Below are 101,786 nucleotides of genomic sequence, written 5' to 3'. Positions count from 1 at the left end.
CAAAAAAAAGCGCCCTGATTTAGGTCTGCCCAGTGAAGACCCACATTGCACCTGACAAAGAGAGCTACAGAAATGTATGCTGGAATTAAATCTTGTCAGTCTTTAAGGTTTCACCAGACTCTTGTTTATTTTTGCCACAACAGAATAACACAGCTACCCCTCTAGTTTATTGAAGACTCCCTACTGAATTTGTGGTAGAGGTGAGATTCAGACTAAAGATATTCTGATTCACAGCTCAATGGGTTTTTTTAACTGTACCAGATACATATGAGAACATTCTTTTTATCTGTATGATGACTCAGTGAAGTTCAAATCTTTAATTAGACTTTTTAAAAAATCTGAAATGATGCACACAAATATTTTCACAGTAACTCTGTAGAGGGTTGTGTTTTTTTAAGGTTGAGAAGATATTCCATTTGTGATGGTGATCCTTTTTAACTTTTTGAAAAGTAATAATTTTAGGAGAGGTATTTTATGTGTGCTACTTTTAGGTACTTTGTGAATCCCCAAAGGTCTTCTTAGATTGCTTACCAAAATAAGTTTGGGTATTTCCTGCATCTGCTTCATCACATCACATCACCTGGCATGACATATTTTCAAATTACATGTGTAAGTGCTTCTTAAATTGCTTCTAATTTAACAGCCATCCAATGAATTAATGACCACCAAAATGTCCTATCGTTAACAGCCTTGCTCAGTTTTTGCAGACTGAGAGCTGTGGCTTCCTTGATTGATTCAATCCATGTAATTTAGGGCCTTCCTCTTTTCCTGCCGTCTTTTCCCTAACATCTTTGTCTTTTCCAATGACTTTTGTCTTTTCATAATGTGACCAAGTACGATAGTCTCAGTTTAGTCATTTCAGCTTCTAGGAAGAGTTCAGGCTTGCTTTGATCTAGAATCCACTTATTCGTCTTTTTGACAGTCTGCAATATCCATGAAACTCTTCTCAAACACCACAGTTCAAATGAATTGACTTTCTTCCTGTTAGGTTGTCCAACTTTCCCACCAAGTGAATACTATGGTATGAATTATCTCAGTCTTGGTCATCAGCAACACATCCTTACACTTAACTACCTCCTCTAGTTCCTTCGTGGCTGCCCTTCCAAGTGTCAATCTTCTGATTTTTGGGGGACAGACCAATATGGAAATCTGTGTTTGTAGCAGTAGAAAAGAGTAAGAGTCCAGATGCACCTTAAAGGCTAATAAAATTTGTGAGCTTTTATGAGTCACTACTGGTATCTGAAGAAATGAGCAGTGGCTCATGAAAGCATATACACTACCACAAATTTTGTTACTCTTTGAGTTGCTACTTGGGCTCTTATTCTTTTCCAGTCTCCTTTTTGGTTGATGACTGAGCAAAGGAAAATAAAATCTTCAGTTTCTTCATCATCAGCCTTAAAGTTCTGTAATTCCTTAGTAGTAATTATTTTTGCCTTCTTGATGTTCAGCCCCAGTTATTCCTTCCTAAGGGAGGAGGTCAACGCTTTCTAGGTTTCTAATAAAACCTTCTGTCCTGCAGTCCTAGATATTAGTGGATTGCTATGATTTCTCAGTGATGAGAGAATATGACTTTGCACTTGCTTTGTAGATATTTCCTCCCCCACCCCATTTTTCCCCATGTTCTGGAATTGAGGCCTTGCTTTGGTGAGAGCTCATTAAAGAAGAAGAAGAAAAAGAAGAAGATATTGGATTTATATCCCGCACTCCACTCCGAAGAGTCTCACAGTGGCTCACAATCTCCTTTACCTTCCTCCCCCACAACAGACACCCTGTGAGGTGGGTGGGGCTGGAGAGGGTTCTCACAACATTTGTGAGAAAAATACTCCTAATTCCAGAACATCGTAGTCACCCGTTTGGTTGCCAGGGTGCCTGGAGACTCAACTCACACACATCTGCCAGGAGAACATGGGTTTTGTCTACCAGACTGGAAGGGACTTATGAGTACTAACAGCAACGTTGCAGCAGCACTCCGGGTCTCTCGAGGAGGGCTAACCAGGAGAACAGATGGTTTCCAGTTGCTCCGTGTGATCCCCATCTCGGCCATTGTAGCGGAAGAAGTTGCGCCGCCAGGAACTGTCCAGGCAAACAGTTTCCAGCCTTGACCAGAGACTCTTGGAAGGCTAACACCACCAGCAGCTATCTTCCTGCAGTGCCAGACTCCATAACAGCAAAGTGGGAGGCTCACGTACTCAACAGATGTCACCTATGCATAAAGCCATCAAGCTTATCTTAGGTGTGGATCCTGCCAGATCGCCTAAGCCTTTGTCCAACGGAACCCAAGACAAAGACTGGTGCCAGTAGAGGGATGAAGAAGAGGAAGAACATCTTCACCTAGAGACAAGTGTCTTTGTGTAGACCGGGTGTTATCTTAGGTAGCAATTTGGCCATCTATTGTCACCTTTTTAGATAAGCTTGATAGTTTTAATCACCGCCCACCCCAATAATTTCTCCCATTCTTTCCCTTAATGGTCATCCTGGAGCCTCCCCCTTGGCCCATTGTTATCTGGAAGTCCAATCAGGTAACCAGGGCCAAGCCTGCTCATTGGCCAGATAAGGGCAGCCAATCCGGTGCCCCCAATAAACTGGCTATTGGCTAACGCATAAGTCCAGCCCTTATTGTCATTGCGGTGCCTCCCCTTTTTCTGAAGTCATGTACCAGCTGACCACTGTCATCCACCCCTGTACCTCCCATCCCCTAAGGGCTAAAGGTAGTCCTTATAACCTGTGGTCCAGCACCCCACAGGTGTGCATCTAGCAGTATCCCTACCCTGCTGTTTAGATACATCCCCAATTCTTGGCCAGTTGAGGGTCCTTTCCCCCTAGTCCTCGTTCGTCGCCATTGGAGCCTTCCTTGAAGACTACAATCAGTAATTATCACCCTGTTTTTCCATCCTTGTGTTATCTCTGCATTTCTTTCTATTTTTATTAGGACTGTATGTGTGCTGTATGTATTCATTACCTTGTATGTGTGTTCTATATTGTTCTAGGATAAATTTTTAATTGTTTTACTTAATTAGTGTCCTTGGCAAATTTAAGCAATAATTTCTGGACGTGTATCCTGTATACATAGATTCTAGATCCTTTTTAAGCCAGGTGCCCACCTGTCAATTCCCGAACCTTGTTTTGAGGACATTTTGGCTTACACTTTCAAGGACAACCTCTGCCAGAGCTATGGCTGACCCAAGGCCATGCTAGCAGGTGCAAGTGGAGGATTGGGGAATCAAACCCGGTTCTCCCAGATAAGAGTCCGCACACTTAACCACTACACCAAACTGGCTCTCTGAGCTTAAAGTCTGCTTTTTCTCTTTTAAGCCTAATTCTTTATTAAGACCTCACTCCTCGCTACATACACTTTGAAAACATGCCATTGCTCAATTTCAAATGTGCAGGATTAACTTTACACAGAAGGAATGGTCAATGGGATATTGTTATTGGTTGTCTTATTTTATCAGCATTCTGTGGTACAGACAGACATGTGCATTAATGTCCTGTATCCAAAGCAGTGATCCCTTCCAACCATTCCTTTGCCATATGCCTTCCAAAGATGACCTACTAACATAAAACTGAACAGTACTATTTGTGCTTCCATTGGAAATTATTGTCATACTGTAGAATCCTCAGGGGTCCAACACGTAGAAGTAAGCTTACCTCTCCAGGTAGTCATTACATAGGATACTCTAGCAGCTTCAGTAACAGATGTCTTTATTTCTTTCAACATGAAAAACACTTACACACTAGCAACTAATACCAACACACCCAAACACACACGCACTGAACTAGACCTAAGTGAGGTCCCTTCCACAAGGCTGTCATGATCCTAGGCCTAGTGTGGCTTACAAGATTCAGGGTGGAACAAGACTGGAGTGATATTAGGGATGCCAATCCCCAGGTGGGGGCAGGGGATCCCCTGGTTTGGAGACCCTCCCCCCACTTCAGGGTCATCAGAAAGCAGATGGGGGGAGGGAAATGTCTGCTGGGCACTGCATCATGCCCTATGGAGACTGATTCCCATAGGGCAGATGTTTTTGCCTACAACTCCCATCAGCCCCAGCCATTGGCCATAATGGCTGAGGCTGATGGGAGTTGTAGGCAAAAACACATCTGGAGAGCTACCATTGGCCACCCCTGCTATAAGGGCATGCTCCACAGTGGTAAGATCTTTTCTGCCAAGCAATGGCCACAGCTGGCTCACCAGGCAAAGGTGACGAAAAGCACCCCTGGACATCACTGCCACCTGTTTGTCCAAGAGAAGGCCTGGGTCCAGGAGCACCCTTGTACTATGAACCTGCTCCTTTTGTTGCAGCCCCATCCAGGTGCAACCCAATACAGAACAATGGATTCCCATTTTTTGGATCTGATCTTCCCCCACTAGCATCTCAGTTTGGGGGGAGATTAAGTTTCAGCTTGTTAGCCCTCATCCATTCCAAAACTGCCTTCAGGTACTGTCATGATCCTAGTGAGGCCTACAGGCTCAAGGGAAGCCTGAGTAGGAGTAGCAACTAGATGGAGTGTCTACCTAAGCAGCTGGTAGGGTCAGCCAAAGAAGCATCAGGATATCAGGGTTGCTCGGGCAGGTGATGAAGGAAATGGGACAGAGATCAAAGTGTCAGTCACTGCCAGCCTCTCCTGAACCAGGTGAGCACAAGAGACATCAGGAGCATTTGACAGTCTGGGTGAGCTGGAGAAGCAACAATTTAATTGCACAATGGTGATCAGCACTAGTTGCTGAAGCAGAATTGTTTCAGGAGCAAGAATGACAATCTGAGGAAAAGCAACACCTGTGTTTTAGGGGTGAGTCAGGCTGATAAAAGGAGCGTGTTGAATCGAGTTAATCATGAAAGCAACTTTGCTTGCCCCTCTCTGTGAGCTGGTTCTCTTAGTGAACAGAATATTGCCTTGCTGCCTTGCACCCTGACTTGCAAACCTGTGTTTGCTTTTCAGCTAGAAACCCAGAGCCTTTCTCCTGTCCTGGTTTTCAAGCTTTGAATCTTGTTTCCTTGATGTTTGGACAGCTCCCTGGTTCTGTGCTGGTTTGCTGACTTTGCTCTTGTCTTTGACTTAATTGATTGTGATTCCATCTGTGCATTCTGGGCTCCTGGGCAGAATAAAAAGTGCCAGACTCTGCTTTGAACACATTTGTTTGGCTTGCTAGCAACTGTGTTTGTGCATTCCAGAAGCTCATGTTTGGAAAACAGTGGGCTTGGCCTTGAATGCAACAAATGGCCTATGATCTATAGACACAATAACTTTGTTTATTTATTTTATTAACCACCTTCCCCGGCTGGGCCGGGCTCAGGGTGGTGTACACGCAGGCCTCTCATATAGCTAGACAGAATGGTAGTTGATGGATGGGATGAATTGCCTGGCACTAATGTGAATCAGAGACAAAACCTGAAGAAGATAGACTTTCCCAAAGTCTAAATTCAGTTCAGACCTTAAACATTTCCTAATATGTTTTCTTCCTTTCTTTTTCCATTTTTTCTTTTACTCAATCACTCCTCGGTTTCAGTTGAAACTGAAAACAGAAGTTCCAAAATAACGCAAGAGACTATGTTCATGGTTTGCATGAACTTGTCAGAAGTGGGAAGTCCCAAAAAGTTAGCAGACTTTTCCCTCACAAGACTCACTGATGAAGTTTTAGACATCGACAGATAGATGTGTATATCCGGGAGATTCCTCAGAACTGTTTCAACTATTTCTGCAGAAAGGAAAAATGGAGAACTAGTAACTCTGCAGGGAAACCTTAAGTCTGCAGACTTAAACAGCTTTAGTGACTTTGATCTACATCCATTGCCACTTAGATTCCATGGAGCAACAGACAGCACAAGTGAGATGACACTTTGATTGAACTAAGCAATGTTTGGAATTTTGAGTTTGGAATTTTTTGCTGTCCAAGCAAAATAAACACAAAAAACAAAACTGTGATGTACAGGCTAACAGTGTTTAATAAAACTTTTAAGAGTCATGTCAATCTACTATATGCATTGTAAAGAAGTACCACTCTACAGCATGGTCCATACACTTTGAGCACCCAGGTATAAATTCATTTTGTCATGTCCAAAGACTTCCTCAGGAGTACCTGGAGTATTCCTATTTCCTCCAAGGTTAACAGCCTTTTTTCAATTTCATTATTAATGCTTCCTGCAGTGTATTTACTCTTCAAAACTTCTTATCCTCCAATTAAGCCATGGTAATTATAATAAGATTCAACACAAAGCTGAATGGAAGTGGAAAATTCTTAAATTTATAATGTTATCAAGAACTTACCTATAAGCACCACTTAAGTGTTAATACTTATAATGAGGGCAAGACAGTCACTAAACTTTTTTTTAACAGATGCAAAAGCCTTCTGGAATTTTGCTGGCAAAATGCTCTCTGCACTGTTTATAATAAGAGCAAGCTGTTCTTTTTGATGGCAAAAGCCATTCCTGGTTGACAGTTTTAATGCTCTCGATATCACTTAAGTGTGTGATTCTGGAGCTAGCTAGTCCCAAACTCTTTTCTGGCCAAATGTAAAAGCCTTCTGACTTTTGCTAGCAAAGCTCTCTACAAAAAATTCTGAAAACTAGCTCTACTTAAAGTATGCTATTCTAAATAACTCCATGCAGTTGTGTGTTGGATCGCTCCTTCTTAAAGGTATAAACCACTGATCAAAATTCTTTGAAACTGATCAAAATTCTTATTGGCTGACACCCCATTAGTGATACTATTCAATTAGGTTTTAGACATAAAAATTTAGAGATAAACGGGTTCTGTTCTTCTTATTTACTGAAACACTGCACCACAATCCCCAACAAATATTTCAAAGTCATATGAAACCTTTAATTCCAATTATGACAGTTTCCAACCTTGAAAAACTATTTTTTTAACTCTTAAAAGAGGTACAAGTTATTTATGCATGTGTCCTCTAAAGTTATTGCAGGTAGGCCCAGTTCAAATATAAATCTATAAAACAAACATATACTGCTACTATTGTGCCATTTCCGTTAGCATGAGATGACTGAGCTGGGGATCCCAGTGCTCCTGGGGGGGGGAGTACAGTGGTGGGAAGAGGCGTTTATATAAAGGATGCCAGAAAGCTCGACCTCCTTCCAGCCTGCGTCCCATCCCAACCGTTGCAAGCAGTGGGGCCAAGTTGAAACATCCACCTCTGACATTGGTGTTGTGCAATGCCAGGTCCATTACTAATAAGACCTCTGTCTTGCAGGATTTCCTGCTGGAGCAGAATATGGACCTGGCTTGCATGACTGAGACCTGGGTGCAAGACGGGGAGACAGTTGCTTTCTCCCAAGTAGCTCCTCCTGGGTTCTCGGTCCTTCACCAATCACAGACTAGCGGAGAGGGGGGGAGGAGTAGCGATGTTCATCTGGGAGGCTTACTCCTTCTGGGCACTCCCAGCTCCGAGGATCACCGGTGTTGAATGTGCCGGTCTGGTGGTTGAGGTGCAAGCGAGTTTGGCTATTTGGCTGGTGTACTGACTGCCCTCTGCACCGATCAGTGCCCTGCCGGCCCTTGTGGAGGCTATAGCAGGCTGGGCGTTGGAGCACCCTAGACTTTTGGTTCTAGGTGACTTCAGTGTCCATGCTGATGACATGGGCTCCACATTGGCGTTGGACCTGGTGTCATCCGTGGTGACGCTGGGACTCTCTCAATATGTAACAACTCCCACCCATCAGGCTGGACACATTCTGGATTTGATCTTTGCAGCGCTAATGACAGTGGACTGTATTACTGCTGATGCAGTGCCGTAGTTGGACCACTATGCCCTGAAGGCCCGTTTGAATATCCCACTCTAACCCTGTTTGGATGGTGAGTGTATTTTAACTGCCCATGCAGCCAAATGGACCCCATGCGGTTCCAGATGGCTCTTGGGAATCCTTGACCCACTGGCAATTCTCTAGATGAGCTAGAGGAGACCTGGTATAACAGGCTCACCACAGCCATTGATGAGATTGTTCCCAGGAGCCCTGGTATACGCCGGAACTATGGAAGATGAAACAGAGGCTCACACAACTAGAGAGGCAGTGGCGGTGAGCCCACAACAAAGTGACAACAACAGCTTATAGGTCATATATGAGAACCTATGAGGTGGCAGTCAAGGCCGTTAAGAAAATATATCTTACGACCATGATTGCGTCTGCGAACTCACACCCAGCACAATTATTTAGGACAATTTGGTCTTTAACTACCCTACAGCAGGGTATTCCAAATGCTAGGTAATTGGACATTGGCTGTGAGGTCTTTGCAAGCTTTTTCGCAGATAAAGTCCTGCCACTCCGCCATGACCTCCCGGCCACCATGGAAACGGGGGGGGGGGTTTGGGGGGGCTGGCTTGGTTGTGTTATGGTATACCATAGAGTATACACCTCAAGGTGGCCATCTTCAGCTTTCCATCTCCCCCACAGCCTCAACCTAGGAAAAGTACTGTCTTTCTCCACAGTGGGGATCAAGGCAGGAGGTAAAGGACCTCAGCAGGGTATAATGACACGTCCACCCTACAAAGCAGCTGTTTTCTCCAGGGGAATTGATCACTGCCACCTTGGTTGACTAGCAACAGCCTCTAGTTAGCAGCTTCCCCAGTGGCCCAATCCTTGTCTGTCCTCGGGTGAGGCTGAGGGGAGGAGGGAGAAAGGGATTGATAGGAAAGAGGTGGTGGCCATGGCCTCTGAGGATATGCTCCTGGCAGGGTCAGGCCTTGCCGCCTAGTCACATTACAATGATGACAATGGCTCCCTGGCTATTTTGGCAGCCTTTGGAGGATGCATGTTCTGGGAGACTGTCCAGGTGGGCTGTTGATGGCTAGGCAGAAGTCTGTTGCTGGCAGTGGCCGCAATGCCTTTTATGAGGCCACAGTAGAGCAGCAGCCCTTTCTGAAGCCAGTTGAGGACAGAGAGGACAGAGAGAAGCAAAAGTGAGGTAATCCTCCTTTCCCACCATTCCTTTAGGGAGCTCAAGGCAACTCATGGTCCATGGTTATCCTCCCCTCAATTTTATTCTCACAACCTTGTCAAGTAGATTAGGCCAAGAGATAGATACAGACCCAGGTTTCCTTCACAGTAGAGTAGGAATTTGAGCCTTGGTCTTCCCTTGTATAATATCATAACCACTATATTATACTGATTTTCTCTGTCAGCAACAGAATCTCTATCTTGTACATATAAAGTGTATGTCTAGTACTGAGTTACAGGGATAGGGTTGCCAGGTCCAATTCAAGAAATATCTGGGGACTTTCAGGGTGGAGCCAAGAGAGTTTCGGGGTGGAGCCAGGAGAAATTGGGGGCGGAGCCAGGAGCAAGGTTGTGACAAGCATGGTTGAACTTCAAAGGGAGTTCTGGCCATCACATTTAAAGGGACTGTATACCTTTTAAATGCCTTCCCTCCATTGGAAATAATGGAGGATAGGGGAACCTTCTTTGGGGGCTCATAAAATTGGAACCCCTGGTCCAATCTTTTTGAAACTTGGATGGTGTTTTGAGGTGAGGCACCAGATGCTATACTGAAAACATGGTGGCTCAACCTAAAAAACAACCTCCCCCAGAGCCCCAGATACTCGCAGATCAATTCTCCATATTCTTCATTGGGAATAATGGAGTGCCCCCATCTCCATAGGGAATAATGGAGTGCCCAGAAGACATTTCCCTCTCCCCCCCATTTTCTGATGACCCTGAAGCAGGGGGAGGGCCCCCAAACCAGGGGATCCTCTGCCCCCTGGGGATTTAGCAACACAACAGAGAAACGCGGCTATGTGGAACAAGGTAGAGGTACAAAAACCTCCGCGAAAACCAGCTTCAACAGTAAAGAAATTTAAGTGTAATTTACAAAATACTTATAACACAACTAAACATATCAAAAGTGAAGTAAATCACAATTTAAAGTGACAGAACACTGACCACACCCATATCCGTAGTACTTAAGTCTTTAAGCAAAATTTCTTGAACTGAAGATCTGGGCTGTAGTGAAAAAAAATGTCGATATTCAAATGGAGTGCAGCGCTCCAGTCTTCTCCCTCTGAAGTGATTATGAACAAAATAAAGTTTATACCTTGTGGGCTCATCGGGGACCTAAGAAAAAAGTTTCATGGGCGGATGGTTGGTCTGAACAAGAAACTTCAGAGGGAGAATAATCGGCAGTTTCATCTGGGGATGAAGGAAGTTCAGGGCGAGGTTATTACCTTAGGAATTCGAGACCTAAGGGTCTTTTTTTTTCAGAGATGCCCACAACAAGAAAGAAGAGTTTTGAATTTAGGTCTGGGCTATGTGCCCACCCCCCTCTATGACGCTTTTCAAATGAGACTTGACCGATTTAAACTTACTAGACAACTTAAAGATTTCTTTAAAACAAATACTGACACAAATATTTTGGAACAATTATAAGTGATGTAAGATCAGTTTCTAATCTAAGAGGAGAAGATTGGATTTATATCCCACCCTTCACTACCTGAAGGAGTCTCAGGACAGCTTACAGTCTCCTTTCTCTTCCCCACATCAGGCACTCTGTGAGGTAGGGGTGGGGCTGAGAGAGTTCTCTCAGAACTGCTCTTGAGCAGAACAGCTCAGGGAACTTGTGGCTAACCCAAGGTCACATCAGCAGGTGCATGTGGAGGAGTGAGGAATCTAATAGAGTCTGTGCACTTAAGTCCGTGCACTTAAGCTCTTAAGGTAAGAGTCCATGCACTTAACCACTACACCAACTGGTGTGCACCTAGGCAACTTAAGAATTATTCCCCACACACACTATTTCCTTTTCTCCCTTTCTGAAAGCCCCCATAACCTCTCCCTTTCCTGCTTATTTCTCTCTTTCTTGGGTTGCCAACCTCCATGTAGAACCAGAGGATTTCCTGGAATCACAACAGATCTCTCAACCACAGAGATCAGTTCCTTCTTAGGGTGTGTGGTCAAATATGCAAAGGAGTTCCTGCTACAAAAAAAGCTTTGCATTTTTGCTTTCAATTTATCTTTTATCATAGCATAGAATATTCCTGAGGGGTTTCTGTGGGTCTATCATCTTGACAGATTATAGCCAACTGTTTTCTTAGGCCGTTTTCGCACTTAGCGTTTGCTCCCCTTATTCCGCGGCGCAATTATGTCCGGATCATTTTTCTCGTTTTCCCACTAGTGACTCTTTGCGGAGTCGCCTTCCCTGAAGCCCCGGCTCAAATCGTTTTCCCACTGGCATCGACTTGAGTTCGATGCCCTGTCAATCTTTTTTTTTTTAAGCGCAAGTCTGGTTGCGTAATGATGTACTAACGTACTAACGTAACATCGAGCTGTTCCCTCCCCTTCTTTTCGTGACAAACCGCATCATGTGTGCTGCTGCTGCTTATGGATTGGCTGCAGCTGTAGAATCCTCCACAGCCCTTTATGTATTAACAGAAGCATTCACAGTGGAGAATCCTAGCACTAGATTCCCCCCCAAAAAATTCTGAAGCACTAGATTCCCCCCCCCAAATTTCCTCCGCTCTCTTTCCCCTCCCCGGCTGGCGCTTGCAACGGGGACCTGACTGATTCCTGCTGCCAGAGCTCCCCCCCCCCCGCCCCATTCTCTCCTTCCCCTTCTGTGGCGCGTGTGAAGAGCGAGCTCGCGTCTATTTTCTAACCGAGCGGAATGTAGCCAGGGAGAAGAATGCAGGACTCCAACTTCCCATTTTATACATGGCGATTTTGTGCAGGTCCAGAAATCCTGGTGGCACAGCTGAGGGAGGCATTCCCTTTTTAAAACACACACACATGAACGCTTTGGCCCGCACCGGCACTAGATTCCCCCCCCCCACAATGTTCGTTTTCGCATTATCGAGATAACGCAACAGCGAAATAACGCAACTAAAGTCAATTAAAAAAAATTCTAACGAAACCAATTGAAGTGGCAATTGAGGCTATTCCAGGAGGGGTTTTTTTTTTCTATTTGTTAATTTCGAAATATCGCTATTACGCAAAACTGTGAAGTTTAAAAAAAAAATGGCCGTGCCGGCACTTTGGGGAAGCGCCGCAAAAGGCTGATGATTGGCCAAGGGGGTGGATGGGGTGGGAGGACGGAAAGGGAGAGGGTGCCGCCCACACAGCAGTCGATCCGGCGTGGATGGATTTCCCACTGCAAAGTCCGCGGAGTGGATCCGGTGTGGATCCGGAGGTTTTCAAAAACTCCGGCAGCATGCTGAAAAAATACTCCGGTGTAAAACCCCTGAAGCGCCGGAGCAAAGCGCGGCGCCGGAGCAACAGGTGCGAAATCCAGGAAAAGATCCGGAGGTAAATGGGGCGCTACGCCGGAGCAAAGGCTAGTGCGAAAACGGCCTTAGATCTTTACTATTATAACAGAGCCTGTTGGGGATGAGTGTTTTTGTTTTTTGATGTTGACTCTTTTTTACCAGTACCTGACAGGATAAATCTTTTTTGCAAAGCCATAGTTAGCATCTCACAATATTATACACTTTCTTTAGGATTTTCTGTCTCCAATATTTTATTCTTAAAACTAATTTTAAAAAAAACCTTTGAAACATTAAGAATATTGTTTATTTTTTAGATCCTCAGTCCATCTAACTGCTCTAACATGCCCAGAATCATGCATTGGAAAAACGTTGACTGAGGGGTGACATGATAGAGGTTTACAAGATTATGCTTGGGATAGAGAAGGTAGAGAAAGAAATACTTTTCTCACTTTCTCACAATACGAGAACTTGTGCGCACTCAATGAAATTGCTGAGCAGTCAGGTTAGAACAGATAAAAGGAAGTACTTCTTCACCCAAAGGGTGATGAATACATGGAATTCACTGCCACAGGAGGTGGTGGCAGATACAAGTATAGCCAGCTTCAAGAGGGGATTGGATAAACATATGGAGCAGAGGACCATCAGTGGCTATTAGCCACAGCGTATTGTTGGAACTCTCTGTCAGGGCAAGTGATGCTCTGTATTCTTGGTGCTTGGGAGGGGCAACAGTGTGAGGACTTCTAGTGCCCTGACCCCACTGATGGACCTCCTGATGGTACCTGGGTTTTTTTGCCACTGTGTGACACAGAGTGTTGGACTGGATGGGCCATTGGCCTGATCCAACATGGCTTCTCTTATGTTCTTATGTTGTGTAAATCCTTCAATATTTGTTGAGCCTGGTAACCATCCATTCTTATAATTTAAAAAGAGGAATATGGCCTGACAACAACAAATCTCCCAATGAAAACTGCACTCCCAACCTAATAAGTTGATGAGACAAAATAAAATAATAAACTACACTACTTCCTGATGTAGAAATATAAGTATACTCTACAATCTCATCTAAATTGGTGTAACCATTAAATATGAAAAGCATAGAACATATAGGAAATTTGTAAGACATATTCCTGCATAATTTATCCTTGAATCACAGGATTTGCATCCAGACAGGAAAGAGGTAGTATTAAGTGTGTGAACATTCCAAAGTCTAGATTTCTGAAGGACATCATTTGAGGGGCTCAGCCTAGTATTAAGATCCCCTCCCATTAATTTTTATATATATATATATACACACATACATATATATATGTGTGTGTGTATATATATATATATATATATATATACACACACACATACATATATATATGTATGTATATATATATATATTGCGCTTCTGGATAGTTTACAATAACCTCAGACACATAAAGAGGTCTAACAAATTTAACTTTTTTTCTTTCTTGCCTCAGCTGGAGGAGTGAAGTCGATAATGTAAAAATAGTCAGCATTTCCAAACTGCAAATCAAGGTGCATGAGATAAAATAGTGGGCTGTGGTAATTCCAAAGCTGGGGTGATTGGGAAGCAGGGTGTCCACCCTATAAAATGTGTAGGGCAAAAGTAGTGGTGATTGGTTTATAGAAAAATGGAACCCTTTTCTTGAATATATAAATAACAATGAGATGATTATTGGGAAAATTCCATCCAAATTTCTAAGTATTATGATTTATTAACTCTGCAAAGGAATACCTTTAATAATTAGGCTATGACCTGAGAAAAAGGCAATTTTATGTTTTCTGAAGTCTCAGCCTATTTGTTACATGGTATGAGATAATAGGTTAACAGTGACATATATTTTATAGGTCACTGATTTTTGTTAAGTTTAAGGTTTATTCAGGGTGATTTTTGTTTATGTAAAGAGAAAATGATTTTATATATAGGCAAATATATATATATATACATATTGTAAAAGTACTTGTTGTATACTGTTTAAAGATAAAAATATTCAATAAAAATTTAAATTGTAAAAAAAGTAGTGGGATGTGACCAGGGCAGACACACAAGTTTAAACCATCTAGTCATTATGACCATTTTGACCCTTTGGCACAAATACCAGTAGATGGGGAGCTCTCAGTGTCCAGGCTGACTTTCTGCTCATTAAGGTAAATAATGAAGACGGTTATTCAAGATTTAAAAAAAAAAATACTAGTTTTCACTTTGCTAGAACGTTGCTGCAACTAGAGAAAAGTGACACAACACCAATGGTTTTATGCTACAATGGAGACAAAGAGGAAGAAGCTGACATGCGTAAGTCTAACCCTGTGACTTTGGGAATTGACTCTTGACCTTCTCACATGAGTAGCTAAACTGAACAGAAATTGTGATTTCTTAAGAATTGTTATGACTTCACAGAGCCATTGCTGTAGTGACTATTGTGATTCATGATTACATCAGTACTTTTAAAGAATTAGGATTTGACAAATTAATGTAAGGACCCATCTTGTAAAATAGGAATTTTGGCCTAAGTCAGAAAGATGGCAACTCATTAGAACTTCAGTGATAGGGGGTGGACAATTTGGGGGCAATCAGTTTTTTTTAAAAGCCCCATAGGAACTCATTTGCATATTAGGCCACACCCCCTGATAACATCACTGTTTCACATAGGCTTTTTTTAAAGGCCCAGCAGGAACTCATTTGTGTATTAGGCCACACCCCTGATGCCAAGCCAGCTGGAACTGCATTCCTGTGCATTCCTGCTTAAAAAAAAACCCCATGGGGACAATGATCTCCCAAATTATGTCATGCTTCAGCTCTGAATTCAGTTTTCATTGTTAAAGATGCCCTTTTCATGCCAGAGTTATTGTTAATGTCCACACTGACAAGTGAGAATGTTATCCATAAACCAGAATAAAATTTATACTATTTTTTAGTGGCCTCCTCTGTTTGCAGTAGGATATTTGCCTCCAGAGTACATGCAACCAGAAGGGCAAGATCAGAAAGTTAAACATTGCAAATGACTTTGCTGTATCTTGCTTAATTAAATGGAATGCATGCCTCTGATCATGTGTAGAACGCCCAACAAATAACTTCTGTTAAATTCCTGTCCTCATCTGTACTCCCCAAAGGATTAATCTGGTATCTGACACAGTGTATCAAGGCCAAAAATGCATGTGTTGCTCCTTTCAGAAGAAATGGCAGTCACACATATTGGGAGGGTCACAGGTGATGCATTCATTCAATACAGATGGTCACATCTCCACCATGAAATAATATCCACATGTGTCATTGTACACCTGACTGCACAAAGGAACAACAAGGAAGTGACACAATATTTATTCAGGAACATTTCCCTCCTGAAGTCCCTATACAGTACCACCATGCAAGCACTGGGATCAACTGTTAGACAGCCCTGGTAGAGACATGTCTTCCTTAGCTGCAAAGTTGGAATTGCTGTGCTGGTCAAATTCCAAATTGCTAAACTGAGAGATATAAATTGAAACTGACAGGTCCGCTTTGAAATTATTCTCTGTCTTATTTAGAAGAAAGAAGGCTTTCTTGAGGGTTTGGATAACCAACCTTTGTGATGAGAAGCTTTAAGAAGACACCAAAAAAGGCACAGTATGTCATGGCAAGACCATATGTTTGCATTGTTTTCAGAAGGAAAAGTCTCAATTTAATGTATTCATCTTGTAAATGAAAGGAAAGCTAAAGACAAAATTACCCTGTAAAAGGAAGCTGACAACTGGAACATGTTTTTGAACTGCCAGCTATTTGTGTTGTGGTTACCAAGTTAAGTCAAGATTAAATGTGCAGAGGAAGCGTGTCAGCAAAAAGAGCTCCAAAGTCTGCTGATTGTCAGTAGTGTCATTATCCTTTGTCAGTTTATGACACTTCTGAAAGCACATGAGTGTGTCATAAACCTTGGTTGGCATGTGGTCATGTTTGTAAGTCACTTTGGCTTAAATAGAAAAGACCAGATAGAAATATTTAGATAAACAAATAAGCATATGCTTATTTGGACTTGAGTTTCCTTCAGTGTTAGTTTTAAACATATCACTTTGCTTTTTTACACTTGTTTTTTTAAACTTGCCCACCTCCATCTCCTTTTTCTAAAGAAGCTCTGCTGCTTACAAAATGCTGCAATATCCAAGCATACAATACTTCTAGAGTACATTACAAAATGCCTGTCAGGACTGGGCTTGATAATTCCTTAACAGAGGATGAGGACACCATGGTGAAAAAACCCGTAGAGAAAAAACCCAAGGTGCCTTGGCCCTCTATCCTCCAGGAGCCATCAGGAAACTTGTGACCAGCTGTGGCTATCAGACCAGAACAGGGGAATCAGGATCACAAGCAGGGCTGGCGTATTCCAGTAGGCCAGGTAGGTGGCTGCCTAGGGAGCCATCTGGCCACAGGGGTGGGCTGCATGTCCCACCGGCCCTGCCACCCCTTCCCCACCATGCTTGCCCTTGCTGCCACTGCCAGGAGTGCTGCAGCCTGTGGGCAGGCAGTGGCGGAGAGGGAGCACCAGGGGCAGTGTGTGCACTTCTTGGAGCCCAGCTTCCCTTGCCTCAGTAAGGGAAGGCAGGCTCTGAGGACCACACACCCCATCCCACAGCTCTCACCCATTACTCACTGGGTTACAGACAATACATTTCTAATGAAACACACTACAAACCAATATAGATGTAGGTGCATTTATGGCTACCAAAATCAGCATGCTTAACCTTGTCTCAAATTGTGGCTATATTCATGAATTCATGAACTAAAGGTAAACTGCATTTCAGTTGATGGAGTCAACTGGAAAACAACTTTTCCTCAGTAACACACCTTTAGTCCATAGAGCTGAGAGAAATGTGTTGCTTAGGGCCATGATTCTTTTAATAAAAAATGTATAACAGACAAAGATTCCCTTAGTCATGAATGAATTTGTATATTTTGCACTAAAAACCTACTGTTTCTGCAAGAGAAATAAATCATGCAGCACTGATCACTTTACATTCTTCTTAACATTTTTGGCACAAGATGAACAATTTGAATTCCCCCCCCCAAAAAAAAAAATATGGGGAAAAATGTCTTATACTAGAGACAGGACACTGAAAGGCAGCAAACTGAAGAACTCCCCCACCCCACTGAGATACAGATCCAGCACTTTCTGATATTTCCTATCACTACCTATAGCCCAGTTATGACAATCTTGATTTGTAGCAATGGTTAGTAGCAATGCATGTAAAATATAGAATATATGTTATAGAAAGCTTAGGCAAATAGTTCCTTTTAAAAGAATCTTTCTTTAGAAGCTGGCCCTGGTTGGGGAGAAAAGGGGGGTGGGTGGAATTCTACCTTTGGCACCAAGGCTCTGGGTTTCCTAGCAACACCATAAAGGAAGGCATATGTCCTGGGAAACAGGGCAATTTAGAGACACAGAACATCTTTGCTATACATTGATGTGGGCATCAATCTGCATTCCTATAGGGAAGAGCCTGGACTGTCACCAAATGGTCCAGAGATCAAAAATCAGGAAAAAAAGGGTATCAGACCATACCTCCTGGATGGGTAAACAAGATCTAGTTTCACCAAAAAAACCTCTCCCCCAAGTAAGTCCTGCCAATGAAGAGGTGCCTCAGGACTATGAGGGTTTATTTTGAGTCCAATAGTGGTTGTTTGAATGTTTAATGTATTCATGCATCATTGGTAGTACAAGAGGGTCTGCAAGAGGAGTTTGGGACGTCCTGGGGCTTTGCAGCCTGTGGGCTCAGACTTCTCCTATCAGTACTGGTATATTCTTATTAATAAAGCTTTTAGATATTTTTCTCTCTTTCAGGATCTGTCCGTGTGTTCCTTGATTGGGCTGGGGAAACACAACGAAACACAGACTTTCTGTGTATCACCACCCTCAGCCATTGGATATGAAAATGGGGGGAGACAATGGAGATTCTTTCAGCTTCTTTTGTGGTTTCAGTATGTTCTCAAAATCTGTCCAAGCATGAGAGGAAGAATCTTTCCATAATAAAAGATACAATGAGTAGGAATCCTAACTAAAATCTATAGACACATTCTAATTCACCTCTGCCCTATCTAAACTACTCAGAACACTGCATTTCAGCACGCTTCACTGTTAGTTAGGACCTCCTGAATATGCATTCCAGAGAACAAGTGTATGAGCACTTTTGCTGGCATAAAATCTTGAGTACCACAAGGCTCTTATTATTGCTTTTTGCAACAGACATGATACAGTCGGTTGACCTTTGGGGTCAAAACGGGAGTGAGAGAGAAAACACAGTAAGCATTGTTAATACCAATAAAAGATGATACTATAAACCTTAGCAGTGTTGCCCATGGACTTACGTAATGGCACTCTTTAGTTTGGTCAGTGTTTTTGTTGTATCCCAGGAGATGTTTATTCTGCCAGGGCTGACAAAGCTGCAGTACTGTCTATATATGAAGATTCAAAGACACCAAAGCAGAATCCAGCCTCTTTTACTAGATTGTAAACAAGAGTTGGAAGGGCTGAGGAGCATCCTTTTGTCTGCTGGGCTTTGCTAAAGCTTCACAGTGTTCTCATTAGCATGGCTCTGAAAGAAATACCAATTTGTCACCCTCTGCTCACATGCAACCCCACTTTGCAACTGAAACCAGAGTGCCTACAGTCAGTTAAAGCTCTATTGAAACAGACAAACGTTTGCCACGGTTGGGATTTTCCTCTTTGGGGTTTTACAAAAGAAATAAAACAGATGCCTTTGGAGGAGGGGGAGGGGTGTCACATTTTCAGTTTCACTGTCTTTCCTTCCCTTTTTGATTGCCAGGAGTCCCTTAAATGTGTCTGCACAGAAACAAGATTCTGTCTTGAGCAACAAAATTCATGTCAGTAAGATCTCTTTATTTGTAATATTCACCGAGTGCCCAAAGTATGCCAGGAGTTGCAATCTTGTATTTTTGTTGTGTTAATGTTTTGTATTTTTAAAGCTTGTTCATCATCATCTGATGAAAGGAGCTTTGACTCTCCACCTCAAAAATCTTGTTGGTCTCTGTTGTGCTGTTGGACTTGAATCTAGCTGTTCTACTGCAGACCAACATAGCTACCCTCTGGAACACAATCTTCTTTGGCATCTTTGCGTGAAGAATACAATCTATAAATGATACAAATAAATAATGAACACAGACCAGGATTTGCCCTAAAATGCTGTTGGTTGAATGGGAAAGAGGCCAAGGGAGGCATGGTGGGATTTCTGCAAGTATGTAAATATGGAAGAAGGGATATGGTATGCAAGTCAGGACCCACTAATAATGAAGTTATCTGAGAGTAAATGTTAAAATCATAGAATATTTAAAAAGTGAATACAAAAAGGTATTGATAATTATAAGACTGAAGTGATTTAGGAGATAAATGGGTTGTGCTTCTTCTTCATCGTCTTTCTCTTCTTCTTCCATCCTTATAGTTATATCATGTTAAAAAGAAATGCTTTCTTGTAAGGTTTGAAATTAAAATTTAAAAATGAATCTAATCCCAACCAAATTTAGGGGCATGGTATGTGGATGCAAGTCAGATTTGGTAGAGCTGAATTCAAATCCCTACTCAGTCATGAAGCTGAATTTTTGTGAGACTTGAATTAGATACTTCCCACATATACTGTCAGAAGTTTCTTGGAGAAATGGCAAGATACATATATGATAGACTAATAAGTCCTCGTGAATAAATGGCACTTAAAACAGTAGTACTTTAATGCAGGACCTGGACCAGGGTCTTGTTAAATGTTAATGCTAACTTACTTTGTCTAAGAGAACAATGTTTGAATCCAGTGGCCCATTTAAGACCAAACAAAGGTCTATTATGCACAGGTGTTTTCCCTTGCTTTCACCATGCATGTCCATAGGGGTTTCTTTGTCATTCTGCATTGATTTTTCTCCCCTCAGCACTCAGCTCACTTCCTGGTAGTTGTTTTCTCAGGTTTTCTGAGAGTGCTTTTGTCCATTGCTTCACTTCCAAGCCAAAGGTAATTAAAAAGTGTACAGATTCCCCTGGCTTTCTCCCTGCCCTTTTGCTGCTCTCAAAAGTCACTCTCCCACCCACATCGAAATATTTCCACTCATTCTACAACTTCTGCCATCCTTCCCCTTCATTGGTACAAGCTCAATTTCATTGTTTTAAATTTTAAATTTTTTTACAAGCGGCACGAGTCTAGTGATATGAAACTATTGCTAGTCTTGGATCGCTGAATAAAAATATTAAAATGAGGTGAGGAAAGTTTAAAAGGAGCTACATAAAGTTTAGTTCCCTAGTGGCATTGACTTGAAAGGGGGATCAGAGAGGAGGCAAAGGGCAGCATCTCTAGTGGGGAGGGGGGAAGGATTTCATGCAAACAAAATGAAGGGGGGGATTGTCAGCATGGAATGAAATTGACATGAGATGGGGAGAGAGAGGGAGGAAGACTAAAGATTTGAAAATATTTTCCCCTTTAATGATTTAGTGAACAAAGTTTTGTTGGGAACCATTTTAGCAGTCTCTGGAAGCCTAACATTACAATGGTGGCTGAGCCACATGGACCTTCTGCAAACCGCCAAATGTATGAATTGCTTGGGATCAATCCATTTGAAGAGTGCAATCAGCACAGAACAGGCTTTTAAAAACTGTCAAGAGCACAACCAGTGTGCAGAATCAAATTAGAGAATCACAAAGAGAAAACCACACAGATCTGCAGAGGAAAGCAAGAAATTAGCATTATTATGTGGCTGCTCTAGGACATCAGCAAAAATAACTCCCTCTGGTGGTTTTTTTTTTTAATTTAGTGGCACAAGACTAAAAAAGCTCCCCAGAGGACTCCTTCCCTGTACAAACTGCAGCCCTATACAAAATGTGGTGGAGCTGCAGCCCACTTTAAACAGGCATATGCACGCACACACACATATCGCCAACTATCACAGCCTGCAATGCCAGTGGGCTCTACTGTGCATTCTGTACATTTAACATCCCCCCCACCATACTATGAGATCATGTGACTCCCATTTTTCACAGTGGCTGATAACACAGCAGAGAATCCCCTAGTGCTCTGCAATATGGAAAATGGGGCTTTGCAGCTGCTTGTCAACTTCAAAAAAAGTCTTGTCAATTTCAATATTAAGTTTCCCCCCCCCACCTTTGCCTTTCTGTTCCCTAGTGTTGACCCCCCTCAGTAACGTCAGCCATAATGGGGCCAAGCAACATCATGGAGTGGAGTCAGGGGATGTCACAGGGCAACTTAGTTAGCTCCAGTCAAGATCTTTTATGGCCCATAGTATGAATTCTGCACCCCTGCCTGGTTTAGAACATGGTTTAGAATGACTGACAGCTGGGTGAAACAATCTGAGAACGAAGCACATAAGTATGATTATTTATAGAGCAAGCTGAAGCATTTTTTTTATTTTAAAGTAGGTCCCAATCCAATGGCACCTACTCTCCTGAGTGTGCATAAAACTTCAACCTTGACTACTTTTTACCAGACAGCATCTACTCCTGTGAGTTATGACAACTATCTGGGCAGTTCCCACAGCTTTGCAGACACCACACTTACCCAGTCAGCTGCAAAAAGCCCACTAATTCTGCTGCTTCCCAAGGCAGCTTAGTCACCCCTTCCCCCCCCCCCCCCCATCCACCTGGGGCTGCCTGCCTGCCACTGTCTCATGTGGCAGATGCTATCTAGCCTTATGGGCTTTTTGGGCTGAATAGGGGCCAAGGCTTTGTTTAATGCTGCCTTTTCATGAATGACTGTAGTATTTGTCTCCAAAGCCACATGGCACTGTGAATGAAACACTTCTATTGGGGATGTCTGCTGTTCAGAAGGAAGTTTCAAATATATGAAACTCATCTAAGTTTACAATTTGACAATGCAGCCTTGTAGGGAAAGGAACTCTCTGGAAACTGCACGTCACAACTACCTTTTAACATTTGATGAGATTTTTAGTCTTATATATTGCACATGGAAGTGTCAACAAACATAATGATGTTTCTCAGACAAATGAATAAATATGCATTGAATTTTTTTCTACAAACTCCTTGGTACTGTTTGTCTCCCCAACTATTCCCCCATCCTTCCCAGAGATCCAGTCAACTGTTTTTAAATACACTGTCTTATGTGCACTGATCTTGATTTTAAAAAAAGATGTGATTATGCAGGGATCAGATATGACATCTTTAGATCAGTCAAGCACATTAAGAAAAACTCTCATAGTAGGTCTTTGATATTTAAAACTGGATTGCCCTTTTGAACAAGGCATTTAGCCTACCTACACAACAACATCTTTTTAACACATCCCACCTGATTACTGTCATAACGTGGAATCATTGTCTGTGGGACGTCTCAACTGTTCCGTCACCTTTCCATCTATGACAGCACTGGACTTTTCCTTTAAGAAGAAGAAAAGAAAAACATTCTCTGTAGCTGCCCTAAAAGGAAAGAGGAAGCCAAAGTACTACAGCATCAGTCACAGTACCTCTGCATTCAAACCCTGACGCTCCTTCCTGTCTCTACTATGCTGTGAATTTCCACCTCCCGCCACCACTCATTTAGAATGCAGCACATGTGATGCTAAACTGTTCCGTCTCCCCATCTCTGCCTCTGGCACATTAGTCACAGCAGAGCATCATGCTGGTTCTCCTTTTCTCTACAGTTTGCTCGATGTGAAAGAACTCTGGGTGGATACCATTCTCCGGTAAGCCTGAACTTTGAAAATCTGTACCAGAAAGATGTTCAGGACAAGTTGCCAGACAAAACTGCCCTGTACAGCTGAACAAGTTACCACCAGTAGAAGGTTACAGTCTCATAAACTGCTATAAATTCCTTGTACGTCCTGCTTACTTTTCTTTGTTGTTTTCAAGTACATGAAATAGTTGTCTGTTAATATTACGGCATTCCCATGCTTTAAAGTTTACTATGCATTATACTTAGTGGTTGAACTACATTATTTAATTTGCCGAATGATGTTTGTACAGTATGCTGCAGAGAGAACACTTGTATGAGGGATAGTTTCCTCATCATTCAGAGTTTGACTTCTGGAGACAGATTATTGTTTTCTAGAGAGCTGAAGGTGGTTTGAAAGGAAGATTGCTCTTCTTGGTGTATATCTTCATCTCACTTTTGCCTCTGTTAGATCTTTGTAGTTTTCCAAGAGGCTTGTTTGACAGGAGGTGAAGTGTGATCAATGAAATAATTGTGTACACAATAGGAAGTGAAGCCTAGACTAAATCAAACTTAACTTTTTTCAGAATAACACTCTGATTTTGCAGCAAGAAGTAGAAATGCTTGAGTGGATATTGCTAATATTTGCCTCTCAATTCTACACAGGCAAACAAGAGAAACCAACGAGGGAGAAAAAAATCAGCAAGTTCCATCAGCTAAGTTCCTGATGAAGGTGCTAGGTAGCTCCAACACAGTGAGTGTCCTTTTCCAAATATTATTCTATCTAAACCCTACAGTATTTTAACATAAATAGTTGAACTGGTTTTCAGCATAACCTCCCTTTGTTTTGTTTTTGTAGCCCAAAACCTTAAATGCAAGTGATATGGAGACATGGATTGCATGCCAGTCAGAGGTAAATAAACTTCAAACTGTTTACTGATCCTCTGCCCCTGAATTTATGCCAAGCTAGTTCTGCCTCTGTAAAATTATAGTCAGGAGTGTTTCTATTGATCTCAACTGATGGAGAAGTGGGAACATGATCGTGATGGTTGTTCCTTGTTGTCATCGTTAATGTTGAAATATGTGGTCCTTGATTAGTTATTGTGCTGAAATATTATTTCAAAGTATGGTCATAAGTGTCAAAAATTTTCAAAGAGCAATTCTAATCTCATTAACCCATTCTAGTCCAACTTCCACCCTGGCCATTGGATGGAGACTGCATTGGTAGCCCTCATAGATTATCTCTGCAGTCAGTTGGATCAAGGTCAGCTATGACCTCTTGACCCACCACCTTGCCAACATAGGAGTTTATGGGGTGGTCTTACAATGACTTACTTCATTTCTCCAAAGCTGGGGACAGAGGGTGGCACTAGGGGGGAGGATGTCAACTAGGTTTCCCTTAATATCCAGGGTCCCTCAGGGGGCAATCCTCTTCCTAATGTTTAACATCTATATGTACCCCCTTGCTCAGCTGGCATGGAGTTTTGAGCTGGGGTGTCATCAATATGCTAATGAAATCCAGCTGTATCTGTTGATGGATGGCCACCCAGACTCCCCACCCCCCTACAAAATTTGACCAAGGGATTGGAGGCCATGGTGGGATGGTTGGGGAACGGTTGAAATTGAATTCAACTAAGATGGAACTTCTGTAGCTGGGTGGAGGAGACTCAGGATTAGGGTTCCAGCTTCCCACTCTTGACAGTGCACCTTTAATACCAGTGCAAACCACCACAAGTTTGGGCATGGTCTTGAATACCTCCTTATCCATGGAGGTCCAGATCAAGGACTGGCATTCTATCAGCTGCACCAGACTAGGCAGCTGCCCCTTTCCTGTCTTGCCCTGATTTAGCCACAGTAATTCATGCAACAGTCACCTCCAGATTGGATTACTGTAACTTGCTCTATGCTGGCCTGCCCTTGAGACTAATCCAGAAACTCCAACTGGTCCAGAATGCAGCAGCATGAGCCCTGACTGGGACACCACAGACCGCACACATTCAACCTGTGCTGTGCCAGCTGCACTGGCTCCCAGTGGAGTACCAGGTCAGGTTCAAGGTTTTCGTATTGACCTTTAAGGCCTTGAGCTGCATAAGATCTATGTATCTTCAGGACTGCCTCCTCTGGTATGTCCCCTGAAGAGCTTTATGCTCTGCTGGAAACCGCCTACTGATGATCCCTAGCCCTAAAGACACCCTTGACCAGAGCCAGCTCCTACCTTGTAGAACTCTCTGCCAGATAACATCCATGCCCTGTGAGACCTTATGCAGTTCTGCAGGGCAAGTAAGGCAGAGATGTTCCACTAAGCTTTTGGTTGAGGACAGCAACAAGTACCATCTTATCTGGCACTCCCCTCCCCCTTTGCTCTCTCTCGCTTACAAGACAATAATACACATTGTATGTATTTTGGCACCATCTAAAGTTTTTTAATTTTAACCAACTGTTTTAATTTTAAGTTTTTTAATTTTAACCAACTGTTTTAATTTTAACCAACTTTTTAAATTTTAATCAACTGTTTTCATTTTTGTTTTATATTGTATTTCTGTCATTGTTAACCACCCTGAGTCCTGTGAAGTCAGGGAAGGGCTGTATATAAATTATAAATAAATAAATAACCAGGCTTTCTCAGAATCTTAGTCAAGTCTGTACACTGGGGTTTACTCCAAGAAAACTGTTCTTATGATGGCATTGTCAGTACTGTAAATAGTGTCCTGTTGAAAGCAATCCACACTCATATGAACATATGAAGCTGCCTTATACTGAATCAGACCCCCCTGGGTCCATCAAAGTCAGTATTGTCTACTCAGACTGGCAGCGGCTCTCCAGGGTCTCAAGCTGAGGTTTTTCACACCTATTTCCCTGGACCCTTTTTGGAGATGCCGAGAATTGAACCTGGGACCTTCTGCTTACCAAGCAAATTCTCTACCACTGAGCCACTGTCCCTCCCTACTCCACTCCAGCTACTTGGAAACAATTCTGTAAGAAGATTCTTTAGGAGTGAGCTGCAGAGTACCCTTACTACCACAGAAGTTCCAGTGAAGTGAAAGTGATGTGCTTGGGTGAATCATTATTTATTTAATGAGTTGTAAGGCTTCAGTTTGTATCCTACTAATGCTTAATGCCTAAACAGCTTTTCTTCAAAGCCTCATTAGTCAATGAGATCCATTTCATAATGTTGTTCGTTTAGAAAGCTGATGATAGCCTTACATAGACTTGTGACTAGGATTCAAAGAGCTGCTGATGCTCATGTGAAAAGTTTGCTTTAGTCCTATAGGATCTTTGACTTTCTTTCTTTCTTTCTTTCTTTCTTTCTTTCTTTCTTTCTTTCTTTCTTTCTTTCTTTCTTTCTTTCTTTCTTTCTTTCTTTCTTTCTTTCTTTTTCCTTCCTTCCTTCTTTTAATGCCACCTTTCCACCCAATTAGGGTTCACAAGGTGGCAAACATAAAATATTAACATATTTAGATAATTAAAATGCAGTTACTGTTATAAAATTAAATTAGACATGTAAACAAACAACACTAGAAGGGAATTAATAACAGTTATTTGTGGTACACCAGATGAAACAAAAAAATCTCTCTTTTTGATGTAGCAAAGAGTAGGAGAAGTTTGCCATATAGAATAGGGAGCTGCTGTTCAAGGAGACATCAAGAAAGGTGGTAAGATAGGACCTGCTTGCAAATTACGTTGCCTATTGTTGATATGTGGAAGTTAAAAGGTTCCCATCAAAAAATATTCAGTTTCTTCGAGAAATCTGTCTTTCCTCATTTTTAAGAAGGCAGACATAACTGAGGTTTCTTAATAGCCATATGTTGCATAGATACATGCCAACCTGATTAATCTTTAAGTGGCTCCATTGTGAAGTATTATTGTTTCTTCCAGGCTGACATCAAGAAATGTCAGTTGCTGGAGCCATGTGATGGTGAAGATGGGCTATGTCATCTGATTGGTGAGTTTTTAACTGTATCATTTAATAAACCTTAGACTTAGGAATTCTGCCTAACAAAATCTGTGTTCCTTAACTCCATTATAAAAGGTTGCTAGCTTAGTGTGTGCCTGTAAATTTACTAAATTCTATTGTGCAGTAGAACTCTAATGTTGACATTGCCCACTGTTAACAAGTTCTTGCTTCCTTTTTTTGACAACAGATAGTAACAAGAAAAGAAAGAAAGTGATATCTTGGCCATTTGTACTAAGACAAACCTTCACTGGGTCAGAGACCCTGGGACACCTGGAAGGTGACCTGAAGCCTTCTCTGTTTGATCAGCCATTGTCAGTGGTCTGCACTGAAGAGGACATACTCCCCAAACCAATATTGGTGAGCAAACTGTGGGATGTTGTCACTTTCTACAGGTGCTGTTCTCCCCTGCAAATAATCACAAAGCTAAACAACACTGGGATTTTCTTTCTGATGAGCCTCATTTTTTCCTCATGGTCCACAAGAAGTTCAGTTGGGGAATGTTCATATTCTCTGACAAAATCAATCAGGTTTTGTGCCAAAGAAATTCAAGCTCCCAAATAAAAATCAATTATACATGAAAATGATTTCCATATATTTATGCTGCATAAAACTGGTTCACATTTTCTGATTTACAAAGAGAATGATTATACTTGGGGGGGAATCTGAGAGAGCATTAAGGGAAAGGGAACAGAGGCTGAAGAAAGAGCATGCTGGGCTAAAAAGCAGCAAGCAGAGAAGGCAGGGTCCCAGCAGTGGGCTGGGGAAGCAATCTGTGCCTGGCTGAAAGGGGAGGATGCAAGGATGACTTGGGCCAATTTGACCCAGCACTGGCTGTTAGTCAGTCAGCTCTCAAGCACCTCCCTGTGGTCCGCCTAGACCATGGAATATTCTCTGGAATATTATCATGGAATAGGGCACATAGACCTGCTTGTCTCTGGCATGCAGCTCAGATTGAAAGGAACAGGCTGAAGAGTAGATCTAATTAAATAGGAAGATGAAACTTTCTCTAGTTCTTATTGGAAACAAAATCTAGTAAAGTGGTTCCCAACCTTTTTTGGCATGGTGACCCACAAGTCCAAATTTACTAGATTTGGTGATCCACTTCAACAAGCATCACAAGCCCAAATCTATAAAACTGCCAAAGACTGGGACTGACTTTCATAGATTTCACTATCCCCTTTTGTGACAGAACCTAAAGGGTGGGAAATGCTGATCTAGTAGATAGTATCCTATTTTACAAACACAGTTGAAAGTCAGATAAGTAAATTATATTACACTTTGTTAAGTTTTGTGTTTCTTTCTAAAATGACAGTTTCACAAGGTAATGATGGTCTGCTGTAGAAGATCTAGATTTGAATCCTGTAGCACCTTAGACAGCTAAGCTTTCAAGAGTCAAGGCTCCATTCATCAGTGAGCTTTTTCTCTCAAAACCTTATGCCTTGAAAATCATATTGGTCTTTAAAGTGCAACTGGACTCAGACCTAGACTTTCTAAAATGTAACCTTTCTTTTGTTCTTGTGATATTACTTGCAGGACATCCTTACAATTCTCTACCTGAAAGGGCCTTCCACTGAAGGAATATTCCGAAAAGCTGCCAATGAGAAAGCACGCAAGGAGCTGAAAGAAGAATTAAATGCTGGAGGGAAAGTGGTCTTAGACAGTGAACCTGTCCATCTGCTGGCAGTGATTTTTAAGGTATGTTCACTGGGTTTCTTGCTATAGCTGTCAGTTTCCCAAATATTTTATTTATTTTATTTTATTTTATTCGATTTATATCCCGCCCTACCCCACCGAGGGGGTGGGGTGGAATGGGAAGAAATGTTTGCTTACAATCAGGGCCAGCTCACCCCCTAGGTAAACTAGGCGGTTGCCTAGGGTGCTGGGAGGGGGGTCGAATTGGGCTCCCCGCCTCCCGGTGCCCAAGACAAACACCTAAATTTGCCTCTCCCCCCCCACCGCCACCGCTGCTCCTGCCACTGTCATCGCCAGCCCCCTCCCTTCCCTTCCCTTCTGCCGCACCATACTCCGCCGCCCCCCCCCCCCACGCAATCAGAGGAGCACACCGCAATGAAGATCAGCCCTACCGGCTTTGAGGCAGCCAACATCTGAACATTCTTTGAAGAGAGAGCTGGAAGAGGCTTTGCTCCCCCTTCACTTCTGGTTCTGCCGGCAGCAGCGGGGGGGGGGGGGTGGCGGCAGGCAGAGAGCCTTCCTGGAGCACCATGCACCCTAGGGCTGGTACTGCTTACAATATGCCTACATGCTAAAGTTAAGTTCATCCCAATGCAGGATTTCCTCAGAAACATCCCCCAGAAATTGTTATTATCTGAACTTTATGATGAGTGGATGACAGCATTGGAGAAAATAAACCATCATGAAAGAGTAGATGCAATTAAAAAGTAAGCACTCCATCTTCATATTTGTTTCTTGTTGTTTGTCTCCAGATTATAACACTATGGGACACTAATGCTAAACACACTCACTTGTTTTAAAGACCCATTGATTCCAGTGGAAATCATTTTTAAATGCATGTATTTAGAAATTAAAATGTGTTTGCTGCTTTGGAGGACAGCTATGGCGAACCTAGGCAGTATAATAAAAAGTTGAGACAACAAAAGTCTGTATAGTCAAAGTGATGGTATTCCCAGTAATAATGTATGGCTGTGAGAGGTGGACCACAAGGAAGGCCAAGTGCAGAAGAATAAATGCTTTTGAGCTGTAGTGCTGGAGAAGACTCTTGAGAGTCCCTTGGACTGCAAGAAGATCAAATCAGTCAGTCCTAAGGGAAATCAACCCTGACTGTTCCCTGAAAGGTCAGATGCTGAAGCTGAAACTCAAAGACTTTGGCCACCAAATGAGGAGCACTCACTGGAGAAGACCCTGATGCTGGGAAAGACAGAAGGCAAAAGAAGAAGGGGACGACAAAAGATGAGATGGCTGGACAGCATTACTGATGTAACTAACACAAATTTGAGCAGACTTCAGAGGATAGTAGAAGACAGGAGGGCCTGGCGTGACTTTGTCCATGGAGTCGCAAAGAGTGAGACTCGACTGTGCAACTGAACAACAACAAATTTAGAATTATAGCCTTCCCATATTTCCTTTACTAGCATTTGTAAATTCTACTTGTCTCAGCTGAATTTACTGCTAATTAAGTCTGTTTATAATTGCAACTTAACAATGTCATCCTTCATTTTTACTAAGAGAAATCTCATGACTCCAGAGGGGTGTACTCTCTGTTTTCTTTTGCTCCTTTGTGGAAGAGTGTGAAATTGTTTGTGGGTGGAAAGTGCTACTAATGAGGGAGGAAATATGTCCCCATTAGTCATTTGATAAGACAGGACATGGGCAGTGAGGATAGACATTCTTCTTTTCCCTCATGCAGAGTATGGGCAAATCTAATTGGCATTGTAGATGGATAGTTAAAATCATACAGCAAAGACACTCTTTCAAGTAAAAGAAATAGCTGGCGCTTAAGAGATGATTTGCAAAGAAGTGCACCAAAATGTATGAGAAAGTGCAAGAAAGAGGGGTTTTTTAAAAACATTTTCACATACTACCCCAATGAAAATTTTCAAAACAAAAATGCAAGCCTAATGAAAACTTAACATTGCATTAGCCACTTTCCTAAATATACAGACCAACTGAATTCAATGGGACTTAGTACTGAGTAACCATGATAAGGATAAAGCTGTAAAACAATGTAAAGCCTCTTATTGGGCAGTGGTGCATTTGTCCACATTTCATTGAAATGGACAGATTTGTATTGTTTTGGGCATGGAATGCATATGAATTCAAAATCTCAGCACATGAATTCAAAAGCTGAGTATTCTTAAACCCCACTGAGGTCAGAGAGTCTTTACAATGCTGCACTGGCTATATTGGCTATCCAAAATTTGAATTACATTTTGAATTGGACGGGGAGAGAAATAGCCAACCATTTAGAATTTATGATTTATATGGAATTTATTGGATTTATATAGAATAAACATAAAGACTGCATAATGGAAAAGAACCAAATGCAGGCCAGGAATTGCCTGCCTTAACTTATCTCCAGTTATATGTTGATGCATTTTGTTTTATGACATTGATTTAAAAATCAACATATGACACTTGGCATATGACACTGCTGAGTATCTGTCGATAGTTTGTGGTTAACCAGTTTCAAACACATTCATCCATTACACAGGGACTTTTGAATGGGAATTTTGTGCAACTGCTTGAAATAAATATTTCTCCATTTTAGAGGAAGTATCATCTATACAAATGTGTTTGAAATGCACTAAAAGAAAAAAGGAGAAGTTTCTGAGGTTGACTGTTCCTTTTTCATTTGTTCACTTTGATAGGGTTGCAGGCAAACTACCTCAGCCTAACATTGTTTTGCTCAAGCATCTCCTCAGTGTGCTACATCACATTAGCCAAAACTCAGCAGTCAACAAAATGAATTCCAACAATCTTGCAATCTGTATTGGGCCCAGCATCCTGAGTCCAGATCACAACCAACATCTGCCACTGGAAGCACAGAAAAAACTAACTGAGAAGGTTTGTTTGGTTTTATTCCCCGCTACTCTCACAGAATTGTAAAGCCATTATGTTCATACCCACAGGCGTATAAGCACAAGCTTTGCAAAAATGTAAGACCTAAACCAGTAAATTGCACCATTCTAGGAAAATTTTAGCTATTGTACCATGGCAATTTCTTAAAAAGCAACAGTTGTGATGCCAGAATCTAATCAATTCTGCTACGGTCAGCACATGAAGCTGGAACTGATAAAACCAGCTCAGCCTGTGCAACTGTGCACATTTAACCACTACACAGTTTGATGTAGTTAGGTATATGGACTCTTATCTTAGAGAACCGGGTTTGATTCCCCACTCCTCCACTTGCAGCTGCTGGAATGGCCTTGGGTCAGCCATAGTTCTCACAGGGTTGTCCTTGAAAGGGCAGCTTCTGTGAGAGCTCTCTCAGCTCCACCTACCTCACAGGGTGTCTGTTGTGGGGGAGGAAGATGAGATTGTGAGCCGCTCTAAGATTCAGAGTGGAGGGTGGAATATAAATCCAATATCATCATCATCAAATGCAGCACAAAAGCAAGATCATAAACTATAGTTACTACATTCTATCTAGTGTTATTATGATACAACCTAAGACCAAGGCCTGAATAACACAAATATACTTGCTTGATTTGCATAGGTGAAGACACTGGTGGAATTCCTTATTGATAACTGCTCTGATATATTTGGAGAAGACAACTCTTTGCTATTCAGTATCTCTGATGTTGATTCCCTGGACAAGTCAGGTACTCTAGCCTACAGATGTACTATATTCATTAAGGGTCTTTTAAAGAGTTTGGATCAGCATTTGATTAACCATATTTTTGGAAGAATAAATATCTTGCAATGTGCTAGGATTTCATTGGTAGCCCCTGGTAACTATACCAAAACCTTGATTCAGTCATACAAGGCTAGTGTAATTAAATATTTTATTAACTGCTTGGGAAGCCACAAAGCTGGAACCAAATGCTATGCAGATACCTCACAAGCTCACATGAGGAACTTAAATGTTAATCATTGAGGCTGCTCTCATATGGGAGTGAAGAGACAGGGAAGTAACTTAGGTTCTTGGAATCTGCTAATGGGGCTACAGCTTGTGTTTAGTGCTTTCTTTGGTATCAAAGTGAATGAAGAAAAGGGATCCTAAGTAAGAGTTGAATGCCAGCTGAGGGATAGTTGATATTGATGTAATACTGTCTGATAATTAAATTTTATATAATGGAAGCTGATCAGGGAGTAATTGAGTTGCAAATCATGGGATTACAGGGGGAAAGAAATAAAAAAAATATTTTTGCAGACTTGTCTCTGTGGTATTGAAATCCCAATGTGAGCTTTGGTTAAAAGTAACATTTTCAGATTTCAGAAGCTAATCAGGGTTGGCTAGGGTTGCCAGCCTCCAGGTGGGGTCTGGAGATCTTTCACTTTTACAACTGATCTCCAGCTGGCAGACATCAGCTTCCCTGGAGAAAATGACTGCTTTGAAGGGTGGACTCTATGGCACTGTACCATGCTGAGGTCTTTCCTCTCCCAAAGGTCCTCCTTCTCCTGGATCCACTCCCAAAGTCTCCAGGTATTTTCCAACACAGACCTGGCAGCCCTAGGGCTGGCCCTGGTTAGTATTTGAATGGGAGGCCACCAGTGCAGTCCAGGGTCACTAAGCAGAAGCAAGCAATGGCAAACCACTTCTGAATCCCTCTTGCTTTGGAAATCCTACAGGGCTGTCATGAATCAGTTGTGACTTGACAACACTTTCTAAATTTGTATTTGTTAGTAGTTCTAACCCTACAACATGGCATTTGATTTAAAAAAAAATCTGTTGAATATTGTCTTGCATAGAGTTGCCAAGTCCAATTCAAGAAATATCTGGGGACTTTGGGGGTGGAGCCAGGAGACATTGGGGGCAGAGCCAGGAACAAGGGTGTGACAAGCATAATTGAACTCCAAGGGAGTTCTGGCCATCACATTTAAAGGGATAGCATACCTTTTAAAATGTCATTTCCAAGCTCCGGGGTGGTGCGCAGCCCCTTGCTCCGCGGGCAGCAGCACTGCTTTTTCTCCTTGGCACAGCTGCTCTGACTGCAAGGGATGGAGCTGGTGATGTCACAAGGATCGCAAAGCCTGCCCAGGGCCGCTGCTCTTCACCTGCCACCCCAGCCGGGCCAGGGAACTTTAGGGGGTTTGGGCAGCAGCTGCAGGCAGGGAAGGCAGCGGCGGCTGGCCTCTCTCCCCCCGCAGAACGACTGCGCGCTCAGAAGGGCCAGGGGGGTGCCAAGTAGGCGCCCGGGTGCAGGGGCTGGCGAGGCCCAGGTGGCTTCCAAGCGAGAGGGCAGCTCGGCTCCTGGAGAGGCCCATAGGAAGACAGCCTTCCTTCGCCCCGCCACCCTGGCCAGACGCCCACCTGGCTGGGCCTGCCACTGGCCCCGGGGGGGCGGGGAGAACACGGCCGGGCAAGCGGCTGCAGGCAAAGACCCGCCCACTGCTCTCTGTCTGTGCAGCGCCTGCAAAAGCAAAGGGCCGCTGCAGAAGAGGCCCACATGCGCACTTCCCTCCCTCCGGGGACAGCCGGCGCTCCACCACCAGGGCGCGGAAGAGCCCCCAGCCAGCCGGGCTGAGGCAGGAAGGGAAGCTGTGCGGCCGCCACCAGAGAGAAAAGGGCTCTGAGAAGGAGCGCCCAGCTCCAGCCCACCCCACCCGCGCGGTGCAAGACCTCGGTCGGCAGCCAACCCAGCCAGAGGCCCGCTCGGCTCGTCTTGTCTCGGGCAGGTGGGTAGGGCCGCCATTCCCCCACACACTTTCCAGATTTTTGGCAAGCGGGGGGAGGAGGCTCCAAATCGGGGGTCCCCCACCCAGGCGGGGGATTTGGGAAGCCTAGTCTTGCAGTTTACAGGAAAACCATAAGAACTTCAGGTTTTGTCTCTCTGGGCTATCTAGAAGTCAGATAGAATTTAGCTGTATCACTCTTCTTCTCTATTAGTATTTATACATAACACACGGGCATTTTTGGTGTTGTTTTTAATGAAGCTTGGCTTATTTATAAAGACTGAATTTAAATGATCCAAACCAAAGCCTACAATTTTATTTTCATCCCACAGAAATGCTATCTCCTGGCAAGCAAAATGATTCAGCCTATGACAGCACAGACTTTGAAGGAGACTGTGATTCCAGTGATTTCCAGGACAAACATGTACAAGAAGCTAAGGGGCTAGCCAGTAGGCTGAGCAGTACAGAGCTACAGTCCCATCACCAAACCCAGACTGCCTCTGCCTCTTCTCTGACACCTTTTACAAGATTTATAAGTCAACTGAATAGGAGATATTCTGAGCCAGACATGTCTTCTTCTCAGGCCTATAAAGAAGGCAATATGAGAACCCAGAAGCTAACCAAAAGTGAGGAGAACTTTGTTCAACAGAAGGAATTAGGACTTAAGTGTCAAGGGCTTGGAAAGCAAATCACCAAACCAAACATTTGTAGGAATCAAAAGCCACCAAACCTAACTATAAGAAGTCATTTGTGTTCAGAATTGTCAACCAATTCCTTTCATAGAACATCCTCCAACAGTTCACTAGATAGTTCTTCACCAGCTTCTGACTCTTCTGTCTTCACCAGCTCACCATTGACGTCACCTTCCATTTCCAACAAAAATGCTTTTACTCAGCCCCTGTCTTTCTCTACTAAGACTTCTGTTGGAAGTAACACATCCTACCAAGAGCTCAGAAAACATTCAATGTCATTTTCTATGGTGACCCGCAAGAAGGAACTAACTAAAACCCAAAGTTGCAGCATCATTGGTTTCCAAAGAGGCAGTTTCAAAAAAGACTCCAAGAGACAGAGAGAGCTTTCCTGTCGAATAAGTCAAGGAACCTGCGCAAACAGCTACAATCCAGTGCCTGTGGGATGTCAACTGAGACCCCGTTTCTTTTCAGCAGATGAGGTATTTCGATTTGTTGATCAGAAAAATCCAGGAAAGCCACCATCCTACAAAGAGGCTATCAAAAACTGCTCAGCTGCTAGACTTCCTTCATACACTAGCCTAACTATTCAAAATATGAGATCAACAAGAGTTCACTCAGACTCTCAGACTCAATGTCCAAGGCCAAACAGAGAGATTCCAAACAAAGTGCATAAGGACATATTTAATGACAAGCTCTCTGTGATCAGTAATCCTAAGGACAAAACACAAGCCATGGATGTTGTTATTGGAATACATTCCCGAGCTAATTTGCCACTCACCCCTCAAGTCTACCGCCTGAGGACAATGTCTGGGTCTTATCAGAAGAATAAACAAGAATATTTAACACGGCGGTGTAGTCAACCAACCTTTGACCACATACAATGTGCAAAGGAATCCTATGTGTAATATATGTTGTGACTTAAACAAACGGTTCTTGCCAAATATTACTATAACCAAAATAAGCTCATTTGTGTAAACCTTTCCCCAAAGGTAGTTTTTTTTGTGTCACAGGAAATATGAATTTTAATATTAATGTATAGTCTTTGTATATAATGGATTCATATGTAGTTATCAATGTTTATGAAGTTTAAAACTTTCTAAAGCTAAGCAACTGACAGTGGTATCCATCTTTTTTCATATATATCCCACATCATGTGATATTTCCCCTTACAAGTTCTTCTTAAAAATGTAGATATTATCCCAAAAATTAAAGTATCTGAATACATGGGAGCAGCATGCTATGAAGATACTTGTAGCCCATCCAGCCTTAAACCAAAGCAGAATTTTTTTCAATGCACTGCTTCATCTGTTTTTGCATTATTCAGTTACACAGTTTCACCCACTTCCTTTTAAATTTTGTTTCCTGCTGAAATAGACCTCAATAGTTTGATACAGTTCCACTCAGAAAGCACAGGGTCCACTTTCTGTTTCTCCAGGTTATCCCTAATTACAGGGTTGCCAATCCCCAGTTGGGGGCACAGGATCCCCTAGTTTGGAGGGTTATCAGAAAGCAGAGTTGGGAAGGACAATGTCTGCTGGGCGCTTCACTATTCCCTATGGGGGCCAGTCTCCATAGTGTATAATAGGGAATTGGTCTGTGGTTATCTGGGGCTCTGGAGGGGCTGTTTTTTGTGGTAGTGATACCAAATTTTCAACACAGCATCTGGTGCCTCTCCTCTAACAAACCTCCAAGTTTCAAAGAGACTGGACCATGGGGTCCAAGTCTATGAGCCCCAAAAGAAGGTGCCCCTATCCTCCATTATTTCCAATGGAAGGAAGGCATTTAAAAGGAGCGCAATTCCTTCAAATGTAATGGCCAGAACTCCCTTTGGAGTTCAGTCATGCTTGTCACAATCTTGCTCCTGGCTCCAACCCCAAAGTCCCCAGATATTTCCTGAGTCAGACCTGGCAACCCTATCCATAAGCATTCTAGTAATTTATTATTCCTGCTTGGAACATCTTTTCTGGCTCGATGGGGCATGGGGGTTAAGCATTTGTGTACTAAGCAATAATTGGTGTTATTATTATAAAGATTGGGGTTACATTGTAAAGCTATGTAAGAATTGTCTTTCAGAAATAGACCAAAGTCCATATAGTCCAGTATTCTATCTTCATATGCTGACTTTCAGATCTATATCTGCTAAAGCTCACAAAGTCAGCATGATGAAAATAGCCATATTCTGTTCTTTCTCCTGTGCACTTGGTAATCAGAGGTATATTGCTGCTGAATACAAATATTTGCTAAATTTATCCAACAATTAGACCCTGTGGGAAAACTACTACAAACACGATGCTCTGCCCAAAAATTTCCACTTCTAAAAATTCTCCTTCCATCCTCCCCTTCCATGTATTAACAAGATTCCATTTATCTAAACTGACATCCAGTTTCCCTTTACTGATTCCTGAACTCCCTTAGGCAACTTGCAGTGCTATCCTAAGCAGAGTTACACACATGAACACACAAAATTCCCTTATACTGGATCATTCCCTCAGTCTGTAAGTATTATGCACTCAGACTTGCAGTGGCTCTCTGGTGTCTCTGGTTGAGTCTTTCGCATCATCTAATGCTAGTTCCTTTAACTGAAGATGCCAGGGGTTGAGACTAAGGCCTTCTTCATACCAAGCAGAGGCTCTGCTGCAGAACCACAGTCCTTCCTTGAGCCCATCTCAATGTACTTAGAACGGTGTACGGTGTCATTGCACATACATTAACCTGCCAGATAGAGGCTCCAACTATACTCTTAATACTGCTAAATCAATAAGGTAGCTGGACAGGTCTCAATCCAATTCTTGTGTTGTGCAACAAATGACTAGTGCCCCTTCACACACTCACTCTCACACACATACATCTGAAGGCATGCTAACTTACGGTAATTCATTGGGGTCCAACAAAACATGGAAGCTTGCATCAGGGATGGCGCTCTCTTGCTAGATTATTATGGCAAACATGTGTTTGCACAACCTGAGAAGGCTGCTGCTCAAAACAATATACAAGCAAGCACAGCAAATGGTTGTGGGCAGAAAAAGGCAGAGACCGTCAGTGATTCCTGCCTTTGTTGAAGGCTTTTCATGGCTGCAACAGGCTTCAGGAGTTATTTACATTTAGGAGCTATACTAAATGGAACATGTTATGAGTGGTTTTCTGAACGTGTAAGAGATATAATGCATTTTACTGCTATATAAGCCTCTTCCAGTAGCCTTTGATTAAGAATCAAAGTGGTTTATAGACTGGAGATAATTATGTGTGAGGAGAATATTTTCAGTAATTTTATTTCAAATCTAATTTTACCAGAATAAAGCACTTTTTTGCCTGAGAATGTAAGGTTTCTTTACAAATATTCAGCCAGTGTCTGCAAAAGCAACTATAGAAGAATAATTTCTCTTAAAGTCTTGTTGATATTGTTTACACACAAGTCTGTACGCTTGTGAGACATGAAAATGATATGATCACAAAAAGAAAACCCAACAGCTTTACAGTTTGGCTGCTGAATATGCTGAATAACACCAAAGGCTACCACACTGAAATTTGGCTTATACATTCAGTCTACGTTGCTTTGTCATCAACCTGTACTTTCAAAAGTCCTTTGGACAATCTATAAAACCTATGTTACACAGTTGTCACATGCTCTCCTAAGGCCATTTCACTCCTGGGGTTGCCAGCTGTGTAATAGATACACTCAATAGGGAGTCATAGCAAATTGCATCTCCCTGAGAAGTTCACATAATTGCATGTGTTTTTCATAATCAAACTTTATTGTGTTTGGGAAATGTAAACTTACAGCACCTGACAGGCACACTGAAAAACAAACAATTCAATGTGTTAATCACGGAACTTCAGGAATGAAAGATACTATAAATAGAACACCACCTAGTTTATTTTCTTCCTACCTAGGCATAATTAGTCATGCTAGAGGAACTTCACTGCTCTATTTCCCTTGGTTTTTTTCAGATATTACAAAACTCCTTGCACCTCAGAGTTCAATTATATCTTGTCTATATTGACCAAGGGATGTTTATAAGTCTGGAAATACTAAATGTGTGTGTGAGCACACATATATCAGAGTTGTGACTGATTGATGTTGTTCTTGTTTTCCACAAAGAGTGAAAACCTATTAAAGAAGCAAAAGCTCAGTCCTTTAACCAGTATTTCATGCCAAACTCATATCAAGATATTGCATGTCTGTCTTATTTTAGTCAAAAGGTGACAGGAGCCTGTTGATTTATTATTTCCCTACAACAAAGGTAATCACGTACCCAAATACATGAACTGGTCTCAAACCAGCAAGCTGAGCTATATAATTAACAGAGTTTTTGAGTCCTTAGGAACTATTGTTGCTTGAGGCAACTAATCCTCTCAGATAATCATGACACCCAAGGGGTAATAAAGTAGTCTGTGTGACTGTCTCTGCAGGTACATAAAAAAGCATTTCCCCTCTGCTCTAATCAAGCTGGCTGTAGATAGATCCAAGTGGGCAGCCGTGTTGGTCTGAAGTAGTTGAACAAAGTTGCGCCTTTAAGACCAACCAGGTTTTATTCAAATGTAAGCTTTTGTGTGCTCTCTAAACACACTTCATCAGATGAGGGGATCAGGTACCTCCATTCCTACTTGTGTCTCACAAACTTATACCCTGAAACTTGTTTGTCTATACAAATCTTCCTGAGGGGGACGGGAGAGCTTCAGTCTCTTAGTCTAGCATGAGCAAAAATTGTTGCAGGAAGAAAACTAACAGCACAATCTTTTGGGAGCAGATGAGCCGCTACGTAGGTGCAGGAAGGGTTTGCACCAACATACGACCGGTGCCGCCACAGCAGGGGGGAGTTACGAGGGCGAGGGGATGCCCGAGCGCCGCTCCACCCTAGGGCAGCGGCACCTGAGGGCTGCGCCCAAGCGTGGGCAGAACACGGCATTCAGGCGGAGGAGGGGGTGGAGTTGGGGGCGCGACCAGGCTTAGGCAGCTTCCTGAGCAGTTTGGCCCATGACACACCCCGCCCGAGAAGTGCAACTTAACGCCTGCAAAAACAGCAGCATGTCCCATAGGTACTCATTGAAACCAAAAACAAAGGTCACCTCCGCCACTGTGGAAGCTCGTAAACCCCTCAGGGAGCGGCATGATTGCCTCACCAATCCCCTCGCGCCTCGGGATGATGAGCCCCCTCCCCAGCACCCAATCGTGGTCTTCCCCCCTCCTAGAAATACTTCTGCTCTGGCCTCGCACAACTCAGTTGTTAAGGAGAGGAGTGTAGGGTGGGAAGCTCTGCCAGCAAGCTCCCAGCCATACAGACTTAGAGTGAGGGACAAGCAGGCACGCTGGTGACAGTTTTGCACCGCATGGTTGCTTTGACAGTGTCTTTGACTTGAGAGGGAGAGAGAGAGGTCTCTCCCCTGAGACTAACTGCTCTTGTTTCCAGGTCTCCACAGGTTCCTTGCTCCCAGAGGCTCTGCTTGCAAGGATTGTCGCCCATGGCTGGGTAAGTTCCACTGTCTCCCCGCCCCAGCCTCCCCCTCTCCTCACTCTCGACTGCTCAGTGTGCGAGCATCTCTGGCCTTGAACCAGGTAGTGGGCTCCGGCAGGGGGCATTTGCTGACCCCTCCCCCCTGTGCTGCCGCCTGCTCCCTTCCCTTGGTCTGCTCCTGGCACGGTGTGTGTGTGTGTGGCAGCTGCCCTGTTGCGAGGAGGTGGGTCAGAGACTGTCCCTTTAAGACAGCGCAAGGCTGAAATGCAGCCTGCTTTTCCAGCTGCCGCCCCTGTAGGCGCTCTTGATCTCTATCTCTGTTTTGCAGGTGGGACTCCAACACAGAGGCTTCCACGTGTGTCGCTCCACCGCCCCCCCCCACTCCCTCAGCTGTTTCTGCCCACCGCTCGGAATGGAGCCCCGCCCACAGCAAGACTGCCCAACGCACACCAGGGAGACTGTTGCACTCTGTTCTGGAAAAATGAAGTCTGAGCTGTGCCCTCTGTTGTCTCTCCTGCTTGGCATCTATTGCACATTCCCTGGGCAACCTCCCCTCCTGTCAGTGGCCTCTCTGAGGGAATGCCTGGGAGGGTAGACAGACTTGGTTTGGGGGGGGGAAACAGTTTATGAGCCGCCACGCTGCCCCCAGCATGGCTGGACAGGGGAGGGGACTGCTGCCCCTCAGCCTGCTCAGGCTGACAACCTACCCGACCCCACAGGGCTGTTGTGCGCAGGGCGCTAAGTGAGGACTGATGAAGTGGACTCAGAGTTCTGCGGCTGAGGCACTCACTCTGAGTTCCGCGGCCCTCGGGGGAGGTGTTCCGTGCACATGGCAGGGGACGTCAGGGCAACACAGGGGGTCTCTGGGTGGGGGGGGGTGTCTGCTGCTGGGCTGCTCACTCCCAGACACATATTCCAGCTGCTGTCTATGACAGTAAACTCCTGCACTTGGTACTTCCTGTTTGTCTGCCTGCCATTGGCAGAGTCGCTGACAGTGGGAGGGTGTGAGGGGATTGATGGCTTCTACGTGGTCCCATGCGGCCTTATCTCACCCCCACCCCCTCCTTGCCACCAAGTCAGGCTTCTCGTGCACTCATGCCTCACTCCTGTTCCCTCCCCGTGTTGGTGGGATGTCTCACCTTTGTCTGTGATGATCTGCCCATCATTGGCTCCATTCTCTGTTTGTGGGTGGGTTGGGGATGGCTATCAGCCTCTCCCCATCCCTGACTGTCATGAACCATGGCGCATGCGCCAGGACTGGCCAATGGGGGAGGTGGGCTGGCCCTCCCCTCTGGCTGCCTCCACCTCCCTTGTGCCTACGCCAGCAGCGTTGCCATGGCGACCATCTCCCTCACGGCAAGCTACGCCTCTCCCATCCCCATGCTCCAGCGTGCCGAAATCCTCAGGAAGTCTTCTAGCAGCATGGCAGTTATGCCACGGCTGGCCTCCACTTATGTCTGGATTGGGCTGCCCCTCTAGTCTTGGTCTGGGGGTTCTGTTTTCTCTAAATTCTGTTGATACCATCAGCACTTGTCCATTGCTACAAGGCAGCAGGGAGATAGTTCTTTATCTGTGTTTTTTGAAGCAGAAATGTCACGATGCAAGGATTGTTTGCTTATTCTTAAACATTACCATATCTCATATAAGTTCCAATGTCATAGTTCCATGGATTTGGTCTTTGCATGAGTGATTGGGAATGTTATTTACTGCCTTTTAAGATGGTGACTCATACATTCCAGATCTTGAAACTTTCCTTTCTGCTTCACTGTGGTTAAAAGACAAAACAGTTATGGTTGCTATGGTGTGTTTACTGATTCATATCTCCTGTTCAGCTCAAGTACAATTGTTTCTAGACCATTCTTGTTTTCAGGCAGAGAGAAAGAATGCTACTCCTTGCTGTGATTATTATATCTGTTTTCAGACTAACAAGACGGCAACTGAAAGGACTTGAATGCATGAAAGAGGCAAAACTATCAAGCATATGTGCACAGAATCAGACCTTCATTTCATACATAGAACTGCATGCATGGAGGAGAGACAAAGCTTGTTTCACACATGTTTGGTGTGCTCTTGAGCCTATTTCAACCTCCATGTGATCACCTGCAGAAGCTGATGGGGCTGCCAGCAGACTCATGGCCTAGTAGGAACCGTTAGAGGCACCAGTTGTATGAACCAGTGATTCTACATTGGGGTTGCATTACATGTGACTTCTTAAGAAATTTGTCAAAAAGAAAATTTAAAGACCAAAGAAGTTTGTGTAAATGTTTACAAAAAGTTTTTCCTTTAAGATGCTTAGGGGTTGTAAAATAGAAATATCCCCTCATCTACATATTTTGTTTAGAAAATGTCTGATTACAGGGTTTTGTACAATTTTTTTTAAAAGACAGCTTCTTCCGCATGAACTAGAGAGATAACTCTAACCCAGGGGTGTTAAACATGCAGCTCAGGGGATGAGTCAGGCCCCTGGAGGGCTCCTATCAGACCCCCAAGCAACTGGCTGTCATCTGCTTCCTTCTCTCTCTCTCTCTTGCTTCCTTCTGCATAACAGCCTACTTTGCAAGGCTTGCTCAATTGCACAGGAGCTACAGAGCAAAACCTCTATTTTCTCCATTGACTGAGGCTCCTCCCTTGGGGAAGGAAAGCTTGCTTTGCCAGGCTCTCTCAATCACACAGCAGAGCTACTAAGCCAAACCTCTCTTCCTTCTATTGCTGAGACACCCTCCCTCCTGGTCCCCTGGGGAAGGAAGAAAAGAGCCAGAGCTTCCTTTGCCAAGTTCCCTGGATCCCATGGGAAAGAAACAAAGAAAGCACCTATAAGATCAATGAGTGCTAACGTTATATATTTGTGTTTGTCTGTGTTCTTTATAAAATTTATATCTCTACTACCTAATCTTAAATAGATACACACAGGGGTTTCTTTGAGCAGGAATACACAGGAACACAACAGGACCGGGGGGGGGCAAAATTAAAAAATGATGCCCCCTTATGGGCCATTCTATCTTATGGCCCCATTGAATACAATGGACTCCATAACGAATTTGGCGCCCCCCCCCATCGGCGTCTGGAGCAAGCATCCCCCTCTGCCCCCCCTAGATCTGGCCCTGGAACACAGTTCCAGCTGGCTTGGTGTCAGGGGGTGTGGCCAAATATGCAAATGAGTTCCTGCTGAACTTTTTCTACCAAAAAAGCCCTGGATATACACATGGCCCAGCCTGACATGGCTCGGCCCAACTGAACATGGTCAGGCCCAACATGGCCCCATTTATGTCAGATCCTGCCCTCATAACAAATCAGTCCGACACCCCTGCTCTAGCCTATACTCTAGGAAAAATAAGGTAAGAAGGGGAAGTGGGAAAGATGAACAACCTGCAATAGTCATGGGAGTTGCCATCTTAGGTCTAAATTGAAGATATTTTTACATAGACATACAAATAGGCATATTCTTAGGAAAGGTTGAGCTTGAGGAATGTTTCCCATGAGATGGATGCTTGGCTGCTTTGCTATGTAGCCTCACAATATTACAGTCTTGTCCACCATAGATTAGGATTGTTAGGTCTCCTGCTATAGTTCAAAACCTTCTGCCCTCTGTTCTGCAGGGGTGGGTGGGGAATGTGTGGGAAAATAGGAGTCACACCAATGGCATAGGATCATAGAATCATAGAGTTGGAAGGGACCTCCGGGGTCATCCAGTCCAACCCCCTGCACAATGCAGGAAACTCACAAATACCTTCCCCTAAATTTACAGGATCTTCATTGCTGTCAGATGGCCATCTAGCCTCTGTTTAAAACCCTCCATGGAAGGAGAGCCCACCACCTCCCGAGGAAGCCTGTTCCAGTGAGGAACCGATCTAACAATCAGGAAGTTCTTCCTAATGTTGAGCCAGAAACTCTTTTGATTTAATTTCAACCCATTGGTTCTGGTCCTACCTTCTGGTGCCACAGAAAACAATTCCACACCATCCTCTATATGACAGCCCTTCAAGTACTTGAAGATGGTGATCATATCACCTCTCAGCCGCCTCCTCTCCAGGCTAAACATCCCCAGCTCCTTCAACTTTTCTTCATAGGACTTGGTCTCCAGACCCCTCACCATCTTTGTCACCCTTCTCTGGACCAGCTTGTCTATATCCTTCTTAAAATGTGGTGCCCAAAACTGAACACAATATTCCAGGTGAGGTCTTACCAGAGCAGAGTAAAGCAATACCATCACTTCACATGATCTGGACACTGTACTTCTGTTGATACAGTCCAAAATTGCATTTGCCTTTTTAGCCACCGCATCACACTATTGATCCACTCCCTATATCCTTTTTGCACATACTACTACTAAGACAAGTCTCCCCCATCCTATAACCATGCATTGTATTTTTCCTACCTGAATACAGAACTTTACATTTATCCCTGTTAAAATTCATTTTATTGGTTTTAGCCCAGTTTTTCAGCCTGTCAAGGTCATCTTGTATCCCGTTTCTGTCTTCTACTGTATTTGCAACCCCTCCCAATTTAGTATCATCTGCAAATTTAACGTCAGGGTTTCCCAGTTCTCCTATTATAACCTCCCTGAGACAGGCCTCCTAACCCCTCCCACTATTTGGTAGGTCAGTAGGGAATGAGGAAGGGAAAAAACTCAATTGTAGTGACAGAATGATGTTATTTCTAGGCTGAATTTAGCATTAGGATTGTCACACTGCTCTAGATTCAGTAGAAAATCTCAGTTAAAACCATAGTTTCAGCTGAATCCTAGAGGTACGATATAACTTCTGAGTTTGGTCCAAAATTGACATCATGCCATCAGTGCAACTGTACTCCCCATGACCAGCCTCCCCAATCACATCAGGTGCAAGCCATCAGCTGGCAATCTTACTTCTGATGAATAACCAGCAGTGATGACACTGCCATAGCATTTTGGTGGAATCCTAAACCATCCAGTCAAAGCAGTGACATCACTTCTGGTTAACTGTTGCAAGTGACATCCCTACCCACTCCCTCTCCTGCTGGTTGGTAGCCAGTGGCTGGCAACCCTAATAACAATGCAGCAAGAATAGAGTTTCAAACTGAAGCAAAGCGTCTTTCATTTTTTTTTCCTGTACCAAGTCTTTTTAGGAGCAAAACTAGCTACAATATTTCTCGGCTTGGCTTCACGAACGAAGATTTAAGAAGGGTGCAATAGTCCACGTTTGCTGCAGGCTCGCTGGTGGCTGACAAGACCAATGTGGGAAAGGCAGGTCCGGCCACAGCGGCTGCAGGGAAAAGTCTGATTTAGGGTTGGTCCTGTAGCAGTGCGATTCTTCCTCAATCTCCTTTTGTCCTCAAGACCAGCTATGCGTGCGTTCTCAAAGGAAGAGACAGCCTGGTGGATGGTGTGCCTCCATGCTTTGCGATCTGAGGCTAGGTCAGACCACTGGTGATGGTTGATGTGACAGGTGCTAAGGGATTTCTTCAAGGAGTCCTTGTACCTCTTCTTTGGTGCCCCTCTATTTCAATGGCCGGTGGAGAGTTCGCCATACAGGGCAATCTTGGGAAGGCGGTGGTTTTCCATCCTAGAAATATGCCCTGCCCAGCGCAGCTGCGTCTTCAACAGCAGTGCCTCGATGCTGGTAACCTCCGCCCGCTTGAGGACTTCAGTGTTGGTCACAAAGTCACTCCAGTGGATGTTGAGGATGGTGCGAAGGCAGCGCTGATGAAAGCGCTCAAGGAGTCGCAGGTGATGACGGTATAAAACCCACGATTCGGAGCCATAGATGAGGGTTGTCATCACAACCGCTTTGTAAACATTGATCTTTGTGCCTTTTTTCAGATGCTTGTTGCTCCACACTCTTTTGTGCAGTCGGCCAAATGCACGGTTTGCCTTTGCCAGCCTGTTGTCAATCTCCTTGTCGATCTTGGCATCTGAGGAGATGATGCACCCCAGGTAGCTGAACTGCTGGACTGTCTTCAGAACTGATTCACCCACAGTGATGCAGGGAGGGTGATAATCTTCCTGGGGTGCAGGCTGGTGGAGAACTTCTGTCTTCTTCAGACTAACTTCTAGGCCGAATAGCTTGGCAGCCTCTGCAAAGCAGGACGTCATATGCTGCAGAGCTGATACCGAGTGGGAGACGAGTGCAGCATCATCAGCAAACAGTAGCTCTCGGATGAGTTTTTCCATTGTCTTGGAGTGTGCCTTTAGTCGCCTCAGGTTGAACAGGCTGCCATCGGTGCGATAGCGGATGTAGACACCATCGTCCTCATCTAGATCTACTGCGGCTCTTTGAAGCATCATGCTAAAGAAGATCGTAAAGAGAGTTGGCGCGAGAACGCAGCCTTGCTTTACACCTGTGCCTATTGGGAAGGGCTCCGAGAGGTCGTTGCAGTGTCTGACTTGGCCTCGCTGGTCTTCGTGTAGCTGGATGATCATGCTGAGGAACCTTGGGGGACATCCTAAACGTTCCAAGATTTGCCACAGGCCTTTCCTGCTAACGGTATCGAAAGCTTTGGTAAGGTCGACAAAAGTCACATACAGAGCCTTCTTCTGTTCCCTGCATTTCTCTTGGAGCTGCCTGAGAACAAATACCATGTCGGTGGTGCTCCTGTTAGCTCTGAAGCCGCACTGGCTCTCTGGGAGGAGTTCTTCTGCAATGGTGGGCACCAGTCTGTTCAGGAGTATTCTGGCAAGGATTTTGCCTGCGATGGAGAGCAGGGTTATCCCCCGGTAGTTGGAGCAGTCTGACTTTTCCCCTTTGTTCTTGTATAGGGTGATGATGATTGCATCGCGAAAGTCCTGTGGTAATTTGCCTTGTTCCCAGCAGGTGACAAGTACTTTGTGAAGTGAGCTATGTAGTACTGTGCCCCCATGCTTCCAGATCTCTGGTGGAATTCCATCAACTCCTGCTGCCTTGCCACTTTTCAGTTGCTTGATGGCTTTAACAGTCTCTTCTAGGGTGGGGATCTCATCCAACTCTGTTTTCACCGGTTGAAGTGGGGTGAGGTGGATTGCTGAATCTTGAACTACGCGGTTGGCACTGAAGAGAACCTAAAAATACTCCGACCACCGGTTCAATATGGATGCCTTGTCTGTGAGGAGCACTTGGCCGTCTGCACTATGCAAGGGACTCTGAGCCTGATATGATGGACCATATACTGCCTTCAGGGCTTCGTAGAACCCTCTTAAATCACCAGTGTCTGCACACAGCTGGGTTCTCTCTGCAAGCTTGGTCCACCACTCGTTCTGAATGTCTCGAAGCTTGCGCTGGAGGTTGCTACATGCAGCACGAAAGGTTGCTTTTTTCCCAGGACAGGAGGGCTGAGCAAGATGTGCTTGGTAGGCAGATCTCTTTTTTGCCAGTAATTCTTGGATCTCTTGATTGTTCTCATCAAACCAGTCCTTGTTCTTCCTTGTGGAGAACCCGAGGACTTCTTCAGAGATCTGCAGGACGGTAGTTTTTAGGTGTTCCCAGCTACAATATAATAACTTTTAAAATAGCCATTGAGAAATATCAGAGCCTTCTAAGTCTGGACCAACTGTTAGGCAGAGTGAAGCAGCACTCTTCACCAAACAACAATTTAGGACCATTAAAGAGCAAAATTTTCTCATCTCTGGTTTAGTTTAATGTGATATTTGTTTCTACTACCATGAGAAGGGGGAAAGAGACACCGTTTGTATTTTCTGCCTTTAACATCAAATGTCTCTCACCGCTAGCCATTAAACTAAAGTAAGGCCTTAGGAAAAGATAACTCTGCTGGTTGAAATTCAGTAGGAAAGATAGGGACTTAAGCATGCTTTCCTGGAATAACCAGTAGCCAGCAGAACTGGCTGGTCCATGACCAGTCTACCTTGGCAACTGTTGTTGATGCTAGAACTCCATCTCACATAGCAACAGCTACCAGGAATTCCAAAACAATGCCATTAAGAATTCACTAAACCTTTTGGAACACAAAGTGTCTCACACACAGCATGGCCTCAACCTCAGTGGTTCACAGCCAAGATGACTCTTCTGGACCTAGCAGAACCTACACCTACAGCAGCCGCCCCCGAGCTGTACCAATCAGACAGCGATACAGAGGCTCCCAAGACACCAGTGATCAGTGAGTACTGAAGCCTGACTGTTAGTCTCAACCCAAATCACACTCTCAGAGACACAATTTGATACAGAGGCCCACGCCTCTACTTCTCCTACTTTCAGGGGATTTTTTTGTAGAAAAGGCCCAGAGGAACTTATTTGCATATTGGGCCACACCCCCTGACACCAAGCCAGCTGAAACTGTGTTCCTGTGTGTTCCTGCTCAAAAAAGTCCTGCCTACTTCTATCCCATATTATATTATTATGTGTTTATCACTTCCCCAAACTATTAAAAGTTCTAGGGATAGTGCTATTGGTTGCCTTTGGGTGGATGACTACTGGTAACATAAAGACTTTGTTACATTTGCTTTATTTACAGAGTATTTCTAAAAGAGAAGTGTGAAGTGTGCCTTGAAGGTTGTAATGTTAAAGATCACAAGTGCTGTGAACACATGTGAAGCACTGTGAAGGGTTAGTGCCTCACAAAGCCAGAAAGCCTTGAGTGACAGACTGCTCAAAGGACTTTGATTGGTTAGTATTAGTTGAGCAGAAATACTTGGGAACTGAGAAAACTCAGTTTTAGTTTAGCCCTAACTGACTAAGAAGAGTTTAGCTCTGACTGAAAGCAATGTCATACTGATTGAGGACTGGGAAGGTTGGTAAGGAGGAATGAGTGGATCAGTGAAGATTCCCAATTGGGCAAAAAATGGGGATAGATCTTCTAGTTAGAGAAGTGGTTCCCTACCCAGCTGGAAATGGAAATAGCTCAAAGAGTAGAGTGATCCTTGGTGTGTTTACAAAAAGAATTTGAGTTCTTGTTAGTGCACCTTGCCTTTGGAAACCTGAAAAGTCAGTTAAACTCAAAAAAGTATACTGGAGTGTTTAGGAAACGCTGAGATCAACGTTTCTCAACTCAAAGATTCTAAGGCTGTGTGAAGAGCTTTAAAATTCTCACATGCAAGAAACACAGGGACTGGAATTTGTGATTATGATAAATTACCTCAGAGTTATGATTGATTCACCTCAGACATATTACCCCTGATTTCACCTGACCTTTCCTCCTCTATATTGAATAAAATATTTTGTTTTTGAATTTTAAAAGCCTCTCTTGGGCTGGGTTCAGACTGGCAGCTTGGGGCGCTTGGGAGGTGTCCCAAATCGGGCTGGCTCAAAATAGAGCAGTGGAAGCCCATCCACACACTCCCCTGCAATGTGCCTGTATCCCGTACAGGAGGCACTTTGGGGTGGTCAGATGGCTGTAATGCATTATTCCCTCAGCTTGGTTCGGGTTCCTTTCCCCCCATTCATTTCAGTAATGGTCATGTGCATATGTGCCTGTGCACTTGGAAGCAATGTACCGTATTTTTTTTTTAAAAAGCCGGAAGCAGCTTGGGGTGGCCTGGTGGGTTCACACTGCCAATCCGCCTTGCTTGCATGCGCCAGCATCTAGATGCCAGAAAGGCAGATAACTTGTGGTGCAAAAATTTGCTACCGCTTCAGAAGTGGTAATTTTTTGAGCCATCTCAGACACACCTAAAAATAGGGTGAGTACAGGAGGGGGAGGGGAGGCAGATGTGCTTGTTTGGACTTGATTTTTTTATCTGTCTGGGAGCTCTTCCTGTGTTGTCTTAAAGTGCCAGTCTGGATCCGGTCTTGATCTTGCCTCTTCCCTCATTTTCTTGAGCTGAGCCAGCATCAAAATACAATAAAGTGACAGCCTGGGACAGTGATATATATTCGGATAAGAAGAAAATAGTTAAAGAGGCTGCTCAGGCAGAAAGGAAGAAAAAACAGAGGGAAAATCCTTCATCTGAGTGCGGGAATGGACAAGGTCAGGGGTGGTCAACAGTAGCTCTCCATATGTTTTTTGCCTACAACTCCCATCAGCCCCAGCCATTGCCCATGCTGGCTGGGGCTGATGGGAGTTGTAGGCAAAAACATCTGGAAAGCTACCATTGGCCACCCCTGGACTAGGTCATCATAAGGGTCTGCGTTGGAAAGGGGGAATTGACAAAAATCACCCTAACCCCTCTTTTGATGGCAGAAGTGTCCTTCCATTCATAGAAGAGGTTTTTGAACTGGGTGCATAGTGACACACTCATCCAGAGTACTTAGACATTTCACAAGCAGTGTGCTCAGATCTTGCATTTATATATGCATTCTGTTACAGTTGAGTCTACTTCAGGTTGGTTTGATTTCCTCCTTACAGTATCCTTCTAGTGTTAAGAGGGTCCAGTGAGAGCTATTTTCTACAAGTCAAAACAAAATTATATAATCTTTTAATCTTTATTTTACTGTTGTATCCTGTGAAAAACAGCATAGTTTTATAGTACTAGGAAAACAGTTTCATTTACTATCTCACTAATCTGCTGTGTATTATTTTCTTCTTATCCTGCAAAGGCATATTGCTGAAAGGCAGAACATCAAGCTAATAAATAAAAGGAAAGGATAAATAAAAGGAAAAAGAATACTGACAATTAATTATAGCTGCTTCCACACAGGGATTTTTCCTGTCATGAAACACAGGAAGCTCTCCGTTTAATCTATACAACAGAATGCTCAATTCATGGAATTCCCGGGCCTTCCCTCCTTTAAATCTGACACTTTTTATTTTCAGTTGCTAAAAGTCAAACTAGTGGTACATGAGTGTTTAATCCATCACTGGATCTCAAGACATTTTCTTAACCATTAGAAAGCAATGTGGGGGGGGGGGTGTCTTGATTTAGAACAGGGCTCTGATGCTGGAGAAAGTTTTAATTTCACAAATATATAATTTGCCCAATAGTATCGTGTGCCTGCCTATGGGTAGAGTAGCCTAGGAGACATTGACTAGCCCACAATCATTCAGTGCATTTAATGGCTGAGGTAGAATTTGAGCCCAAGTTTCCTCATTCCCAGTCAGACACTATATTATTCCACCATGCAGAGTCTCAGGAAGTAGAATGTAGCCTGAATGAAACAGAGTATCCTTCCTTGTACACATCCCAGATAGTGGCTTGGATCTCATAGAGGCAGGGCCGGGATAAGATGCTGGCCATGTCAAAGCCGGCAGGGCCAAGCCTTGGCGATGGGGGGGGGGCGAGCAGAAAGGGAGGGAAGGGAAGGAAAGGTGCCATCGCCATGGCAGAGGGGAGAGAGGCAGGCAGGCCTGCAAACTAGGCGTTTGTCATGGGTGGGGGAGCCCAATTCGGCAAGCACCTAGTTTGCCTAGTGGGCAAGCCAGCCCTTAACAGAGGATTTCTAGGAAAGGAAGAGATTTCAGTCAACAGTATGGGGCTGCCCCCACTCCCTTTTCTTGCTATAGCCCTAGATGACACCCCTCCCCCCAATACTCATGCTTCTGGAGGAAATACCTTGGAGGAAGTCAGAATTCTGCAGCCAGGAAGGGGGAACAGAATCCATAGAAATCTCTCCCCCTTCCATCTGCAGAAATCCTTTGTGGGATCCAACAAATAAATACTTTAAAAAAAAAAAATCACAAAGCCTCATAATATTCAGAGCACTTGGTACATTTGGTTCTTCTCTGGATTCATTACTGATATTAAGCCTCTCTTTCTACTACATACTTGATGATAAATGTCATTCTGATATAAGTTTATTTCTCCTCTCAATTTTATGAATTGCAGAGATGGTGGCCCAACTCGCTATGGGAATCTTATGTATGACAGGAGAGTGGTTCGGGGCAACACATATGCTCTTAATGAATTACCTTGGGTATGTTTTTTTAACATTAATAATTCACTTTCATGTATTAGAAGGTGATCAAATTATTATTGGAAATGTACACCAATCCTGAAGAAGCACCTTTTTATGGGCTGTTTTGTACATTCATGTTAATCCCTTTATAATTAAAAAAAAGTTACTACACACAGTCAGCTGACTATCATGAAATTTGCAGTACTGGTCAACCCAGTGGCTAATATCTTCCTCACAAGCCCCGCTCTTTATGCCTCCATCTTCAGAGATGAGAGCTGGCCAGGAGACAAGGGGGGTGGCACCTGACCTGGAATGCCCTTCCCCTTGAAGCTCACCTGGTGCCTACAGTTCTCTCTTTCAGGTGCCAGGCCAAAATGTTTCTTTCTATCCAGCCTTTTAATGAATTGTTCATTTTCATTTTATAGTCTGCTTTTAGCCTGAGAACTGTGTAGGTTTGCCACAGAGTTGGTCTTGCATGTACATGGGTCTCAGGTCACAAAAAGGTTTAGAAGTAACAAACATGTTGAAGAGAAAGCAGCATCCTCCTACTTCTCATCTTCTGTAAACACAGCAAGAGCTTGTGCAATATTACGAGGTGTCTGAAGATCTCCCAGAATTACAACTGATCCAATACATAGATCAGTTCCCCTGGAGAAAATGGCTGCTTTAGAGAGTGGATTCTGTAGCACTATACTCCACTGAGGTCCCTTACATCCCCAAACCCCACCCTTCCCAGGTTCCACCCCCTCACCCAATTTTCAGGAATTTCCCAACTCAGAGTCGGCAAATGTAGAATTGTGTGAGGCTCATAATGAAGTGAAGAAATGTGTGATATGCTTTCATATATGCCCAAAGGACAAACCTTTAGCTTAGTGTATATATTCTCACCATTCTGTGTCAATTTTCCCCCTAGGAACTAGATTTCACCTTCTGTGAATAATTGGAATCAGTGTTCCCTCTAAGCTAAGTTAGTGTGAGCTAGCTTAGATTTTTAACCTCCAGCTCACACATTTTTATCTTAGCTCAGGAAGGATGACCCGAGAGCACACTAATTTATGCAGTAGCTCACAACTTTAATGCCACTAGCTCAAAAGTCGAATTTTTGCTCACAAGACTCTGCAGTTTAGAGGGAACATTGGGGTGAATATTTGTGGGATTATATGAATGTTCACATATTCCCTTGAAACATCCCAGTTGTTCAGGCTCACATTCTGAAGTATACAAAGATCACTACAACAGCTTTACATAATTGCTTTCACACATCTGTAAAGCCAGGTACTGAAGCCACAGAATAACACTGAAATGTTCAGTGGATTTTACTCATATGGTGATGATTACTGTGTAGCCAGACTTCTCAAATTCTCATGGAGAAATCCTTTGTGAGATTCCACCCAGCCCCAGAGATGTCTGACTTGCCTTGACCAAGGCCAGGGCCTTTTCAGTCCTGGCCCATCTGGTGGAATGAGCTTCCTTTGGAGATCAGGGAACAGAATGGGATGTAGGGTTTGAGGGATGCAACAAGGATGTGTCTGTAGAAACTCCTCATAATATTGCACAAGCTCTTGCTCTGTTCACAGAAGATGAGAAGTAGGAGGATGCTGATTTCTCTTCAACATGTTTGTTACTTCTAAACCTTTTTGTGACCTGAGACCCATGTACATGCAAGACCAACTCTCTCCCCCAGTATCATCCCATGTAGCAGCTCCACTCTGCCGACCCACACTAATTGGTCATTCCCTTCTGTACAGCTGTTAGGTCAAGCACTGCAAGAGTTAGAGCTCTTTCAGTGACTATTCCTATTTTATAAAATAGTTTTATTGAAGTTGTTAAGAAGTCCTCCATGTTGGTGAGACTGTGTAAGGAGGAGCTAGTCAGAAGCACTCCTAACTCTGACATCCATTGCGGGAAATAGCTTGATTTCACTATTTGTTCTGATGGTATTTAATTGCATTTTTAAAAATATCATTGTACCCTGACTTGAGTCCAGTTTCAGAGAATGGTAGGTTAAAAATCCCTAAATAAATTCATACTATTAAGATGTTGTAGTGATTAGAATGTCAGACTTGATCAGGAAGACCCAAGTCTGAATCCCCACACTACCGTGGAAGCTTGTTGGGTGAACTTGGGCCTAACTTACCTCACAGAGATGGTGTGAGGATGAAACAGAGAAGACACTGATGGAGCTGCTTTGGATCTCCATTGCGTTATAAATGAAGTAAATCAATGAGGTTTTTATTTTAAATATCTTAAATATACACCTAAAACATATTGTGAGGAAAAACCCTTTTTTCCATGGTTTATCCACACTGTTTTTTTCCATGGTTTATCCATGGTTTAGTAAATCATTACACTGAAGACAGATAACCAATTTTGAAAAGCTGGATTACCTGCTAGACTTAATCTTTAATGATGCTTGAATTAGGTGTGTCTGAATAAAATTTCCAAAAACCATGAACCACCTTAACTGTGTTCTATTTTTGTGGACTGGTCAGGTTGTACTATTCTGCAACTAGGGAATACAATGCAGAGGATGTTTTAGTCAAATTGTTTTAACAAAGGCTGCAATCCCTAAATGCATGTGAGTAAGCCTTATTTAATTCCAGAGGGCTTACTTCTAGGTAGGATTCACTGGCTTCCATCCACAATCTTTCACTCCAAGAGTCAAGTTTACAGAACAATCTCTGGCTTTTTCCACACTAACCTTGCTCTGCAGCAGGCTTCCGTTTCTGTCCAGAGCAAGCTAGTAATTCCACACCAGCTGCTCCATGCTGCCATTTTGCTCCGGGGCAACCTGCGATTTGGCGCGCAGCAATGGAAACCTGTTTTTTCAGGTTTACATTGCTGAATGGCAAATCGCAGATTGCCCCGGAGCAAAATGGCGTCACAGAGCAGCTGGTGTGGAATCGCTAGCTTGCTCCAGACAGAAACGGGAGCTTGCCACGGAGCAAGGTTAGTGCAGAAAAAGCCTCTGAAAAAGCCTCACATTTTGTTTTGTTTAACATTATCCCTGTCCGAATAGAACTACTTTGAAACCGTTATTATCCCACGCACATGATTTCCAGAGTAATGAACCTGATCCTGCTGAGATCAAGAAACAAAGGGACGCCCACAGGAAAATGCTTGCCAGAAAGCGAGAAAAGGAAGAGTTTGAGGCAAAGGTCCCTGAGATTATAGATACTGGAAGCCGTATCAACGTGCAGACAGGTAGGCCTTTCATTGTTATGTCAACAGCTCTTCCTTAATATCACTAGTTTAAACAGGCAGGCTTCTGAAGTCAAACCAAGCCTGTCTAGTATGTTATGATTCTAGAAGCAATAAATCAAACATTGGCTCGAGTGTTATTTTCAACTAAAACAAATGTGTTCGTTTTAAAAAAATCTTGCCCTTTTGCTATTTCTCTATAAACAAAGATGTTATATAGCAAGGTTCTCTTGTCCAATTTCCTTTTGCTGTAAATTTGCATCAACTTCAGGATAAAGTTGAAACTGTTTTATATCAATTTTGGTCTCATGACCTAACTACACTTTGTTTTCCTTGTATGCTCCCCAGATCATGGCAATCAGATGTATGCTACAAAGTCTGTCCTTGGAATTTAATTCCCAGGTGTGTGAAGGCCAATTCAGATTGGGACAATGGTGTGTGGGGAAAGGGAGCATAAGGGTGTTTTTACACTAGCAGTTTGTGACTCTCTATCACCGCATTGGAAGCTCACCTTTTACATTACCTAACGTTCTCACAACTGTTTTGCATCGTTGCTGCCCGAAGCATGTACATTTGTTTCAGTGAGATAAGTTTCCAAGCTGCTGCTGCAACATTTTTCTCCACACTAATTTTGATCTGGTCTTTTCTCTACAGGCATTTCAAACTTGTATTGTAAAAGTTTTCATGCATTTTAAAAGACTCCTCCAAAAGCCACCACAAGGTGCAGCAATTTGCATGAGAACTGAGAGCACTTGAAATTTTTACATATCATTGCTTGCCTCATCTAGTAATTTAAATTTGTATTGTTTTTGCAGTGTTGACATGATTTCCAAGCAATTGTATACATTTAACTAAGCACTGGTATCCCAGCTGTCCTAACTGATCAGAGACACACACACACCCCAAACTTAAACTCTTAAATGTAAAAAGGAAATAATTAAAGCGGAACAGTGGCAGGCGATTTGAAGACTCTAAAACTCTGGATCAAACTGAATGTAAAAACACCCCAGATCTTCCTCCAACCATGTTCCTAACCTGAAATGTCCCTATGGGGATGCTATTTGCCCCATTTGGGAGACCACATGTACTTTCCTGACTGGTAAGAAGTTCCAGGGACAGGACAGCAGTACACAGGCTTGGTTTATAATATTGGCTTTATTTACAGATGCATAAGTAGAGCACAGGTGGAGACAAAGAGGTGGTTTTTACAAGACAAAATTTAGCAGTAGTATGTGCAAAAAGGATCTAGGGGTCTTAGTGGATAATACGCTGAACATGAGTCAACATGAGTCAACAGTGTGATGTGGTGGCTAAAAAGGCAAATGCAATTCTGGGCTGTATCAACAGAAGTATAGTGTCCAGATCACGTGATGTGACGGTATCGCTTTACTCTGCTCTGGTAAGACCTCACCAGGAGTATTGTGTTCAGTTTTGGGCACCACATTTTAAGAAGAATATAGACAAGCTGGAACAGGTCCAAAGGAGGGCGACGAAGAAAGGTTGAAGAAAGGAAAGGTTGAAGGAGCTGGGCATGTTTAGCCTGGAGAGGAGGCAACTGAGAAGTGATATGATCACCATCTTAAGAACATAAGAGAAGCCATGTTGGATCAGGGCAATGGCCCATCCAGTCCAACACTCTGTGTCACACAGTGGCCAATAAATGTGTGCACACACACACACACACACACACATATATATATACACACACACACACACACACACACACATATATATACACATACTGTGGCTAATAGCCACTGATGGACCTCTGCTCCATATTTTTATCCAATCCCCTCTTGAAGCTGGCTATGCTTGTAGCCGCCACCACCTCCTGTGGCAGTGAATTCCACATGTTAATCACCCTTTGGGTGAAGAAGTACTTCCTTTTATCCATTCTAACCTGACTGCTCAGCAATTTCATTGAATGTCCACGAGTTCTTGTATTGTGAGAAAGGGAGAAAAGTACTTCTTTATCTACTTTCTCCATCTCATGCATAATCTTGTAAACCTCTATCATGTCACCCCACAGTCGACGTTTCTCCAAGCTAAAGAGCCCCAAGCGTTTTAATAATAAGAATAATTTTTAATTCCTATCCCAGCCTCTCCGTCGAAGCAGGCTCAGGGCAGCTTACATGGCATAAAATGCAGACATTACAATAATACAATAATAAAATACACTAATTACATAACAATTATATTTCTCAATTAAAATATACTATTACATTAAAACTATCAATTAAAACTATCAAATTTAAAATCAACAAATTTATTCGGTGCTGCAATCTTGATGTTACTCATCATGACACAGTTTTACATAACGACGGTAAAATAATTCCACATTAAGGAAAAGTCAGCTGGAAGAGGGTGGTCTTGCAGGCCCGGCAGAACTGGTTAAGGCTCTGCAAGGCCCAAATCTCTTCTGGTAATTGGTTCCACCAGTGGGGAGCTGTAATCAACTCTCTATAAGATGTTCTAGTCACTTCATCTCGAGTACGCCGCCATTGCCTCTCTAACCATCTGAGTCCTCGTTTCAGCTGTCGCAGCTCTGGGGTATACCATGGGGCCAGCTTAACACGGGGGCAAAGAGGGCGTTGAGGTGCAATCTCATCAATGACTCTGGAGAGCCGGCCATGTCAGGAGTCAACCAGATCATCAAGAGAATCGCCAGGGGGCCAGGGATCCTGTAGAGCCATTTGGAACCGCTCAGGGTCCATCAGACTCTGCAGGCGAGCCAAAATCAGCTCACCACCCAAATGGGCTTGGAGTGGAGCATCCATACAAGCCTTAAGGGCAAAGTGGTCTGACCATGGCACTGCTTCTGCAGTTACATCGTCCGCCATAACCCCGGCTGCAAAGTTCAAATCTAACATGTGCCCTGCGTGGGCGATGTAACAGATTGGGAGAGTCCCAGTGTCGCCATGGATGACAGTAGGTCCATCGCCTGACTAGAGGCCTCGTCATCAGCATGGATTTAACCTTTCTTCATTCTAGTTGCCCTTTTCTGGACTTTTTCCAATGCTATAATATCCTTTTTGAGGTGCGGTTACCAGAATTGTACACAGTATTCCAAATGAGACCGCACCATCGATTTATACAGGGGCATTATGATACTGGCTGATTTGTTTTCAGTTCCCTTCCTAATAATTCCCAGCATGGCGTTGGCCTTTTTTATTGCAATCGCACACTGTCTTGACATTTTCAGTGAGTTATCTACCACGACCCCAAGTTCTCTCTCTTGGTCAGTCTCTGAAGGGCTGACAGTACTTGAAGGGCTGTCATATAGAGGAGGGTGTGGAATTGTTTTCTGTGGCCCCAGAAGGTAGGACCAGAACCAATGGGTTGAAATTAAATCAAAAGACTTTCCAGCTCAACATTAGGAAGAACTTCCTGACTGTTAGAGCAGTTCCTCAGTGGAACAGGCTTCCTCAGGAGGTGGTGGGCTCTCTTTCCTTGGAAGTTTTTAAACAGAGGCTAGATGGCCATCCGAGAGCAATGAAGATACTGTAAATTTAGGGGAGGTATTTGTGAGTTTCCTGCATTGTGCAGGGGGTTGGACTAGATGACCCTGGAGGTCCCTTCCAACTCTATGATTCTATGATTCTAAGACAGCTGATCTACTACCCCAGATTCCCAAAGAGAAACCTCAACACCATATATTCCATCTTCACCCAATGTACAGCTCTATTTATTTTCTTCTTTTCATCTCTGTGTTTCAAATCCAAAACTCTGCTTTCTTTCCCCCAAAACATATGCCTCCTCTGTTCAAATGGAGGGGTGACACCTTCTGCATTATCTGATGAAGCCTTAAACGCGAGGGTGTCCACAATGGTTGTGACAAAAGACCACTGATCTCTATCCCTGTGTAAAAGATAAATTGCACACATGTACAGTCAGAGCCACATGGGGGAAAGGGGTTTAACCCTTCAAATCCCACTCAATTTCACTAATCAGAGCTGAGTTCCCTATGCTGTTATTAACATCTTAAAAGAACCCAAGTTTTGATTAGCAAAACCAAGATGGCTGAGGGGTTAGATTGCCTTTCCCTTTACCACACAGCCCATATATGACTTGGACATGGATGCTCCCACAACTTACTTTTTAAAAATTGATGGACAACAGTGTTCTTTGTCGCAGTTGGAGTGACTGAGGATAACAGCCCCCTAAAATTAGTCATCATTATGTCATTGTTTTAGAACTGTACCTGGAAGAGATTGCTGACCGCATTATTGAGGTTGATATGGAGTGCCAAACGGATGATTTTCTGAACAGACCAGAGACTCCACTCTACATTCCAACTAAGACTGGGTGTGATGCATCCACCCAGATAGAAGAAGGAGAGGTACTGAGATTGTGGTGTCACACTGCATCATCCCAGGATAACCAGTTGTGCTTCACCATTTATTTTTGGGGGTTCCATTGATAAGTAAACACTGAAGATTTTGTAAATTATTTGAATTCAGTACATAATACAATTGCATACATAGGGCTCCTGGAAAGGAGTACTTGGCATAATGGAAGACAGCAGATGGTGACAGAGTTGTTTAAAGCAACAGGAGAAGTCTGGGCTCCTGGCATGGTCAAGTAAGTGGAGTGCTTCAGAGATATCATCTCAAAGAGTGTCATAGTAGCCATAGAAAAATTGGAAAGTCACAGTAAAGTAATACTTTTGATTCAACCCAGTCAAATATCATAAAACATTAACAGTAAACAATTATTATATAACTGCTGTTTTTTAAGGTTCTAGTCCCATTGCAGGTGTGAAGGTCTTCTTCATACTCTGAAGCATTGTTTGTTCCCCCTTTTCTTAATTTTTTAATATCCAACCTGTTCTAAGGAACTTAAAAGCTTGCACATGGCTTTGTGATTTTTGATTGGATCTAATTAAAAGGAATTACATAACTGTAGTTTTTGAAGTATGCTATCTCAGTATTCTGTGCAGTAGCCCTGTAAGATGGGCCAATGTTATCACTCCATTGTTACTGAACAGAGAATCACCTGTTATCTCATCAACTATTTCATAAATAAACTTTTCTGCTGCATTTCATAAAACATGGTATTGAGGAAAAGAGACAAAATGAATGTATGTTTTTTCCAGCTCTTTGACTTTAACCTTGAAGTCAAACCAATACTTCAAGTTTTGGTTGGTAAAACTATAGAGCAAGCTTTGCTGGAAGTCATAGAAGAAGAAGAGATAGCCAATCTGCGGGCATATCAGGCTGCATATCATGAATTGCTTAATGCAGAAAAAGCTGAAGTGCAACGCCTTGAAGAACAAGAGAGACGACATAGAGAAGAAAAGGTATAACAAATGCAAACATTCATTCTGAAAATACTCCTTTATTTATGAATATGTGCGATAGCTATGATTTCCAGATAATGATATAAACGCATTCATTATAGAACATGCACTCCTTTTCAGTAGCAAACATAGCAGTTGAGTGACTATTAGGAAGGCAGCAAAACAGAGCCACTCACAGAAGGGAGGGGATTTCTGTACTCCAGAGACTTCTGAGGTGTGCAGAGAAACATTCATTTGCAAGTCTGAAAGAAACCCAGGATGTCTCCTTGAGTACAGAGCATGTCCATACCCTCCTAGAGCCAACTAAAGGTCAGAGGTGAAGAAAACTGAAGAAACTGACCTGTTTCAGGATCTCACTGACAGTGTTCTGGGAATAGGGGGTAAGCATGCAGCCACACACACACATTCTAATACTACTACCTCCTCCAGGATAGTATAAACTTTTAAGCTGTTGGAAAGTTAATTGGGGTTGCAGGAAAAATGTTTTCTCCAATCCTACTTTCTTACCCCTACCTAGGACAGTTTAAACCAAGGGCGTCGAATGTGCAGCCTGAGGCTGAATCAGGCCCCTGGAGCACTCCTATCAGGCCCCCGAGCAACTGGCTGTCGTCTGCTTTCTTCTCCCTCTCTTTTGCATAACAGCTTGCTTTGCAAGGCTTGCTCAATTGCACAGGAGTTAGAAAGCAAAACCTCTATTTTTTCCCATTGACTGAGGCTTCTCCCTTGGGAGGAAGGGGGGGAGGGAGAGCTTGCTTTGCCAGGCTCTCTCAATTGCACCCCAGAGCTACTGAGCCAAGCCTCTCTTCCTTCTATTGGCTGAGGCTCCTCCCCCTCCCAGTCCCCTGTGGAAGGAAGGAAAAAGCCAGAGCTTTCTTTGCCCAGTTTCCTGGATCCCAATGGAGAAACACAAAGAAGGCACCTTTAAGACCAACAAGTGCTACTGTTTTAAACATGTTTTATTTAAAAAAAAAAATTAAATGCTGTATTTGCCTTTGTCCTTTGTAAAGTTTATACCTCTGCTACCTGGCATTACATTTTATGACACACATGGCCCGGCCTGACAAGGTCTCATTTATGTCAGATCTGGCCCTCATAACAAATGAGTTTGACACCCCTGAAACTTTAAAGGTGCCAATTAGGTCACATTCCCCAACCCCAGTGCACAGGAAGGTAGAGGCAAAATATTCCACCTCTTATACTGAAGTGCTCAAGTTAAGTACTAGGTACTACATGGGCTTCATTATTGCCCCCCCCCAACACACACACACATTTTCAAATAAAGCAAACATCCCCAATCTGTCCCCAGGGCAGACAGGGACTGTGTTTGGCTTGGGTGGGGCATATCCTGGACATCTGCTTCTATTTCCCATCCCATGTCTGCAACCTTAATGGCCTCCCATTAATTGCCTCCCATTAATCTACAGTCGTCTCCTCCTCCTCCTCCTCATACAAGTGAATAACTTCCCTCCATCTCTCTGCATTGCCATCATTTAGGATGGTTGGCATTGCCTATTTATAATGGCAGGGGAGTATAGCCTCTGTCTTTCTGTCCCACAGTTTGTCATATCTTATAGCAGGTGCAAGCAGAGTATTTTCCCCTTCTGACTTGCTCAAGGCCAAACTAGAGGATAGGTTTTGCCATGAGTCAGGCTGGGGTACCCCTGACCCAACACACATTCCCTACAGTCACATGGCAGCTGCAAGGAATTTACTAACCCAGGTGCTGTAAGGTCCAATGTGGATTGGGATGATGATGCCAGTGGAGGAGGTACTGCTGCAGACATGCCCTTTCATGAACCTTTTTTCCAAACTGAATGAGCCCCAGGGGTGATATTTGCCCCATTGCAGGGCTGCATGTTCAGTATCCACTGCAATGGGCAGCCCCATTTATAAACAAAACATAGCTCAAGTTAAATCTCATTATTACATTTCTGCCTGCTAATCCCTATAGGTAGTTGCCTTCTGCTTGCCAATTTATCCCTGCAAGTGCTCCCCCCACCCCTACATTAGAATTATAAGAGAAGTTTGGCACTGGATTTCCTAGGCTAGATATGTAAATTCCCATATTCAAATCAAGCTGTTTTCCTTGAGATGAAGTCAAATGCTAGTTTTGTGAATCATGTCAGCACACAGCGGCTCTTGTCACAAATAAGATATGGTAATGGTATCAATCCATTTGGCAGCCATTTACAAATGTTTTAGTTAAGTTGTAAAATCCACACACTGTTTCCATAACATTTGAAGCCAGCTAAATTGTGAAAATATAGACCTGTGCTGTAATAGAGCAAAGGGGGTAAAGCAATGTGTGAGGGAAGCAGCAGCATAGCCCATGGAAAACTGCATTATGTCCAATCCCTTGGAAACAATTGTTACCACAGGTAACCAGGCAACCACTTAATCACAAAGCTTGCCTTTCCCCACCAAAAGATAGGCATCATCAGTAGGAACAGTGTCATGATAGAAAGGCATGATGAAACATCGTGAATTATGGTCCAGGATCAGAAAACAAAAGATAGCTCCTTTATAGATTTGTCAAGTAAAAGAAAAGAAAGACTTAAGAGAATTTGGTTTGAAGAAGTGTGTATGACTGACTATGCCTTATTATTTTAAGCTATTTTCATTTCCAGCACCAGTTTTCCTTTTCAAACTATTTAGTCATAAGATTTCTTTACAGCAGTTGGCCACACTAACAGTGTAATCTACATTAATAACTAAATGATCATATTTAATAATGATATGATTATTACTGTTGTTTTCCTATGATTTAATAGACAACGTAGCATTTAAAGAAGGCTTAACCTATTCTGAGAGTCCCAACATGCTGCGTGGACTATAGGGAAATGTCTATGTTACTCATATTTACAGGTACTCTTTTTTTAAAAAAAAAAAAACAGGAACGTCGTATGCAGCAGCAGACAGAAGTGCTGCTACAACAAAATAAAGTCAAGGAGAAAATTGCAGCACAGGCATTTGCTTTGCAGTGCTTGACAGATCTCATTCCTTCAGTCTTCAGTGGCCTTCGGGATCATGGGTACTTCTATGATACAGTAGAAAGAGGTATGTAGTATTATTTATTAGTTTTTAAAACAATTTAATTGGTTCATACAAATAATCTAATTCAGTATCATCTGGTATCTGAGTGAAGTCACCATGTAGTAGGAAAGCCACTGAGGTGACCTGCAAGTGTAAGGAAAGTCCCCTACTTCTCATACATATGGACATCGTGATCACCAGTATGGTTGCCAGGGTGCCTGGAGTTTTGACTCTCACACATCTGCTCTAAGAAGTGGACTTTGCTTACAGTTTCTAAGGCTTATGTGGATACTATAAGCCTCAGCTTTGCAGCAGCATTCTACAAATGAGCTGCCAGCTACTCCTTGTGTGCCCAGTCTTGGCCACTGCAGTGGCAGAAGCCACACCACCATGAACTGTACAGGCAAGCAGTTTCTAGCCTGTTTTCCATGAACCAAGGGCTAACACCACCAGAGTCCATCTTCCTGCCAGGCTGGACTTCATTCCCTCATAGTGGAAGGCTCACGTACACACCCTGTGTCACCCTTGGCTCGCAAGCAACCCATCTGCCCCATGAATGGATTAACAGCTCAACTAATGTTCCTGATTGTCTGGCAAAGCCCTAGACAAAGGCCCCTGCCCAGAAGATGATGAGAAAAGAGGAAGAACATCTCCTGTCATAACCAGGTCTTTTGTCTACACCGGGGATACCTAGGTCAATATTTGATTCCCTATTGTCACCTTCCCAGATAAGCCCACTTAATCCCAAGTACCTAGCCATTTCCATACTGACACCCTTGGAGCCGCCTCAGGCCTTGTTGCAACCTGGAAGTTTCCAGGTTGCCCAGGACGAAGGTGAAGTTCATTGGTCAAAGCAAACACCCAATTGGATGTCACCAAAGGACTCACCATTGGCTCTGCTAATGTCCAGCCTTCATGGTCATCACAGAGCCTCCCATCTCTCCTCCCCGTCACCTCCCATCCCCTAAGGGGTCTAAGGGAGCCTAGTTAACCTCTGACCCAACTCCACTCATGTGTGCATCTAACAGTATCCCAGTTCCACTGTCTAGATCCATCCCCAACTCTGGCCACAGTTTTGGGTCCATTTCCCCTGTCCTCTTATGTCGCCATTGGAACCTTCCTCGAAGACTACAATGGTAAATATTACCCTGTGTGTCTACCCTTATATGTTCCCCTATCAATCTATCTGTGTTTCTTAGGCCTGTGTGAATGTGTGATTGTATTGTATTTTTATCTTGTGTGAAAGAACTATATTATTCTAAATAAATTACAATTGGTTTTATTAAATTAGACTCCTTTTATTGAGCATTACCCTCTGGATGGTTGAGCCTGGTATATATTGGTAAAAAGATTCCTAGTGAGCCAGGTGCCCACCTAACTAATTCCCCAACCTCGTTTTGAGGGCATTTTGGCTAACATAAGGTAGGCATTTGTGAGGACCCGGTCAGAGTCTATTTGGGAGGGCGACCACTTTAAATTTCTCCCAGTCACCTTCCCTCAGTCCCTCAGTCACACTCACAGAAATCCTGCCAGACTTCTCAAAATTAGGCACCAGACCATTTCAAAAACCACAAAAATATTTATTAGATAACAAAAGGCCAGGGAGTGGGCTAAAATAATATTGATTATAACTGTTCAATATTCAAAAGGCAAAGTTGGCAGATGGATGGCAGAATAAATTAATTACTGAGAGTAGAGATTTTATCAGGCTGAGGTAAAATATAACAAATAACACTGGCAGAAGATCTTTTCAAAAACAATAAACAGGCAGGCTTCAGAATTCAACTGATTTCTACTTCAGGCAGGCTGTGCCTTCTGGGTGCTTAGAATGTTCCTCACTCTGGTTCAAATAGCTCTGTTCTCTGGCTACTTAAAACCATAAAATTAACAAACTTCCAGTCACTCTTTCCACACACACATAGAGAACTCCTGACTGGTCAGCCAGTATATTCTCCCTCACAGACCCTCTCCCACTAGCTTCCAGGACTCGCACCTTGTGCATCTCAACCCCTAACTAGTTTCCTGGTCTGAGTCTTGGTAACCCTGCTGATCACCAGAATCCAGTTCCCCTTTAGTGTGTGTTGGTGTGATCTTGGTTTGTACACGGAGATTGCCTGATGTGCTGGCAAATCTCCTTCAGAGAATTTCCTCTACACAGAAAGTGCCTGGTGTTTGGCCCCCTTCTGCCTTCAAACTCTCTCCTTGAGACAGAGACTACCCACAGCTCTGTCTCCCACAAGAAGCTCAGCCTCACTGGTTGTTCTCAGCCCCTTGTCCAGTTGTTTTTACAACTGACTAGCCTAAGCCCACAGTCTTCCCTTCAGACTCCTTCTGAAGACTTCTCTTGAAGACTCTTTGGCTCTGACTCCCCTCCTGAGGTGTTCCACTGCTAAGCAAACCTCATATTGTTACTTTTTCATTGCTAGGGCAACATTCCAGCGAATAGCTGCAAGCCTGTTCCCCAGCTCTCAGGCTAAGTTCCTGAGTCCATCACAGTATTATATTAATCAATGCTCCTCAATTTTGGGGTCTGAATGGTACATCAGCATGGATGGATCCCATCCAAAGATGGTAACATTACTTTGCCTCTGGTTAAATTAGGATAGGATAGACAGAAGGCAAAAGAAGAAGGGGAAAGCAAAAGATGAGATGGCTGGACAGCGTTACGGATGTAACTAATATGAATTTGAGTGGACTTCAGAGGATGGTGGAATACAGGAAGGCCTGGCATGACTTAGTCCATGGGGTCGCAACTGTGCAACTAAACAAGTCAACTGTGCAACTAAACAACAACAAAAAGTTAGGGTTGCCAGGTCCAACTCAAGAAATATCTTTGGAAATGGAGCCAGGAGATTTTGGGGGTAGAGCCAGAAGCAAAGTTGTGAAAGTCCTGATTGAACTCCAAAGGGAATTCTGGCCATCATATTTAAAGTGACCACACTTCTTTTAAATGCATTCCCTTCATAGGAAGTCATGCAGGATGGGGGCACCTTCTTTTGAGTGAATTGTTCATCCAATCTTTTTGAAATGGACTGCCTTGTCCAAACTTTTTGAAACTTGGGGAGGTTTTTTTTAGGAGAGGCACCAGATGCTATGCTGAAAATCTGGCACCTCTTCTTCAAAAAACAGGGAGTCCTCAGAGCCCCAGATACCCATGGATCAATTCTTCATTATACCCTATGGGGACCAGTCTCCATGGGGTATAATGGAGTGCCCAGTGGACATTCACCCCCCCCCCAGTTTCTGATAACCCTGAAAAGGAGGAGGGCCTCCAAACCAGGGGATTCCCTGCCCCCAGCTGGGGATTGGCAACCCTAGGTTAAATAATTAAAACCTGTGGTCAACGTTCAAACCTAACACATTATGATACACACTCATCAGCTCTAGGGTTGCCAAGTCCCTCTGCCACTGAAGAATGACATCATCACACTGGGAACATCACGCCAGGGACACTCTAGAACTCGTGATAAAACTCTATGGCGCAGAGTGTTAAAGCTGCAGTACTGCAGTCCTAAGCTCTGCTCATGACCTGAGTTCGATTCCTGGCAGAAGCTGGGTTTTCAGGTAGCCGACTCGAGGTTGACTCAGCCTTCCATCCTTCCAAGGTCGGTAAAATGAGTACCCAGCTTCCTGGGGGGGAAGTGTAGATGATTGGGGAAGGCAATGGCAAACCACCCCGTAAAAAGTCTGCCATGAAAATGTTGTGAAAGCAACGTCACCCCAGAGTCAGAAACGACTGGTGCTTGCACAGGGGACCTTTCCTTTTTTACCATAGTATTTTACTGTGAGTCCCAGAGCATCACACTGGAAACACTCTAAGATTTGTGGTAAAACTTTATGGTACCGTAGAGTTTTGAGTGCAAGTCCTAGAGCATCCTAGGCATGATATCCCTGGCACAATGGTGTCACTTCCAAGTGATGTCATCATGCCAAGGACAGCGCACACTTACCCTCCAGGGCCACAGATCACCCAGCCCCGGTGGGAGCTTGGCAGCCCTAATCAGCTCCTAGCTTGTTTCCAGGCCCAATTCAAGTGCTGGTTGTAGTTTTTAAAGGCCTATGGACTGCCCTCTCTAAGATGAGTCAGTCTACTATCTACTAAGATAACTTGGATATGTCCTTGTTCACATCCTAGCCTCCAGAAGTTCAGTGGGCACCAGCTACATAGTACACAGCCTTCTTGGTGGCAGCGTTAATGTTTTGCAATTCCCTTCTCTGTGAGGCCCAGCAAGTACCATCTCTGTTCATCTTTTAGAAATTGAAGCCATGTTGTTGTTGTTGGGCTTTTAATGTGACATGAATGTAGATTTGACCTTTTAATCCTTCTAAGTTAAGTGGCTGTCAAAAAGTTTTATTTGGCTATTTTTTCAAGTTTCAATGGTTTTCTGGATTGCTATATTTATCATTTTGGGTTTATTTTAGTAAACTGCTGTGAGAGTCCTTGTAAACTACAAAAACCCCGAAAAATGTTTTGATTTATAATCTTATCAGATATGTAATCTTATCAGATATAAGATAATCTTATCATTATCTATTATTGTATATCATATTTATAATCTTAAAAATGCTAATCATATATGTCACTGCAAATGGGAACCCAAATTTCCCATATTTGATTATTAATTTTTAAAAATTGTTTTGATCTCTCATATATAGATATTGAAAAAGGATTCCTTCCATATTTGCTGAAAAAGGTGGAAAGAAGGATGGAGAAGAGAATGCTAGGAAGAATAATGACTGACAGTAAGTTAGAAAAAATAATGAAGACTCCATTTCTATATACTCTATAGTAACATCACATGGCTGTGATCAAATGTGGTGTCAGGAAATTACCAACAAAATTTATGCAGTAAAATACTTTTCTTTTGCCACAAATATTTTAAAACATAAAAGGTAAAGGTAGTCCCCCTGTGCAAACACCAGTTGTTTCCGATTCTGGGTTGACGTCACATCATGACGTTTTCATAGCAGACTTTTTGCAGGGTGGTTTGCCATTGCCTTCCCCAGTCATCTACACTTTCCCCCCAGCAAGCTGGGTACTCATTTTACCAACCTCAAAAGGATGGAAGCCAGCTTCCTGGAGCTTCCTTCCTGGAGCCAGCTACCTGAACCCATCTTCCACCGGGATCAAAATCAGGTCGGGAGCAGAGAGCTTGGACTGCAGTACTGCAGCTTTACCACTCTATGCCACAGGGCTCCTAATTTTAAACATAGTTACTCTTAAAATCAACTTGTAATTTACCCGCAATGTGATTATTGTAATTCAATTTTAGAGAATTGGCCAGCCAAAAGATTCACCTCCTTTAAGGATATATATCTTTGTTGTCAAAAAATATCAGAAGACTGTTCTAAAAGCATGGAAAGATTGACACTGATACGCAGGAAGCTTTCGTCACAGCTCAATAATTTGACAGAAATTGACAGCTCAATAATGGGACAGAAACAGTCCTGGTCGCCCTCATGGATGACCTCCGACGGCAACTGGATCGAGGCGGCTCGGCAGTATTGCTGTTGTTAGACCTATCGGCGGCGTTCGATATGGTTGACCATCGGCTGCTGACCCGCCGCCTCGCCGACGCAGGAATTCGGGGGCTAGCCTTACAGTGGCTCTCCTCCTTTCTTGAGGGTCGGGGACAAAGGGTGGCGATCGGGGGGGAACTGTCTCAGAGGTATCCACTCCATTGCGGAGTGCCTCAGGGGGCAGTCCTCTCCCCGATGCTGTTTAACATCTTTATGCGCCCCCTTGCCCAGATTGCACGGAGGTATGGGCTGGGTTGCCATCAATATGCAGATGACACCCAGCTCTATCTATTGATGGACGGCCGGGCTGGTGATGTCCCAGCAAATTTGGACTGGGCACTACAAGCCGTGGCTGACTGGCTCGGGCTGAGCGGGCTGAAGTTGAATCCGGCGAAGACTGAGGTCCTTTGCGTGGGCCGTGGCGGACCGGGAGGGGAGACTACTTTACCGGCCTTTGACGGTGTGCCACTGGTACCGGTGCGCAAAGTCAAGAGCCTGGGGGTGCTACTGGAGTCCTCCCTATCAATGGAGGCCCAAGTAGCTGCCACTGCTAGATCCGCCTTCTTTTATCTCAAGAGGGCGAGGCAGTTGGCCCCCTTCCTGGAACGCACCGACCTGGCAACTGTGATCCACGCAACGGTCACTTCGAGGTTAGACTACTGCAATGCCCTCTACATGGGGCTGCCCTTGTACCGAACACGGAGACTCCAGGTAGTCCAGAACGCGGCGGCCAGGCTGCTGGAGGGACTACCACGGTGGGAGCCTGCACGGCCTGGGCTGCGCAATCTGCACTGGCTGCCGGTTGTCTACCGTGTTCGCTATAAGGTGCTGGTTATTACCTTTAAAGCCCTATATGGCCGAGGACCTGCCTACCTAAAGGACCGCCTCTCCCCATATGTACCCCGGAGAGCACTGAGGTCTGGTTCTCAGAACTTATTAACAATCCCTGGGCCAAGAGAAGTTAGGCTGAAGGCCACTAGGGAGCAGGCCTTCTCGGTGATAGCCCCTCGCTGGTGGAACGACCTCCCAGAGATGGTGCGAGCCCTGCGGGACCTGAACCAATTCCGCAGGGCTTGCAAAACATTTCTTTTTCAGTTAGCATTTGAGTCACCATGTGGCAACTAAGACAGAACCTGATTAATGAATGAATAGACATTTAGCCATCTTAAATACATCATTTTAGCACCTATTTTTATATCTTATATGTTTATATGTTTTTATGTATTTTAAATAATTTATTGTAATTAATGTTTAAGTTGTTATGTTTTATGAATCACGGGACTCCCATGTCTATTATTGTTTAATGTGAATCATGAGACTCCCGTGTCTGTTAGCCGCCCTGAGCCCGCCTAGCGGGGAGGGCGGGATATAAAAATAAAATATTATTATTATTATTATTATTAAATTGCATAAGTCCAATGTATATACATAGGCAGGGGTCATTTTGTAGAAAAATAGGTGGTGGAGCTCATTAGCATATCTCATTAGCATATGCCCTCCCCCCCAACCAAAAGCAACCCAACACAAGAAAGGAGAGTCCTGGGTGAACGAGGCCTGCTTGGGCTAGAGATCCTGCCAGCCAAGCGGGCCTTGCTCTCCTGGGCTGCCCCCCCTCAATCAAAAGGCCAGCAAGCCACCCACAGCCCAAAATCACATAAGAAGTGAAGAAAGGGTGGCGTGGGCTTCTCCTGGGGTTAATGAGAACTGCTGGGAGTGTGGCAAAGCCCTTGGTGGCTGGCTGGCTGCCCACTCTCCTAATCTAGGGATTGTTGTGCAGCTGCACCTACCATTCAATGGACAAGGCTGGTGGGGAGGAAGAGGGGGGGCATCAGAAAAGTTCAGGAGCTGTGCTCCTGTGAGCTCCTGCTGAATCTGAGGCCTGTAGGAATCTGAGGAATCTGTAGGTGACATGGAAGATGTGCTTCCATTTTTGACAGTAAATTTTAAGTATGAAGAACCAATCAAAGTAAAGCACTTTTCAGCTACACTGGTTTAAGCATTCTTTCCCACTAACATCAATGGGATCAGAAAGAGATTAATAAGTTAGATCCTGCCTTTTTTATTTGCCAACAGGTACAGTGATAAGGGTAGAGACTGGCTCTTTAGAAATCTTTAATTTTCTTTAAAAACAGACCTGGTGCATTTAGTTCAGGGCCCTGTTCTGATGTGGGGATTAATCCTTTGCTTGTGTGCCATATCCCTGTAGAAACTATATATGTGAGTCTGATTGCCAGCCTTTTTTTTCCTTATAAGGGTATATTTATTTAGAGCCTGAACAGAGATTTCTATCAGGCAAACATTATGGAGAAGGGCCCCCTCCCCCACAATACTGCAGTATCGCAGCCCAAATGGGAGGACAGCTGTTTTTAAATGAAAAGTGTCTGGAAGTCCAGTTATAGATTTCCAATGCTTTGTCTGGTTGAAGCCTTAGAATTTCAAGAATGTAAAGATCACCACATAATGGCCACAAAGCATACTCTAGAGCTGGCACATGCCCAATGGGACTTCTGGTGCTTTTTTTCTCTCTCTTGAGTCAGCAACTTCTGATGCTGTGCTGCAATTTGAAAAAAAAAGGGGGGGGTTGTGCTCTATGTATCATAGGAGTGTGTGTATGGCTGTTCAAGAAACACAAATTCAAAGCCCTGCTGGGCATATAAAAGTCAATTATGGAAGTCTCTGTACAGTCATCAGTATTACTAGTGAGCCTTAAAAAAGGACATTAGTGGGCTAATTGAGTTGTTTGAAATTGCTCTCTCTGCTTCTATCTCTGCTGGCAATCTCAATTTCTGTAATCTGCCATGTTTGGTGCATTTGTTTTATGATCTACTAGGAATAAGGCCTGTTGTGGAGAAAAATACAACAGACCCTAGAAAGAGGCTCTGGGTGAGTGCCCCTCCACCCTTGCTGTCTACCCATCCACTCACCGAAGTGAAGGCATTCACTCCTCTCCACCTCAATCTCTGTAATCTGGACAGAAATTGTAATTGAGTGATTTCCAGCCCTCACCTGGAGACTGGCAACAGTGGTTCCTCAGGAGGAAATGGCATTGTACCTATCTGAGGTCCCAACCCTCCTCAAACCCCACCCTCTCCAGGCCCCACCCCTTAAATCTTCAGGAATTTCCTAACTGAAATTGTCAACCCTATCTCCCTCCCTTTATCTGCCCCTCTGACTTCAGACCTTCCCCCTGCATCCTCTACATAGGAAAAGGACAACAACACTGTAAGGTAGGTTAGGCTGGAAGTCTGTAAATGGTCCAAAATCACCCAGGCAGCTTCCACAGCAAGAACCTGCTCTGAAGCCCTAATTCCTATGCCTTCCTCAAACTTCCACCAAAGAATCTCCAGGAATTTCCCACCAACCTGGAACTGGCAGCTATAGACAGGACTGTCCCGATGAGTTCTGCCTCAGAGGCCTTTAGTAATACCTTTCAGACCAACAGTCTGTCTCTGACAACATCATTGGTCTTAAGCACAGGACTTCAATCTCTCTGTGTGTCTTGCTTTCCCTCCATATCTCTCTCTGTGTATCTGGTCTATTGCCTCCTTTTCAAAGGAGGATAGGGAGGTGTCCTCAACCAACCAAGGGAAGCCTTTCTCTGGATATTTCCCTCCTCCTCTCTCCCTCAGCCAATTGAGGGAAGGGTTTCTTTCTCTCCACTGTGAATCAGTGTGATAGGTGGCTCAGCTAGTGGGAGTAGGGAGAGCAAGTAACTGCCAGAACAAAGGTTGGTTGCCTTTTACTGACAGAATCAGCTTTGCTGGTTAGCAACAGCCACTTGGGTGGGAGAGAGGAGCAGACTCAACCAATGGCATGCAAGTACTCTTGATTGATAGTTTGACAGGCCAAAGGTTAATGCACCACAGTCTCACCCAGTCCCAACCAATCAGATTGGGTTTTGCCAAGGATCAAATGGCTTTTATGATATTATAGATGTACAGTTTTACATTTTTTTTAACAGATGTTGTTTCCAACCATGAACTTTTTTGGATGAAGTAGAGTCTGTATCAAAGGCACACTATAGATGAATCTAAGCAGTCTGGGTCTTCAGTGCCTGGGTGAAATTTTATTGGGAACTCTAACTATGCCACCGTGAGTTTCATGATGGATTAAAATGTAATAAAACAAATCAATAAATCTATGTTCCTGACTATAGCATAGGAGAAATTACATAAAGTTCTCACAGGATAAACTTTAACTCCAAGTAAATAACTTTCTAGGTTTAATTGATGAGGTCGTTGAAAAGAGGTTGCAAGACTTTGCTGAAAATCAAAATCCTGGTTTGAAAAAAAGGCATCTAAAGGAAGACATAAACCACTTGCATGCTTCTCAGATTCTCGTATGATCCTCATGACCAAAAGAACCAGGTAATGAGAAATGGCACCATCTAAAAATATTCACTCTTGGTGACCTACTAATACATTATAGTTATCATACAGAAAAGTGTTGTAGTTTAAAACAATTTATTATAATGTAATATATTGTAGTAGCATATTATCATTTGTTATTAAAAATTAATACACATATATAACATTTTCTCCACCCCACCCCCCTTTTGGTGACCCTCGGCAGTGCCAACCCCCTTAACAAACAACTCCCTATTACTATTTTATTTAATTTGTTATAAGGTAATAAACTCTATATATTAAAGAATCTTTCTTCATAAAAAAAGCAAAAAACCCCACCAAAGGCTATAATTGTAGTCCATCTTCGTGATAGTCCTTCTTATTCATTCACAAAGAAATGAAAAAGTTATAATCCAATAATCCCATTTTTTTAAACGGTAATCCATATATAGTTTCTTTAAAAATTAACCATTGTCAAAGATCACCAGATGTCCTTTAATGTTCCATTGTTTTTCAATATACTTTTGAAACATTCCCCACTCATTTTTAAACTTCTCTAGATTTTGTTCTTTTAAGATTCTTGTAAATTTGTCCATTTCACTCCAATGCATAACTTTCAAAATCCATTCCCATATTTCTGGTATTTTGTCTTGTTTCCACATTTGTGCATATAATGTCCATGCAGCTGAAAGCATGTACCAGATTATCGTTCTGTCTTGCTTTAAAATGTTTCCATTTGTAATCCCAACAAAAAGATGTCTGGTGCCTTTTTAATAGTATATCCCAAAATTTTCGAAATCCCTTGCTGAATCATTTGCCAAAATTGTTTCGCCTTTTCGCAAGGCCACCACATATGGTAGAAAGATCCTTCATGGCGTTTACATTTCCAACATCTATCCGATACCTGATTGTTCATTTTTGCCAATTTCTTAGGTGTCATGTACCACCTATACAACATTTTGAATCAATTCTCTTTAATATTGTAACATGTAGATATTTTCATAGAGTTCTTCCATAAGTATTCCCATGACTCCATCTGTATTTCCTTATTTATATTTATCGCCCATTTTATCATTTGTGATTTAACTACTTCATCTTCCATAGACCATTTCAATAATAATTTATATGTCATTTTCACCAAACAGCATTCTCTCCAGTTCTCTTTGTTCTTGTCTTATTCCATAATTCTTGATGTCCTGTTCAAGCAAACTCTTTATTTGTTGCAATTGAAACCAATTATATTTATGTTGTATTTCTTCAGCCGATTTTAATTCCACCTTTCCTCTTTGAATTTTTAAAAGTTGTTTATATGATAACCACTTCTCTTCTTTGATATCTGAATACAGTTTTATTACTTCTGTTGGTACAATCCAAAGTGGTTTCCTCTCATCACCATATCTTTTATATTTTGACCAGGTATTTAACAGATTACTTGATAAAGTGATGTGAGAAGAAACCGTCCATCTTATTTTCTCCATAGTACATGTAAGCATGCCATCCAAAAACATTTCCATGTCCTTCTAATGCTAGTAACTTTCTGTTTAATAATGTCATCCATTCCTTAATCCACACCAGGCATACTGCATCATGATACAGCTTTAATTAGGCAGCTGAAATCCGCCCCTTTCTTTTGTATCTTTCAGAATTTTCATTTTAATTCTTTAATTCCGAAAGTTTCCTTTGCTATTTATTAAATTGTTTGTTGTCTTTCACTATTGGAATTGTTTGAAACAGGAACATAATTCTCGGTAAGACGTTCATCTTAATTGCAGAAATTCTGCCCAACATAGACAGATTCAATTTGTTCCATTTTATCATATCTCCATCAATCTTACGCCAGAGTTCCTCATAATTGTTTTTGTACACATCAATATTTTTCGTTGTTATTTCCACACCTAAATATTTTACTTTGGAGGTAACTTCACACTGTTAACCTCTGTAGTTCTTCCTGTTTACTCTTTAACATATTTTTGCACAAAATTTTCTATTTTTCTTTGTTTATGTAAAAACCTGCCAACTCTCCATATTCTTGTATCTTACGAAGCAACAATGGTGTTACATGAGTGGGATTTTCATTTATAAACATCACATCAGCTGCAAATGCTCTGTACTTATAAGAAAAGCCTTTCACTTTCAGTCCCTCTATCTCTTTATCTTCTTGAATTTGAATTAACAAAACCTCTAAAGTCATTATAAATATCAGTGGAGATAGAGGGCAACCTTGTCTTGTTCCTTTATTTATTATCATTTTTTCCGTTAAATCTGCATTAATACAGAGCCTTGCTGATTGTTCTACTGGTCGGGTAAGTCAAAGGCTGAGAGCCGCCTTTCTGGCGTTGGCTTCATGGTCAGGAACTCCATTGCCTCCAAACTCGAAAACCTTCCAACAGGTCACTCAGATCGCATCATGTCCATGCGCCTCCCACTTCAAAACAAGCAGCATGCAACACTCTTCAGTGTGTATGCCCCAACCCTTCAAGCAGATCCTGCAGAAAAGAACAAGTTCTATGCTGATCTACGCAACCTCGTACGGAAGACCCCTACAGAGGACAAGGTGATCATCCTTGGCGACTTCAATGCCAGAGTAGGTAAAGACTCGGAAGCCTGGAAAGGAGTACTTGGCAAACACGGCATTGGCAACTGCAATGACAACGGGTGCCTCCTGCTAGAATTCTGCATGGAGCACCAGCTCACCATCACCAACACTATCTTCCAGCAGAAGAACAGTCTGAAGACAACCTGGATGCACCCACGGTCCAAGCATTGGCACCTTATCGACTACATTCTGGTGCGCCAGAGAGACCTTCGAGATGTCTTACACACCCGAGTAATGCCCAGCGCAGAATGTCATACGGATCATCGTCTTGTACGCTGCAATCTCCGTCTTCACTTTAAACCCACACCCAGGAGAGGAGGTATCCCTCGGAGGAAGTTTCAGGTTGGCAGTCTCCAGTCAGCCGAAGTTAAAGCTGCCTTCCAGGCAAAACTCCAGTCAAGAATTGAGGACCTCAGTTGCCCCACAGACCCTTCTCTAGAAGCACTCTGGGAACACCTAAAAACTACCGTCCTGCAGATCTCTGAAGAAGTCCTCGGGTTCTCCACAAGGAAGAACAAGGACTGGTTTGATGAGAACAATCAAGAGATCCAAGAATTACTGGCAAAAAAGAGATCTGCCTACCAAGCACATCTTGCTCAGCCCTCCTGTCCTGGGAAAAAAGCAACCTTTCGCGCTGCATGTAGCAACCTCCAGCGCAAGCTTCGAGACATTCAGAACGAGTGGTGGACCAAGCTTGCAGAGAGAACCCAGCTGTGTGCAGACACTGGTGATTTAAGAGGGTTCTACAAAGCCCTGAAGGCAGTATATGGTCCATCATATCAGGCTCAGAGTCCCTTGCATAGTGCAGACGGCCAAGTGCTCCTCACAGACAAGGCATCCATACTGAACCGGTGGTCGGAGTATTTTCAGGTTCTCTTCAGTGCCAACCGCGTAGTTCAAGATTCAGCAATCCACCTCACCCCACTTCAACCGGTGAAAACAGAGTTGGATGAGATCCCCACCCTAGAAGAGACTGTTAAAGCCATCAAGCAACTGAAAAGTGGCAAGGCAGCAGGAGTTGATGGAATTCCACCAGAGATCTGGAAGCATGGGGGCACAGTACTACATAGCTCACTTCACAAAGTACTTGTCACCTGCTGGAAACAAGGCAAATTACCACAGGACTTTCGCGATGCAATCATCATCACCCTATACAAGAACAAAGGGGAAAAGTCAGACTGCTCCAACTACCGGGGGATAACCCTGCTCTCCATCGCAGGCAAAATCCTTGCCAGAATACTCCTGAACAGACTGGTGCCCACCATTGCAGAAGAACTCCTCCCAGAGAGCCAGTGCGGCTTCAGAGCTAACAGGAGCACCACCGACATGGTATTTGTTCTCAGGCAGCTCCAAGAGAAATGCAGGGAACAGAAGAAGGCTCTGTATGTGACTTTTGTCGACCTTACCAAAGCTTTCGATACCGTTAGCAGGAAAGGCCTGTGGCAAATCTTGGAACGTTTAGGATGTCCCCCAAGGTTCCTCAGCATGATCATCCAGCTACACGAAGACCAGCGAGGCCAAGTCAGACACTGCAACGACCTCTCGGAGCCCTTCCCAATAGGCACAGGTGTAAAGCAAGGCTGCGTTCTCGCGCCAACTCTCTTTACGATCTTCTTTGGCATGATGCTTCAAAGAGCCACAGTAGATCTAGATGAGGACGATGGTGTCTACATCCGCTATCGCACCGATGGCAGCCTGTTCAACCTGAGGCGACTAAAGGCACACTCCAAGACAATGGAAAAACTCATCCGAGAGCTACTGTTTGCTGACGATGCTGCACTCGTCTCCCACTCGGTATCAGCTCTGCAGCATATGACGTCCTGCTTTGCAGAGGCTGCCAAGCTATTCGGCCTAGAAGTTAGTCTGAAGAAGACAGAAGTTCTCCACCAGCCTGCACCCCAGGAAGATTATCACCCTCCCTGCATCACTGTGGGTGAATCAGTTCTGAAGACAGTCCAGCAGTTCAGCTACCTGGGGTGCATCATCTCCTCAGATGCCAAGATCGACAAGGAGATTGACAACAGGCTGGCAAAGGCAAACCGTGCATTTGGCCGACTGCACAAAAGAGTGTGGAGCAACAAGCATCTGAAAAAAGGCACAAAGATCAATGTTTACAAAGCGGTTGTGATGACAACCCTCATCTATGGCTCCGAATCGTGGGTTTTATACCATCATCACCTGCGACTCCTTGAGCGCTTTCATCAGCGCTGCCTTCGCACCATCCTCAACATCCACTGGAGTGACTTTGTGACCAACACTGAAGTCCTCAAGCGGGCAGAGGTTACCAGCATCGAGGCACTGCTGTTGAAGACGCAGCTGCGCTGGGCAGGGCATATTTCTAGGATGGAAAACCACCGCCTTCCCAAGATTGCCCTGTATGGCGAACTCTCCACCGGCCATCGAAATAGAGGGGCACCAAAGAAGAGGTACAAGGACTCCTTGAAGAAATCCCTTAGCACCTGTCACATCAACCATCACCAGTGGTCTGACCTAGCCTCAGATCGCAAAGCATGGAGGCACACCATCCACCAGGCTGTCTCTTCCTTTGAGAACACACGCATAGCTGGTCTTGAGGACAAAAGGAGATTGAGGAAGAATCGCACTGCTACAGGACCAACCCTAAATCAGACTTTTCCCTGCAGCCGCTGTGGCCGGACCTGCCTGTCCCACATTGGTCTTGTCAGCCACCAGCGAGCCTGCAGCAAACGTGGACTATTGCACCCTTCTTAAATCTTCATTCGCGAAGTCAAGCCGAGAGAGAGAAAGTCTTCTCCCAATCTCAGTTTCTCCATCACTGCAAACATAAATCCCAATGCACATTATCAAATGCTTTCTCTGCATCTGCAAAAAATAATGCTACTTCTTTTTTAGGATGTTTCTCATAGTATTAGATGATGTCTATAACTGTTTCTCTAATTTGTCTCTTGGGAAGAAATACTGCTTGTTCTTCTTTAATAAAACTGTTCAAATGCTGTTTAAGGCGTTCTGCTAAAATTTTGCTGTAAAGCCTCCTCTATTTCTCCTCTCTCAATTGGTTCATTCAACACATTCTCCATATTTTCTGTTAAGGAGTTTACCTTAATTTTCTGTAGATACGCATCAATTCTTTTTCTATCTACACTTTGGCTTCTGAACAGCTTGGCATAGTATTTGTAAAATTCCCTTTTAATTCCTTCATGATCAACAATGTTTTTTCCTCCTGACACAATTTTGTTAATTACTTTATTCTCCCTTCTTTTTTTCATTTGCCAAGCAAGGTATTTTCCAGGTTTGTTCACGCCTTCAAAGATTTCTGTTGGAGTCTTTTTAAATTCCATTCCACTTTATTCAGCAAATGGCGCAGTTGGCTTTGTAATATTGTAATCTCTCTTATGATTTTCTTTTTCCCAGGTCGCTTTTTAAGCTCCTTTCCTTTTTTCCCAATTTCTTTCTGAATATCCATCATTTGCTTATTTTTGGCTCTTTTATCTTTATTACCCAATGTAATTAAAATGCCCTTCATTACTGCTTTATAAGCATCCCACACGAGTTGAAATTGAGTATCCTCATTTTCATTTATTTGGAAGATGCATTTAGTTTCCTTTTCCAGAGACACCACTTGTCGTGCTCTGGGTACCTCCCCCGGTCTCCCGGCGCCGCCGGCGCCCCTCCCGGGCACTCTGGGGCGTTCCCCGGAGGTCTCAGAAACAGGGGTGGGAGCCAGGTTACTTCACCGCAGGCCCCCGTTCCCCTTCTGGCTGTGCTGCGGCTCCTGTCGCTCTCTCTCGGGAGGCAGCCTCCATAAGCACTGGCCAGCTTCCTCCCCGACCTCCTCCTTCCCTCCCTTTATCCCCCCGTCTCAGTCCTCCCCCCTCCTGGGTTCTGCCCCTCTCTGGCTCCTCCCCCCCTTCAAAGCCCCAGACGCCCGGGAGAGGCGGGCCGGGGCTGGGCTGCCTGGGCGTGCCTCGGGCGTCTCAGACTTCTGCAGCGTGCTGGGGTGTGGCGTCTCTCGCGACCACGGGTCAGGCGGCTCTCCTCCTCTTTGCCCAGCGCTGGGCTCAGCTTCTCCCTCCTGCTCCCCGACGTCTCGCTCTGGCCAGGCTCCTCAGACCCGGAGATGGGTGCGGTGGCTGAGAGGCGCCATTCGGGCGGCTGTTGGCACTCTGTCAGCCCAGGTGAGGGGTGGGGTCGCCGCGGGGGCTTGGGAAGGCGTGGGAGGCTCTCGGGGCAGCGGCTGGGGCCGGGAGTGGCTGGCAGGCGCCGGGGGGTCTCCCTTGCGTAGTCCTCGCCTGGGCTGGGCGGGACACCACTATTTCCTGTTTCTGTAGCAAGTCCTCATTTATCCGCCACCTTAGAGTCTTTTCCCCTGATTTTGCAGTCCACAGTATTGGATTGTGGTCTGCTCTTGTTTTAGGAAGTATCTCTATTTTTTTTCGTTAAAAGTCCAAGATCTTTTGTGCTCCAAATCATATCAATTCTTGCCGAGAAGTAAGTATAATCACGTTCTTTGGGGTTTAATTCCCTTCAAATGTCTTCTAAACTCTCTTATTTTACCGATTCGAAGAATGATTTTGGTAATTTCCCTTCATTATTTTTTTTTCCAGTTCTGTCCAGAGTATTTTTAACTGTTTCGTTAAAGTCTCCCATTATCATAATTTGTTCATGCACCACCTGGTCTAATTGTTGCATTATATCTTTAAAAAAAGAGTCTTTTGCTCAGTTTTTTGTAGTTCGATGTCACTTCTACCGCAATATATCTGCCATCGTCATCTTTAAAAATTAATTTTGGGTCTAATTCTTGTTTGATATAAAAAACTACACCCCTTTTTTCATACAGAAAAGTGTTAACAGGGTTTAGGCTGCAGTCCTAAGCATGCACAAGGTTTCTACAGCAGTGTAACTGTCTGGAAGCATCCATACCATGTTCAGTCCAATCTATATTTCCCTCTCCAGGATGATGCTCTGAAAGAAACAATGCAAGAGAGTTGCATCAAACATCGGCTATAGGTGGCACTGCACTGATTGATTCAAACTTGCTATCACACTTCAAGATTTCCTTTTTGCCCCTCTTCTATAACTCAGCTATGCAATGAGGATTTCTTAATCTCTTATACTATATGCCTCCAGGATTTCTACCATCCATATTTCTAGAGGCTGCTCTTATAAAGAGCTTGAGAGTCGCCATAGGGAGCATGTGTCCTTATGGTCAAGCTGTTCCAAATAGATACTCAGGCATAAATATAAACCATATAAACAGAAAAATAAAAAGGTGCCTCAACCTTTTTTGTTGTTCTGTTTTTAGGGTTGGTTATCTTCTGAACTGTATGTTTTCAAGCATCATTACCAGTTAAACAAAGATAGGCCATTGATTTAACTTTCCTGTTTGGCATTCTGTTTGTTTGTGGTATTGGGGAGGGACGGTGGCTCAGTGGTAGAGCATCTGCTTGGTAAGCAGAAGGTCCCAGGTTCAATCCCTGGCATCTCCAAAAAAGGGTCCAGGCAAATAGGTGTGAAAATCCTCAGCTTGAGCCCCTGGAGAGCCACTGCCAGTCTGAGAAGACAATACTGACTTTGATGGACCAAGGGTCTGATTCAGTATCAGGCAGCTTCATATGTTCATATGTTCCCTCAAGCAATACACTATCAGAATGTAATTTAATAATCTATGTGTCAAATTCAAATACCACCTCAACCCCATACTTACTTGATATGAGGGAGGGGTGGAATGAAAATGTATTGTACTGTGATATTTGCCTTGAAAATTTAAATAAAATTTTGTCAGTGCAAAACATCAGAAAAAACAATATAATGGCCAGGATCTCATATTGTCTATTTGTGCTCCATTTAATTTTGTTGGAGAAAACTGGATAGTTCAATTGCTTTATCTGAGAACAAAGAACATTATGCAGGCTAAATTAAGCACATTTAACTTGCAGTTATTATAAATTAAGAATGCATGTGTTTCACTTTCCTTAGGTTAGAAAATGCATAACATAAAGTGAATTTGTCATTTCTGAGATTTGGAATGTTTGTGTTTTAAAGCTTCAACACTTTTAAGTATCTTCACTATTTTACCAGTAGGTGTCAGTAATGCCATTAGAAGAACCAAAATTACTGTGCTCCAGATAAACGTCACACAGACTCCAGCTGTAGCTATTGCTGCAGAGTTGTGAGATTCCCATTGACATAAAGTGTGCCATCCTAAACAGAATGACATACTTCTAGTCCATTGAAAGGTGACACTCAGTACTATGAGCATCCTTTATTTGTAATCAGTTTCAGGATGCTTGTCACTCTAGAGACAATTCTGGGTGCACCAACATATTTGTTTTGTTTGCTTCAAAATCACTTTGGATGGCTGCTTAAAATCAAAATCGAGACCAGATTTCATGCTGGGATGTAACTGACATTACAGCTACCACCACAAATTCTACAACCAAGAGGGATGCCTATGATTTTTTTTTAAGGAAAGAGGAGAGCTGACATAGTTCTGTGCATAATCTCCTTATTTTATTCAAGAGGTGTCTTGGACTACTGTTCATCTTTCAACCTTATATAATTTAATATGCATGTTCTGAGGACATAAAACAATCAGGAAAAAGCATGGTGTGAAAGTTGCAACAACTAGAACAGCATCACTATAAAGTTTAAAGCCAATTCTATTATGCATTATGATATTTCAAATTAATAAAAATGATATATTTAAATATCAATGCACATAATGATTATTCTAAACACTAAACAAGAAATTCAATACACTTTCTATCCAATTACAAAATTTCAAAGGTATACAACAGACACCCAGAAATAAGTGATTAGCCAAATGTCACTGAAATATACACAGTCCAAAAACATTACCTTGATAAGTTGAAAACAGGTGCCCTGCATCCTTCCTGTTTCAAAATTAATCTTCTGTTCTCATGACAGGTTAGTGTATGATCAGTGACTGTGTCACTACAGACTACAATCAGCCATAACATTAAGAGGATACTTGCAAAATTTCAAAACCTATCGATCCAAAATTTCAGAATAGAGAATCACCACTCTACAGTATAAGAGAGGAACAAAGCCTTCAGCATTTACAGAGTTGGAAGCTAGATGGCCATCTGACAGCGATGAGGATCCTGTGAATTTAGGGGGAGGTATTTGTGAATTTCCTGCATTGTGCAAGGGGTTGGGCTAGATGACCCTGGAGGTCCCTTCCAGCTCTATGATCTATGGAGCACATGGCATAAGAACATAAGAGAAGTCATGTTGGATCAAGCCAATGGCCCATCCAGGCCAACACTCTGTATCAAACAGTGGCCAAAACTCAGGAGCCATCAGGAGGTCCACCCAGAGCCAGCTCGCCCACTAGGCAAACTAGGCATTTGCCTAGGGCACCAGGAGGAGAGTGCTGAATTGGGCTCCCCCCATGCCCAAGACAAATACCTGTTTGTCTCAAACCCCACTGCCGCCGCCACCCGCCCCCTCCCTTCCCTTCCACAGCACAGTGCAGCGCTGCGCTCCATCCCCCCCAGCATGATCAGAGGAGTGCTGCAATGAGGCTCCGGTCTACCCACTTCGACAGGGGCTGTGCTTCTTCTAAGTTCCTTGAAGAGCGTGCTGGAGGAGGTTTGCTCCCCCCTCACTTCCGGTTCCAGAAGTGAGGGAGGAGAAGCCTCCTCCAGCACACTCTTCAAAGAACTTAGAAGAAGCTCAGGCCCTGTCGAAGAGGGTAGGGCTGAGCCTCATCATGGCGCTCCTCCGATCGCACTGGGGGGGGGTGGCGACGGAGTGCAGTGCTGAGTTGCAGCACTGCAGAGGGAGAGAGGGTGGCGGTGGTGGGGCAGCAGGCAGGGAGCCTGCCTGGGGTGGCATGCACTCAAGGGCCAGTACTGGGTCCACCAGCAGAGCCAGAACTTCAGAAGCCATTCTAGTCTTGTCCCCCAAGCACTAAGAATACAGAGCATCACTGCCCTAGACACAGTGTTCAGTCTATACCTCATGGTTAACTGCTACTGATGAAGCCCTGCTCCATATATTTATCCAATCCCCTCTTGAAGCTGTCTATGCTTGTAGCAGCCACCACTTCCTACAGCAGTGAATTACCTGTGTTAATTACTCTTTGGGTGAAGAAGTACTTTTATCTATTTTAAGTCTACTGCTCATTAATGTCATTGATTCCCCATGAATTCTTGTATTGTGAGAAAGGGAGAAAAGTACTTCTTTCTCTACCTCCTCTACCCCATGCATAATTTTGTAAACCTCTATCATGTCACCCCTCAATAGTCATTTCATTTTAGTATGATTAAGGGGGATGGAAAAATCTTTTTTGAGATGTGGTGACCAGAACTGTACACAGTATTCCAAATGAGGCCACACCATAGATTTATACAGGGGCATTACAGTACTGGCTGATTTGTTTTCAATCCCCTTCCTAGGATGTGGCATATTCAAGACAGCCCTAGGAGACTGCCTAGGTTGCTGAAAGATCAAGAGGTGCCAGGAGCAGCAAGCAGTACCCTGAGCAGTACCCTGGCTCCAGAGCTGCCACCAAGGGCCTGCTCACTTGGGCTCCCCATCCACCAAACTCACAGGACAGCAGTGTCTCGTCCCTTTCCACCCAACTTCCTCCCGCCAAAGATTTTTGCCAGTTCCTCCCACTCCTGCTGCAGACTTCCAGTTTGCTCCCCACATCATTCCTCAGTCCACAGAAGGCTGCAGTGGGAATGGGGTGGAGAAGCTGATTTCATCTTAATGCAACTCCAGTTATAATGTCCAAGCCAAAGAATCCATAGACACCAAATGATGCCTAGAAAGCAAAATCTGTTTTCATCTCTCAGTTTGTAAAGACAGGCATATTAATATTCCTGTTAATTTGTGTTAACGTTCTTGCTTAAGATGTATTCATACAGGTTTAGAAAGTGCCAGAATCAAGATTAACTGATGAGTCAGCTTTGTCAACAAATGCACAGTCATGGAGGAATGTCAAATTGCATTCACAGATTATTTCACAAGAGTTTATGAGATATCTACGAATGCCTACAATCCTATATAGCATCTAAAAACATCCCTCACCTCTTTTATAGTCCCTAGATGTTTCTGATATACAGAAGAGCAAGTTAGTGTAAATTCCACTGAAACATATTAATGGTACAACTTGATACAGCCAACTAATAGTTCTGTGTCTCTTTTGTGGATCTCTTTTGGCATAGACACCCTCTATCTAATTGCAAAAGGCTGATAGAGGCTTTACTTGAGAAGAGGTTTTTGATTTTTCAATTCACCATTTTTGGTCTGTGTGTGCCAGGCCAATATAACACTGCAGAATGCATTCACCTCTTCTACCTCATGTATCTAGTGCAGTGCTATTGCTGTGCCAACTGTTCAAGAGGAACATTGCCACTTAAAAGAAAACTGCTGCATTCCACTATAGCAGATCTGTTTAATGGTTAACTCTACACATGAAAATGGCCCCACCTTATCAAAACTATTCACAGGACTCTCAACAGAACAATATGTAATTGTTAGTTAAACCCACAGTATAAAACAAACTTTGAAAATGGAGCACTAAGACTATTCTTTATCACATAGTCTAACTATTCTAAAGGTTCATTTCTCAGGTGTCTTAACATGTGTATAGCAAGTTTGTACATATACTGTAGATATCTAGGTCTCAAGAACAACGTCCTTTCTTTTTCCTGATCATTATTCTAATATGTTCTTGGGTAATTTGTTCTTGGATAGAAAAATCAGGGCCAGTCTTATCAATTCAGTGAGGTAAAACAAGCACTAGTCAACTGATTCCAATGGTAGACACCTCAACAAAGGAAGCCTGAGCAAATTTAGCAGTCATGGGATAAAAGGATAGACCCTTGTGTGGATTAGTAACTAGTTAAACAGGAAGCAGAGGATATAGGGTTGCCAAGTCCAACCCCAGAAATATCTGGGGACTTTGGGGGTGGAGCCAGGAAACAAGATGGCCTGAGCCCATCTTGGAGGAGCAGCCACGGCGAGCGGAGAAGAGGCGGCAGCGGCGCGGCGGCCTCGCCCGCTCCGCCTCTGGGGTGGAAGCAGAGGGGGGGGTGGAGGCGGGCCGGGGCCATGGCGAGCCGCAAGTCCGGGTCCTAGAAGGGCCCTCCCCTGCGCTGCTGCCACCTCTTGGCTGCTCCTCCGAGATGGGCTCAGCCTGGGCCCATCTCGGAGGAGCAGCTGCGGTGTGCGGGGAGGGGGCGGCAGCGGCGCGGCGGCCTCGCCGGCTTCAGGATCAGGCGGCTCGGCGCCGTTTCCCCCCTCCCCCCGCTTCCATTTTTTGGGGGAAGAGGGTGGAAATCCTGGGGTCCCCCGCCAGTGCGGGAGGGTTGGGAAGCCTAAGAGGATATGAATAAATGGGTTGTTCTTGCAGTGAAGGTAAGCAGGTTTCTAAGTCCCAGGGATCTATATTAGGGCCTGTGCAATGTAACTTGTTCACAAACAGTTAGGCGATAACTCTGGACAGTGAAGTGACCACACCCACTGATGAAACCAGTGCTGTAGAAACTAAAGCTGGCCTTGAAGAATTTCAGAAAGGTCTGGGTGTAAGGGAAACAAGGTAAATTAGGTTCAATATAAGTAAAGATAAACTGCTATGCATTATGGTAAACCCTCTCCCAATTTCACATATACACATTAATCATGCTACTCAGATCAAAGGTTTGCTCAATTTGTTAATTTTACTATTCTGTCATTAAACCTTAAATTTGTACCATTTTGCATTCTAAACCACTCCCTTACCAGATAATTTTACTCTGTCATTGAATCTTAAATTTGTACCAGTTTGCATTCTGAGCCACTGACTACCAGCTATGTGTGACTTTGCTCACTGTACCGGATTCCTCGTCTGATGAAATGTGCTTTTAGAACACACGAAAGCTTATGTTCTGAATAAAATTAAGTTGGTCTTAAAGGTGTAACTTGTCCCCTATTTTGTTCTACTACAGACCAACACGGCTGACTACTTTGATTAAACTGATTTGTTATTGTTGAATGCAGCAATATTCCTTAAATAGGCATATCACTGTTATGGGAGGTGAAGTGGTGGTGGTGATTAGCCAGGAACAATATTAAGGTTGCCAGTGTGTTGGAAAATGTCTGAAGACTTTGGGGGTAGATCTGGGAAAGGAGGGAAGGGAGGGGAGGGACCTCAGTATGGTACAATGCCATAAAGTCCATCCTCCAAAGCAGCCATCTTCTCCAGGGGAGCTGATCTCTGCCACCTAGAGATCAGTTGTAAAAAGGGAAGATCTCCAGGCCTTACCTGGAAGCTGGCAACCTAATTTTACAATATATTGGGGTCTTGGTAGACAGCTCAGTGAAAATATCTCCACAGTATCAGATAAGAGTACAAAAAAGACAAACTTCCATGTTAGGGATTGTCAGGAAAAGGACTGAAAACAAAGCATCTGATACACTAATGGCCTTATAATGTGGCCAGCTATATGTCTATTCACAGTCACCCTGCTTGAAAAAGAAATCATAGAGCCACGGCTTTTTTTCTGGAAAAAGAGGTGCTGGAACTCTCAAGAGGGAAATAAAGCAGAAGTATATGCGTTCCCCCTCATGAACTTTTAAACATTTGTTGAGAACTTTGTTTCCAGGGCTTTTTTTTTGTAGAAAAAGTCCAGCAGAAACTCATTTGCATATTAGGCCACACATCCCAACATCACCATTGTTTCACACTGGGCTTTTTTTGTGGAAAAAGCCAAATGGGAACTCATTTGCATATTAGGCCACACACCCTGATGCCAAGCCAGTCAGAACTGTGTTCCTGCACAAAAAAAAAGGCCTGTTTGTTTCCATGAAGAGGTTCTGGAACTCTGTTCCATCATATTCCCCCAGGGGTAAAAAACCCTGCATAGGACTGGGCTAGACATGCTTTTAAAAGAAAGTCTTTCCATTCACAGCTTTCTTGCCTTTGCTCATTAGCTGTGTTAGTACTCTCTTGGATTTGATGGTACCTTTCCTACTCTGTGGTATTTTATCTGAGCATCCATTGTTGTGATTTTAAATAATTTCCAGGAATCCTGAAGAGAGATAATCTTTATTATTACCTCTTTATTATTACCTCTTTCAACCTCCTTTAGACCAATCCATCTACCTTTTAAAACTTCTTAATTATTTAATTTGAATTTGCAAACTACTCAAAGTTATGGGTTGCAATAAAAATTTACATCACACTTACTTTACATTTCAAAGAATATATTTTTCAGTAAAGGACCCTAATCAATTTATATTGATGTTCATTTTTTACAATAAAATATTACTATCAATTAAAAAAAAACCCAACAATAAAAAAAACCTGGGCCCCTGCTTTCTTCCCTTTCCCCTTTCTCAGTCTACATCTATTCCATAACTTTAGATATTTTTGCTATTTTAAGATATGCTAAAATGTTTTTTTTTTCAAATATTTTCTCTTCTGAAATCAAATAGGGCCATATTAAACTTTGAATAAAACTTTTATTTTTCATATATTTTTAATTTAATAGAAATGTGAACAGAATTAGTGCTCCAAATTAGATCTAGGGTGCTTTACGTCCGTGATTAGCTGTTAAAAGGCATATATGGTGTGGCAGAGGTGATGTGCTCTGGCCTGAAGGCTCTGTTCTGCCCTGTCCTCCTGGGAATTCCTGGAGGGGCTTTTCTTCTACTCACAGGGTAGCCCACCACCACCAGTTGATCATTGCTGGGCAGGCCTGTAGCTACAGTGGTGCCCAGGGGGAACAGGCCATCAACCCCCCTCCCATCTGTATGGCCTCTCCATTTGAGGGCCTCCCATCTGCCCCCTTTGCTCGCCGCCACTCACCGCTGCTCTGAATAAGTGCAGATTGCTACTGTAGGGGCTTTAGATTGGCACGGTGGGGGAAGCCTACTTGCATCTGGATCCCCTGGAAGGTTTACTGAGGCCAAACCAGGTGGCTCCCTCCCAAACAAAAAATGCTGCTGTGGGAACCTCTAAACATGACATTCTGGCTACAGCCCTGTTGTTGGGACTTCCCACTGGAAAGATCATGACTCCCAACTTCCCTTTTAAGTTCAGAGGTCTTGGTTCATTGTCTCCCATTGCCCAGCACCTGGTCACCTGGGACAGAATAGTACCTTGGCTGCTCTTGGAGGAATAGCTGCTTGCCAACTGCCTGCCTCCCCCCTGGGCCTCCTCTTCAGATAGCATGTTTGGTGTGGTGGAGGTCTACGTGGTACAGAGAACTGCTCCCAGGATCAAAAGTTATAATGTATTTATTAAAAAATAAAAGTATTTACCAGCATGCTTTTAGCACAGCACTAGACTGAGCAAGGATTACAAAAGAAACATATAACGATGCAAATCCTCTGTCCTTTACTCTATACATGCCCTATCTGCTCTTAAAATATAGGGCAGGCTCTGTAGCTTAGATCAGGGGCCACCAACCCCCGGGCCGGGGACCAGTAGTAGGCCGCGGCCTGTTTTCCATGGGCCACGCAGCCTTGCCGCCCCCCAGTGGCACCTCCTCCTTGCCCCATTTCCTCCTCCCTCCTTCACCCTCTGCACAGCTTCCCCGCCTCCTCCTCCCTCCCACCGATCAGCTGATTGGCCGGGAAAGCTGCTGCAGCAGCTTCGAGTGTCACTGCCCTTGCCTCCTCCTCAAGTGGAAAGGAGGCAAGGGCAGTGTTGCTCGCCACTGCTGCCAGTCACCCTTCCTTTCCCTTCCCATCCCTTTGTCTCCTGCCCTCCTCCTCCAAGCCCACCACTGCCACCTGCCCCCTCCTTCCCTTTCCTTCCTGTCCCATCAACTCCCCCCCCCACCCTGGCGGCAGTGGCACACTGTGATTGCGGGCGGGGAGGAAGGCTATGGAATGGGACAGAAAGGGAAGGAGGAGGTGAGTGCTGCGGGCCGGGGGGGGGGGGTTGAAGCACTTTGGGGGTGCCTGCCTGGGGTGTGATGTGCTCTTGGCTGCCACTGGCTACAGTGGTTTTTCCCCCGCAGCTGTTTGGTGGGGGGCGGCCTGGGAGGACTTCACCACCCCTTCCCCAGCCTTAAAATGGAGAAAACGGGGGGGGGGGTGACGAGGCTCCACGGGGGGGAGGGAAAAAATGGGGGGGATAGATCCAGATGGGCAGCTGTGTTGGTCTGAAGCAGTAGAACAAAGTAGGAGTCAAGTTGCACCTTTAAAAGATGGCGAGGCTGCATGAGGGGGGAAGGAGAGAGGAGGAAAATGGGGGGAGGAGGATTCAGTGAGGCTGCGCAGGGGGATGAGGGAGGGAGGAGGAAAATGGGGGTGGAAAACAGGAGGGAGGAGGCGCCACGGGGGGAGGCCAAATTGGGTCCCCCCACCCTGCCTGCTCTGGGCCGTGGTAGGCGGGCTGGCCCTGGAGCCAGTCCCTGGGGCCAAAAAGGTTGGGGGCCACTGGCTTAGATGTTCTAGTTCCCTACAGAGTTAGCATTACCTTGAAATTTGCTCCAGCTCTCCAGGCGAGCACATGGTCAAAATGGCTGCCTACTCCAGAAGAGAGATCTGTGTGCATTCCTGGTCAGAGCACCCAAGGAAAAGAGAGTGCCTTCCTCTTGAAAGGAGATTTTATCATCTCTGGTACTCCACCCACTTGACCCTAGTCAGCCCAGTTCAAGGAAATTTTCCCTGTGTTCACCGCTCAGCTGTTTGGTTTTGCTCCAAATTGGCAAGCCAATCCAAAGGATTAAACAGCTGCCAGCCAGGCAATCTCCACCCCCTTTCTCCTGACCACCACAAGCTATGGCGAGGGGAGAGGGGGAAAGGAAGTCCTTTCCTAAGCACTCTCCCTCTTCTCCTGGCCCCAGAGAATGGTGGCCAGAAGAAAGGTGAATGGGAAGTCATTTCCATGGCAGTCCACGCACCCTTTCTCCCAGCCACAGAGAACAGGGGAACCAAACTTGCTGGACCAGTTCAGTTTGGGATCCATTTGGTTCAGGGTTCAGTTTGTGGTAGGCTTCCCAATCCCCAGGTCCCAGCGGGGGATCCCCTGGTTTTACAGGCTTTCCCCCTCCCCCAGCCAGCTGGCCAGCGGGGGAAGCTCCACCCCCACAGCCATTATGAACCTCCAGGAATGATTCCCATAGGGAATGATGGGGAATTGATCCGCAGGCGTCAGGGGCTCTGGGAAGGCTGTTTTTTGAGGTAGAGGTGCCAAATTTTCCATATAGCATATAGTGCCTCTCCCCAAAATACCTCCCAAGTTTCAAAAGGATTGGACCAGGGGGTCCAATTCTATGAGCCCTAAAAGAAGGTGCCCCTATCCTTCATTATTTTCTATGGAAGGAAGGCATTCTAAAAGGTGTGCTGTCCCTTTAAATGTGATGGCCAGAACTCCCTTGGAGTTCAATTATGCTTGTCACACCCTTGCTCCTGGCTCCGCCCCCAATGTCTCCTGGCTCCACCCCCAAAGTCCCCAGATATTTCTTGAATTGGACTTGGCAACCCTAGTTTGTGGGTTGCCGAACCACTCTTTTTAGGTTTGTGCTCATCCCTACTCAAGCTCTATCTCATGCTAGCAGCAGATCACATGTGGGAATATGTGAAAACTGTGAAAGTGCCTGAAGGCAGATTTGGAATGGATGAGGACTAACAAACTGAAACTTAATCCCCCCCCAAAACTGAGATGCTAGTGGGGAAAGATCTGACCCTAGAAATAGGAATCCCTTGTTCTAGATGGGGTTGCATCTGGTTGGGGCTGCAACTAAAGGAGCAGGTTTGTAATTCAAAGGTGCTCCTGGACCCAGGCCTCCTCTTGGGCAAACAGGTGGCAGTGGTGTCCAGGGGTGCTTTTCTTCACCTTGTAGAATCTGAATTAGATTTATGCAATGCACTCTACAAAGGGCACCCTTGAAGACTGTCTGTACAGCTGATACTGAATACTGCAGTCAGGGTGTTGACTGAAGTGGTTTGTAAGGACCATACCACTCTAGTCTTGTTCCACTTACACTGGGATTTGCTTCCAGGCTCAATTCAAGGTGCTGATATTGACCTTTAAAGCTCTGTATGGCCTGGGACCAACATACCTTAAGGACTGCCTTCTTCCACACAAATCTACCCACTTGCTCCAGTTGTCCTCAGAGGTCCATCTTCAGTTGCTCCCAGCATCTGAGGCTAGACAGGTGGCAACCTGGAAAAGGGCTTTCTCTACCATGGCACTAAAACTTTGGAATTCCCTCACCAGGGAGATTTGTCTGTGTCCCTGTATGAGTGTCTTTCACTAGCGAGTGAAGATCTTTTTTGTTTTGTCTGACATATCCTCAATAATGGCATTGGCTCCCCACTGTGTGCTGTGTGTTTATGTGGCGTTAACTGAAATTTTATCATTTTACCCGTATTTTAATTATTTAAATGTCTTCATATCTTTATGTGGTCCCTGACTGGGTGGAAAGATTATATAAAATGTTTTAAATAAATATATGAATGAATGTGCTTGCATAAATGAGATTCTAGGTACTTGAGGTTATAAGATATTGGACACAATACTTCTTTACTCAATGTGTAGTTAACTACAGGATTCACTGCCAGTGGAGGTACTGATAGCTATTAGCATAGATAGCTTTAAAAGTGTGTTAGATGGATTCATGGAGGATAGATTCATCAGTGGCTACTAGCCATGATTATTGAAGGAAGTCTCCTAGGCTTGACAATCCCCAGGTCCCAGCAAGGAACCTCCAGGTTTTGCAGGCTCTTTCCTGCCCCCAGCCAGCTGGCTAGCAGGGGAAAGCCCTGCTCCAATGGCCACCATATGCCTTTCCACCTTGAAAGGCTTAAGAAGATGCTTGGGAACAGCTTGCTTTTAGAAAGGTGTGTGTGCCTTTCCATGAAGTTTTATAATGCATTTGCTTTCATATTTTTAAACTGCCCCTTGGGACAGATAAATTAAATTAATAAACTTGTACAACACTGAGCCCCAAGTCTATACTCTCCAATTCTGCTTTCACTGTCATTCTTTCTACCTCTCTTTGGTTGCTTTTAGATAGAGATTTCCCCCCACATGGGCAGCAAGAAGACCATGCAATAGTAGAAAGGAGCATCCAGATAAAATTATGCCAAATCCAGGCACAACTTATCTGACTCCCATTTTTCCTCTTTGAGTCAGAAGAAAATAAAAATCTCATGTGGAAAGGGGGCAGAGCTAAGATCCACTTTCAAAATGGCACAGAGCCGCATCATTCCACAGTCCCACTCTTTTGCCATTCAAAGGTTTGTCTTTTTCTTCCCCTGCTGACTCATGCTGTAGCTTTACAGCACAGCTCAGTAAGGAAAGTGGGCATTGGAGGCTGTAGAGGCCCCACAAAACCACCATACACCTTTGCTCAGGTTTGGTGGAAAACCACTGAATGCAATAGGAATGGTTGGGTGCAGACAGTTTCCATCCCGCTTGCTGCTTACTTTCACGTCCCCATGCAGATGCACCCTCTGTCTCTCTGAACTACTGTTTCTTGCTGCCTCTCTTTTTCCTTCCTCTGCTGGAGAGATATCAGCTCCTCCTGGCCCTGAAGGATATCTCTACAAATAGTTTCCCAACTACCAGAAGAGTATCTCATCATGATTTACACGTTAGCAACTACTCTGCATTAGATCCATTCCAGTCTGGCTTCTGCCCCATCCATGACATGGAGATGGTGTTGGTCGCCTTGACAGACAATCTCTGTAAGCTGAATCAAGATGGGTCAGAGCTGCTATTGTTATTAGATCTTACAGGCAGCATTCAACATGGTCAACCATGATCTGTTGGCCCACTGCCTCACTGACAGGAGCTTGTGGGGTAGCCCTTCAATGGCTTACCTCATTTCTTCATGGTTGGGGACAGAGGGTGGTGCTGGGAGAGAATGTTTATTTTAGACACCCCCTACTCTCCCCAATGCTATTTAACATCTATATGCGTCCCATCACCCAGCTGGCTCAGAGTTTTGGGCTTGGGTGTCAACAATATGCTGATGTCACCCAGCAGTATCCATTACTTGATGGCCACCCGGACACTGCCCCACAAAATCTGACTGTGGGGCTGGAGGTCATGGTGATGTGGCTAAATAAGAGCAGGCTGAGATTGAATCCAAGAAAGCAGAGGTTCTGTAGCTGGGGAGACCCTCAGGACCGGGGCACAGACTTCCCACTCTTGGCAGGGTGCCATTGGTACCAGTGCAGTCTGTCAAGAATTTCAGTGTGATCCTGGATACCTCCATAAAGGTGGAGGCCCAGGTCATGCATATTGCCAAGCTGGAATTTTCCCATCTGCATCAGGCTTGGCAACTGGCCCCTTTCTTGCTGCACCCTAATCTAATCATGGTTATCCAGTGCAATGGTTACCTCCAGGCTGGACTACTGTAACTTGCTCTATGCTGGCTTGCCCTTGAAACTGATCTGGAAGCTCCAACTAGTCCAGAATGTGGTAGCGCAATTCCTGAGTCACGGACAGCAGTCACTTACGGCCCATATACAGCATGTGCTGTGGCAGCTAACTGGCTTCCAGTAAAGTATCAGATCAAATTCAAGGTTTTGGTATTAACTTTTAAGGCCTTGAGTGGTCATGGACTGCATCCTCTGGTATGTCCCTGCAAGAGCATTACACTCCCTGGATAAAAATCTGCTGGTGATTCTCAGTCCCAAATATGTCTGGCTGTCCTCAACCAGGTTCAGGACTTTTTCAGTCCTGGATCCAACCTGGTGGAACTCCCTGCCAAACACCATCAGCGCCCTGTGGGACCTCATGCAATTCTTCAGGACCTGCAAGGCAGAGATGTTCCATCAGGCCTTTGGTTGATGGCAGTGATGGTTTCCACTCTGGCTGGCACCCTCCTGTGTTCTCCTTCCCTCAGACTGTTTCACCCTCCCCTGCAGCCATGAGGGAGTCACAGTCCAGAATTAAAGAGTCATGCTAGGATTAATATCTTTGTCACTTGCTGTGAGACTGCTGCAGAAACTTTTATGTACTTGGTTTTAGCTTTTTAATGTTTTTATCATGTTGTACATCACCCAGAGCCCTTCAAAACCAGGGATTGGGCGATTCATAAATTTAATGTAATAAATAAAGGATGCACGAGCTAACATCCATCACAATGTGTATAAAGTGCCATCAAGTCACTGCCAACTTATGGCAATCTCACAGGTTTTCAAGGCAAAAGATGTTCAAAGATTTGCCACTGCCTGCCTCTCTGCAGCACCTAAAAGACTAACAAACTTTATTGCTCCATTCCTCTATGCATTCTCAGTGACTTCTCTAATAAGCTTCTCTAAATTTCTCTTCTTATAAGCTTCTCTAAAATTTTGATGGAAGTTTTGATGCTTAGTCATTAAAACAAGTTTGCTGTCTTTTGCAGGTAACTTAGCATATACAAGAAGATTTCACATTGCCATTTGAGAAAATATTCTGAAACTTGAATTTACCGTTATGATAAAGTTGTTGCCAAGGCAAGCAATAAATGAACCACTGGTGTTTTTGAAATGTATGCAAGCTCTGGGCTTTTTATTTAAGCACCATACAATAAATAAGTGACTGTTGTATGTATATGTTATCTTCTTGTAGCATTTGTTTTATTGTATAAGTTATTTAAAATATATTAAAAATAAATATTTTGATTTTAGAAATTTCTGTTAATTATTTTGTGTCACGGTTTCCCATCACCCCAAGCCAGGGATGAGAAGAAACATTGGGTCAAGGAGCGAGGCAAAACAAATTACAAAACTACTAGAGGGAGAATAGGTCTCACTCCAGCTTAAAATGGTATCTGCTACCAGCCTCTTCTTAACTACCCTCCCCCCCCCTCAAAGTGAAGAGACAAGCCTCGGAGCTTCTTCAGGAATTCAGTAAGGTCAGCCCTGCAAGATTGGCTTGCATTCTCAGTTTTTAAACTAAAATGTTACCAGTAGATGGTTAAGTCCAAGACTTCTGGATTTAGCTTTTGAGGCTACAGGAAACAAGAAGCTATACTAGGTTAAAATATAATTGTTTTATTAAAGTGCAAAGGTATTTCTTAAAAGTGCAGAGTAAAAGAATAAACACTTGTGAAGAGTAAAAACAAGAAATCTAAGTATAAACAGCACAAATATTACAACATTAGTTACCAGTGTAGTTCTCAAAGTTTGCTAGGTTCAGCATCAACCTCTGGTTCTTAGAGACAGGGCCAATGCGTGGGAGTAGGCAAAGTAGGCAGTCACCTACGGCGCCACCTGGCCTAGGGACAGACACTTTACTCTGGCTCCTGACCACTGTCACCTTGTCTTCTCCCAAGCTGCCCTCAACAAAGCCAAGCCACCCCCCTCTCCCCGATGTGCGACTTGGTCTCTCACCTCATCCTATCCTGCCACCCTCCTTCCTGGCTTGGCTGGCAAGCACTTATTCTCACAATTTTTTAATAACATATCACATTTTTAAAAAAAATTAAAATTACAAATCAATAAATTAAAAATGTAAAAAGCTTCTTCAAGTTTTGTGCTCTTAATTTTCCCTATATTTTTAATAAGTGGGGGGGCACACTAGTGGGTGATTTGCCTAGGGTGCCAGAAAGTCTAGCACCAGCCCTGCTTAGAGACAAGTCAGGGCTTCAGCCCACTTCAGGAACAGCAATCAAAATGGATTCCAAGCAAGGCTGAGCTGGGCTACCACTGACATATTGTTTGCCAAGTGATCTCCAAGCTAATAGACAAGACAAAAGCTGACTAACTTATCTTATATCAAAGGATTCTGATGGGCATCAGGCCCAGAGGGACCAATCAGAGAGATGATGAGACCACCTTACTGCAGATTAGCAGTCCAGTTAATCAGGTAGCAAGGTCACTCCTTCAGATGTTAGGAATTGGTCAATTAAGAGGCCTAGACAAGGATGGTACCCTTCCCAGACAGATGTAAGCAGCTGGCCTGATGGTCACAGCTCTTGCTGTTTTAACCAGAGCTTTTTTTTGAGCAAGAACACACAGGAATGCAGTTCCGGTTGGTTTGGTGTCAAGGGGGTGGCCTAATATGCAAATAAATTCCTGCTGGACCTTTTCTACAAAAAGCCCTGTGTTAAACAATGGTGATGTCATGGTGTGTATGGCCTAATATGCAAATTAATTCCTGCTGGGCTTTTTCTACCAAAAAAGCCTTGGTTTTAACTATCTCTGTGAGAAACTATTTTGTAGGCCTTAAGCCTGAACCAACATTTTTACATTGAGCAAAACTTGCAGTGAACCATAATTCTTTACAGTTTATAACATGTTTTAATAGCCATTTTTGCATATAGTATATATTCCCCCTTTATAAACATTTAAAGGTAAAGGTAGTCCCCTGAGCAAGCACCAGTCATTTCCAACTTTGGGATGACATCGCATCACAATGTTTTCACAGCAGACTTTTTACAGGGTGGTTTGCCATTGCCTTCCCCAGTCACCTACAGTGCCGGATTAAACCCTGTGGAGGCCCCTAGGCAGTCAAAATCTTGGGGGCCTGCTCACAAATTATCTCAGAGTCAGAACATCCACCCCGCAACCCGTTGTCCCTCCTGCAGCCTGCAAGCACCTTCCCAAAAGCCCCTTTGACAAAGCTGTGGAGAGAGGCAGAGAAAGACAAACTTGGTGATGATGCCAGCAGCAGCTGCACCAGGCAAGTCAGGCAAAGAGCTGCTCAGTTGCTGGCTGCACATGCAGGCTGGGAGGGCTCCAAACGGGGGAAACTGGGGGGAAAGACAGCCCGGGGCCCCTAAAGGCATGGGGGTCCATAGGCGAGTGTCTCCTTGGCCTAATTGTTAATCTGGCCCTGGTCATCTACACTTTCCCCCCAGCAAGCTGGATACTCATTTTACCAACCTCGAAAGGATGGAAGGCTGAGTCAACCTTGAGCCAGCTACCAGAACCCAGCTTTGGCCGGGATCGAACTCAGGTCATGAGCAGAGGGCTCGGACTGCTGTGTATATATTTATTGGTTTGTTGAAAATATAAGATTATTCTAATTGCACTCTTTTCTAACTGGGAAGTCAAAATTTAACTAGCTGCTACAGGGGACACATGAACCTCAAAAAGGATATTATAGCATTGGAGAAAGTCCAGAAAAGGGCAACTAGAATGATTAAAGGGCTGGAACACTTTTCCTATGAAGAAAGGTTGAAGCGCTTGGGGCTTTTTAGCTTGGAAAAACGTCGACTGTGGAGTGACATGATAGAGGTTTACAAGATAATGCATGGGATGGAGAAAGTAGAGAAAGAAGTACTTTTCTCCCTTTCTCACAATACAAGAACTCGTGGGCATTCGATGAAATTGCTGAGCAGACAGGTTAAAACGGATAAAAGGAAGTACTTCTTCACCCAAAGGGTGATTAACATATGGAATTCACTGCCACAGAAGGTGGTGGCGGCCACAAGCATAGCCACCTTCAAGAGGGGTTAGATAAAAATATGGACCAGAGGTCCATCAGTGGCTATTAGCCACAGTGTGTATATGCGTATGTGTGTGTGTGTGTGTATATATATATATATATATATATATATATATATATATATATATATATATATATATATATATATAAATATAAATTTTTTTGGCCACTGTGTGACACACAGTGTTGGACTGGATCGGCCATTGGCCTGATCTAACATGGCTTCTCTTATGTTCTTATGCCAACTCACATCTCCACAGTAATTAATAAAATAAATGTGTCATATCACACCATTTTCCTACCCCCTGAAAACAGTATCCAATGAACTGGAATGAGTAGTAGAGAAATGCTGAGCATGCTGATGGTATATTACATATTTTCTTTTATTAAAGCATTACCTAAAAAACATGGGTTTGTGGCAGCTATGCATTTCCCTGTAATGACTAGTTAGGCCCTAAAATTATCTTTTCACTGGAATAAAACTATTGACCTAACAATGAGAAAGGAAACAAACTGCTGATGTAATTTCCTCATATTTAATATTGCATATTTTTCTTTGGAAACTTTATCCTATTCTTGGTTACTAGAAGGTCATTTGTTTGATACTTAGACATTTCTGTTGCACTTTTCTTTGCAAATACAATAAGCTTACAATCATATCTATACTTTTCAGATTACTTTGGTGAAAGTAAATATGATGTGACGATAGTTCTATGTTATAAACTTTCTCTGATAAAACTCCCATGAGGGGTTCCCAGATTGGTTCACTTCAGAGCATGTTGTTTTATGATCTGCTAATTGTTCTACACTGTAAGAAATCCAATATTATTTTCCCTTTTTCCATTCTTCTTAATACACCCTTGATACTCATACCTCAAGGGGATAGCAAAAAAATACATATAATTTTTGTCTATCTTAGAATTACTTATTAGTGTGTTTACTCTACTTTCTAGACAAAATTACCACCCAAAATGGCTTACAATTTAAATCCATCACACAAATATCAATTAAAATAAAGATAATTATAAAAGATAAATATAATTTATGGATTTAGGGGGAGGTATTTGTGAGTTTCCTGCATTGTGCAGGGGGTTGGACTAGATGACCCTGGAGGTCCCTTCCAACTCTATGATTCTATAATGAAAATAAAAGATAATGAGAAAGATAATGAAAATATAAGTGTAAAAGATGACAGATTAAAAGCTAAGAGAATGAACACATGCAATGAATTCCAGAAAAATGTCAATATCAGCATCAGTGCCAGGCTCAAGAACTCTGATACACTGTTCCCTCTAAGTTGAGTCAGTGTGAGCTAGCTCACAGTTTTTTAGCCTCTGGCTCACACATTTTGTCATAGCTCAGGAAAAATAGCTCCAGAGCAAACTAATTTATGCAGTAGCTCATAACTTTAATGATAGTAGCTCACAAAGTAGAATTTTCGCTCACAAGATTCCACAGCTTAGAGGGAGCATTTGCTCTGATCCCCTAAAAATCTTTACATGAGCTGGTCAGAAGGAATTTTGATTGGGAAAATGCTGCTTTGGACAAGGCCATCTGGTAGCCATCTACTAACTTCAGGTGGTGTGGAACCCACAACAGGGCACCCAACAAGCAATGTTTCATAAGGAGAAGAATCTGGATGTCACCAAATGCTGCTGAATTTCTGATTGTGAGGGACTGCACGTTAAAAGATGGACAGAGAGGATTTTTCCAAAGCAAATCGGCAATTTCTTCTATATTCCCCTGCTTGTTTAAGATTAATTCATAGCAAGTTCAGTAATAAAGTACACCAGACACAAGCTTGGCACACATCTAAAGTAAACCTATCACATAAGAAAAGACAGATTTTGTGTTTATGTCCTTAAAAATGGCACAAGAATATCACATCACAGTGAAAATAATTGCCAATATAATAGTTCACCTGGAGTCAGTAATAGAATAAGCAGTTGCAAAAGACAAATTTATCTGGGTAGAGGGACTGGCTGATGTGCAGAACTTACGTTGGAAAATGATTTCATAGTTATTTCCAGCTTAGTTTCCAGGTCTGGAATATAGCAACTCTGTATCATTTAATATTTACATGCCTGGGTTTGGAAACCATTGGGGGGGGGGGAGTAATAAAGTTCTTTTAAAAGTTATCCTTGACATGTGGAAACACAGAAAGCAGAAGTTTTGAAGGTCAAATAAAGAGGTCTGTCAACTGCATTAAATATTTCTGAAACTGTACAGCAGCATCTCGAATGTATAGTTTTTCCATTTTGCTTCTACACAGAGGCATTACTGTTTTGGCTTTGTAAGTCCGAATTTTATAGCCTCTAAAATTCTTGCAGCCCCTTACAGAGTTTGCAAGAAGTCCAGAGGAACTGTATGAAACATTTGCTGCACAATCAACATGGGGCCAAATCCTGATAAAATGAGTCATGACTACAGCTACAATCCTATGCACACAGCAGTAAGTCCTGTTGACCTCACTGGAACTTAATTCTGAGAAAACAAAAATGGTATTGGGGTGAACATCCCATGGAGAGAAATGGAACTTAAAGTAGTTGCAAAAAAAACTTGTTTCACTGGTTACAATTGTACATAAACTGTAATTAAGTTTCATTCCACTGGAGCCTTAAAGGAAGCTGCTACAATAAACTAATTACCTGACTTAAAATTACTCTGAAATTGTGCCCTCATTCAAGACTTCTGTGAAACATTCTGATCCTAGATTGGAATTTAAACTCCACTGTAGACAACAGAAAATGTTCAGCTTTCACATGCAATGCAATGAAAAATACTCAAGAAATTGGCTACACCACCTCAACATACTGTGTACATAAAATGGGACATCGCATCTTTAGGGAGGAGACTAGGTCAAAAGCCTGGTTAGTCATAGTTGATACTAAATCTACTCTAGAAAAATAGTTCCAAATTCCTCTAGCCACTGCCCCCACCCTGTACCTTGAAAACTGTCTCTATAGATTATCACTGTTGCCTTTTTGTTACCTCTATATTGAACAGACCCTCTAACTCTTAGCATGCTGAAAAGGTGATAAGAGTTTGCAATTTTAAATTGGATGATAATGAGCTAGAAGCACATAGGGCAGGCTTACGTTCACACATTTGTTTATCACAGTAAATCTGGTAGCATTAAGAAGCGACAGGCAATGTTTCCACTAATTTTTTTAATGACTGAGCAGTTCACATTTTGAGCAGAGTAGGACTGCTGCAATCTTAAAGTGGGCAGTGGAGCGTAAGACCCTGTGCAGCTCCAGACTGCTGCTAAGTGTGGCTTCCTGTGTTAATGTATCACCGCTTGTATGCACAGCTTAGAGCAGGGGTGTCAAACTCATTTATTGTGAGGGGCAGATCTGACATAAATGAGACCCTGTCAGACTGGGCCATGCATGTAATAAAATGTAATGCCAGGTAGCGGCGATCAAAACTTTATAAAAACACAGAAAAACACAAA

The 101,786-nt window shown here is 43.6% G+C and overlaps 2 protein-coding genes across 2 annotated transcripts; both read left to right on the top strand.

The window, feature by feature from the left end:
• Nucleotides 1-22,748: 22,748 nt before the first annotated feature.
• On the top strand, nt 22,749-35,715 carry TAGAP (T cell activation RhoGTPase activating protein). The gene is made up of 10 exons (XM_060241521.1): nt 22,749-22,883; nt 23,516-23,603; nt 23,709-23,762; nt 26,726-26,792; nt 26,992-27,161; nt 28,338-28,499; nt 29,094-29,203; nt 31,151-31,346; nt 31,999-32,104; nt 34,451-35,715. Exons 2-10 carry the CDS (start codon nt 23,577-23,579, stop codon nt 35,713-35,715), a joined length of 2,157 nt encoding a protein of 718 aa, XP_060097504.1. The 5' UTR covers nt 22,749-22,883; nt 23,516-23,576.
• Nucleotides 35,716-48,165: 12,450 nt separating this feature from the next.
• On the top strand, nt 48,166-95,433 carry RSPH3 (radial spoke head 3). Its single transcript, XM_060241600.1, has 9 exons — nt 48,166-48,327; nt 51,929-52,016; nt 55,061-55,202; nt 59,393-59,538; nt 60,295-60,498; nt 63,393-63,555; nt 68,188-68,274; nt 73,272-73,418; nt 95,301-95,433. Exons 1-8 carry the CDS (start codon nt 48,197-48,199, stop codon nt 73,394-73,396), a joined length of 1,086 nt encoding a protein of 361 aa, XP_060097583.1. The 5' UTR covers nt 48,166-48,196; the 3' UTR covers nt 73,397-73,418; nt 95,301-95,433.
• Nucleotides 95,434-101,786: the final 6,353 nt, after the last annotated feature.

This window comes from Heteronotia binoei, chromosome 1, assembly GCF_032191835.1.
Source record: "Heteronotia binoei isolate CCM8104 ecotype False Entrance Well chromosome 1, APGP_CSIRO_Hbin_v1, whole genome shotgun sequence".
NCBI lineage: Eukaryota > Metazoa > Chordata > Lepidosauria > Squamata > Gekkonidae > Heteronotia > Heteronotia binoei.
The sequence above is the reverse complement of the archived record's forward strand: the minus strand, read 5'-3'. Positions and strand labels throughout refer to the sequence as shown.

Bases quoted from the DNA above. Each gene is read 5' to 3' on its own strand.
- RSPH3 (XM_060241600.1), top strand. From the start codon at position 48,197: ATGGCCTCAACCTCAGTGGTTCACAGCCAAGATGACTCTTCTGGACCT. The intron at 55,203-59,392 runs GTAGGCCTTTCA...TCATTGTTTTAG, and splicing joins CCGTATCAACGTGCAGACAG to AACTGTACCTGGAAGAGATT. The intron at 63,556-68,187 runs GTATGTAGTATT...TCTCATATATAG, and splicing joins CTATGATACAGTAGAAAGAG to ATATTGAAAAAGGATTCCTT.
- TAGAP (XM_060241521.1), top strand. From the start codon at position 23,577: ATGAAGGTGCTAGGTAGCTCCAACACA. The intron at 23,604-23,708 runs GTGAGTGTCCTT...TTGTTTTTGTAG, and splicing joins TGCTAGGTAGCTCCAACACA to CCCAAAACCTTAAATGCAAG. The intron at 29,204-31,150 runs GTAAGCACTCCA...TCACTTTGATAG, and splicing joins AGAGTAGATGCAATTAAAAA to GGTTGCAGGCAAACTACCTC.